Source organism: Trachinotus anak, unplaced genomic scaffold, assembly GCF_046630095.1.
Source record: "Trachinotus anak isolate AG129_WGS33_773 ecotype Australia unplaced genomic scaffold, CSIRO_AGI_Tana_v1 ptg000015l, whole genome shotgun sequence".
Taxonomy (NCBI): Eukaryota; Metazoa; Chordata; class Actinopteri; order Carangiformes; family Carangidae; genus Trachinotus; species Trachinotus anak.
This window is the reverse complement of record NW_027273866.1, coordinates 6,927,668-7,042,909: the sequence shown is the minus strand read 5'-3', so window position 1 is coordinate 7,042,909 and position 115,242 is coordinate 6,927,668. Positions and strand designations below refer to the sequence as shown.

Sequence of the window (115,242 nt, the reverse complement as noted above, 5' to 3'; positions counted from 1 at the left end):
AGGGCTCGTTCACTTCATTCTCCTGCCTGACTGCACTGACCGGCAAAGAGAGGTCAGTGTCTGAGGGGATCAAGCAGCAGCTCCAGCCTGTGTAAGGAGGAAATTTAATTTACTGTGACATATAGTTGGAAGCACTTATAGAGGTAAAATGTAGTCTTTTGTTTTGGGATGCCTGCACAAGGGGGAAGCTTGACCTTCAACTGTGTTTATTAGCAGCAGGGATGCTCTTCATCATGTTGCAAACCTACATTGCTAAAAGTTAAATAACAAATGACAGCATTAGATTTGTTAACCTAAAAAAAAACAACATAACCGTAGCTATTTTTCAGCATGTTGTGAACACCACTGCTGTAAGAGAACTTATCTCTATAGGTTGTAGAGTTTGGAGATGGAGTCTTTTTATTTAATCAGAGTGTTTGTCTATACTAACATAAGTTGCAAACGTTAGCATACCCAGCTAATTAGCTCACTACCAAGGCCATAGAGCAGTTCATTATACACTGTATATATATATATATATACAGTGTATAATGGTTTTGGGGAAGCAAGCAAGTTCAGCCAAACATCATCATCTGAGAAAACTCCATGTTCACCAATCACATCAGTTAGCCTTGATCTTTAAAGCCTTCTGTCTTTTAATGTTTGCAATGAAATATAATGTTTGTTAATACAAACAATAATACATCTAAGTTAGTAAGCTAAGCAGCCAAGCGTGATGATTGAAGGAAAATACCTTACTTATGATATTGTAGACTAGTGTTGGACTGAATAGCATTGCACAGCAGACATTTTACTTGTTAGAGCGGGAAAAGCACAGGGGAAATGATGATCCAGTTACATCAAGTGTCCCAGTAAGCCATGCCAGTATAAACACCTGTGCTTTTGCTGTAATAATATTCTGTGAAGAAAGGTTATAGAGGACCAATGCTTCATCTTTACAAGGATTAACTGATGAGGATGCTAACTTCTTTCCTAGGAGATATGCAGCTTTAAGCCCGGCTCACACCATTTACCTGTAGAATGAGGAAGCTTGAGATTGGCAGTCAGCTAGCAATTGCTTTTTCATGAAGCTAACGTTACCCTGCGTTCATCTACCTCTGTCTGAAAGTACGGACCCATTGTTTCATAAAGAACTAAGAATCACTGTGAGTAGCTTAACTGGGTGCAGGACTTCAGTTGTTAATGGCATAAATAATAATAATAATAATAATGAACGAAAATGAAATGTTTTTTTAGCACATACGTCTGTTGTATGAATCATTCTGACGATATTCCAGAAGTCATCTTTTAAGTATGACGAGATGTTTTCAGTTATACTGAGCCACGTGACAACTAATTTCTCATGTCTAATCAGTATTCTAAGAAAACCTCTTGCAAGTGTTTTAGGAAAGAGTTTTTTTGGCAAATGGGGATATAATTCTTTCGTTTTTGCCCAGAATGGATTGAGAGAGACTTGGCAGGAAAGGCCACTCCACATCTAAGGTGTGATTTGAATATTGACCTGAAGCAGTGATATCCATGTCAGACTGTGATAGCTGCTGCTAATGGGAGGTCAGCCAGAGGTCAAAAGAAAGTGGGAGATGTGCCACGAACATGGGAGGTGGGAGTAATGAGACTGCTTAAATATCTCTGAAAACTGGGTTCAGTTTTTTTCAGTGGGGAAACTTTTTTCAGGTAAAGGAGCTTTGACTGGGAAGAATGATAAACAATCCCATCATTGGCTTCTTTTTTGAGGCAACATTTTGTGTTATCAGTGTATTTGAAGCAGGAACATTTTTTTCTCACCTGATGTGCCCACTCTGAGCTCTAGTACTTACACAGACTGCACTCTGTTTGATCTCTCTTTCCCTCAGTGTTCCCTGCATGTTGAAAAATCTGACCTGTCTTCTGCACAGCAGTATGAGGACATTAATGAGAGACACAGTATTGATTTTCTATGAAAACACTACACTGCTTTGTTGCATTTCCTTAACCTTGGCTTCCCTGAACCTGAGGCTGCCCAATTTAATTTTTCTTTGTTGGATTTTTCATCTCTCTCTCTCAAGGGGAAATTTCATTAACTCTTTACTCTGGTGCTTGGCATCTGTTGTTCCACCTATAGTTTAGTAGGGAAAAAAAGAAAAACATTTTAAAAGTCAATTTATTTACAAATTTAAGTGCACAGGGGGAAAGATGTAATACGTACATTTACGATTCCGAAAACTTTGTGTTCCAGGACATGAATTTTGTGTGACAGATTTGTGCTGTCACCTCTCAACAGCTCTTGTATCCAGAGCTTGTGGCGAACACACTCCCACTCACAGATGAGTGTCGACATCCTGTGTTTCATTCATTTTAAGCTCATTTGGGCTCAACAGTCTTGGCAGGTAAAAGCCACACCATGAGCACTATCAGGCTTGTCACTGAGCTGAGGTTTTGGATGTTGGAGGTCTGTTTAATAGGCGTAACATTTCTCCTCTGTCAGCCTGGCAGGTGGTTGAACTAACACTGCGCCTCTGGATGGAGCTCAAAGTTAAATCCTGCAACCTGTTTGGCTTCCCATCTTGTGTAGCTGTGACTGTTGTTTCAAGATCAACTCAGATAGAAGAGGAAAACATAAAAAATTTACATTTAGGAGTGCAACATAGACAGCAGCATCTAATAATACATTCTAACTTAAATTTCAAGTTCTGTCAAAAGCAGCTTGACCAGGGTTGATAGCCAAGACTGCAAGTCTCCAGCCTGCTGCCCAACCTGTAAACTCCTGATGTAAACTAGGTCGGTGGAAAGAGAGAGAGTGAACGAGAGGTGCTGCTGAAAGCACTGAATTATTCAGCCCAGTCCGCTGAGCTCTGATAACACAAGCAGAACAACAGCAGAATATGAGCTCTGCAAGACAGCCGAGCGAGAACCAAATCAGTTCATATGGGCAATACCTCACACCTTGTTCGGAGTCAGGGTTAACTTTACTCACTTTTTTAAATCAGAGAAATGTGAAAAGAAAAAATGTCATGACATGTCTAGGTTACATAGATTCAACAAGGCCTCTTGTGCTAACATAAATTAAAACTATTAGTGCGCATGCAAACATCATATTTTCATAGACAAATTGTCAAATTTCCCAACATATACAGTATAATTAGTGTGACATTGCAAGCTTTCCTTCAGATTTTCAGACAAGAAAATGTCATAAAGTGAAGAAACACTGAAATCTCAACCCCCCTCTGCTTGCCCCTCATCTAAACCCCATCGTAAGGCTTTGATCAGCATAAACTGCCATATGTCAGAGTATGTTTACTGCATTCCTATTATATGCAGAGGTTGTTAACTTTTACAACCTCTTTTGAATGACGGGGGAAGTGCATACGTCTTCACAAAAAACTGTTGAGAAAACCTCTTTTTTTTTCCCCCATCATGGACTTTCTGCCGTGTCTGCCCGATCCAAGTGAATTAGATGTGGATGCAGTTGTGCTCATAAATCTTACAAACACTGAGGTAACGTGTTTCAGACTTGCTTACCAAGTGTAATTTGTCAAGAATGGGTGACTCTATTCCACACACAGCGCGGCCTTCTGCTTCAGTAGCTCGCTACAGCCGTCAGGGTTTGGTGTTCAGTGTGGCATCACTACATCGGGCCATGGCAGAGCTGTTAACAGAAGGTGTCTCCGAGCCAATATCACAACAACCCAGTATGCCAGTACTTTGTGTTATGATATTATGATGCTTAGAATAATTTAATGTTTTCCAATTTTACACACAAATCCAGATATCTACTCTTTATGTTACAAGATGTATATGCTTTAAGTTGTAACTACTAAGTGGAGCAAAGTACATTTAATCAATTACTTTCCTGTACTTACAATTTTGATGTGCCTGCACTTAATGGGACAACTCCCATTTTAAGCTTGTGCTCTATACTTTTACATCACATCATTTGAGATGGAAATATTGTACTATTACTCCACTGTATTTACTTGATAGCTGTAGTTATTTTGCAAATTAATGTTTTACAGTTACAGTGTTAATTTGAGTACTTTTAATTTAGAGTGACCTGTAAGTACATTTGGTTGATAATACTTTTGTATTTTGCCCAAGGTACATTATGAATGCAGGACTTTTACTTGTAATGAAGTATTTTTATATTGCTACTTTTACTTAAGCAATGGATCTGAATACTGCCAAGGCACTGCAAATGAAAATGACTTTAAGGTAAGTCTGGTCCAATATATCAAATGACAAACTTTAATGACAATATTACATAAGCTCCCCTACAAATAAATAAATCAAGCAGTAAATCAGTGACAAGCTTAAGACCAAGACATTTTGAGTTCAAAACAAAAAAAAGCTGCTGATATACTGTGTGTAACTGTGTCCTATTACCATAAACAGCATTCAAGTCCTCTATGCAGTATGAGCAAACCAAGAGGTCAATTAGGAGGTAAATCAAGAGCTCATTATCTAAAAGAGCTTAGTCCTTTTATACCCTGTACACAAACCTAATGACACAGTAAATGCCTGTAAAATGTATTCCTATTGAATGTACATTGCTGTGTGTAAGCCGGCTTGTCACGTGGATGTTGGAAATGTAAAGGAAAAAAATCATCAGGGCTTATAGATGCTGCAAATGACAATAAGGTCGTACCACTGCCTTGAACAGCATGTTAATCAGGGGAAACGTTTAGCCAATAATGCTGCTCTAATCACACTTGAGTAGATTCCCTCCCCGGAGTCTGATCTGTAAGCTCAAGATGCAGCACAGGGAGGAGAGGAGAACGTCACTCTAATAAATAAACAAGGAATCACCTCAGCACATCCAGATGCTGCTACCTGATAATACACGTGGTACATCTGTATTATAAGTTTACATAACCTGTAATCTCACAAAGTAATAGAGTTAGCAAATGATATGCTCTTTGGAAGGGCTGGCTATAAAAGCTAAAAAAAAACTACTGTACTATGGTCAGTGAAGATTTTCTCTTCACTCTCTCTCAAAACTCAGCTAAGCTCCTTCAAAGCTGTGTGGGTGTGGTTTATTCAGATGTGATTGACAGTGGACTTGCAACATGAACAAAGAAACCCACAACTGTCAGATTTGAAATGTTGCTAAATTCTGATTGGTGCATTGAAGTATGCGACACCTTTTTCACAACCATTGAAGTAGAAAGACAGTACACAAATACAGAAACTCTCTCATGTGGAAAATAAACTGTTCCAATTTTAGCAGAAAAGCTGGCCTTTAAAACAAAAATATAAATTTAACTAAAAGCTAATTTTTTTCTCATACTCCTCAGCCTGTTAGTTTGCAATATACTTTATTGCTATAATACCATTAAGGTTTACAATAAGTTTATGTAACATTAGCATTAGCAGAAGATGAACCAGAGTTTGAAGAAATGTGCTGCAGATGTGTGAAAGTTTCTTTGTAGGTGGTCCTTGCAGGGACATTTAAAATGTGCACAATAATGGAGCTGAGACACCTCCACCTCCTCCACACCTTTGCCTCTACTGTCTCCATCTTTCTCTCAACACTCCCCCCCACACACACAATTCCCTCCTGCTCCCTTTTTACTCAAGTATGGATCTTTCCTCCTCGCCTGCCCTCACTGTCACATTGGCTCTGGACTGTCATAGAAACAGCTTGTGATCCCAACCCCTCTGCTGTTCTCTCCAGTTACATAAATGCCACATACTGTTGGAGTCCTGAACCATATTTTTAGACTGGCATAGACAGGACCGATAATGATGCCAGCCATCAACAGCCCCATTACGTAACAAGGAAGGGGAGGGGGGGCACATGCATGGCACTTTTTTCAACAGCACACTATACTTTTTCCCATATCTGGCAGGCTTGCTTGAGGCCAAGTACAGGTGTACACATATAGTGTAAACACTGGGCTGTGTTATTGTATGTCATGCAGTGCATCCTTGCTTGTTTCAGTAAGGAAAAATACACTGTGAAAAGTGATCTTTCTGCAAGCCACCACATGCCCTGTTGTCTGACACATCCGCAACAAAACCAAACAAGGATGTTACTTTATTGTTCAGCCACCTGTGAATGTTTTCTTGTTACAGATCAGATAAAAAAGGAAGCTTTTGCTGCATACCCTGCACCCCTTGAAAGGCTGCTGTGGAAGGTTTCCAAATTTGTCAGATATATAGTGTTATCATAATCCACATAAATTTGAAAGAACTTGGGGATCTGAGAGGGTCTGTGGGCTTCTCTTCTCCCTTTGACATAGCGGTTTACCCTCAGGACCTTATCAATTAAAAAGTAGGGGTTTTAGTGTCGATGTCCATTCAGTGCCATCTGTGGCCTGTCAGCACCATGGACAGCATCAAACTGCTGCTTCTGAACCCTCTGTTCTTTTCCTCTTCCTTCAAAATGTTTTGGAACAGAAATACCTAGGGACAAGAATCAGATCAAGTTTCATATTCTGTGTGTTGTTCTGACAGAGGGTAAAAGAAAAAAGACAGAAAATCACTGACAAAAACTTTTTGAGGTGCTGTTCAGCAGCTGTTTCTGTCATTGTGAGAATAGTATATCCACTATATTCCTTGGTCTATAAAAATGTGTATTTTTATTGATTTATCTTTAAAAAAAACATTTATGGTCTGGTCAATCCAGATTGTTTAAAGTTATTAAAAGGAGTTAATTAAGGAGTTTAGTTAAAGTTGAAATGCTTTGAGCACCACTGCGTACAGACATCAGCCCAGTCAAAAGCATTGCTAAAAGAAACTAGACTAGGAGTCTACAGTATGCTAGCATCTCTGTGAGCCTGTACACAACACAGAGCACAGTGGTACTTTGAGCTGCATGCTAATGCTAGCCTGGCAGCACGCTCACAGTGACACTGCTATTTATTATAATAATCAAGTATAACGTGAACCACATTAGTTTGGTGTGTTAGCATGCTAGCATTTGCTAACTAGCAGTAGAAACACAAAGTACAGCTTAGGCTGTTGGTAATTTTATGTGGTTTGGAGGTTTTTGGCAATAAATCTATAGACAAATTACAATTTTGACTTGATGGTGGCACCGTAGGAAAAGTGAAGGGATTACCAAGATATGACAATTGCCCCTGAGGGTGACATGACTGTGTGTACCACATTTCATGGCATTCCACCATAGACTGTAAATAAAGATGTGACGGAGCTGGGATGTCACCCATAGGTTTCTGAAGAGTGGTTTTGAAGCTCAGAGTGGGCTGCTCTGCCCTCACCAACTTGGCAGTGCCTGACTCGAGACTTGTGTTGAGTCTCAGTTCATGCTGGTTTGTGGCAAGCACACGCTCACCCACCTGTCACTCAAATGCATAACTTTAAGCCTTAATAAAATTTAAACAGGTTAGTTATATAAAAGTTTACCCCCCATACAGCTGTCATGAGTTAGCTATAGAGACCAGAATTGTTTTTTGTACCAGGCTGCAAACATGTTTATTTCTGCTGTAAAGTTTGGCATTTTAACAAGGGAGTCTATGAGGATCAACTCACTTTTGGAGCCAACCTCAAGCAGCCATTTGAAGAAGTGCAGTTTTTAGCACTTCCATGTTGGCTTCATTTTCAGCCCTGGAGGTTGCCACCTGCAATCCACTCAGGAATTGTTGAGATATTTCAGTCAAAACCACAACTGTCAATCTGCTGGTGGTGCTACAGGAAAAGTCAGGGGATTGCAAGACCAGGTCATTCTCCTGGGAACATGAACGTCTGTTCAAACTTTCATGGCAATCTAACCCAGTGGGTGTTAAGATAGTTCAGTCTGGACCAAAGCAGTAAACCAACAGACCAACAAGGCCATCCTCCAGCATCACCCCACTGGCATGGCTAAAAACAAGCAAATATTGTGAACAAATGTAATTTCACTCAGACTTTATAAGACTTTGACTCTTCATATCGACTGTTAAAGGCTTTATTTTAAAAACTGTTTCCAACACACCATTACAATTGCACAAAGACACATAAAGCAGCCAATGAGAACAAGAGGGATTTCTTAGAAACACGGTGCACTACGGCTTTACCTTGGTGTATTTCTTCCACGTCATCATTGGAGCCACAACTTGACTGAGGCAATGTTTCACAGTAACTTGCTCTCATCAACATGACACACTGTCTGCCAGAGGAGGTATCTGGAATAGCTAGAGAAAAAAGGCTCTAAACACAGAAGAGGCATTTAAAACAGTGTGCTGTGGAGGCAGAACCAGGTTAGCACTTAGCCTGAGAGAAAACGAATGAAATGAGCCTATGGAGTGAACCCGGATATTCTTCCAGGTCACAAATTTACACTAGATTAAATTAGAGTAACAGTTGCAACAAATCCCCAAAAATGATGTATAAATAAAAGGCATATTGGTAAAGGAAGTTAATCAAAGAGAATTGAATTGAACAGACCTGACACTTCCAATCTGACACATTAGGATGCTGACAAACAAGCCAAGCATACTGCAAGGATTGATTGCTGTGAGTTTCTCTCCAAATGAAGCCTCTTACCTAGTAGGTAATTAGGAAGTGAGCAGATGCTGGTATTGAGCGCTCGGAGTGCCTGAGAGAAGCAGTAATTGTTTTCTGTTGATTACATGGCCTTTTGACAGAAAAATGGGTCACTGCAATAGTGACCACAGACTGGGCTGAGTAGACCTTCCAGTACACAGTGTTGCTCCAAATACAGAAGCAAGTGAGTGAAATTCCAACCAAAAAGCTGAGACTATTTATTTACAGTGTTCATACTGTGACTTCATCTTCAAACATTAGGTTGTATTTGTGCTAAACACAATTCTGGTAACTTTAATATGAAGATGGTATTCGGAAATTGAATGTGAAATTATACATAATAACAAATGACAATGAGAAAACAATGCAACAATGTGAAAGGAGTCATTCCTAATGATGAGCCTACAGTGAAGTATCACCTGAATCTACAGCTCCCCTCAGGTTTGCAGAGCTTCATGACAAGTTTCAGCTCATTGCTTAGCTGTTAGGTTCATAACTTTACTGTTAATGGTTGGTTCACTCTCACTGCTCTCGCAGCGTTGTTTTCAGCTGCAGCAGGCAGCTGTTTTCAGTGAAAAAGCTGTGAAAATTCACTGTACAACACCTCCTCAGCACCAAACAGCAGACATAAATAGTTAGCAACCAGCTGATGAATGTAACATAGCATTTATCAGATTAAGGACCACATATTTAATTCAGGAGTTGGTAGAGACCAAAAGCAGAGCTAAAAGAGAGTGAACTTTGGACTAGCATTCGACAAGTGGGCAGATGCTAATGTTAAACTCCTATATCCTGTAATTATCACTTTAAAGCTGCCATTCAGCAAAAGTTCCATAGACTCACTTTAATGAATAGAATGCGATTGTTTTTTTGTTTTTTGTTTCTTTTCCCACATTTACTTCCTAGTCTTTTTTCTTTTTCCAGTCTTCAGTGGCCTCTAATAGTTACAATGTAGTTCATTTTAGGCCATTGTTGATTTTAATTAGTCCTTTGCTTTTACCATGTCAAGTCAACTTGTTTAACATATTGTGCCATGATTTTCTTAGGTTACTATTCAAAATTCAAAATAAAAACATCAGTACAAAATATTTTGGCATAAACAAACCCTCAAACAAGTTCTCTGACTGAAATTACATGGTCCCCATTGATCTTAGCAGAAATGTTTTCACATATTCATCATGCAGAGAGAAGCTATTGTTGAAGATGCAGTGAGCGTTCCTATTACCCTGTAGAAGGACCCTTTGGTCTCTTTATTTGTAAAAATCGACAGGGAAAATACTGTCTTTTACTTTTCTTGAACACTGGCGCCATCTGCTGGTAATAGCCTTTAGCACACCTTTCACCATGAGCATTGTGGGCACCATGAACTCAATCATGTGGTAGGTCAGAACCCCATCTGTGACAGCAAATTGTCAGTGAGAAATATATAAGGCATGTCATTATTGATGTGTTGACTGGGAATAAAAGGTTTGTGGTGAGGACTGAAAAGGTTTCCCACAAACTTCTTCCAGAGGTCAAAAGTTCATCTCTGTGACGTACTTTCAACGTCAACACAACAGCAAAAGCCTTAATTTACATTTGGTAATCTAGCAGATTAAGAGGGATAGCTCAAAGATAAATAGGGCTGACCCTGGTTCTTTTACTACAGTTGAACCCCTCTTGGCTGCACTGAATGTTGCCCTGACAACCTTATGTCACTGCGTCAGAGTTACAATATCCCTCTGTCTCAGCTCTGCTCATCTCGTCAGTTGATTACGTCTGTGCTGAGTTTCGTTGGATCTTCTGTCTGACTCCGAAGAAGGAGATTTTGCTGTTTTACTTTATTTACAGTACAGTATGTAAACGTAACACAGTTTTTGTACTGCGTATAAGGTTTGTAAAAAGGAAAGGCAATACCTAAGGGTCAGTAAGACGTGACATGAATGTGTCCGCCCCACGACTACCCTCACCTGAATTTATATGACTGTTCACACTGCACAGACAGCATATGCTTTTTTTTTTTTTTTTTTTTTACTTTGATACGATAGAAGATGACAGAATTTTGATTGTAATTAACCAATATTATGTATTTTATATTTTAAGATCATTGATAAACTTGTTTATCAGTTTAGAAATGATCAAATAAAACCCTGCTGAAATAGAGGGTTGTGTTTGTGTATGTTTCTTCTTGACCCCGTCGTGTTCATGTTTGTGTACCTGGTGGGGTAAGGGGGCCCAGACAGTTTTACTGGAATGCCTATCAGTGGGCAGCTGGCTTGTTAAATACTCTCTTGAGCTGTATGGGAGAGATGTTTTTTGGCTCAAAAATGACAACAACAGTTTTATTTGTTCCCTGCAAATGGAGCGGTTGAGTCATGACAATTACAATTTCACACATGCTCTCCTGCTGTTTGGAGGAAACAAAAGTGTCCATAACAATGCAAAAGAAACTTATAGCACTGACTTATCATTGCACAAAAAACAATTAGATTTTTGTAGGATATCATGCAGTATCCAAAATCATGCAGAATCATGAACCACAACTAGATGAAGACATAACTTGCCCCATTTCTTTGAAGTATCCGTCCATGTTGGAGGAACATTCTGGAAGCAGGGCGAAGTCAGAGAAACCACAGTTATGTAGCGAGCTGGGCTGTGGCCTCCGTCTTGCGGCAGATCCTCCCCCTTCGTCTGGAAGCTGTTGAGTTCTTCTCCAGATGTGCCTGCCTGATCTTTTTAATGATACACTGGTGTAGCCAGAGAATAACAGAAATTGGGGGCTGAAAACAACACAAACAAGACACAGTGAAAAGCAGGGGTGACAAGCAAGCTTGTTCATGTACTTTTTTGTACTTGGACCTCTGGAGAGGAAAGAAGTACAGTGTACAATTATGCAGTTGTTGCACAGCCAGGAGGATGTTCCAGTTTTTCTCCGAAGCTGCTCTCCCTATAAGGAATTCTCTGAAAAGGTTTTTCTAAATAAAGAAAAGATGATCACATCTTTGGAGAGTATCGCTGAACTGAAGAGAGACTGGTTATTAGGAGGTAATCGTACTGATGTTGTTATGATCAGGATGCCACATTGAGCTTTTCATAAAGATCAAATGTAGCAGCTGTAACTGCAACTGAGAGCAGTCTGCAAAACACTTTTGAATACACGTGAATATTTTTCAGCTTTAGCGTTCTGTTTCTGCAAAATTAAAGTCCAGGAGAAATAGTCTTTCCATCCTTGATGAACATATTCAACATTTTACACATGTTCTCCAAAAATGAAACAGTAAAGCAGGAATTTCCTCAATGAGACATCTGGGACTTGCATTTTTTTTTTTTCCTCTCACACTCACAGTTAGAAAAAAGGCCAGTTGCTTAAACAGCAGGTGTCTTTGACTTGGTCATCCTCCAGAGAGAACAGGTTGCACAGCTGTCTGGCGTGCACGCACACACACACACACACACACACACACACACACACACACACACACACACATATGTGTGTACACACTAGAAAGGAAAGAGAGCGAAAGAGGCATTTAATGAAAGATGGCAAACAGCTTCTTTACTCGGGTGGACCCTGGGTTCTTGTTGGACAGCTCTGGGCAGAGAGATGCCCCCACTGTGTCTTTTGTATGTGCAAGTGGACCAAACAAAAGGTTATTGAGGAATCTCTGGGAAGCCCAAGCTGTTGGAAAGGAATGCCCCCTTCTCTCTTGTGGCTCAGTGCTTCAGTCTTAATCAGTCACTGGAGGGGCTGGTGAGCTGGGGGCCTCCTGGACCCAGTAGTCGGACAGGAACTCACTCACTCTTGACCTCACTTGGCTCAATAAAATCTATTAGCTGAACACAGAGGGGCAATAGGCTGGTCATTGTTGCTGATGTGATACAGATAAATCAGACTAATTGCCCCTATTAGCCTCTTCATCTTCATACTGTCTAAACTCTTATGTAATCTCTTCATCAAGCCAGGGAGTGACTAATTATACAAATGTATAAGCTGTATAAACTGTCTCTTTCAGTTTAGTTTTTTTTTTTTTTTTTTTTAATCAGAAAACTTAAATTCTGGGGCAAACGAGAAACTACATGTAAAAGAGCTATTTCCAAAATAAAAGTGCAAGTTACTTCTACTCAGCAGAAATGATGGAAACATAAAGGGTGCGTGTTTCCCACTATAAGAAGGCGGAGTTTTCTCCCTGGGGTCCTGAGCTAAACTGGTGTTATGTAACGGATACGCTGCTTCTCATCCTGATGTGGAGTTACTCCAAAGTTTACAGGCAGCCGTTCTGACTCAAGTCCGGCCTGTGAACATACAGGCTGTGCGATCATTTCCAGAGGTCCGACCGCAGATGGGGGAGCGGAATATTTTTTTAAGGCAATTGGCCTTTAGAGGTTATTTTTCAGCCAAATAACTGTTTTACAGCCTTAAACCTAATTGGAAACCGACCTTAAACACTGCCAAGCATCAAGCCTTTGTTGCTTAACGTTCAGCTCTTCTTGCTGTGCCTAAAGGAGAATTTGGAAATGAGACTTTGCATTTAGATTTTGAAAGCAGCCGGACAGACTGACATGGGCAGCGGTCCGAGTAAGAAGAAAATTGCACCTGCGTGTGTCAGCGAGGTGAACATGACCAAAACAGCTGCCGGGGCCACTTCGCCCAAGCAGGAGGGCCGTTCATTCAAGCCTCTCAGAGTCCACGCAGCTTTGCGCAACGCTCGCAGCCGTGCGCAACCGGACCGCCACAGCGAGGGACGCGGCTCTGACCTCTCTGCGGAGGACGACGACACCGATGGAGAACTGGATGCGGCTCGTAAAGATTACGGGGAGCGAGAGAGAGTTTCCGCGAAGAAGAACCCCCCGAGGAAGACTTTTATGAAATCCAAAACTTACGGACTGTGTCACTTCAGCCGGGAAGACACCGAGGACGAGCTGAGCTCAGCTCCTCGGCCCAGAGAGTCGGAAAGAGCCGAGGAGCCACGTGGCTCACAAGGTGGATCAGGACATGTAAACAAGAGGAACAATGATGCTTTCACACGCTTCAAAAAACACACACCTCAGAGCCCCAGTCGGCACAATGTAAGGATTTTTATTTCACTAGGCTTCTATTTTTATTCTCATTATTACTGGATAATGCATCTCTGTGTTGTTGTTTTTTTTTTTCAAAACCCAGTTTATTACAGATTATCAACAGCAGGATGATTTCAAAATAAGGATGAATTGTTCAGAGAAATGAAATGAAAACATGATGCGCTTTCTCTGCTCTCTCTGGTTTATGTCAGTCCTCCTCACAGGGCTTTTTGACAAGAGGGGCTTCGCTGGAAGCTGTTCCCACATCAGAAAAACAATCGTAAGTAGACAACTCTGATAAATATTTAATTTCCCGAGCTCAGTGGAGTAGTAAAAGCCGAGCTGAGCCAGATCAAATTCACCTGAAAGGGATCGAAATACCAACCCATTGTTCCCAGTGCAGATCAGATTAGTCAGACGTCTGCAAGCAGGACAGAAACAAACAAGCGTCTGTTGTTACTGCTTTGTGTGTGGTGAGTGTGAAAATATATTGACAAAGCATGCCTTAAACAGAACAGAACAGGTTTCTAGCCGTTTCCCCATGATGGCCCTTTTATGCAACACACCCGGGGGAAATTCATCAGTTGACTGTTTCATATGATGGGGAAAATTACAAAATACATGTATATGTCACTAAGATTGAACTACTCTTAATCAGCATCCTGTTGACATGGTTCTAAACTCTCCCCAGGAGTTTTGGCAGCTGCCATGGCCCCTCTCCCGCCATGCCAGTCATCCTGTACGATGGATCAGAAGAGGAGCTGATGGACACTATTGAGAGAGAGTTTACTTGACCTCCAGCAAAAGCTGCTTTTGGAGCCGTCTTTGTGGGAGACAGTTTGCAGAGGAAATTTTAAAGAAGAGAAAAAGAAACTTTTTTTGACAAATTCCCTGCTACATAGGAAGGCTACTGCTGTGTATTTATGCAGGGTTTCCTGGATGAATGTAACATTGTTTGTGTGAACTTAAACAGCTGCACTCCAGGCCTTTGCATTTACCCAAGCCTTACTTAACGAGAGGCAGTGTAATTGCAGAGTTATAACACCAGATTGAACCGATGCCAGGAGGCTCTCCTCTCAGAGACCAAAGCTGTTAACTGACAGAGGCCTCCTTGGTTTGTTATCTGCTGTGCTAAGGTGTCACCGTCACCCTCTCAAGCCCTGCTGGGCTCCCACAGAGCGTGCACCTACTTCTTTGTTACCCACTACTTACTTTACTTTAACTTGTCTGTTCAGAGTTGAAGGAGAGAACACAGGTATTTCTCTGATTGCTAAAACGCAGCAGTTCTGCACAACAATTTGAGCAGTTAAAGCACATTCCTGAGACCTTGTGACTTGCTATATGCAAAGATAACATTTTCCACACGGTATAGGGCTTTAGTTTGTTCTAGGTGGCAACCACGCGAAGGTATGAGCTGGGATTGGGTTTCCTTCCTGACCACAGTTCCTGCACTTCTCCACCCTTGTGAAGAAGGAATGTGTGGTAACAGAGAGACTTTCAGTTCAGCTCACTTTTACCCAGCTGTATTATTGCTAATGACCCAGCCACATTCAAACATAAAGGCCTGCTGCCACTTAGTGGTGGAACAGAGTAGTTTTTTTGCTTGAACACATATTTGAGCATTCATCGAAATACTTTGTGTCAACAAACTGCACTGCTCACTGTTTAAGGAAAGCAGCATTTCAAGCAGAAGAATAATTTTGTAGTTTTGTTTTTTACTGCAAATAAAAATTGGCGATGCTGTATTTTTGATCATGTGAATATTTTAGGAGACTGTGTGTGTGCCTGTGTCATAATTCGCTGCTTAGTTGATTTAAGTTTAATAATCCTCATCAGGCAAAAACTTTTCAGTGTGTCATTTAATCATCATCATCACAGGATCAGTTTGTCAGATGGTTTTATGAGGCAGAGTTTACAAAATAAAATTAAAATCTGGAAAACAATAATATAATAAAATATAACACCATAAAATATTCTGCACAGTATAGTTTAAAAATAATAATGCTGGCCCACAGTGTGAGTAAGATGCTCACACTGAGGGGAGTACAGTACTTAAATAAAACAATTGTATGATATTGCATTGTTCTTGGCATTTAGGACATTCTTTTAAATTAACACTGCTTCTTCTTTGAAGGCCTGTAGAAAGACATCCTACTCTGTACCGCTGTGAGCAGTTTAGGAGGCAGGAGAGGAAGCTGATTTCTGAGCATCTCATTGTTCCTCACATTCCTGGCAATGTAATCCTCACAAATCCTGTCAGAAGATAAAATGTCTGTCATTTCTCAGTTATATTTTAGGGAAAAGATTACACAAATAAAGTAAATATAACATCATCTACAAAGAAAAGGACCTTTCAACAGCAGATATTTTTATCTGCCATAGCTGTGAAGCACAGCTGAAACTAATATTAACAATGGCTCTCAGAGATTTCACTTGTGTTTGACAGGTCAGAACATTTGTTATCTGTTTTGAAAGATAAAATACACAAAGTGTTTTTTTTACCTGAATAGAGGATATGGTTGCATCTGGAAAACGAGTGCATCATTGCAGTGACCCTGTAGAGAAACGTGAGGTTCCCAAAGGTCATTTTTCAACTGTGATACACATGCACAGACTGTAGCTTTTTATGCACATTATACTTTTCAATATATAAAAAGTAATTTTTGGGAGAAAATTAGATGTTACTGAATATAATGCAGGTTTTCTCTGCTGTACTGTCGGACGTCATTACTACTATGTACTAATGACTACTGAGTGCTCATTGGTCTGAACATCAACATGTCAACAGGCATTGCAGCTGGTGCAATGCCATCACAAGATGGACTCTAGTTTTTGTTTTGAAACTGTTGATTTTAAGGTTCACCCTTCTATCAGAGAACGCCCTGCTTCAATTTAAAAACAAATATTTATTTGTTTCCCCTCAGTTTGGGAGCTCACATGAATAAAGACAGGCTTTAGATTGTTTTGTTTTTTTTAGAAAAGATGATTTCCAAAGGTCTGTAGCCTTCACATCTATTTTTCAACTTCTGTCTGTGATACTTACAGTGTCGACTAGGAGGATGTAGTCACAACTTCCACCAAACACAATAACATCAGAGTCTTTCCCTGGACACGCTGTGTGCCACAACCTTGAGTAGGAGGAAAGTGAAAAGTATCACAATTTGCACAATCTGCTCATATTCTTAAAGAAAACCATCATACCGTCTTTCAATAAGTGAACAAATACACCAGAAACTGGAGGGTCATTAATAATGGCACGACAATGACAAAGTGCTGATACTTGGCTACCTTGGTTTGTTCTTATAGGAATGTTCCACTTCTCTCCATTTCTTTGTTTCAACATCAAGCAGCCATCCATCACCTGATGCAGAAAAATGTGTTTTTTAATGAAAACAGATACGGGCCAAAAAAAATTTAAGGGAAGACAGGAAATAAATGTAAAAACAGAGGTGCATTTTCTTACTCATTGGTTTGCAGTCTACACTGAGACCTCCAAACAGGAACAAGGTGCTGTCTGATACTGCAGTGAGCGTGTGCCACGATCTACCCACTGGATTGGTGGACACTGGGATTCTGGAAAATATATTTTGCACGATACAGTCAAAGACAAACTTGTCAAAAACATAGTACCTTCTTTAAATATTAATAATAACAAGAACAAGGATGTTTTCACAATCTCTCATCACTGTCTATTAAGTCAGACAAAAAAATCCCTTGAAAAACAGGATGAAAGCAAAACAAAACATGAAATTTGTCTCTTCGGTCAGAACAATAACATACGCACATTTCTGACCACGTCCATGATTCAAGGTCCAGACAGTGAATGTCACTCGTCCTGGATTCCTGCATTTAAAGAAACAGGAGGACAAGTTACAAATGGCAGACTCTGACTCATGTTTGTGTGCATTAGTGACTTTATGTAGATATGAGAGAAGAATTCAATAGCATATAGAGTTCTCACCATGACTCTGCCTCCACAAACGTATCCTCTGCAGCCAAGTGTGGCGCTGGCGTGGGCAGCCCTGGGGGCAGGAGCACGGCCCTGCACACAAACACAGTCACTGTATAATTTTTTCGTATAAAGATTATTATTAAATAAATGTCACTAATAGAAATCTATGTATATGTGTTTCACTAACGTACATGGGTTTGTGGTTCATTCCAACTGGCTTGCATGGGGTCAAATATATGAACCTCGTTGTTCCATCCCCAGAAGACATCCTCCACCTGAAAACAACAACAGAGCTATGCAGGGGCAAAGATATTGATCTCTACTGTTTTTAAAATGCCTGATGCATTTTAGAACAAAATCTCAAATTAAAATTTGGTCAATAAAAAAATGTTACCCATGTAGCTTCATCTACAATGAAGCTTCTGTTCCTGCTGTCAACATCAGTCAGTAGTTTGTGACCATATCCTCCAAAGTAGATTATCCTGGGTTATATTAAAGAGAGATACCCACAATTACTGTTGCGTTTACAATTATACATAAGTCAAATAAAGAATAATGTAGAATATATGATTTGAAAATAAACTAAAACATGGAGGCAATACATATTCAATGGAGAATTACAAGAAAAAATATTGAAAAAGAATAGACGTGATCTCATACTGTAGCACACACTAAGTGAGCTCCCAAAAAAATTTGTGTCAAACTTAATGTCAAATCCGTGCGGTATTAACACACAGTAATTATGAAGTAGAAGTTGATGGACTTTACACTGCCACTTTCCCAGAGTACTGGTAACAGCAGTCTGTTGAAACTGACATTCTCACAGACCTTACCGTCCTTTATAAATCCAGCAGGACAGTTTGTCTCGAGGTGAGGGAGCAGAACCCATCTCATGTATGATCTTCTTCCATGTGTATTTACCGTCTGTCAGGTTGACACAGTAGATCTGTTTGAGAGTGGCAAATACTGATCACTTCTTAACTTAAAGACTACAATATTCATTCATTTAACCACACAAACATTGAATAAAAGTTTATCAAAATCTAAGTGTGAACAGCCTCACCTGATTGGTCTGTCCATTATCATCACAACCTCCAAATATGTACATGTGTCCATTCAGGGAGCAGCCACAGGTCCCAGACATAGAGGGAGGGACCTCTCCTGTCATGTGAAACACTTCCCTTCAAAAAAAACAAAAAAGGAGGAAAGTGGAGATGCTACTCAGATTCACTTATGTCATGGTACATTTTATGACAACAGAGTTGACAGCAGAACACTCAAGGCAAGTATTTGTCAGTCCAAACATAGTGTGAATGTTATACTGTATGTATGTGTGACAAAAAGAGAAAAGAGCCTGAATGTCATGAGTAAACATGCATTACTATTCTTTGTTAGTAGTAGTCGGCATATTTGGAATTCATTTAATAGTCTTACCATACACCTTGTTGCAAGTCATATGCCCAGATTTCATCATTGGGTAGGAAAACTTCATCATCAGCAATTGACTGTAGAGAATAAAATGTGTCTATTACAATAAAATAAACACATGCAGCAGCAATATGTCCTAAGTCTATCACTGCGATGTAATTGTATCTTTGATATGAAATAATATAACTGTGCTCAATACAAAACTATGCAAGTAAGATTCGTAAATGTAGTCATTTTGCCAATCTAAACTTTGAAGGAAGGTTGGGCTATGTATGATATGCACTGTATGAGCAGTGCTTGTGAGAGTATTCAGATTCTTTACTAACACAGAAGAGGAAATACCACATTGCAAAATATTTCATGACAAATGGAGGTGCTTGTTACACAGGATCGTTCCTTTCACAATGTTGTTGTCTTGTGATTACTGATGCATTATTACTGATGCACTGACATGTAACCAGCATTAAGTGTAGAGCTGGTTGATTTATTAGTTATCAACAGAATATCAATTTTTATCTATTCTAATAATTATATACATTATTAAAGTGATTTTTCAAGAAAAACTGTAAAACATTGTGGTTCTCAAATGTGATGATTTGCCTCTTGCATTATATTGAACTGAATATCCTGTGTGTGTGTGTGTGTGTGTGTGTTGTAGACCAAATGATTATTGAAGAAAATTCACAGATTAAGCATTATTTTAATGTTATATATGTGGTCAAGTGGAGTTAGCAACTTCACATAAATTCGAGTAGTTTTATTATACTTTACAAGTTTAGTGTTTTGATCTGAGAGGTAAATCACAACTGTATTGATTATATTCCTCTCTGAGATGTAGTTTAGTAGTAGTAAGTATAAAGTAGCAACAAAAAAAAATGACTCTAGTAGAAATGCCAAAACCTGTCCATAAGCGACCGGTTAAACACGTTAAAGCCGTTTGTTTGTTTATCTGTTTCTTACCATGTAGCCTCCCCACACATACAGCAGGTTGTCCTCCACCACAGCCGTGTGTCCGCTCCTCTCTCGGGCTACCAGCTCCGAGCAGTGCCTCTCAAATGCGGAATCCATGACTGGCTGTTATTAATAGAAAGGGAAAGCTTGCCTTTGAGCCTGAAATAATAAGAATCTTTCTTTAAGAATCTATAAATGTCAGCTGCAGTTGCACTACTGAAGTAAGGGAGGTGACACAGGGCTGCGAGCAGAGCCCTGGCACCAGCCAAGCGTGTTGTTATCATAGGTTTAAGATAAAAGACAGTCAATTAAAAAGGTTCAATTTGTACAAAATGTGTAGCCTGTATACATAACATAAGGTTACATAGTGGTCGGGGAAAACAAGCAACCACGTCCGGAAAAGCCAACAGAAACATTTTACACACATATTTATGCAATAATAATTTTAAACGTACCCACAAGCTACGGGACACTTTCAGTCGGTCTTACAATTTTTTCTCATGTTGGGAAAACAACAGCATTTTGTCTACGTAACGTTTGACCGGTCGGAACCCGTCGTTCCTCCAAAAATGTAGCTGTGTCAAAGTGGCTACAAAATAAAATGAAACTTCCGGCCCTCTTCGTTTTTCAAAATAAAATCCACATTGACTATTACCGTACATGGCACCCAAAGTGTTTCATGTAAAATAAATAAATATTTACTGTGCAAATAACATCAGATAAGCTATTTTATACAATCATGAAAAATTCAAAACATTTTTAACATTTTAAAGTACACCCTCCCACCAGTTTGATGCAATGGTCTTGGTATGGCGGGGTGTGTTTTGTGTTTTTGTGCCAGGCTCAGTCTTCACACAACTTTGACAAATCATACACTGTCTGAAAGCTCTAAGTCTCCTAATTCCATTGGTGCTGGTGCTAAGCATTTTAGGATCCCCATATGACAGCAACAGCATGGTGACACAGCACTGCCTCACACTCTTGGCAATGAGTCGTGGTTGCCACACAAATTGTAATATGTGTGGTATTACATGTAGTAATATACACACACACACACACACACACACACACATACTAATTTAGTATTATTACATGTTATACTACATGGCTTATATTCCTTTTTTAATGCCAGGTTATAAAGCATCTTTCACAATATAGTTAAAAAATTACAGTTCTATCCTACTCCAGTGCATAAATAATAATCTATATCAGAATCCATTTTTGTTCATTTTTAAGGTGGTTAACTAGTGCTACTGCTTGTATGAAGGCCTCTAGAAAAACATTCCCCTCTCTACTGCTTTGAGTTTTTCGCAGGAAAGCAAATTGATCTCATCCTCACAGTTGTTGCGATGCCTCATGTTTCCTATTTTCATTTGAAATGAAACAGTGACAGTTATGTTACCTCCCAGCATTGCCTAGTAAAAACTTCAGCAGTGAGGTAAAAAGAAAGAAATGACATCATAATGAACCTAAAGGGAATGCACTGTGAAAAAATGTCAGTAACCTTAGCTGCTAAATTGGCCATTTATTGTTGTATATCTTCATAAAATGTAATATTTTCAAAAACTTTAGCTACAATCTTTGGCCACCACAGATGTAATGTTTAGATAAAAAGATAAACATTCACTACTACCCTTGGCCATCACAAATGTTTCGCTAAAATTAAAAAAAAAGTAATTAACATTAGCTGGTAATTGCATCATCAAGATTCTAATGAGATAAAATGAAAAACCCCATGTTACATTAGCTGCTAAATTTGGCCTCCATCTAATTTTAAGGGATGACATAAAACCAGAAGTAACATTAGCTGCTAATTCTGACCATCACATTTTCAATACTGATTTGAAGTGATACAGTGACAGTTACATTACCTCTCAGCATTGCCTTCTAAAAACTTTAGCCAAAAAAGGAAAAGAAATAGAAATAGAATTAAAAATAAAATTAGAAACTCCTTAAATTAAAAACTCCATTAGTTGTACATTAGGTGTGAAGTTTGGCCATTAAACATAAATTTCCTATTAAAATGAATAATTCTTATCATTACAGGTTTAATATTATGATGAAACTAAACAGTAACAGTTACGCTGCCTGACCGTGTCACCTACTAAAAGCTGAATGTGTCATTTATAATCATGTCTAGTTAAAGTACAATAATTTCAATAACATTCATTGCTACCTTTGGCCATCACAGATGTTTAGATAAAATAAAAAAAAATGTAATTAACATTAGCTGTTAATTTGGTCATCAACAATCTAATATCAAAATCACATTGGAAAAAATCAAGAAATCACAGTTACAATAGCTGCTGAGTTTGGCCACTAAACTTTTCAGTAACTCTTGTTTATTTGTTTAATGTCCATGTATATGATTTTTAAAAGTGAAAGCCAGAGTTTTATAAGAGAATGGATTATTCGATCGTCGTTACAAAATGTTCTTTCCGTGTGATCAGGCAGGTGAACAAACAGCTTAGGCCATAGACAGACCCCTCTCTTTACTGCGTTTGCGCGACTCTTCGGCGGAAGTGATGAAATACATGCGGAAGCATGTGCGGAAGTTGGCATTTAGCGCCAAAGCTTGAGTTGGACAGAGAGACAGAAACAAACATGGATATTGCTCGCAAAATAAAGACAAAAGTTTCGGCTGGCTTCAAGATGCGGGGACTTATACTGCGACCGTATGTATTATAGTTATGGTTTAAACTTGTTCAAATGTTTTCGCTAAAGTTAAAGCTACTGCTACGCGCGGTGAGCTAACACAATATATCTTAAGGTCATACTAGTGGCAACATGAAATAAACAACGACACAAACAACAATAACACAATCAGGGTTTCATGCTCTTAAATTGTTTTGTGTTCCATTGACGACAACATAACAAAGACTTATCGTTAATTTACAGTTTATTAGCTCAGCGTTTACAATTCACCTGATATTTCAACTGCTTCCATTACCTGCTCTTTAAACTAGGATCTACTTGCTGTCACTGTTTTCACTTAAACTAACAGTTCAACTGTTTTCAGCAATTTCACTTAAACTTCAGCTGTTTGCAGTGACCACTGGTTGGAGAAGTATTCTGAACTTAAACTAAACTATCAATACCACAGTGTAAAAATGCAAGTAAAGTCATGCATTCAAAATTTGAAGTAAAAGTACATAAATATGAGCATCAAAATGTATATAATATATCAAAAGTTAATGATTACATTGTAACAAGTGATGATTTAATGTGTACAGCTGGTATACTAACAATACCACAGTGTAGTACCACAGCTGATAATTGACACTTCAATAGTATCTCCTGTAACCCTGTCTGACAAGAAAAATAAGTAACATTTTAATATATGTGTATTGTTTCAAAAGTAAAAAAAAAAGAGAGAAACAATTACAAAATTTCCATGTTTTTTCTGTTGTTTTGTGCACCAGTGAATCCAGCAGATATCTTGTAGAGGTGCTGGAGTCAGTCAGTCCCTCTGAACTCGATGATGTTATTGAAAGGGTCCTGGATGCGGTGGAAAAGCAACCACGTGTGTACAATACAGTCAGTCTCTACAGATCAGTGAGTTTACTGTACAGTTTGCTTCTGCAGCACTTCATGTGTTTCTGTGTTCGGTTTTCTTCTAACAGTGTCCTCTAGTATGATAGAGCTGTCTGTGGTGGAAAGCGCTGTGCAGGACTGCACTCAGTCTTGTGATGAAACCATGTAAGTAGGGCAGCAACCAACAGTTTTTCCTTATTAATTGATGTATTGTCATTTGGTTAAGTGGTAATCATTTTTTTCTTTCTTGGGGTTTAATCATTTTGTCCTCATGCAAGTTATGTTGTAAAATAGGAAATAGTAGTATGCACTCATATCCACTTGCTCTTTTCAAAACAAATCTTAAAACATCTGTATAAATATGTCACTAGAGTGATGAATTGACATGATAGCAGGTGTGGATAAGATCATTCTTATCCATTTGTGGGTTATTCAGGGACCACAATCACGTATATGATATATTGTAATAACGTAATCATCAAATAAATCAGCTTTATTGTGCTGTAGAGAAAATCTTACTTATATGAGCTGTTTAACTCTATTCCAGAGATAATGTTTTCAACATCATTGGAGCCTTTGATGTGCCCAGATACATTTACAGCGTGGAGCGGAAGAAATTTGTACCGTGAGTAAAGGGAAAGTTTCTTTCTCCTTTGTGCCAGAATGTACCTCAAATATTATAAATAGATTTTTTCATGCTGCAGGTGTTAGATCAAGTGTATGCACTGACATGTACTGCAGACCTTGTGTTACGCCATTACTTGTAGGCAAAGTTTTAAATGTTTTATTTTGGCTTTTTCATTCAGAATCAGTATGACCAGACATCCAGTCCCTAGTCTCTGTGGGTTGGCCAAAGACAAAGCTGAACTCTTCAGGGAGCGCTACACAATCTTACAACAGGTCAGCATGGTGTGCTTCATTGGCCGCTCTCACTGTGGTTCAAAGTTTGTGCAGTAGTGTGTGTGGTATTTATAAAGACATATTTTCTGTAGCGTACACATCGGCATGAGCTCTTCACCCCACCTGCAATAGGAGCTGCTGTTGAAGAGGGTCAAAACAAATTCCAGGTATTAGATCTTAATCATTATTAATTTTCGAGCTGAAAGTGAAATCCATTTGACTGATCTGCATTTTACTTACAGATTGCTTTGTTGTCATTTGTCCTTTTTAGCTGAAGACAATTGAAGCATTGCTTGGCAGCACAGCTAAACTGGGAGAAGTGATTGTACTCGGGATGATCACACAACTGAAAGAGGTGAGTTAGTGATGCAGATCAGTTTATATATTTCAGTTTACATGGAGTAGTTCACAGAGAAAAAGTTTGACTTTTTCTAGTTTCTTGAAAGTTATGAAATTTGGGACTTTCTTGTCTGTTGATTTTTTTTTTTTTTCTTTTTTTTTTTTTCTTTTTTTTAATTTAGTTTCTAAAATATTTCTAAACAATTTTTAAGGGTAAATTCTACCTGGAGGACCCCAGTGGAACTGTACAACTGGACATGTCCAAAGCAATATCCTTTCATCTGTTTGTGGGAGCCTGTCCACAAAAAGTGTTTTGTATTTCGCAATAAATTGTGGATTTTTAAATGGATGTATTGCTTAACAACGCTCTCACCAGTTTCATAATGGCCTGTACACTGAATCCTGCTTTGTACTGGCAGAAGGTAAGATAACAGCTACTACAACGACTGCAGAAAAAAGACAAATAAATAAATAAAAAGACAAATTTGTATATTTATTAAAATAATAATGCATTTTTGAGGTAAAGTTTTGCCTTTTCCCGTAGGTTGGTACGAGGATTCGATTTTCCACGTCAATGGGTTTGGGTTTCCACCAACAGAGCCATCATCAGCCACAAGGTCGGTGGGTTTGAAGAAAAGTATTTAGACAAACTCACTGCAAGCTAAAGTAGTTAGCTGTCTGTGTAGCGATGCCATTTTACTTTGCTGTTGCTGGTATGCAGTGAAAATTCCAGTGAAGTAACATGAAGGAAAATACCATAATAAGTCAAACATAATTTCCACTGTGAAGCAGACAGGCACAACCTGGCAAACATTTCTCTATATATGATTTCAGGTCATGTCAGTTACCTTTTACTTAACTTAGTTTTCACTATCCAGTTCTTGCTCCTTCACAACATGATCCCTGCTTCATTTCCAGGGCATACTATGGCAACATTAACTTCTTTGGTGGTCCATCCACCACCTCGGTGAAGGCTTCTGCCAAACTGAAGCAGCTGGAGGAGGAGAATGAGGACGCCATGTTCGTAATTGTTTCTGATGTGTGGCTGGACAGTGTTGAAGTGATGGAAAAGCTCAACATCATGTTTTCAGGTCTGATACTGCATCATAGTCTTAAACTTTACAGTACAAGAATAAGCTGTCTATGAGACACCAGTCACAATTAGGTTGTCTTTGTTTTTTCTTAAAGGCTATGCTGCGATGCCTCCCACCTGTTTCATTTTGTGTGGAAACTTTTCTTCTGCCCCATATGGAAAGACACATATCAAGTCACTCAAAGGTGAAACTTTTGGGTCCTCATTACTCATAACCTGTTGTACTTCTTAAGATTTCTGTGTGTAATAAAGGCATAAAGCACTGCATATCTGAATCTTAGTCCTTCTTCTCTTTTTAGAGTCACTGAAGGCTCTTGCTGATGCCATATGCGCATACCCCAGCATTCACAGCAGGTAGGACTCTGACAAAGTTGTTACTCTGGTCGACTCTGGTTTATTCTTTACAATTCAACTTTTCATATATTTGACTAAAATGTGTTCATCCCAAACCTGCAGTAGTCGCTTTGTGTTTGTCCCTGGTCCTGAAGACCCTGGTCCAGGCACCATCCTGCCAAGGTAAACATTTAGAGACATAGGATTTTTGACATAATTATGTGATATGTGTTGAGCAGTCTGGACAGATGTGAATAAATATGTTTCTCACAGGCCTCCCCTGGCAGACCACATCACTGAGGAGTTCAGACAGAGGGTGCCATTTTCTGTGTTCACGACTAACCCGTGCAGGTAAAACAAATATGTGGCTTCTATTACATGTAAACTTATTTGATATGTGGGTTGATTAGTGTTTTATTGTAACATTTATTAAGTGATTTTTACAAGTGACAAACATTAGTTTGATTTGTAAGGCTTTGGGTAAAATGTGACCACTCATGACAGAAACTACTGTAAAAACTGACCTTCATGTTTTTCCTGTCAGGATCCAATATTGCAGCCAGGAGATCGTCATTATCAGGGAGGACCTGGTCAATAAGATGTGCAGGAACTGCGTGCGGTTGCCCAATAAGAATCTTGACATTCCCAACCATGTGAGTTTCAGATTCTCTGAACAAACCTGTTAATGCTTGAGTGAAACTTCTCTCTTTCAACACACATACAATATTATTAATTGTGTTGTTGAAAGTTTAATTTGTCTTCGTACATAGTGTTTAAACATTAGTCATTCTCTCTAAGTGTTCTCAAAGCAACAAGTTGTTGCTGCAAAGGTGTTTGTAAACTGATTAAGCCTCAGTTGAACATTTTACCCAGACTGGTCTCATTTCTGACTAAAGACAACATGTAAAGTTGTGTAATTTTTATGAATGAATGATCTTGTCATTCCTTTTCTCTTTTCCCAGTTTGTTAAGACCATCCTGTCTCAGGGTCACCTGACTCCACTGCCTCTGTATGTCAGTCCTGTATTCTGGGCATACGATTATTCCCTGAAAGTCTACCCTGTCCCTGATGTCATCGTCTTCGCAGACAAATACGACCCCTTCAGCATCACCAATACAGATTGCCTATGTGTCAATCCGGTATGAAACAAAATAAGTTTAACTGAAGCATGTATTTATTTTATCTTTAGACAGAACCTGATAAAATGTGCATTTCCAACTCATAGTCATTTCATTGTAATCTTTGTGTTGTTATAGCCTTAGTATGACTTCATATGTTATTTATTACTAATATTTTTTTTTTTCGTTGATTTATTATGACTCAGGGCTCATTCCCAAGAAGTGGCTTCACATTTAAGGTGTATTACCCATCCAACAGGACTGTTGAGGACAGGTAGGATGTGCTCTCCTTACATAATTTTTTCAGGTCATTCAGCATAGACTACTGTAGTTTCAACAAGCACTAACATACTAATCTGTTATATTCCTACAGCAAACTTCAAGGGCTCTAAAGAAAATCATGGATTTACAAGTGCAGCTGTTTTTTATTTGTTTTGTACATAGCCTTTGTATGATACTGTATGTTTAAAATTGACTTGTAATCAACCCATTGTAGTGTTGTTGTTTTTTAATTCTGAATGTATGTTCTGTCATGAATAATAAAGATTTTATTCTTTATACTGACTATTCTGATGTCTGTGTATGCACAATAGTCAGGCCTACTTTGAAAATGCATGATTTCATACAGCACTGAGCAGTCCACCTTGAAGACCTGGTAGACTATTGAGTTTTTGGAAAACATTGCAGTCATCATTATTTTGTTTTAGAAATTAAGATTTTATTCTATATTATTCATATTTGCAAGTAATGGACTATTGCTGGAAACAATGGAAAAGTATACTTAATTATTAAATGAATTGTTAAACTATAGTTTAACAGGTGAAGACTTTTATTTTGAAAACTTTTTGGCTTCTGTATGGATGACTTAGACTTGTTTTTAGATGAGAGCTGACGACCTGGGAGGTCTTTAAAACCAAAATGAGCAAATAAAAAACAAAGTATATATATACAGTCTCTGTGTGTATCTTGCTTATGATGTAAATGACGGTTATATCGACCTCATCAAGATGGCGGATTTAAGAAGTCGACAACTTCCGGCCGTGCCCCCAGAATGCTTGTGATGACCTCACATAAATGGCGTACTGCTTTTGAAATTCACGGGAAAACAAACATCTGACAAGGTAAAGTAACGACAGGTGTGAATGTGTTTTTCCCAGCGCTGAATTTACATGCGGGCGATCTTCGACACCAACTTGCCGAGCGTGATTTCACAACGTTTCTTTCTCCCAATCGAGTGTTTTGCGTTTTGAAGTTTACAAAGCTCTGTGGCTAATGGCCATGTATACGTTAACTAACAGAACAGCTGTCAGGCGACTGCGAGGTTGGTGAGCAGCCATGTAATTCAGGGCGTTTTAATTTCATCTGTTAGTTGTAGTCTTTAGCTCTTCTATTCTCGTCTTTAGTCTTCTCTTTGATGCAAAAGCTAAGCTAATAGCTGATGTTCAATCAGTAGCCTAAATAGTTAAGCTAGCAAAGTAGGTCAGCAGTAATCGTGCTGCAAGATACGCTAACGTTGTGTGGTTCGTTGTCCTGTATTTGTTCAAGTATCGCTAACAACGTGAAGTAAACAAAAAAAAGCTGAAGGTGTAGAACTTGGAAAAACTCTGCATCTTACACAGAAAATATGCCGACGGTGCTGTGTCCTGTTCTCTTATAGCCAGCTGAAAAAACTCGCCATTTCCAGTGTTTTGAATGTGGGTCGTTTTTTGTGAGCCTATTTTTAGAGTATTGGACAAACTAATCAGTTAATAAAATAATCCTATCAGCACTAACCTAGATGATTTCTCTATCACTCTGTTCTTGCATTGACAGGAGACAGGAGAGACTGGCATGGCCGAGAGGATGGCAGAGATGGAGGAAGACATTGGGGACCTGCCAGCCAGAGAGGATGACAATGACTCAGACAGAGAGGAAGACGACAGACTGTTTGCTTGGATGGTAAATGATGACATGGATGAGGACGAGGAGGAAGATGACGTTGAGGAGCTGGAGGATGAGCAGCCCTTAGACACTGAAGCATCTGAATCGTTTGAGTTGGATACCCCAGCTGAGCGCAGTGGTCACATAGCAGTCGTTGACAGAAATGTCATGTATGTGTGGGGTGGATACAAGGTAAGTATGTATGTCCCAAAACTGCATTGTCGTTACATTTGTGTATTTCTACAACGGTTTCAGTATTTATCTAATTATATTTGATCCCTCCTCTGTACAAGAATGCTCAAAACCTTGGACACTCTGACTTGTATCTGCCGAGAACTGAAATCTGGACATACAACATGGAATCAGGTGTATGGTGAGAATTGATACCATTGTCTTCGGCATCAAATTTATTATGTAGTCATTCTACACATAAAGTAGGCAAATAAAAAATTAAAAAAAAAACCCTCATGTTTACAGGACAAAGCATGCAGCCGGAGGTAACCTACACACATCTATGTCAGGCAGCTGTGGGGTGTGTGTTGATGGAGTCCTCTACCTCTTTGGAGGTCATCATGCCAGGGGAAACACAAACAGGGTACGGTTTGTGTGTTACTTAAAGCAAATTTCCTCTGTTATTTTCAAATGATTGCATCATTTTTCATTCGACTTTGAGGCATGTCAGCCTGCTGTTTCATCTTTCAGAACTCCTGTATTCTGTGCTTATAGATCTACCGTCTACCCCTGAGAGCTCCCAGCCTTGTGTGGGAGGAAATGACTGATCTCAAAGGACTCCCTCCATCATCCAAGGACAAATTAGGGTGCTGGGTTCAGAGGAACAGGTGAGGAATGACTGCATTCTCCCTCCTTGGTTTTCTTGTGAAACATTAATGTGATGAACAGATGTTCAAACTGCGATTTTCAAACCACAGGTGTTAACCCAATGTACTTGGGAAAGTGGCAGCATGCTAGTGAGGATGGATTTGCTCTGCGTTTATAAATAAACTCACAGATCCTCAGCAGGAAGCTTCAAGACCCCTTCCACTTTCCCACTTTAATTACATAGCTAATTATGACATTATGACATTTTATGTTTGAAATAGAAAAAAAACAATTTACAAACTTCCACTAAAAAATTAGATCAACAGGGCAACCTGCAGACACAACAGTGAAATATATTTTTGCCATGAAGTGTCTTTCTCAGTGTGCAGTGACATTAAATATTCTGACATGCTTCAAAACATGTTGTTGTAAGTTTTATCTGTTATTGTTTTTACAGGCTTATATTCTTTGGGGGCTACGGCTACGCTGCACAGGGACCTCATCAGGGGACATTTGAATATGATGAATCGTCTTCTCTTGTGGTTTGTAGACAAAGATCCTCTTCAAATGATACACAATGAATATATGTGTTTCATGGTTTAATTGTGTAATTTGAAATTGTTTGATTAGAACAAAAAAGTAAAATACAAAAACAAGATGTCTTTTTTTAAAGTCAATTGTAGGAAGAACCGTGGGTGTCTGCTTCCTGTAAAATTGTTTTGTAATATTCAAGACGTCTTATTCATTAGTAATAAGTTGATGCAGGATTGTGGCTTAAAATTTAACTGTGTGTTTGTGTGCCACAGTGGGACAGCCCTGGGCGAGGCTGGAACAATCACATTCACATCCTGGACCTGGAGACAAATACATGGAGCCAGCCAACCACCAGGGTAAACACATGGCATCCTCCCCACACACAACTTTACACACACGTGCTAGTTCAGGTCATTAGCCTACCAGTTTTTTTTTATTTTCAGGAATATGTGATGTCTTTTGAATATTGGGATAAACACAACTGTAGTAAAATACCTGACATTATCCTTCCTCTCTCTGTTGGTATGGCCTGATGTAGGGGAACACCCCATCACCCAGAGCAGCTCATGCCTGTGCCACAGTTGGTAACAGAGGCTATGTGTTTGGGGGACGATATAAGGTGAGAGTCTCTTTCTTGTGAATTTCAGTCACAAACATGATATTGCCTGAATGTTCAGATGTCACAGGTTTACAGATATGCTAAATGCAAGTATGAGTAAATTTTTCCTCTTGACCCCCAATCCTAAGAATTTTCCTTTGGTCCACAGAACTACCGACTAAATGACCTGTACTACATTGATCTGGACACATGGGAGTGGCATGAAATGTAAGTGTTGTTCCTCCTGGCACGTGAGAGTCATGATGTTTATTGTGAATTCTGGTCAGCTCAGCTCTTATTTTGTGAGCCAGAGGCTTAACTTAAACATGTAAAAAAATTTCTTAAAAATAAGATTTTATTTCAGTACAGATTTTACAGAATCGTGGGACCCACTTGAAAACCGCATGATGTTTTGTCCTGATGTTATAAACTTAACTAATTTGGCTAATAATCTGAGAGGATGATTGTTCACAACCAACCCTTAAATCAGGGCATGTCTGCAGAGGAACCAGGCCCAATATTGAGCATTTTATTCTCAACTGTGCACCACACGTAATCCATCTTCTTTCAATTTTTCTATATGAACATGCCTCCTGTACCGTCAAGCATTCTCTCAATTGTCTTTTTCTCACTCAAATATCCCCGTCTGATTCTCCCTGCCTTCCTGTAGGAGCGTTCCCCAGCAGTGCCCTGTGGGCCGGTCTTGGCACTCCTTCACTCCTGTGTCATCAGACCACATCTTCCTATTTGGAGGGTTCACCACAGACAGAGAGACACTGAGTGAGTTTAACACTGGACACTTGACACTTGAGTAGGGAAATAATCATGGCCACCTCAAAATGATACCTGACTGTTTTGCAGGTGATGCTTGGCTCTACTGTGTGAGCAAAAACGAATGGAAGCCTTTCAAACACAGTCACACACAGAGCCCCAGGTGATAATCTCCTCTTATTGTGAACCTTTGGGCTTGCAGATCAGTCTTTGGCTAAATGACTTTGGGGAATGATCGCTCCTTTGGCTGTGTATTAGTGAAAATGTTAAGTGAACATACTGAATGCAGACCATGTGTATTTTAGGCTGTGGCACACTGCATGCTCTGGTCCTGATGGGGAGGTGTTTGTGTTTGGAGGTTGTGCCAACAACCTGTTGTCTCATCACAGAGCTGTAAGTTGTACATTCTACTTTTATATAACATAATTTATTAATATTTTCTCTACTGAATGTTGCTTAGTTTGTTTGTTTGTTTTTTTATTTTATTTTACTTGACAGGCTCACAGCAATGAGTTATTGATTTTCAATGTTCAACCCAAATCACTAGCTCGGTGAGTGTGTGTGCAGAAGCGAAACCGATACTCTACATTGTGGAATGGATTTTATTAATGCAACTGAAATGTTCACCTTTTCATTGTTACATGCTCACATGTACCTGTACCCTCTGCAGGTTCTGTATGGAGGCCATTCTGCAGCACAGGGAGCGCTTGTCTAGTTACTGGGACTGCTTGCCTAAACCTGTCCTGCACAGCCTCAAACAGAGAATGTCACGTGTCAACACACTGGGCTCCTAGACGAAGAGGTGGCCAACAATCTAGTCCAGAGGATTACAAGGAGACTATGTATGTATGTATGTATGTATGTATGGAAGAGTTTCTCTCAAAGCAAGTAGTCCTACTAAAGCATTAGTTTAGTGTGTGTGTGTGTGTGTGGACACTTGCGTACATAAAACGAAATCTTTAAGCAATAGTGAACAGCTGTGGATTTATTGATAACGGGTCCTGACTGGCACACTAAGGTTCACTGGTGACCCTCAAAGCTGTTTATAATATCCAGTATCGTGTAAAGCCAGTAGACCCGTAAGTGGAGTTGCAGAGCTGCTGCTACTTTTGGGTTAGTTTTCATTCTGTTTCCTTTGTTCAGTGTAATTTTTTTCAGAAGGAAAATTTCTTTTTTCACTCCCTCTGAAAAGCGGAATATGACAGCATGGTTTTCTGTCCATATTATTACATAAATGTATATCTATTTCTGTTTTAGGTAAGAGCTTTACAAAGGTATCTTATTTCTATTTGCAACAACAACTACAATGATAATGAAGGGAAGTGTTTATACAGTGTGTTAAATACAAAGAAAATAAATTACATCTTGGTGAAAATATGTGTTTTGTTCTAGCCAGTGTAGTAGTAAATACATACAATATGGACAGAAAACACCACTGTCATGTTTCAAGTTTCAGGAAGACCACTGAAACAAACCCGTTAACAAAATGCATTGTGTGATGGAGGCTAATGAGGAAGAAATATAGCATGGAAAGATGGCAGGACTTCAGCTTTATGTTTTAGCACCTTCATTTTCTCCTAAAGATTACTGTGCATGCTGTGGGGATAGTTCTAATTCATACAACGGACAACACATGCCCCATTCAGATGTTGAAATACTGACTTTCACTGGTCTTCAGAAACCAACAAAAAAAAGTCTCCATCGTCTTAACACTAAAAAAAAATGGGGGTGCTTGCCTGAAACAGTCTGCTTTAACAGTGAAGATTTTGTTATTGCAGCTCGTTTCTTTAATGATTTCTTTAAATGGTGTTTGGCACAATCTCAAATACATATGTTTGCTTGACCTTGGACAGTTAGCTTAAGTTCTCACAGACCTAAAACTAGTGCTTTATGCTACACAAGACCATGAACTCTGGACGTTAACTCTTAGTTTTTATTTGTATATACAATTATTTATATATTTGGGAGGAAATGTGTGGGTTCTGTGTTCTGATACTGGCTTTAAAAGCCTCCAAGTTGCGAGGAGCGGCTCCTGGAGCTTCGGGATTTTATTAAAATAATAATTTAAAATACTGCAAGTATAGTGGATGTTTAGCCACATTGCACTGAAATGCCTCATGTCAGTAGGGCTTTGTTTGTATTTGCCTGGTTTGCACAATGTTCCCTTTGTTTTTTATTGTAGGATTTAATGCATAGTGTTACTTTGTACTGAAAGAATAAACATACCATGGGTTGTGTTCTGTTATTCATCTTTGTTAATTTACATGTTTTCATTTCAAACATATTGTTGGTCAACAAATACAATCAATCTTAAAAATAAAATTATTCTTATTCAAACAAGGGCACTGTACTGAGGATCAGATCTTAACCTGTAACCCTCATGTTTGAACCATGGTAGTTGGAATTGACAGACATCCACTGGAATAGATCAACGTGTGCAGGTCTGTTTCGAATAAATTTCACAGGTCTCGTCAGGTCTGTGGTCACCTGTCTCTTATTTCTTCTTAGCAGCCAGCAGGTTTGGAGCAGAAACTTTAACTTTCCCTGGCATGTTTCTGGATAGGTCAGTATCCTGCAACACAGGATGATGAGAGAGTGGACATAGTATGATTAGCGCTGAAACTAATGATTATTGAATAATCAGTAATACACCCAGTCTATAAAATGTTGAAAAATCATGCAAACACATAATCATCTAAAACAGAAGTAGCAAATCCTTATATTTAACAAGCTGAAAACTGAATGTTTGGTATTCTTCCTCGATAAATGACTTGAATGATTTGATATTAAGAATGCAAATCGTTTTGCTAATGGTTGGATTTACCTATCTCTGACTTACAAATGATTGTATACACTTGATAGAGTTTAGAGTTACTTTTAACATGTGACTAAAATGCAGTTAACTTCTTTACCTTGACACTGCGGAACAGGTCTTTTTCTCTGTTCGAGGCCTCCTTGGCTTTCATAAAGCTGAAAACAGCAGTGCGTGCAGCTGGTGGGAACAAAAAGATAACATTACTGTTGATTGTAAAAGATATTTTTCACTGTAAAACATTAAGTGACAGGGTTATGAATTTCAGAATAGATCACTATTCTTACCTTTTCCTTTCTTCTGAGAACCTGGTGTCAGTTTTACCTTGTGTCTGTAGAAAACAAATGGTTCATTAGCCCATGCACTTTTCACTTAGTCTGTCTCTTACACTCAGAGAGGTTAGTTGCACATACTTGTAGTTGGAAAGGGCAGTATATGGCGCACAGACTGGCACAGCAAACAACAGCACATCCTCAGAATGAGGCTGGCCTGTCAAAGAGGTGAGCAGGTTCTCTGCTTCCTGGGGCAACACAAAAATAAAAGATTCAATTATGGAGGGAATAACCATTTCTTTTGAGTGTAAACTCCAAAACTCCACTTATCCACAGGTAAATGTTTACATTAGGAACCCACCTCTGCTCCAGGGTTGTCCTGGTCCACTTCATCCTCCTGAAAGAGAGGACAGCACAGATGGCTTTAAAGGAATTGCACTCAGGAAATTGTTCAGGAAATTCAAGGTTCTTAAAAATGTTGTTGAATACAAAAAAAAAAGGAGTCATTCAAATTGTTATCCAATTATGTATAAAAACTGAACTGAAGAGAGGAAGGGACATTTAATAGTTTTCCCTAACATCACCAGACACTGGTATTAGAGCCTTATCAAGTTCAGTATGGAGTGTTGTCATCTACCTTGTCCTCTGGTTCAGCAACACCTCCCTCCTCTCCAGGCTGCCTGTCCTCCTCACCCTCCTCTCCTCCCGTCTGCTCTGGCTTCTTTGCTGCAGTTTCCATATTCCGAGGTTTCTGAGGTTGTTTCTGGGAGGGTGGTTTCCTGATGGGTTCGTCTTTACCTTTTCCCTTCTTCCCTTTCTTCCCCTTTTCCTTCTCATCCTTAGTGGGGCCGGCAGACTAAAGGAGCAACAGTAATGTTATTTATTGTGCAAGTATCAAGGACAGTGTGCACTCAAACTGCACCAACACTAAATATCCAGCAGATGGTGTCATGGCAATGACACTGTGCAGTACAGTAGTAACAGTTTGTGTTGAGGGTTGCATGGCTGTTTTTATTCATCCTTACCCCTAGCAGCTGCATCATCAGCTCCCTGTCCTCTTCATCCTGGTCTTTGTACTTCTCTTTGATCTTCTTCAGTTTGTTCTGAAGCGGAAACACACATGAACAGCACAGACAGTATCAGTTGAGGCTCAAGATTTATCCATCAAATAAGAAAATTATGACATGTAGCACTGTTAATTTAAAAAAAAAAAAAAAAAACTTGACCTCACCCTTAGTACTATTTCACTGCATAATTCTGATTTCTTTACAGCATTTCATAAACATTTATTTTTGTGATTAACAAAGCATTACTGTGCCCTTTCAGTTAGTGATAATGGAAAAATGTATGTTCCTACTGATAAATACCCTCGTGTCACTGGCCTCCTAATCCCTTGTAAATTAACTGTGGGTTTAGTTCTGGGGTTTATCTCTCCTTCCTGTTAATTCTAATAAAGCAGATTGGTAAACTCGGGTTTTCAAAAACACCCTCAAGCACAACACAGTAACATAGGATGTTATATCTTCAGAATTCACTCTTACCCTTTGACCTCTCTTCAGTGGCTGCTGGGAGGCGCCTCCTCCACTCTTGGCCCCCTGATCGGCCACTGATCCACTGGATGAAATGTCGGTCTTCTCCTCAGTGTCGCAACCCTCCTGTTTCTGCTTCTTCTTCTTCTCCTCTCTAAGGGTGAAGACAAAAACACCTGAGAATTAAACCAATAACTGGCCAAGCTTCCTTACACTTGGTCCAATCAGAGCTTTTCTAAAAACAATATAAAATATAGTCACATCATTTTTTTTTTAAATCAATAAACCAACCAAATGTCTCAACACCAGCTATACTTAAAATCCCATTTAGTGACTAGTAGAAAAAGAGATAAATAGAAGTGGACTGTGGTGGGGGTTTTTTTCTGATAGGTCTGTGATAAGAGGGTAACACATCTTACAAAGAGAAAAGAAGAGCAAACTTCTACCAAAGCACATTCAAATATGTAAATTATTTCAGCTGATTCCATCCATCTATCACCACTCCTCTTCCAAACCAGTTTTTCCCATTTAGTAGCATTTGTCTCATACTTGAAATTGGTTGGGGTAATTAATATCTTCATTCCACAGTTATAATACAGGCTTAAATCTGTCTAATTCTCCAGGTTTGTGTTAAATATGTTTAATTTCCCATTCATTCACCTTCTCTGTTTGGCAGTCATGTGTTTCCTCCCCTGTGAGTCTGCCTCAGCCTGAATAGAAATTAATGAATTAACATTAGTATTATGCAGAGCTGAATATGTGTCATTTGACTTTGATGGAATTTCTTAAATACACATGGCCAAAGACAGTAAGAAATTACCTGAGTGGCTGTTTCCTTTTTGAAGCCAGGGTTCTGAATAGTACTTCTAGAAATAGGGAGAGACAATTTAACAAAGTACCATTCATTATCATGTGTGTTTACAGAACTATTAGTTTAGTAGAAAGCTGGGAAAAGGCCTTTCCGTTCCTAAAGTGGTTGGTTGTGGTAGTGGTAATGTTACCTGCTGGGCTGTAAATGACTGAGGGAGATGGTTGTATCTGGAAAGCTGATTTCTTCACTCTCTCCATCCTCCTCACTGTCCTGCTCTCCACCTTCCTCTGCCTCCATGTTACTCTGCATTCCTCCAGCGTCTGCTGCACTCCGCTCCAGTTCTCCACTCGCACCCTCATCCCCCTCCACTTTGTTTTCCTTTTTCATCTCCTTGTTGTGTCCGTCCCCTGCTGCTGTTTCTTCACCCTGATCTTCGTTACTGCTGTCGTCACCTGTAAAGCCAACAGAATCAGTTTCAGCCCTTGAATATTGTGGTTACAAACACAGCAAATGAAGTCCATGTTTTTGTGTCGTCCTACCTATCAGCTCCTCTCCCTCCTCTAACAGCTCAGCAGTTTTGGATGTGACCTCCTCCATGTCCTCCTCTATGGTCTTCACTTTTCGCTCCCCTTTGTGCCGAAACACACTCTGTTCATCTACCTGCACACAGGCAAGTATGAAACTTTATTGTTAGAGGATGACAAAGAGTTCAAATGGTATTCACAGCTCATGGTGGTATTTACCTTGAAGACGAATCCAAAGCCCATAATCAAGTAAGAAGGTGGCAGAAAATTTTTCTTTCCTGAAGAGAAATATTACAAAAGTTCAGTCCTGCTGGTCGGCATCCTCATAGCTCTGTTAGCAGTTGCACTTCTTATATTTTGTTCTGGTGCCTAACACAGTTTATATGCTTTTAATTCTAGTGTTTGATACCTCTGATCATGAAGCTTCCAGTGGTCAGGTACTCTCCGGTGGGAGCTGTCTTAGAGACCTGAACAAAAATAATAGAAAAATTTTAAATTATAGTTATAAACCACCCATTCACATTTTAAATATACGGCTATTTGTGTTTCCCTATGTCTGATAATACGCTACCACAAGTAGCATTAGTCAGCAATGTTTTCACAAGTGAGTCCCCATTTCATTTTTATATAACATGTTGAGAAATTTAACAATGCGCCACCAAGGTCGAGTTAAAGACTGGAACCTCGCTAACATGTAAATTCCATAAATGTAAACAATTAACGATAAAAAAAAAACCAACTTGGGCTTGTAAATGTTTCACGTAAACTCATTTATTAGACTGGAATAGATGCAATGCCTTTTGGTCAGAAACACTGACTGTAAATAAAGTTTTGTTAACAAGAAAACCCCACAGGGTACCTCTAAGTTCTGAAAGTTCTGAGAAATTAATTGTAACAGAGATAAATAAAAAGATTTACAGACATGACACAGACACAGACTTGTCCCATGAAATGCAAAATGAACAATCATTATTTTTTAATCACACACACAAAAAAAGATAATGTGGCCAATTTAATAGCCTAATATTCACGACTCACCTGATGATGATGGACCCACCAAGCACTGGTGATGATCTTGGCGTCCCAAGCAGCACTGTAGCACACAGCCATAGTGCCGGCCTCTGTTAAGGTACGAGGTGGGATGGGATCACCTGGAGTGGGGAGGTGGGTGGAGAAGGGCAGAAACACATACAAATGATTTGAAAGTTAACCAGAACAGTGGAGAGAAAGGAAAAGCAAATCCACACATGCAGTTGTACCTGAGGGGTTTTTGATGACACAGCTAGTTGCTCCGTGGAGGTCAGCGTGTACATAGATATCCCCTGACAAAGTAAAGGTACACATGATGAGGCAAACCTGCTCAGTTTTGAAGATATTTCACTTTTTAAGGTAAAAGCACACGTGTGTGTTCCATTACCAGCCCGGAGGTATCGCTTGACGATCATCTCGTTCTGCTGCTGGTCCCTTCCTGCAATGATGAGATAATTCTCTGAGCTGATGAACCAGAGGAACTTCTCAAACCTGCCACCAGGGGAAAAGGGGGACACTACTTATCAGGTACATACAAAATATACTGAATAAAGGTCTAGATATGTGCATAACACATATGTGTCTTACCAGTAGACTTTCCTGGCCTTCTGAATGGTGGTCACTGTCTGGACTTCCTTCAGTGTTTGCTGTGTTTTTTTCTCTGCAGATTTCATAGCCTAGCATGATGTAAAAATGGAAAAAAACCTTTAACAGCACATTATGAATCAAAGTGTATCAAAGTATCACAATCAAAGCTGTCTTGTGTCTCGTCTCAAAGGCAACTGACAGATGTTTCCCACTGTCAAACTGGACTGTAAAATAACAGCTTTCCTCACCTTATCTGCTGCCTCAATGGTTTTCTGTTCCTTCTTTTCAGCACTACGTTTGTAGTCATAGTACCTTAAGAAAAAAGCACAACAAGATCCATCAACTGCAAAGAGAACACTGGTGCCTCTGTCCAATAATGCTCAATTCTACGTCTAAAGGCCAAACCTACTTTTTAGCATTGGCATAGGCCGACAGGCCAAGATCCACATCCACTAACATGGGCTTGTTCCTTTGCAGCTTCTTGTTCTGTCCTTTGTCTTTATTTTTATTTTTCTTCCCTTTCTCCTCTACCACATCTTCTTTCTCTTCCACTTCCTGGTCATCCTCAGAAATATATGGATTTCTAGAGGGGGGAAGACAAGTATGAGCCAAATGTTGTAACAGCGAGCAAAATGGTCCGTTGTTCTAAGTTTTCTATATCACTGATGGCCTCACTTTAAAAGCATGGTGATATGGTTAGTCTGCAGCTTCAGCTCCTTGATGGCGCAGGCCACAGGGTCTCCAGCGGCCTGTGCATCCTTAACGATAATGCCAATCTCAGTCCAGTCCACCTGATTGGCCAGCGCACTGCGCACCACCTGCAGTGCCCTCTCTACCACAGGCAGGTTCATCTCCACCAGTTCACCTTTTATTCTGTCCACCTCCTGCAACACATGAGATAAGGTTGCTTATGCATGTGTTTCAGCAAAGTCAAACTTAAGATTTGATCGTTGAGATTAATCGTTATGTGCAACATAACGGCAACATAGCAGTCAAAGCTAAAAGCTGCTTTGTTGCTAACCTGTGCTTGGTGCAATGCCTCCAGCCTCTGCTCATGGTCCTTCTTCACATTTTCCAACTTCTTCATTGCCTGTTTCTCCTGCTGCAAGGCCTTCATGTCAATCTTCTGGCTTTCCATCTTAGAAAAGAACTCATCCACGGCCTAAATGAGAGGATCACATTTGTGCAAAAAGTGATGATTTACATTTTAACGGAGAAGGGATCAATATTCTTTCTCAAACAAGGCATCAAGGGATAAACCAAATAAGCAGTCACGCTATTATTCACCTTGTCAAAAGTATCAAACTCCAAATAGGGACTCTTTGCATGCTGAGCGAAGAGGAATGGATGAAATTCATCATATCTGTGAGTGGACATCATCATCATAAATTAAATAACAGTATTATACATAAGTAGGTAAAAAGTATGTAGAGTATCCGTCTATGTGATAAACTGTGCATTAAACAAAACAGGACATACGTGAGCAGTTCTTCGCTGGGTTTGCCCGGGGTTAAGCTCGGTTTCTTCTCGCTCTTTTGAATGATGTAACCCTTAAATTAAACAAAGAGGGGTTTGTGAATGTAACAGATCTACAACAGGATTTCAAAGCACTGTCCCTCAAAATAAACATCTCTTACTTTGCCACTGAAGTTTTCCGTTTTTTCCATGAATGTTTCTGCAATTTGCATGGCTTCTAGGATTTTGGGTGCAACTGAAAAAGCAGACAGATCAAAGATTGTGAGCACTACAGATTTATAGAAACACGAACGTTACATCAAACAAAATCTCAAACTTAAAGCATCAATGAACCAATCTTGTCTCAGATTGCATTGCTATACCTTGGGCAGCATCAACTTGGCTGTCAACTTTGACAGAGCCTGGCAGTCCTGCTTCTATCAAACTGTGTTCTATCAGAGTGGCTCCATAGGCTGCAGAGGAGGTTGGAAATGATACAAAACATGATTCAGTCTTTACATGATAAAAGAACTTTAATATATTCAAAATGAAGATCTGTTGCCTGGCTACTTACGAAGGTGAGGATTCAAGACCCTTTTCACTTGATCTCCATTTGGAGCCTTGCTGAGAATTTCAGTGAGTCTATAGAAGAAAAAGGAACAAAAACAACTCTGACAGATGTCCATTTTATCCACAAACTCAACAAGCACGTATAAAGATGTGGTTACCGCTCTAGACTGATGAGAGGTTCAGGGGGCCTGGCGCTCTCCACAGGATACCGCTCTCTCACGGCGATCTTAACATCTTCTGCCTCTGCTGTGCGAAACCGCAGCAGATTCAAGATGGTGTACTCATGGTCTGCAAGTATGATGTTACCCTGAAAATGGATATGGACAGACCTAAAAATGAACTTGTTCACAAAATAACATCTGAAACGAAACAGCTTCAAGCATACTATTCTCACCCTGTCATATAGTTCAATGATCAAGTGGTAGGCAGCCTCATCTGAACCGAACTGGATGTCGACAATCCTGTCAATTCCAAGCTGCTTAACCTGGGTCAGTCGCCGTGTCTTCAGGTGTTTTCGACACTAATGAGAAAAAAAAACCTGCTTTAACATTCAACTTCATCACGAGAACCAACCAAATTAAATGAATTCCATTACATTCAAAATGTACAGACTGTCATTACATTGAAAAAAATAAATGACATATAATGGCGTCCAAAAGTCTGAGACCACTTTCCCAATCTCTTAAATTGGAAAGTGGTCTCAGACTTTGGACCCCCCAGTCCTAATTTAAAAAAAACAAAACACGCTATTTAACAAAGACATCGGTATAGTAAGATATTCTTACTTTCATTGCAAAGCCCGAAGGCATCATGTTCTTGGGCCATTCAAAGTCTGTAGAGTGAATACGAGTCCCAGACTCAATGAGGAGAACAGCTTTGCTGTCAGGCCTGAGACAACAACATGACACTCAGTTATTCACACTAACTGGCTGTAGTCACTAAGTTTATTTATTCAAGTGCTGTACTTCAACTAATTACTGTACCTTAACTAATTTTAAGGTACTTGTATTTTAGTGTAGTACTTCCATTTCATTCTGCCTCACTTCATTTTACAGTGAAACATTATACTTTTTACTCAACCACATTTATAAGACAACTATAATTACTAGTTACTTTTTAATTCAGGAAATCTGATGCGTTGTTATAGATGTGTTAGTCACTTAAAATGAGCTAAAATGCAGCTTAGATATCGATGCATCAGTACTCATTACATAATACAATATTTTTTTAAACCGACAGGGTTCACTCTCCTGCATATTTTTACTGCAAATATAACTTTACTTATAATCACAGTTTTGACTGCCCTTTCTTTTTTTAATCTAAGGAAGTATTTTTCAAGCTGGCAAATGTCCTGTTAAAGCCCATTAGAGTGAAACTTCAGGAGGCAACTTCTCAAACTGTTCTCACTTTTGCAGCCGGATGAGATACGTCTTATTGTCGATGTCATACACGTTGTTTACTCTCATGCCAATGTAGCTGCGAAAGAAGAGGGCAAAATGAATATATGGCTGATCAACACCTGTAAACAAATCCACATTAACGCTGGTTAGCACAGCCAGAGGAGGCTAAATTAGGTTAGCAACCCGGCTGGAGGCGATAAAACATATGACCTACTTGGCACTGATCTCGGCAATAACTGCCCTGATATCCACAGTGGCGAATCTTGTCTTCATGGTGACCTACAAGCTGGCTGCAAATACAAAAATTACGGTAGACAATGAATGCAAACGGTCACATTTCTAATGCAACATCAGCGGTGAAAACATGCAGCGAAGGGCTGCGCATGCGCGGCAATGACAGGTTGTTACGGAAGCCGACGTGGAGCAAAAATGATCAAGTCCACGCCTTTTACACACACATTGGCTGTGTGTGAATAGAATGCATTGATTGTGTATTGGATGCACTGGTGCCTGGTAACGTTATGCTATGACATGAACGCAGTGGACCAGCAGCTGTGCTCTTGCGGGGACTGTCTCTAGATATCATTAAGCTCATGGTAGGCTCTCTAGCAGTCAATGTGCACTAATGATGCACTACTCAAACTGGCTTATTGGCGTGAAAAACAGGGCAAGCCTTCGAAATGCATGCAAAACACCACCTAACACCGACTGGAACAACAGGGGAATTGTTGTGGACACGAAGAACAACAACCCACACCCCAGTGAACAAACATCCGAGCTAACGGTCACCACCCACCTCTGGAAAAAAGGTAAGGAGCTGAATAATAAAACTGTAAAGAAGCAATCGCGTCAAATATCTGGGCCTGCGGCATATTATTCTGCTTGACTGACATTTTTTTTTTATTACATGGCAAAGCATATCCAGCCGCGTTGTTGCTTTTAACTCCGAATATTTTGAGTTTAGCGGCGGCGCTGGGGTGAAAGACAGAGAGAGACTCTCAGCCAGAGTTTCCAGTTTCCTCCTCAGGTCAGAGCGGAGGGCGAAGGCGTGCTCCGTTACCAAGGCGACGGTCAGCTAACAGGGCTGGCTAGCGGGGCTAAGCTAGCATGGGACGAGTTTAGCGTCCGCTTTGACAAGTCGAGGCGTTGAAAAAAAAAACCAACTTGTATTTTCACACTTTACATTGAAATGTACTCTCCAGATGTTATGGATAATCGACTTACATGCGGCGGCTAAAGCTCAAAGGAATGCATTGTAAGTAGTGAGTTCACGGCTGAGCAGAATGTCAAGACTTTTGAGAGTGCGTCGTTAAGGTTTCTCTCCAAAGATTTCGTGTCTTCGGTAGCTGTTTTTTTTTTTCTCCTGTTTTTAAGAGTGCTTCGTGAGACTAGATCGCAAATGATGGTTTTAACCGTAATATCTGTTATAGTCATGTTTTCTATGCAGCGTCTCTTTTCCATTTACGTTTTTTTTTCTACCATAGCTTAAACCTAGATGTTGCCGAAAATGGTGATGACTGTGACTAAAAATATGACACCTGAACACACCATTCATAACGCATGTATTGGCACACTGCAAATGTAGTGTGAAAGTGAAATACCAGAATATCACAGGTCACAGTCTTTAGTGCCGTGACTGCTGGCTGCCATTGTGACCATTAATGAAAAAGTCACAGAAAAATAATATGCAACTATTTTGATACTTCAACAATCATGTCAGTCATTTTTTCTAATAAAAACTAACATACCAATCAATTTCTAATTCCCTCTTCTCAAATAAGAGGATTTTCTGAGTTTTTTGTTTGTTTTGTTTGATTGTTTTTTTAAATCTTAAAATCTTAAATAAAACTAGAAAGTGAGTACCTTTGGATTTTGAAATGTTGGTTGGGAAAAAAGAAAAGACATTCAAAAATGTCACCTTTGGACCTTTGCTTATGATGGAAATTCTTTCCACATTTTTATTGATATTTGTACACTAAATGATAAATTGATAAATAATCAGCAAATTAACTAGTGATGAAAATAATCGTTAATTGCAGCCCTAAAAACAAAAGACTTTTAAAGTATATTTTAACCAAAAATGACTAAAGTAAAATGTAAAAAGTAAACCTGCTTCCCTGAGTCTCCTATGATAAACTGAATGTGTTTTAGGTTTTGGACTGTTGTTGGGAGAAAACATAACATTTAAATATGTCAGCTTGAGTCCAGGGGAATTCTAATGGGTATTTTTCATCATTTAATAGCCCAGAGAATTAATCAAGACAATAATTAGCAGACCAATTGATAACGAATATAATCTTCAGTTGCAGCCCTGTGTGAATGTAGAGCTTCCAGCTGTGAGTCAGAAAATCTCTATCCATATCCCAGTAAAATTATCATGGGCTTTAATGTCCAGTGGGGGTGTTCCAGTTTTTCCTGTCTCTGGAGCACAGTATTTCCTTCTAGATTATGCAGGCTTGTTTCTTTACTCACAAATTTCAACTGATATTCAATAGTAAAATGATAGAAATGCGTTTATGCAAAGATTTCCCTTCTCTTAGTCCTTGTTTTTGTTTGTAACTGTTGTGCAGGCTACAAATTAATCAAGAAAATTGGAGAGGGCACATTTTCAGAGGTGGTGAAAACTCAGAGCCTAAAAGATGGGAAGTTCTACGCATGTAAAACCATGAAGCAGACAATTAACAGGTATGTATTCAGCAACACAGTGTTCTCCGGTGCACATGCAATCAGTATAGGAAACTTGAAACTTGAGTCAGCAGCTTGACACCCTCTCCGCTTAAGTATCCTATTAGATGTCAACCGACTCTGCCTTTGACCTTGTAGTGATGAGGAAACAATGGATGTCAGTGCTTGAAATGTGAGTTGGTAGTGCAGTGGTTTTTACTAGTGCTGTCTTAAAGTGCACAGTCACTTTAAATCAGCGCAGCCATTAATCTTGATATCTGTCCACACACTGTAGCGACATGATGCTGCTGTCAAATGAAGCTGTGATGCAGAATTGCACGGCTTCAGACCAAAACTATTACACAAAATCTAAGATTAAGAAAGCATATCTGCCTAATGACTGTACAACAGAGTATTTGCACACTTGTCACATGAAATATGCAAATGTTTTCTGTTCTCTGTCATTAAGTCTGGAGCAGGCCAACAACCTGCGGGAAGTCCAGGCAATGAAGAGATTGAGCCCACATGCAAATATCATCCAGCTACATGAACTGATTTTGTGAGTATTGGAGTACTGGCTGCTATTAACTTGCTGTATTGCCTTAAGCTAGTGTGGCATGTCTCTTTACTCTAATTCAATGTTTCAGTGACAAAGAAACTGGAACTGTGTCTTTGATTTGTGAGCTGATGGAGATGAACATCTATGAGTTCATACAAGGTAAGTCTACACATATGACAGAGTAAAAGCGCATAATAAATCGTTATGAGGGATGACTGGAACTCGGAGATGTAGATGTAGTCTTTCTGTAAAGTTCTTGGATGAATTATGGGCTGTTATTGGTTCTTCATTCTTTGCAGGAAGACAAACTCCACTGCCTGACCATACAATAAAGAATTACATGTACCAGCTGTGCAAGTCACTTGAACATATGCACAGGTACTTATGAAAATATAACATATATGTTCACATGAAATTCTAAAATAAAATTCAACATCAAGTTAGCTAAGTTTTTTTTCTCCTCATCATTTTTTTTAATTTTTTTTATGACAGCTGTGGAATCTTCCATAGAGATGTGAAGCCAGAGAACATACTCATCAAAGTGAGATGCATCGTCATCATAAATCAGCTTTTTTTTAAAAAAATGGGGAAATTTGGTTTTGAGTCAAACATTTTCAAAATGATCTTGTACAATTTTCAGCAAAATGTTCTGAAGCTGGGGGACTTTGGCTCATGTCGGAGTGTGTATTCCAAGCCCCCGCACACAGAGTACATCTCCACACGCTGGTACAGAGCCCCGGAGTGCCTCCTGACTGATGGGTATTACAGCTTAAAGATGGACATTTGGAGCGCTGGTTGTGTCTTCTTTGAGATCATGAGGTATCTGCAGGGGAAGGGAACATCATTTCATCTGTTACTCTTGATTACATTAGATGATATACTTCCCAGTGTCTGCATTCACTTCCTTGTCTTTGTCATTTGACCAGTCTTGTCCACCACCACAGGTGTAAACAAACGTCAAACAAATGTTATGTAAATAGCTTTGTTGTGGCACTTAGCTTGTTGTACTGTCCACCTGTGTGTTTCAGCTTGAATCCCCTCTTCCCTGGATCAAATGAGTTGGACCAGGTTGCCAAGATCCATGGTGTGTTGGGGACGCCAGATCAAAGTCTTCTCCATAAGTTCAAGCAGTAGGTGTTCAAATATGTTGTTTTGTCAAGAGTTTTTCATCTTGTTATTGTAGCAGCACATACAAAATGTGAATATCTCATTTTTATGTACTTGGAAAAATAAGAATTCACAAGGAGTCTTCATGTCTGCCAGGTCTAGAGCAATGCATTTCAACTTCCCTCCGAAAAAAGGAACCGGTATCTCACGATTAATCCCTAACTGCCCAGCCCCGGCTCTGTCACTGCTCTATCAGATGCTTGCCTATGACCCTGATGAACGCATCACTGCAGAAACAGCACTGCGGCATACATACTTCAGGGAAATCAGGTAATGTTAAATATATATGTGCAGAATTTTACAACATTTCATTGACAGCTGGCAGCACCCAGTCATATAAGAAACACTTTGTTGTTGTTATATATTTATTATTATTATTACTATTATTATTAATAATAATAATAATAATAATATATTATTATATTAATCTTGCCTATTTTCTTCCAGGCTGGCAGAGAAAAAAGCTGACACTCACAGAGTTTCAGGAACTATGGATGGAGTAGGGGGTAGTGTAACGCACAGCTCCTTAGAGCACATCTGGCGCCCAACCAGATTTGGCAAACAGCTGAGAGGAAGACATACAAGGCAAACACCTTTAATGCGCGTAAGTTTAAACTCTACATGCCAAATTGAGCCCTGTGTTAAAGTCACCTTAAGTGAAGTGTCCAAGTCCCATGAGTGCAAAGAAATATGAACACAGGTGCTGCCATCCAATACTTTTTCCCTGTCACAGCACAACATGAAGCATGTAGCAGAGCCCCTTATCAGACGGAACGTCCCTCATTATCCCACAGAGCTGCCCAAACTCAACATGGTCGTACCAGGCCCACAGATTTCCTTCCCAGTCTCCACTATGCCTGCATTCACTGTCACTCACCGAGGCACACTGCCAGCCATCACATCGAAAAAGTGCCAGTCACAGTTGGCCAAGGTAAACAGGGAGCACTTTAATTTCTGAATCATTCAGCCATTTAGGCCTCCTAAAAGTCACATCTACCAAGGGCACTGAGGAAATTAAGTAAAACATAGCTGACAGGTTTGTTTTAAATATCAGGAGATATATCACTATGTTGTCTTAATGTAAAAGGAAGACTGTTGAGTTAATGTAGACAAACAAGTACCTTTCAAGAAGGGCTTTGAGTTGGCATTCAGCCTGCATTTCCTTTCTCTGCAGCCCCGGGATGAGTCACACCGCGCAGCTTTCAAGACCTACTACATGCCACCTCTGGATAGGAAACATGGAGGCTACTAGAAGCAAAAACACTTCGTTTGATTTAAAATCAATTTTTACTGTACTGATAAACAGATTGTTGAGAGGACAATGTTTGGATAGGCCTGATGTTGAAATCTGTAAAGCAAAGATATTTGAGAAACGAATGCAATGAAGACCACAGACTTACAATTTCTACACCAAACTGTTGAATTCTCATAGTAATGATGAAATTCATTGGGATCTCTACACAATGATATATTCTGTCATATTATGTTGGATTGAGAATGTGTAGTTTAGTTATGACCTCTGTTTTACTTGACCTAGTCAGGTTTTACACGTTTACAACTGTTGAGAAATATACTTCAATCTGAGCCTATTACACAAACTAAGCAATAAGATATTTGACAAGTTAACAGCTGTTTACCAGAAGTCACTTAAATGGTGTAACTTCATTGACAAGGAACGTGATCAGCCAACTGGTAAATAATACAGTGGCTTTAAAAAGTTGTCACACCCTTTGGACTTGTTCCAGTTGTATTATTTTACAACTTTGAATCACAGATGATTAGGTAAGCGTTTTTGATACTAATCAACAAAATACTTAAATGTCAAAGTAAAGACAGGTCTCCAAAAATGTATCTTAATTGAATGTAGCTCTAAAATACAAAATATGTGTAAGTATTCACAGAATACTCTCAGAAGTTGGAGGAAGTTCGACTTTTTCAAATACTCAACACAGCTGTGATTCAAAGTTGTAAAGCAATAAAACAGGAAAATCTCCAAGGGCTGAAGTCTTCCTGTACAAAAGTGAACAGCAAAACACATTAAGTGCTTCACAATTATTCTACGCCACAAAATTACCATTGGAGAAGTAATTTAAAGGCACATTTCACGGCCCAACTGTAAATCAAATGAACAGCCCCACATGGACTACAAAACACACAATTGGAGCAATTCATGATAAAGACATCTTTCCTTTTAGATCAATTATGTATGTGAAAACAACTGTATTTATATGGTCACAGACTGCAAATTGGGCCTTTAAAAGTCCCAAATAATTTTTTTTATTGCTATGTTAGGAATGTAGCTTGACAAGTGTCCTCATGCCCCTTCATTTAAAGCATTGTGGCTTAAAAAACATACTATTTCATATAGAGCTGTGAGCTCATTAAAATTGACTGTGATTCAATCTGCACTTTATGGTGCTGCTTATTGTGATGCATATCAGAGTAAAAAAAGTTGTCAAGTATCATTTGTTTGCTGTTGTCATTAATGTGTACTACAAATACTTGAATGTTTTACATGTCTGCACAAAATATGGATTTCCTATGGACCGTGTCCTTAAAAACTGAATTGAATTGAAACTCCTGACACAAAATGTTAACAAATTTATAAGGATTTCTTAAATAAATAATAAAAGTGGGAAATGTAAAATGTTCAAAATATAATTGCCTGTCCAGCTTCCTGCCTCGTGTAGGGGCTAATTGAACTCTTGGCATCAACAATGATTGGTTATCACAGAAATGAAGTACATGAATATTGCAGTAGTGTCAAATGGAAAAGATGCCTCCATATCTGAAATCTTTCATGTGGCTTTAGTTAAAATTCTTCAGAGAAAGTTGAGGCCATATCAAGTTCCGTGGTTTCTTCTCAAAATATTTCCTATGACTGAGGCACAGAGAAAGCCTGTACCAAGTTGAGGAGAGTCTTTTGAGATTCAACGCTGTAAGATTTCCTGAGCTTCAAAGATTCCTATACTTGACAGCTCATTCCCTGCAACTACGGCATTTTTATGACAACGTAAGCAATTTTCACACTAGAGAAATTACAGCTTTGTTATGTAAATACAGTACATGTGGGTGCACAAAAAAAGATAACAGTAAACGGTGTATTCAAGATTATTTTAATATTATTAATATGTATACTTTAGGCTTTAGAAATATAACTATCAATGACAAAACTTCCACTGGAGTAATGGTAGTTTGCTTAGGCCCCCATCAGATCAATTAATTACAATATACACATTATGATACAGAGCAGATTTGAATCTGAAATAATATTAAAATAAATGCTCAATAGATAAAAGTTTGAATAGTTTTTTTTTTTTTATCATTTTCTTCACCTACTGTATTAGCCATCTGTGAGTTCTGAGCACACCCAAAAATGTAAAGCCATTTTCTTCTAATAAACTAATTTAAGTGCAAACAATTTTTTTTTCTTTAAAAAGACTATGATTGCAGCATCAAGCTTTATAGTTTCAGATTTCAAGACTGAGGATGTTAAAGCCAAGTGTAACAAGGCAGTCCTCAGCCCTCTTTTTTTGTTCCATTAGAGTAGTTATAAAAACAAACAAACAAAATAACTAACAAAATCAGTGCAAAGTCGTCAATGGGGAGATTCTACTCAAGAAAAGACAGAAGTGGAGGGCGAATGTGGATGGAAGCAAAATTTTCAGATGCTCACGCACTTGGTCATAAAAGGATAGTTCACGCAAAATTCATGTTGTAGTCAGTAATCCTGAGCCACGACTGGGCCACATCACAAGGTTAAAGAAAAGGGGTACACAGATTATGAAAATTAAATGAACTATCCATTTAATCTCAAGCCACAGTTGTCTGGTTTGCATCTAACAAAGCCAAGCCTTAATTCCAGAGGGGACAACAGTCTGATGAGATTTGACATGAAAGAAAGATTTTTTAAAAATCTAAAATGTGTTAAAACTCCAGGGGACAATAGTACATTAGCGTAATAGTCCACAAATGCACCACACCTTTTCTTGCTTCATTCCTCCTCTAGGTCAAGTGAGTGACAAACAAAAAACAAAAGAAAAGCCATAAACAAAATCGGGAGGGAGGAGGGGTATAAAAGAAAAGGAAAACTTGCAATGCTTGCAGGGTGAAGAGCAGCATCAGACTCTGGGTTGCAGGGTTCTTTAGCAGCAGAAATATTGTGGCTATACTACTGTTCCACTGGGAGAGCTGGCTTGGTTTTGGGATGACAATAAACCCTGGAAAAAGGAAAACAAGGAGATTTGCATTGGGAAAGTTCACATACTGTAGCAAAAAAAAAATCAAGCAACAAATAGCTCATTAAAAATTAGCCTCTAGCGTCCTCTTTCCATGTCCCGGTTCCCTGCCCTCAATTAAAAGGCTGTGCACAGCAGTTGAAGTGGATGCTGAGTGTACAGTGTGAGACTAATGTTGTCTTTGAGAGGTTTGCTTGATCAAGGCACTTCTACTGTACATGACCAGATCACGGACTTCTTTTTCCACAGGACTTTTTCAGCCTCCTTATCTGACTTTCGAGGGTAAACTAACTCTGTTATGCTTTTATTGCCTTTCTCCTATTATGCACTTAATCCTTAACCCTGTGAAATAAGGTCTGTTCAAACTCATTCCTATTATCAAATACTCTTCATGCCTTCCCCGCAACTGACCTCTACCAATGCATCTTATAGTCCACCACTTGTTTATCTGTGAAGTGGTTTGTATAAATCATAACTTATTTCTACTGCCCCAAGCTGAGTATTCAATTATTTTGGCATCATATTTGTTCCATTAGAAGTAATACTTTGGTAAGGCTATCCCACAAATCACCCATCATGACTCATAGAGGATAGTAGTCCCACATATTTGACAAAAAGTAAAAGCAGTCAAATGTCTGCACTGCAAAGATTGAACTGTACACCTCAATATCATGATTCTGTTTGTGTTCTCATTTTTCGTTTTAGAGACTTTTGCTGAATGCCGCAAGCCACTGTTAATGTCCAACTCTGGTTAAAAGTAACGGTCTCACTGGATTAACTAGCCTTCAAACTCTGGTTATGTTCAAAATGCAGACTGTTAATGTGCCTCGTTCTGGCAAAAGCTCTCAAAACACAGAAAAAGCAAAGTATACAAGGGTGTATATACATATTAAGCTGTAAGCATGTGAGAGACTGCAGAGATTCTTCGGGCAATGTGGCCATTTGCATAAAAGCTGAAACGAGAGAGTGTATGCAGATGACTTCTTGGCTATGCTGCTATGCATTGTGGAATGATTATGATGAACCAATGAAAACACTTCATATGGATTAACATCCCCCCCCTTCCCCTCACAGGTCTACACAGGAAATCCTCCTTGTCAGAATGTATTATATAACCAGACTGTATTTTTGTCATTGCATTGGTTATATTTGAAACTTAAGCATAATAGGTCTTTCATTGTAAAGCAGATGTACATTAAACAAAGTCTGATATCTTATTTGCCTGCCTGCAGAGACTGACATTCTGACTATAAAAGCTAAAAATGTTATTCCAAATGTCCATAGGTTATTTTAAGCTTTCAGAACATGTCTTGATTTTTAGTTACAGCCCACCAACTGATTTTAGGACAGCTAAAGACTGACAAACATTATCACTTCTTATTCACCCACATTTCCTACATTAAAAAGAACTTACCACTTTGCCTGGCCTCGCCCATGTGCAAATAAATCCCTCCTGACAAGCAGTCACTAAACAGTCCTCTAAAAATATGAGTACAGTCAGTCTCTCGTGTGCTATCTTTTTACAGATGAGAGGCTCAAGGAGGGGCACATCCTCCATGCGCGGACACAGCAGAGTGCCCAGAGTCTTAGCAGGGTCTGCTTTGGTTTTTGTCAGCAGGTTGAGCTTGTCGCTGCTCTTACTGCTGATGTGACCCATGCTGTGGTTGCGTTTGTGGTCCTTCTCGTGGTGGCGCTCCTTCCTATCATGGAGTGACAATGTGGCGAACTTACTCACACCTGTAGCGATGGCACTGTCCATAATTCCACTGCCGATTCCACCACCGCTGCCAGCCTTGTTGGTATTGTTTGCCGTTGTTGTGGTACCGGCTGAATGGGGTAGGCTGTTGGAGCGTGGTAATGTAGTAGAAAGGGAGTTAATGCCTGGAGTATTGGCACCACTGTTGTTTCCGTTAGTAGTGTTACTAGAGGTGTTAGTGATTATTGTAGCACCCGCAGGGGGGCTCGTAGCATTCATCACATTAGTGTGCGTCCGTGTCCGTGAGAGTGGAAGATGTGGGAAAAGGATATCCTCAGTGAGGTCCCATAGGCACAGTTGAGTGTCCTGGCCTACTGAGCCAAACCGGTATGTCACACTAACAGGCCGGCTGTCCGTGGAGTTGCGCTTGGAGAGTCGGGACTGTGTACTGTTGGCCCGGTCTCGTCCAAAATGGATCATCTGATCCTGGAAGTCCTCATCGCTGCCACTGAACTCCATCGGGTCATTCTCTTCTACGCTGGTGGTGTAATGATCAAATGCCACCACACTCACCCATGATTTGTGCCCATGACCTCGGGCGATGACTCTGCAGTCCAAGAAGGACCACACGGTCACTAGATCGTCCTCTCCACCAGCAACTATGTACTTTCCATCAGGGCTCCAGCACACACACAACAAGCCACCAAAGTAGCTCTTCATGGTGCCATGAAGCTCAACAGCATCAAAGTTGAACACCCGAAGGAAACCGTCTTGGCTTACACAGGCTAGGAATTTCCCATCTGGAGAGAAGGCAAACTCATTCAGAGCCCCCTCACCCACTGTCCATTTAAGCAGAGGATTCCGTGTGGATTTACTCTTACAAGTGTGTACAGAGTAGTTCTCTCCCTGTTTGAGCAGCTGGTAATGTGGTGCTGTGGTGCCACATGTATGCTCCACGTTGTACAGGTACATATTCCCACTGGCATGAGAGACCAGAAACAGGCTCTCAGAGCCTGGCACCCATTTCACGCATGTTACTCTGGACTTGTCTATTAGTCTCTGTCAGGAAAGAAGGAGGGTTGAGGTTTGAGAGGCAGACAGGGAGGAAGAGAGTGGAGGGAGAAAGAGGGTGGGGACAATGTCAGTGCATTATCATCAGGAAATACTTAAGATTTCGCCTAGAATGCTCCATTAAAGTCTTAGGCCACTTAGTGATATTTGGTTTAAATGTGCTGGGCAGGGAAAAGACAAAAAGTAGCATAAAGTACAAGACAGGGTATGGGAAATCCTTTGAACACACAGAACCTTTGGTCATTCAAATGCTTTAAATCATCTACATAAGAAGGTGGAAGAGTTTACTGCAAGGATATGGAAAATATGACATTACAGTTTAGGAGAAGTACTAAAACTGTATTTTAGACCTTGTATGAAGGATCAATTTATACAATGCAATCCGTTTGTGGAATCAGGTGAGATGGAACAAAAATAAATAACCTTTTACTTGCAATGGTAGAAATAATATGCAGATATCTGTCAGACAACAAGGCTTTACTTAAACAGTTCTACAATAATCAATTTGGTGAAGAATTACATGTGAAAATTCACCGCCTCCCCTAATTTTCTCCTTTACCGACCAGCACATGCAAAACTCTTCTAATCTACCATCTGTCGTTCAGAGACCTACCTCCTCATTGAAGAGCTTGCTTGTCTCCTTCTTGATGGGGTCAATGAGCTGTACCTGTCCTGCAGAGAAACCCACCAGCAAGGACACGCTCTCTGCCGTAGCTGTGAGGTGGTTGAAGTCATGACAGGTGGGCTGCGTTCCCTTGTAGATGCGCTTGTCTATGGGCTTGCTCAGGTCAGCGGCCTGACAAGAGAATGCACAGACACACATGAGGTGAGTGCAATCACTTTTGAATATGTAAAGAGGGTTTGTGTACTTTGTTGCATGACAACAGCTATTGTTGGTCAAACTGTCAGCTATAAACTATTGAAGCTGACTGTGCAGTGATTTTTTTCCCTGTGCTTTATCTCAAACACACTGACACTCAATGTAGAGGAGCTAATATGACAATGTTAATTCCACTGATAAAGAAGAGGACCTTGTTAGATCAAGTGTCATGTAACCAAAGTGAACAAGAAGTGACATCTGAACTCAAAATAACACAATGTGATTTTTAGCTGCATATCAAATAGCTGACAGTTGCTGAGCAAAAATGAAGAACTTAAGTATAGAGGTATGCCTTTGCTCTGTCTATGGGTAGATGCTTACCATCATACTGTATGATGTACAGCTTCCTCTTTTATGTCACAGAAACAGTATTTTACAGCTGTGAACAAGACATCCTGAGCATATACTCCATTGTAAATGATTTATAGTTTACACTAGTAGCAGAATGGAAAATTCTTTGAGTATAAGATGATGACTCAGTGGTTCCTCCAGTACTAGTAGATGTGACATTGAGTTGTTAATGTCCTGTCTCAGAGACAAAATGTCAAACCAAGTCTTAAAAGCAGTTTAAATCAAGAGTCCAGTCAAAGACATAGTGCTTATGCTTCGCAATAGCATACATTGTATTAGTCATTGTTATGGTGATTGATATTACCAGCAAAACTGAAAAATAATAAAGTAGTAAATAATAAGCTTATGTCAATATTGGTAAGGAGTGAGGTTATGGGTATAAAACACATAAGAAATAATAAGGTTATCATGAGCTGCTAGATTTGTCAACTGCTGACATAGGAAAGTCTCCAAACTTACTAGAGAAATTCAATTGCCAATCATTTTCAGTTGTATCTTATCAATGGTATGATGTATTGTGAATATAATCTTGTGATGTAATATTGACACACTGAAAGCAAATATCAGTCTTTCTCAGCCATGTTGCTAATGTGCTTGTACTGTTTTTTACTTGCCATTTTCTGTTAAACTTACATTGTGAGGATTAACAAGCCTAAAATTCCTACTAGTTTTGTTTTTTTTTTTTACTATATATTCTGTGCTGCAATGGCTCCATTTTGCGGCAGTTTAGCCAGTGTACTGCTGACTTACACCTGAATGATCACACACGACAAGGATATGTTTCTGTGTGAGTATGTAAAAGGTTATGTCACATTACTTCAAGTTAGCAGTCAGCTGCTTCCAGTCATACTGTGATGTCCAGTCAGCTGAAACCACGTTAGGACTTACGTGTTAGTGACTCAACATCTACACAGAAAGATACTGTTCAAGAATAGGTCCTTCATTGACGGTTATACCTACTTAGAGAGTATTTTCCTACAAGCAAAGCAAGTCAGCTTAGGTCGTAGCTTTTGTCCAGACACATCCACACTAAAAGAACTGAGCGCCTGAGTACATTAAAGGATGACGGCGACAGTTAGCTTGCTAGCCGGACGACCGCTCATACACTGAATCGCAATCGTTGCGATGTGTCGACACCTGTCCGTCAAAAGGCGTTGACAGGTGTTGTGGGTGGTACCGTACAACTGGCACTATGAACCGTTACAGCAACAATTTCAGCCCTGACAACTTAATCAAATCACAAGGGTAACTTTGCCCTGACGATCGTAACCCAGCCTTACGGAAACTGACCATACTGCAAAACGAAAACAGTGTGACGGACTAGGGACGGAACTTAGCCCCTGGCCTTGGTGTAGCTGCTGACTTGCTAACGTTAGCCAGTCGCGTTGGCTAGCTAGCTAACTAGTGGGCTTGCTTCATCATAGCTCCAAGCTAACTAGCTGCCAGCTAATTTGAAAGTCAAGCACCTGCCAGAGTAATTTAATACGGCCACCACAAGCCCGCAGCTCGGCTACAGCTCAAACAGCAGTGATGTATTGAAACATGCCGTAGCACGAATTTCCGTTGACATTAGCCCCGTTAGCACGCTACCTTTCTAACGCCTTTGTAGATGTAGAAGTAGAGCTCACGGCCCACATTGAAACAGATCCTGTCGCCGTTGCCCGACTGGTCGTTGACGTTCACGAAGGAGACCTTGACGGGGTTGGAGCCCTGCGAGTTGAAAGGCACCCTGTTGGGACGGCTGTATTCGGAGTGAGTGAGGAGTTTGTAGACGCCTTCCCGAGTAGTGAACTGAGTTTTAATTTCGTTCATCTCCTTCCCTCCTCCCTCCGCCGCCATCTTTGAAATTAACATTCATCCCTTTCCCCCAGGCCGGATCTTACGCACGGAGGGGAGCGGGCCACGGAGCGGGCATTCCTACTCTCCCATTCCCCCCAACGGTTTACCGGGGAACTGGTGGAGGGTACGGACTGCAGCTGCTTTACTATAAGTTGTCACAGCTTTATATATTGTGACAACTTAAACTCAAACGTTATAGCATTATTTATTTTTAACCACATAGCACAAATAGCTCAGTACAACAAGATAACTTCTCTTATATTTTACATCGATGGTGTGGTTGATAAATCCTTAGAGCTTTCGCTGCTTGTAACGATTTTAAAAAACTCTTTTACTGGCTTAACAAAATGTATATATAAAATAGCCTTGGGTTAAGTGATAGTAAGGCTGATTTACTGCGACATGAAGCAACATTTTGGAGAAACAAGGCTGTCACCTAGAAGCAACGAGGCTAATAAGAATTTTATTTTGAAAACAAAAATATCACCGGACGTGTTATTTTGTTAAAATGCCGAAAGGAGCAAACTCATGGCGTGTGGTTTAAACTCGTGTCATCGCCGTTTATCGTGCTCACGCATCACATGCACCTGCAGCCCTGGTGGTTAATTGACCTGCCCGAGCGCACAGCGGCGAAATTATTTCAGCATTTCATTTATCGCGGTCCAGAGAAGTTACAGGCGCCATCTCTCATGGCATGTAGAAGGAGACGACAGCGCTCACTTCCAGGTAGGTGTGAGTGTTTCTCATTGAAACGTGTGTAACTTGGGCTGGAAGATTGATCATGTATTTTCTTGGTATTTTTTTTTTTTCTACTGGGTGGCTTAACACCTTCCTAATATTAATTCACACATAATATTTTGCAAGCAACTAATCCAGATGCATGTTGTTTGTATTGTTGAGTGTGTTTAGATTATTGCACTACAAGTTTGTGTTTTATTTTCTCCTTTTTAGGTCACAATGAGAGACATGTACCTAATAACGTGGACCAACTTGCTTTCAAATACATGGTGAGATTAGTTAAGCACATTATGATCAGGTCTCTTAGTACCTATAGCTTCTCCCTTGCTTTGACATATTAATGTGGACTTGAGTGACCGGTGTTTTCTGTCAGGAGATGTGTAAAGTGGAGTCCAGCACTGATAGTGACTCAGAAATCAGTCCAAGATGGTCGGACACCAGCACTATGGTAATGAACCTTGCACACACAATGACACAATAAGCACAAGTGGACATGGGACAATGTATGTGTATAAAGTCTATGTACATTTTATGTGGCTTCAAACGAAGTTAATCACTGTTCCAGATACAGGACATTTTCCATTATGTGTCTCCACAAATTTGGTTTCGAAATAGGATCAAACTATTTTTTTTTCCCCCCAGAAACTGGCCCATTATCTGAGTTCCAGCATGCACTGACCTCCTTAATTTAAAAATGAGTTATTGTCTTATCGATGTAAAAATCACTGAATCCATAATTGAACAGGGATGTGCAAGCAGTGCACCAGACCGTGGGACATTACGTCGGACACTGCCACTGAAGCCTGCAGCCAGGCATGGTTGTTATTCTTTGGTGAGCATACTGCTTTCACTAATTCATCCATTTTAGGCGCAAAAGTATCCTGCTGTGTGAATGAATGAATAAATATGTGCTTATAATTTTAGTTTCTGGACCCATATGATGGGAGCTCTGAGGATTCAGAAGAGTCAAACACTGATGCTGGTGTCTCCAGGCGAACAAGGCAGCAGGGACAAGGAGGAGGCGGAGGATGTCGCTTTTCAGGCCGGACCAGAAGATTCATCCTTCATCACCCTGCTTCTGTTGCCCTCAGAGAAGTGATGAAAAATGGGATGAGAGATCCTGTAACAGAGCAGCAGCATCTTTTGGATGTCCAGATGAAATGTGGGAGTGACTCTGAGCTGTGGGTCTGTGAGTTTGACACTCTGCCCTCCCACAGCGACAAGGACAGTTGTAGAGATCTTCCCACAGAAACGGCAAGCGATCCAACAACGCACGCCCAAACCATGGACATGGAATTTCAACTTGATGATTCAGGCTTGCATGCCACGAGATCCTCCACACCTCACACACCTGGACCTCTCACCCCAGTGGGAGGGAGCCCATCCTGGATGCTGGATAGCTCTTCTGAGAGATCCCACAGCCCCTGTAACCTCAGATCGCTTAACAAGAGAAAGATGGGGCTCCCGGGAACAGAAGCGGTGGAAGTGGGTCAAAGAAAGAGGCAGTGTGTCGTCGACATTGAGGACAAAGAAGAGGCTGGGGACTTTGCATCTGAACCATGTTAAAGGCGACTGAAGAACTGCAGTCATATTAAATGCCTTAAATGAATTAAGGTGGAATGAAATACTGTAAAAAAGTTACTTTATGCACTTTGGTTTATTTCTCTACCTCCAGTAATTTTGAATGTCTCACAGGTGTCACACATTGTGCTGATTGACTTTTTGTGATTTTTGTTTTGTTGGGAGGAATTACCATAGTAACCTGGGTCCCATGGTGACCAAAGTACAACCTATGCACTGGCAATGAAGAAACTGCACATTTTCCCAATAAAAGTGAAACCATATTAAAAAAAACACACACAATACAGCTTTTTTTGGTTTCAGATTGCTAAATGTGTATCTAGCACTGCACTGGATACAAGAGTTTGAGCACCTCCTGATTTTAATATAGAATTCAGTAACTATAACTTACTTGCATTTAATTAATAGGTGCCCCTTTAAAATCTATTTTTTTTGTTAAAATGATGGGCTGTTTAAATGTAGGCTACTTTGTACAAACTGATCTAAATGAGGAAAAAAATAAAGTTTTATGTTTATGTTAAAGTCACTATGTAGCTTTGGCTTTATGTTTGGGTTTGTCTTAATGGAATATAAATCTTTAATGTCAGTTGTCATGCAGACTGTGGTGCTGTAGATTTCACATGGCCTATACATAGTGTGAATTCCTCTTCAAAATCAATACAGTGTCTACATTATAAAACTGGGACAAATTAAAAATGCACAACTAACTTAATTTTCTACAGTCTTAAAGAAAATACAAATGTCAGTGGTGTCATGGTTTTTCCATGTTTGCTCCAGACAGGACTTTAAACCTTATATCTGCTCACAAGTCTTGGGATACTTCCTCAATAGCTTGCAGTTATTTAGTTTCATGTCTCCTCATAATAATGTTTAAAGTTTATCCCTCTAGCCAGCAGGTGGCAACAACACATTGAAAATAAAACATTTTTACATTATTTTGCCTCAGCATGGAGCCTTAAGAGTGTTTGCACAGAGGTTTGGATAATAAGCTGATAAAAGCTATGATCACCATGAAGACAGTGACAAACAGGGACTACTACCACGTGAAATCTCCTTGACTCATTCTCTGGTCTTGACTGTGGCCAAAGGTTCACTTTGAGTCAGTCTGAAACAAACCACCTCATCTGCAAATTTATACAAAAGTCATTCGGTATATTCTCGGCAATACTTTTCAGTGGGAGTGGGATTCCTCTCAGAGAAGTTTCTTAAGCAGTGACAATGTATTCTCGGCAAAATGGTTAAAGACATTTCAATTAGGACAGTTTCCTTGTCCATCATGTAAGTTTCATCATGCATAAAAACTACTAACATTATCCACTCCTCTTTGATCAGGTCAGTAAATTTTTTATTGATTTTATTTTTTTTATTATTATTTAAGAAGTCCCTGGTAGTAACATTGAGTGTTTGAGGATATGGATATAGCACCAAAAGTAGAGGAGACCTAAAATGAAGTCTGACATTCAGGTAATAAGTATATTTAGTGTGGTTGACCTCTGAGAGGTATGCAAAACTAATCTCCCCCAAATTTTACTTTAATCTTAATTAAAAAGGGACAGTAAATACCATGTATGATACTGACTTTAAATCAAATATTTACTGGTACACAAAGACCACACTGAAGTCATTAATGCAGTTGATCTAAACATCCTTCCAACAGGCTTTATTCAATCTAAAAACATACAGGTTCTTTCATAAAAACATGTTTTCCTTTCAACTTTCCTTTCCACATTTCATTTTCTCACCATTTACCATCTGACAACATTACCTCAACCTTTTAAGACACTTTCCAAAAACACTAAGAATGGGTACATGTTTACATTACTGTTCCACAAATGTCTCTAACCATGTTTTATACTGGAATGCAACAGCTGCTACACACTACTTTTTAAAAATGATGGTTAATAGGTATTGGATGTAAGAGATTAAGTGTGGTTTAATCATGAAGACCCTGGTCTTAAGGAATGACTTGTTTCAATTATTCTGTGCACAGGATAGCGACTCCACGCTCATAGAAGCTATGTGGATCTTCCTTGGTGGCGATGTCAAAGTCAACGGTGAAAATGAGGTCAGACCTGGTGAAGTTCAGGTAAATCGGCAGAGTGACCTGCAGTGAAAAGGACAAATTAAGATGAAGACAGCGAAACTAAGCTTCATGGCCTCATGTTTTTCTATCTCCTCTTAAAATATCAATCATCACAAGAGAGATGCACAGTTGTGTATCCATAATCATACCATGTGTCTCTTCTCAGAGTTGCCTTGCTTGATCCAGCGGAGCTGAGTCAGAGGCAGCTCAGTGGAGATGGAGTTGGACAGAGACAGCTTGTTGTTGGTACAAGTAGCTCCCTGCAGTTTCAGACCTGGGAGAAATAATGAGCAAAACTGACATTAGAAATCTTGAAACTACATTTTACAGTATATTCCATTATATTAGACCTCAGTTATGTTTTGGAAACAAGCAACTGGATTTATATTTTTTTAAGTTCTTTGAGTACTCATGATTAGTATAAGTAGCTTTCACTTCTTTAGCTTAAAAAGTTTTAAAAATTTCAGTTCATGTATTCCAACGGCAACATCTTTAACATCTGTTTAATTGGGTTTTTTTTTTAACTCTGCTTTTCTGACCTTTGATGCCGAAGCTGCAGGCATCCAGTGAGGCACTCTGGGCGGTGGTGACATTGACCTCCAGACACAGCTCTTCCAGAGACCAGCTGTTCGCCTGAGCCACATACTGGCGGGTTGCAGTGATGTAAGCCTCTGGTACAAACAGGCTGCCGAGGCACACGTGGATGTTCTGGTGAAGGAGAGACAGAAAAGCAGAAGAGGAAAATAACAGTACCATGAGTGCCTTGGTCGATTTTTGAGGAATTTATCACGATATGTAAGATGCACAAGTTGTTTGATGATATACAGTACACCAACAGTTAACCGTACCTTCAGTTCCTTTGCACCCCCGCTGGCAGCTCCCTGGGAGATGTGCTGCAGCTGTTTGATCCTCTCACTGAAGTCTGCCACCCACTGGATCACAGTCATGGAGACTGGGACTGTGTACCGACACCAGCTGCGAGGGAGGATGCCTGCAGAGACAGACAGATGTATACCATAGTTATTCACTCAAAGTATGATCTCTTCAATGGCAACTTGGCAGCCAAAACAGACAAAGAATTAAGTGTGCAATGATTTCCCTGTATTATTTGTTTTCAAACGAGTAAACTAAACCAACACAAAAACATACAAATTAGAGTGAAAAACACAAGCGTTTACCTTTCACAAGGTCACTGATGAGTGTGCGCAGGTCGTTGGTCTGCTTCTTCTTGCCCTCACACACGTGCACCACATCAGACAGATCCTGACGGACCTCCTGCAGCATCTTGCCACCCATTTTCACCTCGCGCTCAAAGAACCTGAACAATGGGTCCTGGTGGTTGTGTGTTGGGATGAGGAAGATATTAAATCAGATGCAAGTACATATTCATCTATTGAAATTCAAACCTGTTTTTTTAAACTTTTAACTCAGTCGAGGACAATAATTTTACACAAAGCGCAAAGGGTGGGCAGCTTCTTGTAGAGAACACGCGTTATTTTAGGTTCTTCTCCTAAAGTCTGCTTGCCAACCTCCTTTCCTCTTATTTCTGTCATTACCTTGATGTTCTCCACTGTGCGTTTGAGTGGATTGACTGTTTGAGGCATGAGCTGCAGCCAGTTGCAGGCAGTGGTGTGGAGGGTCCTCATCCAGGCCGGCTGAGCATCAGATGTGGATGAAGTGCGCTCCTTCTTCTCTGTCTCATAGGCAAGGTCATCCTCATCCTCCAACATCTGCATTTTCAGCATCTTACCCATCATGTCAGTGCCTGCACGGCCCGGCAGAGGGAGCGAGTGAGCAGGGAGGGAGGGAGGGAGGTGGAGGAGAGGTGGGAAAACAAGGCCATGGTGGCAGGTGGGGAGGAGAAGAAATTAATTGTGGAACAAAGAAACAAACAACTTCCTTCAAGGATGCTTTAAGAAAAGCTTTGTTTTGACAAAAAGGAATTTGTGGCAGACAGACAAACAAGTTAGGACTACACTGGGTAGGACAAAAGACACACACAAGGCTTAAGGCAACATTTCCATCATCAACATAGTTCCAAAATGGATAAATTAACCGCAGTGTTGACTGACTGGACCTGTAAAAGAAATGAATGCAACAAATGTAGGGTAAAAAACTAAGGGAAAGAAACTAAGAGTAAGGGATGGGTGTGAGGATGAAAGGAGGAAGGAGTGTGGAGGGTGGTCCAAAGGGTCAATGATTCAGGCACTGGGATTGTGGGAGTTTTGTGGAGGTTTGGAAAGCAATCTGACAAAACAGGGAGGGATATCATGGGGAGCAAAGAGGATCAGGGAGCAGTGTGGCTGTTTTGAACACTGATTTGAGGGCAGGGTTGGGATAATATCTCAGCAAAGCGACATGATGGCTGTGAAATACAGCTGCTGGAGGGTGAGGTGACACACACCCATCCTTTGGGCAGAGCACTTTTGAAAGTGCGATGGCTATGAACTACAGCTAGACTACAACTACACAGCTAAACTGTAGGATTATGACACACAAGACTAGAGCTGGGGGCGACTTGTGAAACCATAGAAAACTAGCTGCAGATGTGAACTGATGAGAAGATGAGAGATTAGCAGGAGTAGCCTTAATATATTTTTTGCCACCACACAGTATTCTGCCCAAAGCAGATGCAAAATTATGAGATCTCGACCACTCCAATGTACAGGGACACCCTGTCAAAGTAAGAGTTAAGACACTAGAATAGAGAGAGAGAGATGGTTAATGATCGTTCCTGTGAATACATGATATCTGAACAGAGAGAATGAGGAAGAAGAATCAGGATGTGCTGTGATTCAGTTGCTGTGACAAAACAATACAGATGAGTACAGATGAAGATGACCAGTTGCAGCATACCCTGAGTGGTGAGCAGGACCTTCTCAGCATTGCTAGGCAACCCAAGCCAAGATGGAGTCTGAGTGTCGGGAAGCAACTCTACCCAGTGTATGAACTCCTCACGCCTGTAAAAAACAAAATTACACGTAAATTTTACAGATTGAGGTCATCAGGACCAGCGTCTTTCAATATACCATAGGAGTGGTTGTAAGTGCAAACGCTAATAGACAGCCACTACTGACCGAATGCCATCAGGCATCTTGATGTCCTTGTGTCCGTCAACCTTGAGAGCCAGTTTAAACTCGCTGTCGAAGCTTCCTTTGGTGAAGATGCGGTCCAGGAAGGTGATGAGCAGACGCTGATCAAATTCATTGTCGATGCGGCCGCCATAGATGGACTGGGCCATCAGGGTTTTCAGAGCTGCCCAGGGGATCTTGTCTGGTGCGATGTTTTGACGACCCTGTGTGTGGTTTGTGTGTGTAGAAGTAAAGCGTGACAAGGTTGCCATTTCTAATACATGATCAAAACTAATACTTCAGTAATTTATCTACTAAATCTAGTAGGGTTTTCTATGCCAGTTTCTATCGGCAACAGTTAATTCTTATCCTGACAACCTTAGCAGTGTCGTCCAGCCAGGTGTCAACAGTGTCACAGGCAGAGCGGAGGTCAGACTCTCCAAACTCGTATTTCTTGGACCATCCCAGAGGAGCATAGCGAAGACGCTCCTGAATAACTGCATGAAACCAAGCAAGCAGGAAGTAGAGACGAGCACGCTCGTTGGGTGCCTGTAGGAACATGGAAAAAAGTCATTTTTAGATTAATGTGGAGGAAGCATACAGATGGTTAACGATTTAACTTGTTAAGTGTATGTTGGTGAACCTAATCTCAAGTCACCTTGCACATGCGAGCCACAGGGATGCTGCTGAAGGTCCTGAGCATGTTGGCTTTGACACCAGGAGGAGGCTCAAACACAAAGATTCGACCGGCACGAAGCAGATTCACTGGCACCTGGCAGGAAAACACAGTACTGAGACTTTGAAAAGGGTAAAAGAACAGCAACGTTGGGACTAGAGATGAGAATCATTTCATAGCTGTGCTGTCTCTGAACTCGTCAATGCTGAGATTATAAACTGTTGGAAACATTTCTATAAGTCTTGTGGTGGTGTGGCTTACCTTGGGATTGATCTCCATTGTCAGGAAAAGCCTGAAGCTGGCATGAGGCTGCATAGAGTGGAGCTTCTTCTCCAGCTGCATCAGCCATCCAGGGGCCAGGTGGACGTTCTCCAACATCACCCATCTGCAGGATGAAAACAGTCAGGATAGAAGTACAACAAAACAAAGCCTGCATTCTCACAAATACATATTTAAACAACATTACTCACCTGCCAGACTTGACAGCAGTGTTGATATCTCTATCAGCCTTATTGAAGCCCTCAGCTGAACCTGTGGACAATCAAAAACACAGCAGTTACAACATCCTCATTAAAGCCTTTGACTTGGGTAACAACAAAAATCAAAAGTCAAGAGTTATGAGATGATTCCTTCCTTACCAATAGAGATGGAAGTGATTTGTTTGTTCTGCTCAGCAGCCAGATCTCTGACCAGCCCACTGGCATCATAACCTGGTAAAGAGCACATCAACACTGGGGTGCTGGGCTTCACCTACAGACACAAGGAGAAGAGTGTCAGCAGCACATTAAACAGCCTGAAAAACGCAAAAGGCGCCTCTGGAGTGAAAATTACTAAAGAATTTAGACACTACCTCATTGTCCACAATATTAGCCAGGTCAAGAGGCTGCTCTACGATGTTCATGAAGGTCTCTCCTAACACCTTTGAGACGAAAATGTGTGACATGGCCAACAGACGGTCGGGACGGAAGGCCTGAATCAGCAACAGTTGATGCACTGCCTGGCCAATGGGAGCTGAGCAGGAAGTGACAAAAGGAAGAAGGATACATCACACCACAGAAAGGTTATATATGTATATATAGATAAAAAGTATTAAATTCCATACCTGTCTGCAATTAATAATTTTGCTGTATCATTTTCAAAATATGATGAGTATATATACACTCACTGGACTGCTTCTCCTCTGACCACAGGTAAGGGACAGCCAGCTCTGGAGTATTGCTCTCAATCCACATGAAGAATTGCTGAAGTACCAAAACAAAGTGATAAGGATCACTGATACAGTTCATATTCAAGACAGTAGTTTATTAAGAAGTACTCTCAGATTCTCAGTGTGCTCAGATTCTTTAAGTGCTAACAGACCAACAGTACTCACCTCATCTGCCTCAACTTTGGACACCAGGTCTTTGAATGCTGGCAGGTGGCTGAGACGGACCATAGCCTCACTCTGGTCAGTGGTCAGACCCTTCACCTTGGGCAGTGACGTGCCAGTCAGAACAATCTCTTTACCACGCAGGAAGTGCTGGAACTCTTCATCATATGAAGGCTCACTGGAAAGAGACGGATTTTAATAGTTAAGATTTGTAGTGGTTGATGTTAACTGGACCAGATAATGAACTAGATAATGTTTTTGGAGTAGTTTTGGCTTAATATTGACATTTTACCTGGTCATGCCCTTCAGACTAATCTTAGCCAGCAGCATGGAAAAGGTAATGTGGTCCTGGTGCAGCATTCCTTTAGCTACTCTGTTGAATACCACCTACAGTGAAGAAAATCATTAAATTATTGTTCATACCATTAAAGAAAATTTGCCTCTTGTTTTGAAACTGTGTGGTCCGAACCTGGAAGAGGTCCTTGGTAATGACAGCAAGTCTCTGTGAATGATCACTAATGCTCTTGAGGTTGGGGTTCTCATACAGCACTGTGTGGTAGGTGTCCAGGAAAAAGTGAAGAGAGTACTGGTACAGGAAGTGCATCTGGAACAAGGTACAAGAAAGTTAGTTTATTATGGAAATGTGTCTGTAAATGCGACTCACAGTTTGCAGATCAATGTTTAAGCTTTAAAAAGATTGAGTGACAGAACAAAGAAGGTGTATCCAGACCTGGTTCAGAGCCTCCATTGTAAAGTAGATGCTGCTGCACGCAGAAGACAGAGACTGGTACTGTTGAGACACAGCCTCCACCTCAGCCATGATGACAGCCGTCTCCTCCACTTTTCTAGTCACCTCAGCGGCCTCCTTCTTCAAGTTCTCCAGTGTGGTGATGATGGTGTCGTCATCAAGGATACGGCCCTTGACCTCATTGAGGGCCTGCAGCAGGGATTTCTCCAGCTGACGCAGACGTAGCTGGAACTCACCTAAAAGACAGGAGAGTTATTGATGGGAATTCTCATTTCACTGAACTCTTACCTCTGTGACTCAAGTCTGGACTATCTTGCATCTCTGTCAGTGTTCATCATCATTCTCAGCTGTGCCCTGTCTGTGTGTTAGTACATCTCCCATTTTGTGTCTCACCTTGCAGTTTGAGGAGGTCAGAGCGTTTCTCATCCACGTCAGGCCTCTCAGCCTTTAGGACCTCGTTGAGGCACTGGCTCTGAAGGCTGCTGCGCGTCACAGTGAAGTTGACAAATGTGACACGGGAACTTAAGTCTGGTGGGAACTCGACCTGTATAGACAAGAGCCACCATATAAAAACTTTGCATAATCATTTTAAAGAGGGACATGCTCTATTCAAGTCTAAAATGACTTTGTTAATAGATGTAAAGCTATTAAAATTAAACACTATCTAATTATTTGTAATTATCTGCAGATGAAAGCTGAATGACAAACTATTCACCGTTGGGTCTCGTGTGGAGAGGAAGATGACAAATGAAGGTGACAGATCGATGTCCTGGTCTCCGAGGGTGATGAGGACACGTCCTCCAGTCCGGCGGACCTCTCTGTTCAGCACTGGGTTTAGGATGGGGTCGTAACTTTCTACATCCTTAAGGGCAAAAAAAATTTAAAAAGTGTGAATAAACAAATCTATGATAAATCCAAGGGTAGTTGACAGTAATTATGCAGCAAGTGTACATCAGTGTTGGCAGAGTTAAGTTAGTGCTCTCACCTGGACCAGCAGTGGGTTTCCGAAACGCAAGGCACTCTCCAGGTTCTTCCTGAAGGCATCATCCAGGAAACTGGTTCTTGTGATCTTGCGGTCCTTGTACTCATTCATTATGAACTCTGTGGCTTGGCCTGATGGATCAATGATGAGTGGGTACCTAGAAAAGGCAATGGTAAAGAATAAATCAATATGAATGAATAGTCAACACAAAGTCCAACTCAGGCAATCAGGGATTAGTATTTTCTTAACCTTTGTAACACTGAAAATATCGCAATGACAAAAAAGAGAGATACTGACCTGTTGAACCTGTTGAGCATGATGGCATTCTCAGTGCAGAGGTCATCAGCTGGGAGGGAGTTGGCTTGCCAGCGCAGCCTCTCGTCGGCGTTGGACAGGTACTCAGTTCTGGCAATGTCCGTGCGGAACTGAGGGAGAAATTTACGCCAAATGGAGTTGGGAACCTGACTTTTGATTGCAGTGAATGCAAAAAAATGTGGTTGTGCAATGGTAGTGTGGGTGGCAAGCTTTAAGTGCTCAACTTCTGTGGTTGGTTGCATTATACTATGGCTATAAACTAAACTAATCCTCTTATGATTACAACATCCTTTGTGCATGTTGAGCAATCAACAAATGTGTACTTTGATGACCTCTTAATGTATTGTGTCAATGAATTTATATATAAATAAATCTGAGATTTGTAGATGTGATGATCAAAAGTGACTTTGGCCATGTGTATCAGAGCTTCAAGTACCTGAATGTTGGCCTGCTGCAGGTGGTGAGACCATGTAGTGAAAAGGTTCTGTCTCATCTGTTGTTCAAAGTAGCCAGCATAGGTTATGAATGCTGCAGAGAGCAAACAGTCTCCAGCGATGGTGGACATCTGGTTCTTGAAGGTCTCGCTGGTCTTCTCCCAGCGTACTCTTTCAGCTGACAGACTCTTCAGTAGGGCTGTGCTGCGGTTCACCTAAGAGGAGAGACAAAGGGTTCAGAAAAAAGCTGCAGCACACTTCGGTTTAAAATGGAATGAAGCAAGCCGATAAAGAGGGAGCAAAGCATTTCTTTGAGGATCAGTTACCTTAGCCTCGACTGCAGCCCGGTCAGCCTTAATGGCCTGGGCCTCTGAGATGAGGACAGCGTACTCCTCCTTGTAGCGAGCAATGCTAGCCTCCAGGTCTCTGATCATCTGCTTCACCTCTTCTGCCTTTGTCTTGTTGTCTGTGGCATCATCCTCAAGCTTCTGCAGTTCATTACGGAGAGGCTCCACACGCTTCAGCATGTCAGCATAATTGAGCTGGATTTGTGGAAGAACATGGTATAGATTAAAAGGAGTACTCTTTTTTACCCACTTATCATCTTCATTTGTATCTTGTTTGGGGTTTCTTACCTGAGCAATTGCCCATTTCACCATAGGCCCACAGGCCAGAGAAGCCCTGTTGACTTGGTCATAGTTGTAGCTTGGGTTGGAGAGATAGTTTTTCTTCATCTTCTCACGGATGGAGTCACTGGATATAGTAGAAACAGCCCAAGAAGTTAGAATACAGCAGCACTTTTAACAGTCAAATACTTATATGTGAAGAGTGGAAAAATGATCATAAATCACCAGAAATTAAATATGACTTTATAGAGTATTGCACAGGATCATTTACATTTTGTTTGACTTGGGGGAAGAAGTGTAACTTCTAACATCTTTATTGTGAGAAATGCAAAATCATGACAATGACCACAAGCTGGGATAGATTTCCGTTCAACCACAAGTTACCATCAATTCTTGTTCTGATTCAACAAAATCAACCAATGAGACCGTGTTCCAGAATCCTGAAATCAAGTAATAATCACAGGTGTCGTTTGATTAATGTACTGATTGAGTATCATTTGTGCTTCCATTAGGTAAAGACTAAACACATATTTTGACACTGGTACCTCATTTCCTCAGAGGAAAAGTTGACTATGCTGCTGATGAAATTGTCCCTGATAATAACTTGTCTGATTTTTTTCCAGTCATTGGTCTCCTCGCCCAGCATAAGGCAGATAGACTCCAGGGCCAGTTTGACTGCAGCTGGGGGATTGGTCATAGCCCGCACTTCTACTAGGTGCTGCCGCTTAATAGAACTCACCGCTAGTTAGGTAGGAGGAGGAATGTGTTTGAAAGAAAGAAGTAGTAGAAGAAGGGGAGAAGGGGAGTATTTAGGGCAAGAAGAGGGGAGGAATTTGAAACAGACTCAGGGAGAAAGACAGAGACAAAGAGGGAGAGGGAGCTCTTTAGTGAACAACTGCACAATACATTCTCTCTTATTTCACCTGATCTCCTCAGCTTCGAAGTTAACAATGGTGGGGATGAAATTCTCCCTCATGATAATGGATCGGATCTGCTTCCAGTCGGTCGTGCTCTCTCCCAGGAGCAAGCAGATGGACTCCAGGGCCAGCTTCACAGCTGCGGGTGGATTGGCCATGGAACGCACCTCCACCAGGTGCTGCTTCTTAATGGACTTAACAGCTATTAACATCAGGTAAACAAGGATGGTGATCATGAAAGGGAAGAGGCAGTGATGGGAGGATGTAAGCAGAGAAAAGTTGTTAACAAAAGTCCCTTGGACCAGAGAAGAGAAATGGATTTATAACCTTATTGGATAAAAAAAAACAGTCTTAACAGTCTTTTAGAACACAATGTAACACATTTACATAGTTATACTGTTAAGCAAAGTGTATAATACACCATCCATTACGTAACAACAAATCAATGAAACACACGGACATTAAAACGGATGTGAGTAATAAAAGCCACTGTACCATTCTGAGCTTCAATAACAGCAGGCTCCACCTGGTCCAGATCCTGTTTGACACTCAGCTGTTTGTCCTTGATCACCTCCTGCTGCTTGTACACAGCTTCCTGGATCTCCTGGCTCATCACCTGGAATCACAACAGTAACAGTATGAGAGGTAAGGGTTTGTATCTATACCTGTGAAACACGTTAAAATCCATTATTTTTTTCTCAAGGGAAAAAAACAACTTTTGTCTACCTTTTTCTTCTCAGCCTCCTGCTGGTCTTTGACCATCTTTTTCAGCTTGTCGTTGGCAGCAGCATTCTTTGTCTCCAACTCATCGCTCTTGATTTTCAGGTCACGACGAAGCTCTTCCACCTTGACGGGGAGGCATAAGTACAATCAGGGAATTGGACAAGAGCAAGCACAGACAAAATGATGCTTGTCAGCCTTTGAGAAATGGATGGAATAAATTGGAACAAAAATGTGTGCAAACCTATGAAATGAAAGAAAGTACAAAATCGTTTTACCTGATCGACAGTCTCCTTGATCTTACGGAGACCAACGTTGAGGTGCATCTGCTGCTCCTCTAACTCGCTGCGTTTCTCATTGAACAGGTTGGCATACTGGTTGATAAAGTCCAGGTAGTGGCGGGGAGTGATGGCCATGGTATGACCGCCTCGCTTGGCCAGGCGGTTGTTTGCCTGTAAAGAATTGATACATGCATTAACTATGCATTAGCAACTGTTAAAGGTATACACTTTATTTAACAATGCTTTCAAATATGTATAGTTACCTGGTGAAGTGTCTGGTGTACAAACACGCAGCCATTGACGATAGCCTCGCGATGAGATGGTATCTGGGGCAGTTTGTCATAGACGATGGGCATGTAATCTGGCACCTTGTAGTTCGGTTTCTCCAGATCCATCTTGCTGGTGAACTCCTTACCCACCTGATAAAGGGCCTCTGTGGACCAGTCTCCAAACCAGTTCAGCACACACCTGGTATAGAGGAAGAGTTTTAATTTAACACAGAAACTCTATAATTCCCAGTATTTCCCTCTTATGTAATAGATTCATTCATTCTCAGTGTTTATAATCTCTGTACCTGTTGAAGAGAGCAGGAGATGTCGCAGCCCTGTCCTTCAGGCCCTCTGATGAGGGGTTCATGGTGAAAACCACATGTAGGTTTCTGATGACTTGGCTGGTGAACCACTTGTACAGCTCTTCGTGCGTGTCGAGCATCAGACCCTCTTTCTGGGCACCCTCCTTACACTGAGTCATCAGGGTGGCATACTCATCTCCCTCAAACAGGCCAGGAACCTACAAACAACAGGTAACATTAACATATCGAGAACCTGAACAGTATGTATATACAACCCAGACAGACTTCTTGTTTTAGAAAATTACACAATGAGTACAGAGGACCACAAAGATGTAACGACTGGCAATGTACAATAGACTACAATGTTGGGAAATTACCTCTCCGTTGGCCAGCAGTGTGTTCATTCTCTCAAGGAAACCAGAATCAAGCACGTTGGACTCATCCATGATAAAGGCGATCTTCTCATTCTTGCAGCCTGAGCGGCGCAGCACTGTACGCAGGTCCTCATCAAAGTCTTCTCCAGTATATTTTCTGTGTACCTGAAAACACAACCACACAAAAGTCAATATATGCACACAGGTAATTGAACATATAGCTTCAAATACCTTTTACATGCGTTTTACCAACCTTGATCTGGTAGACACTAAGTCCGTTCATCCAGGCTACGAAGCGAGACAGAGTGGTCTTTCCTGCTCCACTTACACCGATCAACAGGAGATGGCCCTGAGGCTGACGGAAGATTCTAGAGAAGGATAAACCCTTTTAAAAACTTGCTCTCAAAACAAATGCACCAATTCTGAATTTCAATGAGCAACACTGTGGTAGCTTTGACTCACCGGTCAATCCTGAGGACGTGGTCCAGCACCTCATTGAAGAGCACCAGAGGGACATCCAACTCCTCTTCATAGAAGACCTTCAGACGGGCCTTCACATAATCCCTCAGCTCCTCCTGTTCCACTGGGATGTAGTCCTGCATCCACATACAAGAAACTCAGTGAAAATTGAAATTAAAATGCTACTGACTAGAGGGAAACATTACCAAGGCAGAAATCATAGTATCTTCAACATATCTCTAATTTACCTTGGAGAGCCAGTTGCTGTAGAGGATAGGCCTGTTGAGAGCCTTCTCCTTATCAATGTTGGGGAAGTGCTTGAGAGCGACCATGTCAATGTTTTCATCTGTCCACCTTCTCTCTTCATCACCGACCAACCTGGAAAAGTCCAAGGCCAACCACATAGTCACCACATTTGCTCACTCTTCAATGTCAGTTATTGCACATAACATAGACTTTGAGTAATAAAGTTCAGCCTCTCAGCAACTAACACTCACCTATCCTGGAAGAGGCGAAGGGCCTCATGGGCCCAGATGCGGATGAGCCCCTCAACAGGCAGAGTCTCAAGGGGCCGTAGGGCCTCAAAGATACCCCTCACCCAGCGGGTCATCTCTCTGGGAGAGTAGATGTAGTGGGGTTGGGTGTCCTGGGTGAACCGCTCCTGGGAGGGGGATCACATAATATATGCAAGCAACATATGAATACTGTAATTGAAAGGAAATGTAAAAAGTTACCTTTTTATTAAAAAAAAACAAAAAACTTTATGTTTCTGTGACAGTGTTTAATAAACTTGATGTTTTCATTATACTGTTATTTTCTTTACCTGAGACATGGTATAGAACTCGACCATGGCAGCAGTGAGAGGCTCAGCATAGGTACGTAGAGAGGGGATGAGCCGCAGCATGGCACGGTTGAAGGTTCCATAAATCTGGGTGAGAGAGGCTGGGCCGGGATAGTCCACATAGACCACAGGAACATGGCGCAGGAACCTAGAAACAACACAAAATGGCCACTGTTAGGACTTGTCATAAAAAGTATATCTTGTGTCACTGTCATTTGATGAGTTTTTGTAATTAAAATAACATCAATATTTTGAAATATAATGTTACCACTTTATTTTCTGCTCAGATGTTTAGTCTGATCACTGTACCTGTGTGTAAGAGGCTTCCTGCCAGGGTCAGTGGGAGGATTACAGGCACCAACAAACTGGATCCTCTCCAATTTGACCCAAGTCTGGTCTGAGGTGCGATAGAAACCTCCATGTTCCACCATCTGCAGAGAACCAAAACAAGGGAGCATTTAACATACAAGGACAACACATCACAATATATGGCAAAGGTATTGGGGAACTAGTTTTTGCAACAATGCTCCTGCTGCAGTTGTGACTATCTGCAAACCACGCATCATACCTGTCTGATGAAAGAGATGACTCTCTGTGTGCCGTATTTGTCCATGTCTGGCAGATTGATCTCATCACAGAACAACACCAGCCATTTGCCCAGCTGGACGGGGGCGAGGACCACACCGTTGGGAGTACGGCGGTACTCACAGTAGTGGTCAAAGGTCTTCAGCAGCAGCTCTGGGGTGGTGGCGCTAGAGAAGTTCAGACCCACAACCTGGTAGACAATAGGAGATAATATGGCAATTACAAATAATAATTTCACCTTTTATTCAGTTTCTTTGTATGTAAAGATTTAAAAGAGATTTCTGAAATTTCTCTAATGCAAAAAAAGACTAACAACTGAGTTACAACAACTATTGCAAGATCAAGTTTCACAGATTTTAAGGATTTCTAATCAATCTTTGGTCCAGTCTCTCACCTCCATATCAGGCAAGGCCCTGAGGGCACTGAACAGGGTCATGGTCTTTCCAGAGCCGGGAGGTCCACACAGCACCAGAGGTTTGTGCTCTGCCAGCCATGTGTAAAGCAAAGCCTCGTGGCGAACAGTGTCCAGGGTGGGAACCACGACATCCGGGGATGCCACCTTATGGGTTTCTACCTCAATCTGTGGCACCTTGCCCTGCCAGGACTGCCATTCACCTGAGATGCACACCTGAGTGTAAAGGAAATACATTTAGTTTGCCTCTGTGAGATACAGAAAAACAAGCAATTTCTTGTAATTTGATGCAGAGAACAGTCAATCGTCGTTTATCACACAAAGGCCGCACCTCGTAGTCAATGATGGGGACATTGGGAGCAGAGGGGAGGGGCACAGTGGTGATGCGACGGATGTATTCTCCAAGCTCAGCCCTCATCTTCAGCCGTCCGTCACCAGAGAAGGACCACAGCACGGCATAGATTAGATACCTCTGTGGAAAGATAAAAAAATCTTAGTTAAAAGAAAATATATGTAGTTCCAAGGTGATGAGATGATGAGATATATGCTTCTTTAAGGTTCACTGAGCTGAACACAGAACATTACCTGCATGTATCTCTCCAGTTGATCAATGGGCATGGGGAAGTCAGGGTGGTTGTTGTTGTAGAGAGCCACATTACGGCAGCCCTGGTGCAACATCGAGAACAGGGAACCTAAGCAGCGCAGGCGGGTGAAGTCCATGATGTGCTCCATCTTGGAGGCATGCTCTAAGGCCTTGATCACCAGGCCTGTGGAGGTGAAGTAAGGCTGCAGGATAGCTGCAACATCTCGCTGGATCTAGTGTAAAACACACAGCAGGATATCAGTAAAGAAGGAATGTTTCACAGCTCTTCTTGTTTTTGTTTTTTCTGTATTTTCCTCATTTTACCTGCAGCATTGGTGATGCAGTCTCCTCCTCGTCCTCTGTGCCCTTTCTCTTGCGCTGAGCTTCATCCTCTCCCTCATCCAATGGGATGCTACGAATACGAGCCAGGAAGTGGTTGAAGATCATGTCGGTGCTGAGGACATCTTCACTGAACCAGACCATACCACAGCGAGACACAGTGGCCAGGGTGGCGTACTTCAGGTCCTGTACCTCAAACATCACACGCACCTGCGGAGAGAGACAGAGAAATTCAGGGTAAAATAACAAACAGACCAGATTAAATGAGGCATCTGTGCTGGAAGTGCTGTGCTTTTACATTTGGTGGTAAGCTGAGACGCTCTCCATTGGGCAGGGTGAGCAGCTTGTTGTCATCCAGGACTGAGTTGAGATTTTCAACCCACTCAGGGTCAACATCACCATCAAAAATGATCCACTGGCGCTTCTGAAGTTCACCTCGAACATTGTCAATGATCCTGGAATAGAACAAGAAAAAGCATTATTTTCTAAAAAAAAAAAAAAATAATAATCCTGTTTTGAATGATCAAGATTAGCCAAGTAGACCTGTACGCTTAATAACAAACTGTTAACAGACTCACTTCCTGAGGATGTGTGTGAACAAGCCATCGGTCCATTCACGAGTGTTGGGGTCCAGGGTTCCGTACAGGTGATCCTTGCTGATGGCCTTGGGGTCGATGATGTGGGCCACACCCTCAATGCCTTCCAGCCTCTCCAAGGCCTTGAGCAGCACCCTCCATGCCATTGTCTTTCCACTACCTGAGGGTCCCACCATCATCAGGCCGTGGTTGATCTGTGTGATCTGGTACAGCTGGAGCACCTGGGAGAGGTTGAATAACCAGAAATTTCAGAATAATTAAAGTTACTTGAATAGTGTTGAATTTGAAACTTGACCTGTAGGGGACCTCCTGTGGGATCTAAATAGCTCTAAATGGACATACATTAAATCAATTTAGCTACATACCTTCTCCACCCACATGCTGCCTACATCGTCACCATCTCCATAGGTGAGGTACATCTCCCTGCAGACCTTCTTCAGCTCCTCCCTCAGAGCAGTCATCTCTCCTCGATGGTATTGGACTCCGGGGAAGACGTCTGACAGCAGGCTGAACAGCAGAGGGATGTCCTCCGCCACAAGCTTGGGCACCATGGTCTCGCACACACTCTGGATCAAAATCTAAAGTAAAATGAGACACAGTCAGTGAAATAAACAATCAAGGTCCTCAAATTCCTGGCTGAATTCTTAAAGAACTATCGTCAGAGGCACAAAAATTCAATAATGAAACAAGACAGAAACTTAATATCCAACTCCTAGAACATGTAATTTTTCATACCTCCTGTTCAGGGAGGTTCTCAGCGATATCATTTTCGTCAACAACCTCTCCTCGCTCAAGCTTTTCCCTTTTGATCTTCTGGATGCGCTCACGCTTGACATTACCAGCACTAATCAGCACACTCTTGAGGGCTCGCAGGCCGAAATCGTAGTGACTCTGAGATGACAGCTGCTCGTCACACAGCCTGAAATAAGAGGTAAGGGATTTATTCACAGAAGCAAGACCACTAATTATCCTCTCAAAGCCATTTCAACTTTCTTAATACATACTTGAAGAAGGGCACAATCTTTTTAGCGAGGATCTCGGCAGTGCGGAAACCTTGAGAGTAGAGCATGACCTGTGCGATAAGCTGGCGGTCAGGCTTGGTCATGGCCAAGCTGCGAAACAGCTTCTTCAGATTGTCAGGCAGGTTGGATCGGCCAGCGTAGCCAGGGTTCATGGTGATGAACATGGCCATGTCTGGGCTCACCTTCACCTGCTTGTTCAGGAGCTCTGTGGTGACGGGCACACCTGAGAGGGGGACAGATGATAGCTTATTTAGACTGCAGCTCTCATACAGACTAAAACTGCTGGCTGTACTGTGAATTTGTGAGTATGAAGAAAGCCATTTTGTTGAATCACGATGAACCTCTATTTTTTGGTAACTGGTAATCAAATTGAATCTGGACATTCTCCTTATGTATGACATCCCAGTTCCCATTCATATAATACTTACTCCTGTCTCTGTTTGGGTTGCTGTGCTCTCTCAAGGCCACCTGGATGTACTGGACCTGCTGGGAGACAGCAGACAGCATTCTCTCCTCCAGACGGTTGAACTCGTCAAAGCAGCCCCAGGCTCCGACCTGACACAGACCCACGAAGATACGACCCATGGCCTACAGAAAGAGACAAAAGAGGTAAGTAAATTAAACGTCCAATATTAGAACTAAATCCTGTAAATAACAAAATATAATATAACCAAGTGCTTGACTGATCTTTTGAGGCCTTGTTTTGCCTGAGCGCTAAAGAATCTGAAAAGAGTGATGTACCTGGAAGTCAAATGTCTCGTCACAGTTAAAGACCAGGACGAAGCGGCCGAGCTGGTGACCAAGGGCTTTCACAGACTCAGTCTTTCCTGTGCCAGCAGGACCTAGATAAGAGACAAACTCAGTGAAGTTCATTGGTCTTTTTAATGCAAAACTGCACCTTTTTTAAACAATTAATTATCCATTTCTTGTGTGCAAGAAAATGCCACACTAAATTTTCATACCAAATGGTGATCCTCCAAGGCGGGCCTCCAGAGCCTGTGTCATTGTCAGATAGCAGCGGTCTGTCAGAGGGGTCTGGACAAGCTTGTCCTGGACACCCAAGTACTCGAAGCCATAGTTAAACTTGGCATTAGCCATCTGAATGGAGAGCTGTTGCAGGACATCTGTCTGCTTGGGGTCAAAGTAGAAGCGCATCTGGCTGAGCCACTCAAAGGACTTGGGGTTGTCGACCTTGTTCTTGATGAGAGTCCTGGTCACATCACGCTGGTGCACCAGCTCGGTAATCTGACAGGGAGAAGACAATTGACTTCAGACAGTTTTCATTATACAAATACTCTCATAAAAGAAAAAATACTTTAAAAAAAAATCCCACTGACCAGGTGCTCCAGTTTTCTCCTACGGAGTGGGGGCTGCTCCATCAGCACAGTGTCAGCCAACACATTCAGGGTGGCCTCCACATTTGACAGCACTCCCTGCATAGGCGACATGTCCCCACCACCAGCGATGGTGGTCAGTGCACTCTCGATGTTCTCAGACCAGGCAATCTGGGTGGACAGGACCACCAGCTGGGCCTGTGGACAAGGGAAATGTATAAGTGAAACTTTGTAAACATACATATCTATAATGTATATGGTGAATTCTCTCAATGCTGACCTGATAACAATCAATCCAGCTGATGTACTGGCTCAAGTCAATGGCTGTGCCCTTGTTGAAGGCTGTGACCTCTGTGACAGACTCAGCTAGCAGCTTGGCCAGCGTCACCCTCATCTCCTTTTCCACCAACGTCAGCCACTCGTTGATTTTGGGGTGCTCTGTGATGGACACTGGTGTCTTGTACACAACCTCTTCACCCTCCCGGGAGGAGATTCCCAGCACCTCAGTGTTGTCCTCGTTAAGCAGGATGCTGGAGACGCCAGCAAACATTTTTTTGAAGTGCTTCTGCAGTTTGGCCACGTTCTTGCTGTTACCTATGATCTCGAGCAGGTCCTCGTCTCCTACAAAGTAGAACCTGTGAACAAAAAGAATAAATAATTAATGCATAAATCATTACATACTGTAACTGAATTCAGAAAAGTGATTCCAAATATTCAACATGATCAATTTCTTTTCAATATGCACCATTGAAACAGTGCATATTCTCCCCTTCAGCTGGCTCTGCCTCAGTGTCACCTTCATACCTGGGGAATGAGGATCTCTCTCTCTCCAGGTATTCTCCAAGAGCTTTCTGGATTTTTCCCAGAAGGTCAGCCAGACGCTCCAGGGACCTCTGTACCCCCTGTATGTTCAGCACATCCATCACTAAAGGAGACTTTGTCACCTTCTTCATCAGTGCCAAGAACTCTGTGCTGATACTATGGAATAAAGACAGATCACATTAAGTTTATAGAAAAGACAAGAATTTACAGTAGTAACTGGATGGGAGTACCAATTTGTTTACTAAGGGTTCTCCCTTATCATAAAATCCTTTAAATGTTGACCTGACTGCTCAAATTCATATATAAATTAGTTGTTGTTTTTTTTTTTTTTAATAAGGGTCCTCCTTCATTTACCTCTGGAATCTCTGGGTTTCTACTGGCAGCAGATGTTTGATGTCAGCGCTGCCTGTGAAGATGCCTTCCAGGTACACCCAGCGACGCTGGACATCAATCCAAACGTCAAACAGAGCCATGATGCGATTCAGCTTGTCCTCCCAGCTCAGAGCGTCTTCCTCAAACACCTGGGAGAAAAAGAGCATGGTGACGACGGAGCTCTGAAAAAATGAAGTACTTGTACGGTATTAAACTGTTTTTTCAATGAAGAGAACATGCAACCATTTACCTTGTAGTATGGAGACAACTTCATGGCAGACACGCTGTTGATGTGTTCTTTGACCTTGTTGAAGAGGTCATCCCAGCCTCTAATCAGACGACACTTGTTCTGATAGTTCACCAGGTCAAGCTCATACGAGTTCCACACTTCACGGATCTGACAACCAGCAAACACAGAATTATTATAAAGCTCCAGAGTCATTTGTAATTATCTGGATTGGAAGCTGCAGATTAAAAAAAAAAAAAAAAAAGGAAAAAAAAGTAAACTAAGCATAACAACTACACTGCATAATCTCTTAAAGACCCTCCCTTGTCACCTGTTTTAGGAACTCCTCCAAAGCCATCTCTCCCTGGGCTACCAGGAGAACATCCTTCACCACCATCTCATTCTTCTGCAGATCCACATCCCAGATCTGTCCGAGGGTCAGCTCCGACAGTACCCAGTTCACATGCAAACGCTTCATCAGTTGCTTCCAGTGGCGGTCCTTGAGAGCCTCTGATTTGAGCTCAATCACCAACATGTTGACCTGGTAAGAGAAAAGAATATGGAGAGAATTTAATAACCCATTGTTTTATTTTTCTTTTTAGGCTAAAATTGTGCTAAGTGGGAAAAACTTGATGCCTGACCTTCAGGTATCCTTTCAGCAGCCTCTGCACATACTCATAGGAAGCATACTGTCTAAGTCTTGCTTGGAAGTTCTTCAGTTGGTTCAGAAGACCATCCAGGTTCTGACGAAGCTACAAACACACAACACAAACATGAGGACAGTTATATAGAAGCTAATTACACAAATATACAAAAGAGATTTACTAATTTGAATCATTACTATAGTTTCTTACCTTGCGAGGCTGTACAGACACCCACGGCTGCTCTTTCATCTGGTCGATTTGCTCCCAAACCTTTGACAGCTCTGACCACACCTCCTTCAGGTCATGTAGCTCCTCCAGTGCCACCTATAAGTCACCACAAAGAAAGAAAAGGGGCCCAAAAAATATCTACTTAGTAATTTCTTTTCTTGGAAGAGGTTTAACAGTTAAACAGTGGCTTAAACTTTTATGCAAATGTGTGCAGGTATTACCTGCACCCTCTCTTCACTGCCGCTGAGCAGACCAGTGTCAGTGAGCTCCAGGGCCTCTTTGGCATGGGCACACTTCTCCCTTTCAACCTTCAGACGGCCAAAGTTGCCTTCATAGATGGTCAGAGACTGAAGAGCCTCCTCTGGACGCAGGTTACCCTGATGGAACAGATGAAGACATTTGATGAAATTATCTATGGTGATTAAAAACCACACTAAGATATGTATTTGCCTGCTTTTCTTGTCTAAAAAAAATTAGCAGTAACCAGTTATGTATTCCAAACATAATAGGATGACTTAATTTCTCTTACAGCAACTGGTTTGGTCTTCTCCCAGTCATTGAGCAAGTCAGTGGTGCGGTTTTCCACAGCTTTGTCCTCCTGGACAATCTTCATTTGTAGGTTGGCCACCTGCTGCTGGATAGCAGTATCCTTGCGCTTCATTATGTCACTGAAGGCACCCCATTCACCCTCAATGTTGTCAATGTAGAGCCAAGAAGGAGGGAACTGGAATCTCTGCTTCTCCAGCAAACGCTGCCCGTTACGGAACAACTGGAAGTAATGGCGGTAGAATCTGATTAGAACCCAAAACTGTCCTTAAAGTATGCTGTTAGACAAAGGCATGAAGGAAAGATACTGAATGTTTTAGAGTACTTACGTCCACATTTTTCTCAAACTGCTTGATCTTGCGCTTCAAAGTCTGGACATATGTTATGAAGTTAACAGCATCCGAGGTGCTGGCTGTGTCCACAGAGTGTTGCTCCAGATCTTGACGGGACTAGTGAAGGAACAGAAGGTGATGTGTAAAAAATGTAGCACACAGAATAATCTTCTAATCAGTGTCTTTAAAATTAATGTTAATGAGCTGGTTAAAAGATATACAGTAATTTCTCAATTATATCCTTCGTTACCTTGGAGATCTGGGCATGGAAGTCCTGCATGTTCTGCCCAAGCATCTGTCCAAACTTGCTGAGGACTTCTTTGTGCCAGGAGTCATACTTCAAGTTAACCTTGGACTGGACCTGTTGTCAGGGACAAATAAACATGTAGAAAAGATTAATTTAATACGAAATGATATTTTTAACACAACATTGCATTGTAATGTAACTCATTAGCTTCAACAAGGGGTTTATGTAGGGGAGACCACTCTATTCCCCTAAAAATGGTTAAAAATACCCAAGTATAAGATTTTATCTTGGACTGTCATTTTGTGAGACACTCTATATTTTTAAAAGATTGCCTTGCAAGAAACAGCTTTAAAATACAACACCTAGAACCGAGTCATCATTACCTTGCCATAGTCAATGACCACAGGTCCAAACTCTTTCCGTGTCTCTGCGTTGTCAAATGTTCCTCGTGCTTTTCGGATCTGGACCAGCAGAGCCTGCCACTTGGTGAGATCTTCACCTAGACGGTTGTAGATGTTCTCTGCTTGCATGTCCCACAAGCACTGGTACTGCAGCCACACCTGGACACGGCCAACAAAGAGAAATGAATGACTAAAAGAAGAATATTTAAAAACTTATAAATATAATAATGTACATATGGAAAGAAAGCTGTTCAATCAGCAATGAAATTATGTATAATAGCACATTTTATTTGTGCTCTTAGACTAATGAGGCTCTTACCTTGACGTACTGCTCCACCTCAGTGACAATGTCTTCGACTGCATTGTAGGCCTCCTCTAAGCCTGCAGGGCCGTCTGGCATTCTGGTCAGGGCATTTCTGTAGAACTTCTCCTCCTCTGACAACTCGTAGTGAACGCCCACCTGGTGAGGAAGAACAGACTTGCTTAGATAAAAGGTGTGCGTGTGTGTGTGTGTGTTTTCATCATGGTGTTCTGCAGTGTGAATCACATCCCTGTTACTTAAACTGTCTCTACCTGGTATCTCTGGCTCTGGATTCTGGGGAGGGAAAGGATGACCATCTTCCAGGAAAACATCTCCTGGTAGAGCTTGTAGCGACAGTCTTCAATTGGTGGGTTCAGGTAGATGACCTGGTTAGTAATCCTCAGCTCATGGACAACATTCTGTGGATAAAAAGTAATAGTCAGCTCTGTCCAGGTATACCAAAAGTACCTCAGGTTTTATAAGTAATGTATAAACATTAGAAGAAAAACATGACACTAGTTACAATGCTTACCTTGATCTTGGGCTCGCCTCCAGGCTTGTGGCTCACTTGTGGAGCCTCTGTGTCCATGTCCACATCAGCTTTGTCCTCTACTTGGCCTCGAAGCACCTGAGTCCAGGCCTTAAGGCCAGCTTGCAAACGCACTCCTAGGATGCGTTCAATCTAAGGAGACAGGACCAAAATCAGTGCTGTTTAAAAACAATCCATATGTGAAGAAACAATCGTTAAAATATTCAGTGCATTTCCATTCCGACTTACTACATTCAATATGCAACTGAATTAGAACAATTAATCCTTGTCTTATGGCTAATTTGTAGTACCAACCTCGATGTCAAGCTTGTTGACCCAGATGGGCAGGTTGGAATACGAGTGCAGATTGAGGTCATCCACTGCCTTTTGGACTCGGTTGAGGATGTCAGAGAAGGTCTTGTGGTCAAACATGCAAGTATCTAAAGAGCGAACCTCCAGATCTATTTTCTCCTCAATGAGTAAGAGGTCATCCACCTGGAAACAACATACACCAGAAAAAAAATGTTTGGAATGATTAACCTTTTGTCATTTCACTCTAAAATGACAGCTTGAAGCTAATCTGTATGTATGCTACTGAAAGGTGACTTCTACACACTGACCTTCTCCTGGAAGTTGAAGACTGTCTCAGCCAACCTCTGAACGTAAGGATCGAGCTTGTAGGACTCCCAGACCAGAGTGATGCCTTCAGTAATGAGAGCCTGAACCTCTTTCTTAAGTCCAGCCACCAGCAGGGAGATAGAAGACCTCTCCTCCACCTTCTCACAAGTGCGCTCGTAGGTGCGAACGCTCTCGATCAGGGAGATGGCAAATGGGTACAGCTGGTTTGCTTGGTGGGCTTTGTTGACGATGGCCAAGGGAACACGGAAGCTCAGCCACTTGAGGTTGCGGACCTCTTTGGACAAGGTGATGATCTCTGGCAGGAAGTTCACTTTAAGCTTGAGCATGTTTCCTGTGCGTCCACGGGCACGAGTGTTCTCAATAGTGAAGATGCGGCCAGACACACCAAGGTTACGCTGCTGCACCTGATTTACAACAGAGAGGGGTGACAAATATGTCAAACTTGTGGAAGCGTGAAAGAAAATAAAATGCGCAAATAACAAATGAATAGTATGTATAAATACTGCACTATATTTGTGTCTATGATCAACTCCATACCTTGCGAGCCCAGTCATCAAATATCTCCTGAGTGTTGAGTTTAGCCCTGAAGCTATCTCCATCCTGCTTCAGCTTCAGCCCCTCCACATGGTTCTCCCAGCCTTTTCCCAGAACATCCTCCACCCTCTTCATGTATGCAGTCAGCTGACGGTCAATCTGCTTGGCCCAGATGATGGATCCAGACACGGGTGGTAGGTCCCGGACGTGGCTCATCTTACAGGCCTGGCTCTGAGGATACTGCACTTTGAACTTGTCATGCAGTGACTCAATGTCGTCTTTCACACGCTGGATGAGCTGTGTCTGGTACTCCCGGATGGCACCGCGGATATGTGGGCGCACAAAGAGGGCATTGAAGCGGGAGAAGATGCGGAACATCTCGTTGGCGTTCTTGGCGGTTCCCAGCTGATCACGCAGACGGGCAGTGATACGGGTCTCCACGCGGTCGATGCGCTCGTCATACCGCTTCATGGCGGCTTCCCAGGCTTCCATGCCTTCCTTAGACACATCCAGACCATCGACCTCTTTGACATTCTCATAAGCCAGGTTGACCTCCTCAATGGCATTGGCATCGGCCGCATCAAAGAGGACTCCAGCCACCTTCATATCTTGAGGTTCAACTGTTTCTCCGGGGGCATGCTGTGGCACAGCAGAAACCTGGGTACAAAAAGTTAGAGGAAAAAATAAGTTAATTAAATTAAGTGCAAATAAAATAAGACATTCATGTCTACAATAACAGAGCATTCCAATGCTCATGATTTAATAATGGAAAGATATGCTGAGGCCATTGCAGTCTGCAAAAAAAATTTCTAGTTTATAAAAGGAATATTTACCTGAGGCCTCAGCACACGAACAATGACAGCCCTCAACTGCTCGTGCTGCCTTCTGAAACGTCTCATGTGGTCCAGGCGGGATTGGAGCTTCCTGTGGGCTGGGCTCAGACGCCACACCGTCTTCAGGTTCTCCTCTCTCTTTCTCTTCACAATGTCCCTCAGAAGCACCTGGAGTTTCTCATACTCATCCTCCCAGGTCTGGAACACCTCGAAGCAAGCCACCATTACCTGCACACACACAAGTAATTTAGGAGGATGTATACAATTTTGAGCAGCCAAAGCAAACTTGTTCCTCTGAGGGGCAAAGAGACAAGGTAAAAGGTTTGTTTATGAACAGAGACCAAACTACACGAACCTTTTCAAATTCCTCATAGGCAACGTGCATGAGCTTCCTGGTGCCCAACACCTTGAGAAGCTGGGAGCTCAAGTCCCTGGAGATGGCCTCCACCAAACGCAGTGCTCTCTGAATAGGGTACTTGGTGTTCCTAATCTTTTTCAGGTGAGTGAATATGGCCATCAGAGCCTGGCGGATCTTATCAAGCTCTGAAGCAGAGAGCAGGTCATTGAGAGGGAAGTCCTTCATCAGAGGATTGTAGTCATTGACAGTTTCCACAGCCTGTTTCAGACCTGTGAGAAGAAGAGGAAGCAAAAATGTTCATTGTTCAAAGAAGAGTGATCAAAGAGAGTACAAGTTACAAAAACTAAGGAAGTTTTGACTGACTGTTACTCACCAGTGTCAGTGTCAAAGCTGACAGTAGCATGGAAACGTTTTCCATGTTTGAGGATGTCCAGTGTGAGCAGAACCTCAGGGCTCTCTCTCTTCTCTTGGATCCTGTTGAGGGCTCTTTCCAGATTCAACCAGAAACTGATCTCCTGCAAGGCTGTGCCTGAAGCTGGGTCGCGATCAAGCTTTGTCACCTGATGGGTGTTCATGGACAAATAAACCCAGTGGTGAGTATGAATTCACCTTTTACAAGACCTATCACAGCAATGTTTCATTTTAAATTTCAGAAAGAAATATGGAAATGCTTCTCACCTTTTGAATCTCCCTGATCCAGCGGTTGACTCCAGACTGCAGCTGGTTAAGGAAGGTGGGGTCCTCCACTTTGTCACCGAAGTCAGTGACCTTAGGCTTCTCCCCACGCTCATAGCACTGCTTGGCAATATTTGCGATGATGGGGTGGATGACCAGGCTGATCTCAGGGATTTCAATGTTCTGCTGCAGATGGAGAAGTCCCATCTCCAGCTCAGCAATCTTTTTCTCGACGGAGAGAGCCATCTTATCCCCATCTCTAGAGGGCGGTGACAGAGATTTAAGTGTTTGAGGAATTTTCCATCAATATCACTTTTATTGCTAAATGCTGTATTTGTCACTCAATTCATGACGGATTTAAAACCATATACAACACATTCTAAGAATTACCTGTCTGCCTTGCCCGACTTAGGGATACAGGACTTGAAGAAAGGGCCGACAGCATTGCTGATGAAAGAGCGGAGTGTCTCGTAGGGAGAACCCTCACTCAAGGTCATAACTCGAACTTGGGTTGATATGGGCTTGTCTGCATCGATGACCCCTGTCCTCTTGATCAAAGCCAAACTGCAGGGAAGAAGAGGAGGAGCACATTCACAGTTCAGAATTAAGAGAAATGGAGGCTGAGTGCCATATAGTAAATTAAACAAATGTCTTAAATATGGAGAAAGGCTACCTCTTTTTCTCCATATAACCAATTTTTAATTGTACAAATGGAATTACATTCTATGGCACAGTTGAAATGAACAGCTCTTTAGATGCATAATTTACCTGTTGGACTTGATCCCATAGTGTATGTCATTGCTGATGCTATAAGTGATGCACTCTTTCTCCTCCTCTCCCTCATCTCCAACATCATCTGTGTGTGAAGAACAAATATAAAATCAGAAAATTCTTTGCACAGCCAGATTAAATGTTTGCAGTTTCTAAATTCTAATATCCAGCTACACTTAACAACTGTCACATTACTCCTTTGTCAGTGTCTACATTTAATTACCACCGTATTACTCAGTCAGAACATCAAGATAAGCTCTGTGGGGACTTCCATCAGTAAGTAAGTTGATTGCTCAAGGCAAACAAAATTACTCTGCTACTACTGACAAAAATAAAATATTTGGAAGCTAGACAAGAGTTGAGTTCATCTATGTATTTTTGGGCCATGTTGTAGCTGGATGACGGTGCAATTAGGCTGGTCTGCTTCCATCTCTCTATGTCCTACCATCCTTTACAAGTGAGGTCATGGCTTGTAGGAAAAGATAGATATCTGCAGATACTGCCCTCTCTGCATTGCAGCATCAGTATTCTTAGTACAAAAACATGAATAGACTGGGGCTGGGAATCCAAATCCTACAGGTTCAGCCTCTCAGTGGCTGCCTTGTCATGTGCTATATCAAGGGATCAAGGTTTAGTGCTTATGAAAAATTAGTATGGGCAAACAGCTCTGGATTTTCCTTGAGGGAACTGAATATAATGTGATCATTGACACAAGCTGGTTCGCATGGTAAAACCCCAAGAAGGTGGATCCAACATGACTTGCAGTTCTGACAAAGGATTCATTCTCTTTGAATTTCTATAATTATGACGCTTGTGGCGTTTTTCCATCTCTAAATGGGGGCTTTGAGTTTCATTACCACTCTATTCGTTCTATTCTCTTCTGTATCGCACTGTTGTTTTATACATTTAATGTGGTTTATACACAAACTGCGATTGGGCATAAACGCAACTGTAATGCTGACTTGCATTAAATGATAGCAAAACGTTTCATGAATTGCAGCATTAGCTTACATGATTCACACCTTAAAAATGTCATAAGACAGCTGATACTGAGCAGCTTCTTTGTGTTATCATTAGCCCTTCTTCTTTTCCCCAACCAGTGTGGCGTAGTTACATTACAAACGATGTGATGGATGGAGATAGCAAACTGGGTTAGTATTGTTATCTACCCGGCTGTCAAATGATAATAACCCACATAAAACGCTTATTTAGCTAAAGCTGTTTGGCTTAAAGCCATTTTCCTGATGAAAAGTTAAAAAACCGCAGACACAATGCGTTCATAATAATGAGACGCTGCAATAAAGGGTCGTGGTATTCGCGTCACATTAGCTAGCTAACCATTTCTTGCTAAATGTACCTTTGAGTGCACTTCTTTCGACCACGATGGTGTGCACTTGGGGATCGGACAGAAATTTCCTCATCTGCTCCACGGCGCTCTTCTCCTCTAGGGCGGTTTCCAGAGCGGCCGGGACCTCGCCGCCATCTTCCAGGTGCAGCGGTATCAGTTTCCGAATATGCTTCTGCAGCACCGAGGTATCAGCGACTGTCTGAACGGCAGACACCTCCATGGTGCCGGAGTTCTCCTCCGTCCCTCCGCCGTCGGACATTCTTGGAAGAGGTCAACGACGACCTGTCGCGGAGCGAAAGTGATCAGGAAACAAGACCGACGTTACGTTAGCTAACCGCAGTGTCCACCGAGCTGGCTCGACGTTGACTGCCGTTGTCAAAACGCCTCAGCAGTGGAACGCAGATTTATTTGCGCAATGGATTGTGGTACTTGTCGTTCCAAGGAGGAGTGTTTAAATGAAACATACCCGCCTGCTACTACAATTCCCACAATGCAGTTGATCTTTTTTTTTCCTTTTTCTTTGGTTTTAACCTCATAGCACAGATAGGGGGAGAAAGGGCGTTGTCTCCAATGATGTGGCTATAAATCCTGCATGACCATAGCTTTTACAACAAAGTACAAAGTGATAAACTGGGTGTTACTAATTTACGAATAATATAATGTTAAGAAATGACAGTTGCTGTCATGCTATCATGACAGGCCAATGATAACCTTTGTTATAATTTGACTGGTATTAGCATAAGTGCACTTTTTGCTGACTCATCCCGTCAATAATTAATGAATTGCATACATTTGTTATGCATCTTATGAATTGTGTTTATTTCTTCTACATATTTTTATAAACCTAGTCATCCAGGTCCATCAAGAATAATAGTGCAGTGGGAGCTTGGACCTGAGTCAGCTGAGGAGGCTCCAGAATTAAAACACAAGGACCCCATGATGACATCCATTTGACAATAAATATTGGATGTGGTGCATGGAATTGATCTTGAGGATGGTCAGTGCAGAATACCATCCTAAATTCTGTAGCCACAATGAGGTGGTTGAGGGGTAAAAACTTTACTCACTGAAAGGGGTTAATCCCACACTTCCATACAATCCAACACAGGCTGTTAAAATATATCAAAACAAAACATGGCACTGTCAGCCATTGACGTGTCCTGATGAGACAAGGAGGAATGTGACATAATGGTTTTGGTATTGTTTTATTAAATAAATATCAGCATGAAGAGTAAAATCTCAGTTACAAAGAATAATCACACTGAAAACTAATAAAAACATATCGAGAACAGCATGAGCTGGATAGCCTGTACACCATATCCCTGAGAGCAATATGTTTGCAATTTTTACAGCATCAAATTTGGAAGTTGCATTACACATCCCACACGCATACAGTAAAATGTAACTTCTGGTCCAGTATCGATAGCTTATCAAATGATTTATGGCTTAACATCATTACTGGCCTAAAATGAGGAGGCAGCTCATTTTATGCTAGGAAAGAAGTTCCAGGAAAACAGTATGAGACTTCCTTAAGCCTGAGAAAAACACCCTGTCGTTCAAAATGGCAAAATAACAAACTAAAGTTGAATAAACTGAGCTGCTTCAATTTACAAAGGAGCATATGTCTCCATTTGTCATTCAATTATCAGCCTGAGCACAGTGCAAACTAAATCTGCCGTCACTCTACTTCTACCTTCATCTCTTAGGCTTCATGGTGGTAGAAATGAGAAAGTATAAATGTTATTAAAATAGACTTGACTTGCATTGCTAACACAATTTTGGATGTGTCCCTAATTAATCTGACAGCTTAACAGCAAGAGACAATATTATAGAGCTGTTCTGCTGGCAACAGATGTTAGTTGATTTTGCAGTGTTGCAGTCAGGACGAGTAAATGTACAAAATGGAAATTATCTGAGTGTTCACAGAGCAGATTCCTGCTCAAGTCCTGCCTCACAAAATGACACCAGGCTTCTCCTGCACCTTGGGAGACATCTTCATGTCCAGAATAACATATGTGATTTCAGTTCATAGTTGGATTCTAGCTGTATTCTCCCCATTACGTGAGTGCCAAACTGTGCTTTTATCAAAGTAAAAGAAGAAAAAAAAAAGAAAAATTGTTGAAAATTATTGATGGGTTAGAAAACCCCCACTCAGCTACAGTCCATGATCAGTTGATCATTCCTCCTCAGGGAACTTGAATTTGGCATAGACAATGAGCATGACTATGGACATGAAGACACACATTGAACCAATCACGAGATAAGCAATACCCAGGAACTCATTCTTGCCCCCCATCCAGGACACATTGCTGAACACCACCTTCTTTTCTCCATCAAAGCTCAGAACAGGGTAGTCTGGAGGACAAAATGTTAAGGATATACACCAAAAAGGGAAGCACAGAGATTTATAGACAACCAAAATATTTTAGCTTCTTGCTAATGCTTTCACTTAAGAGCGTTACATTAAAAGCATACATGATTTTTCATGCTTCAGCCAATTTACTACAAATCATGCACACTTAAAATCAAAGGCAAATCATGACGTTTTTAACAAGTTTAAATGTGTTTTCTAGCCATCCATTGACTTATATTCATTTCAGTGCTTTTCAGTTAGGTTTTTCAAGTTGTACAAAAATCTACAACTGCTGTACTTGCATTAGCAAAAACATATACATGATTTGTAACTAAAGGATTGAAACTTGGGAACATGGTTGTATGATCCTTCAAGTAAAATAATAGATTCCTTTGAGGAGTTTACATAGGCCTTGCCCAGGTCGACCCCAGTGAATCATGTGAGAAATTATTTGCCTAACTAATTTACTTATGTCAGAAAATTTGCCTGTCTTTTCTCACCCCATGGACCTGAGTCATTGTTTTCACTCCCATCAGTTAAAAACAGAACCCCACCCAACCCGTAAAACAAGTTAGACTAAGCTGCTGTGTGTGTAATATGACACGCCATTTCATTGTCTGACCCCTTTTGGCAGATATGGAGGTCTGTAAATCTTCCCATGTGGATGAAACCATTAAAACCATTAAACCACACTACTTTAATTATGTAAAATGATCATCTGAGGACTGGTTTATTATCCAGGCTTATTAACAAAAAACAACTCTTCCACATACTTTCTATAGCTAATGACATGAGTGTTTTTAAAGGTGATTCTGTTTCCCCTTCTTTCATCATAAATCAAAGAATATGTGTCATATTCATTAAGCACAGGATTAAAACAACACATACACATCTGCCCATACCGCCAAGCCCCATCCTTTAACTCACCACTGCATCCATCTGTAACATGTATAAGGATACTGTAGGCAATTTCAAGGGAGTAGTTTCCAGCTGGCAGACCCTGTGCATAATCGCCCTCAGTGATTCGTCGATACAGCTTTCTGAAATTTGGCAGGGCTGCCCTCCTCATCCACACCAGGAAATCTTGGTTGATGAAGCCGTTGTTGGCAGGGTCTGAGGGGTCCAACTCATAAGCAGGCCTGGGCCAAAATGTGGGTTTCACAGTGCCTGAAAGTCAAACATTTCTTAATCTAATAATGATTTCTAACTGTTATATTAACTACAATGTGAGTTTTAATGGGATGTTTCCTAATAGAGCTCTTAACAGCCCTATAGCCCACTACCTCTAGTATACCTCTTCCACTTTCCAATGCCTTGCACGCACCAATCTCTTCCCTCATTACACACACAATTAACCTGCATCATAGCTTCAACAGAACAGATACGAGGAAAAGTAAATTGAACAAGTTACTACCGTTGAAGGCGTTCCTCAGAGGTGTGACACTGGGGTTTCTGTACTTGATGTTGTAGTCTGTCCACCAGGCAATCCCTTTTCCATCCAAGAGCACCTGCTTTTTTGTCCCGTTGACAATCTGATACAGCTTGAAGGTGTCTTTAAAACAAAAAACAAATAAAAGAATAATACTTCCTTAATATAACAAATGCACTTAATTCAAATTTTGTTGCAGTCATTTTAAATGCCTTTACGTACCATTGAACATGCTGTTTGCTACGGATCCACATGGCACAATTGGTTTGCTGTTGTCATACTGATACGGAGAACAGGAATCACTGGGTTCCTTGAAGAAGACAGAAAACAGTGCGTCTGTTGTTAAAATAAATGGTCTTCAGTCTTTTTTTTTTGTATTACAGATGGGCAATGCAGCTATTGTGTACATGTTTTTCAATGTCCTATGTTGTTGACTTACCTTAAAGTACGCCAGGTCTCCAGACAGCTGGTTATCATCTTTGGACGCACCATACGCTCTGTAGTTCTGGAAGTAGTTGGACAAACCATAATAAAAGAACACAGGCCCCTGTGAAGAAAAAACAGAATCACAATAGGGTCAGAAGCAGGAGTATAGTTCAACTTGAGAAATCATAAAAGTACTGTTTTTGTGTGAAGGTGTCCAAAGCTGTGCTGCAACCTTGAAGAGACTGTCAATGGTGAAGTTCATTTTGCAGAAACAGTTCTTAACATCTGGGTCAGAGCACTTGAAGCAGGGTGAGCTTTTGTCAACCCCAGTGTAGTCTATCTGTGTGACAAAGAATACGAAAGGTTATTATTAATTATTGATGAATACAACACCCACTGGCCTGTTACAGACACCACACCTTTTTAAACTCACAAGTACCTAAGTCTGTGAGCAGACCAACACCGAAACCACACTGACTCAAAGGTCTCTCCTTCCACTCTTTTTGTATGGTGACTTTTGACCCTTAATTCTCTGCATGGCACATGACTGACTTATGCTGCCAGCGCTCATTCATACCTCCATCACTTGGATGCTCCTTGAAGTGACAAAGAGAGCGACGCCGATGCCGATGAAAGCCAAACCGATGAGAACAAACCCTGGGATGATAATGCCAGCGGAGAGCATGGGCTGCCATGCCGGAAGCCTCTGCTGAGTGAAGGCGGTGTTGTCAGGACGGTTGGCTCTTTCTTGCTCCTGTTTCACCATTTTCTTGTTTCTGTTGGATGGAGTGTTAACCAGTTTGTACTTGTTTACAGTATGTACAGTGCCTTACTTTAAGGTAATTATATTATAATCATTGCAAACATGTGAAACACTCGCTAAGATAGGCTTGATGAACACTAAATACTTCCCAACTTCTTTGGTGTTTTCTTCTCATTTTGATTGAACTTAAGGTGATGAACACAGCTGTACATCTCACTTGAAACCCAACACAACCTATATCCCAAAGGCTTCATATCACATGCAAAAATCTTAAAGCCTAAATACCAGCAACACCCAGATTAGCCAAGAGCAAAACACAGATCAAATAATTGACTTTTTGCCCACTTTTAAATTCGCTGGTTGCGAGAAATGGTTCGATTAAGGCACAAACATATAGATTATCGATCAAAATCAGGATTTAAAGTGTTACTTACGCAAATTCGGCTCAAAATGGAAAACAGGAATCAACAAAAAAAAAATCGGTGTGCTTCCCTGCGAGGTAGGCGAGACGGAACAGATCACCTTTACCTGTCCACCCCCACCTTCTCTCCCCGACCTGTTCTTCTCCCTGGCTGACGTCAGTTTGTCTGTACAGCAGACACACTCCGATCTGGGATCAGTCGTCTCTCAAACAGTGAACGAAATTGGGGTGGAAACGCTAAAAACTCAGTAAGCCATAAAATCCCAATTCAAGACAGATGTTTATCCTTCTCTTTATCAGCAAACAATGTGAATATACTTTTGAAAAAGATTGGACAAGAGTAGACTAAATCATTTTTAAAAAATAGATCCACAGCAGTGGCAGTTGGACCAATAAATCCCCGCCTTCTTCTTCGATTGACAGTTATTTTGACCAATAGTTATGCTGAATGGTGTTGAGTAACACTTTCGATCCACCAATCACGAAAGAGTTCATTGAGAGGGGGGGGCGACCTGCTTCTGTGCCATCTTTGTGTTGACATCTTCGGAGGATTGAGAGGTAATATTAATATTTTCAATTTTTTATTCTCACTGTTATTGCCCAAAACAGCGGTCCCCGACGTAGGGAACTTTACCATGAATTCCAGTGTCAGTTTATGAGAACATATCTCTTTGCAAGCGAAGCCGGTGCCTCCTTTTTCTTTAGGTCGCACCTGCTACTGTGCTGCTGTTGCTGCTAGCCACGGTCTATTGTTAGCGGTGTTAGCTAACGTAGCATGGTCACGTAAGATACATTTGAAAGGAGATACGTGTAGGATGGGGTCAGATCTGTGTTTCCAATACACCTTGTTTTGCAATGATATTAAAATACCATGATATTGTTATTAGATGTCCTATATGGACGGCGCTGTAGAGAACAAAGCAACCGTTAGCTAAGAGAAGCTAACGTTGATAGCTACGACATTCTGCTGCTAGCTTTGCAGTTAATTGGCTAACTAACGTTATTCCATTCGGTCAGATCATACAAAGAAATACTGACGGTCTTGGCACAACAAAGGTTTTTGACTAAAGGACACGCATTTAGCCTCTTCAGGTTTTCTCTAACGGTCATTATCACTTAACAAAGTCTTGTTAAACAACTGAGCCACAGTGAAGCACATTTATCAGATCATATTATGTTACTCAGTGGATATGTACTTTGTTTTCTAAACATTAAATTTCATTCGCTGCAATGTAAAAGGCCAAAATTTTGTTAAGTCGTTCCTGTTCGTAACCATCTTTCTGGTTCTGTCTTCATTTCTCAGTGTTTGAATGGATATTACCAGGTGCACGGAGAAATGGGTAAAACAAGACAAGGTTACTGTACCATGGAGCCCTCATTTCATAAACCATGACATTCATGCACCGTTAACATTATTTAAAACATTCAGTGATAGAGATGTGACATTTTTGGGTGATGGCAATGTCGGACAGTATTGGGTGGTTGCTAGCCTTTTGTAGCAGGTGCATTTACTGCCCTCAACAACAAAGTGATCAGTTGATGTAGGGGTTTTAATCTCATGCTTCTGATAAATGTTAATTTGTTAACCAAAACACTAATAAGTGAATAAACAATCTGGCAAGCATATTTTTAGGTTTTATGTTGACTGATTTAGTTAATTTTCATACAAGTTTCTGTTCTTATTTGGGAATGCCTCAAAGGGTAGACACTTCAAAATGTTTTGATTGTTTGTTTTGTTTGTTTTTCTCAGCACACACAACCCATTTTCATTTAATATTTTGCAAAATTCCTTTTGAACATTGAAATTTCAGTCATTTCACTTGAACATTTTGTAATTTGGACTACTGTATGTTTCATATTTAAGGGTTTCATCTCACTCCTGTTTCCCATTTGTTAAGGAGAGGCCTCCAACATCCTCCATAATGCTATCAAGTAAGAAGTCAGATGCTGGCTCCTCTTCGTCCTCCTCTTCATCTTCTGCTGGTGTAGCAGGAGGCGATAGGGCTCCAATATCTGATGCCCAGACTGGTCCCTCAGCCTCAGCTGCAGGAGCTATGGATGTAAAAAAGAAGGAGAGGTCATCCCCTAGTGGGGAACCTGGAGGAGCCCCTTTACCCCACCAGGCAGGCCCTGGTGGGGTAGACCAGGACTCAGCTGAAGTCCGCAGGACAAGTCGACGGAAGCGAGCAAAAGTAAACATTTTAGGTTTCTGCATGCCTTAGGAGGGAAAGAATTTTGCCAAAAAAGAAATTAACCTCCTTTGGCACTGACATAATTCTCTATATTCTATGACAATTTGTTTGTTTGATTAAAGGAACATTACACGTATCATCATTTAAACTTTAGGTGCAATATTGCTCTGTATCTTTAGTCACAGGTTCTCACTTGCATGCATTTCTTAGTACAAATTAGAAACACAAGTAAATTCTTGAAGTCTTTGCAGTGTGATGTTCATGATATTTTTTTCTTACTCCCGTAGGTTTTGGCACTTTGAAATGAAGTGGGACCACATCAACTCATCAGAACCTGCAATGCTGGTTTTAATGATGCTTTTATTGTGCCTACTGTTGCAGGTGGAGTACCGCGAGATGGACGAGAGCCTGGCCAATCTGTCGGAGGACGAATATTACTCTGAGGAGGAGAGGAACGCCAAGGCAGAGAAAGAGAGAAAGCAGGTCATCCCTCCTCCAGCTCCACCACCAGAAGAAGAGAACGACAGTGAACCAGAGGAACCATCAGGTGAATCTGAAACCTGAGGCATCATGTCAAAGCATTGAAATGAAACTTGATATCTTTGTTGAGGGAAGAAACTTAAAATGTGCAATTTGATGTTGTTTTTTTTTGTTTTTTCTGCCAAATGATCCATATGTATAGAATGTAGACATTGGAAAATCTACCCTGTGTTCAGTTTTAATTCAGAACTCATTGCACATGGATGATCTTTCTTTTGGTCTTAAATTGACCCTACATGACACTCAGTGTTAACCGAATAGAGATGTGCATATTTATTTTTAGGTGTAGAAGGTGCTGCTTTCCAGAGTCGTCTCCCTCATGACCGTATGACATCCCAGGAGGCCGCCTGCTTCCCTGACATCATCAGTGGTGCCCAGCAGACTCAGAAGGTCTTCCTCTACATCCGCAACCGTACAGTAAGCACCAGTCTAAGCCCATTAATATGCGTCCAAATAATGTGGGATAATAATTTTTAAGCATATCTACTACAATATCTTAAATCATATTAATCTCATCTAGCTCCAACTGTGGCTGGATAACCCTAAGATCCAGCTGACCTTTGAGGCCACAGCACAGCAACTTGAAGCTCCATATAACAGTGAGACATTAAATTAAACATAACCTTTCCTTTTATTTTCTTATTTTCTTTGTTTATATTTTTCAAAAATATTGTTGTCCCACAGAAGTTGAGATTTAATGTACTTTTGTTCTGTTGTTTTAGGTGATGCTGTGCTGGTCCACAGGATACACAGCTACTTAGAAAGACATGGTCTCATAAACTTTGGCATTTACAAGAGGGTCAAGCCTTTACCCAGTGAGTTCATTTCATTCATTCCACTGGAAAAATAACACCAGACATTCACCAAATGTTGGTGCAATAAAAGCCACGTTGGTTGGAAAGCAAAAATATCTTCTTTTTTTTTCCCCCAAAAAACATCACCAGGTTTACAAAAGTTGTTTCCTTACATTGGGATTTCCAAGATTCTGTGACAAAATCAGAGGCTATAATAGACTATATAAATGTGTAATGATACGTAATTAATGTGCTCCCGGCTTGTCATTGCAGCCAAGAAGACCGGGAAGGTTATAGTTATTGGTGGAGGTGTGTCGGGCCTCGCTGCAGCCAGGCAGCTGCAGAGCTTTGGGATGGATGTTACTGTATTAGAGGCCAGGGTAGGTCACCAACACAGTTTTTATTCATTTGTTATTTCAGGTGTATTTGGTATTTTGTCACATTTTATTAACCAGCTGTTAAAATAAATCTTTTTATGACTGCAAAGCCTTATGTTTTTTTATAATTGACAGATTAGTGCCACCCCCTATGCATTCTCTTTTATATAGTATAATTGTTTTTTAAGAGTTTATTTGATAACGAATCAACGACTTAAACTTACCTTGCTTTCTATAATTTTATAACTGCCAGAAGTTTACCATGTTATTATATAAAACCTGTACTTTAAATTTTTCCACACAGGACCGTGTTGGAGGCAGAGTGGCCACATTTAGGAAGGGCAACTATGTTGCTGATCTGGGAGCCATGGTGGTGACAGGCCTGGGTATGAATCAGATTATTTAAAAAAAATAATTTTTTATGTGAATACTGAAGCCAATCACATCCTGTAAATCTCAAGTGTCAGTTGCATGCTATGGAGGAGCAAGTGAGCAAGTGTTTTTACATTTTCTTACCACATGAATAATACATCAGGCGATCTTAAAAGTATAACTTAAGTTCAGTGATTAGTCTGTGTTATGTTTGGTTGGAATAGAAACATGTACCTTGTTTCTCAGTAACACTTGGTTTGAGATCATTGCACAGAGCCAGGTAATGGTCATTTTCTCACAGAGATTCTCCAGTTACATAACTCTGCCTCTAGAGGGCGATATTGTCCTTGTTATCCTGTTTCACTGACAGTATTGTGTGTTGGCTTTGTTCAGGAGGGAATCCCATGGCAGTGATCAGTAAGCAGGTTAATATGGAACTGGCCAAGATCAAACAGAAGTGTCCACTATATGAAGCCAATGGCCAGGCTGTGAGTATAATGAAATATCTTAGTGAAGTAAACTGAGTGGTCTCTCGTCCATTATCCTGCCATTACCAAGCTCCTGGGGGTATTCTCCATTTAACTAGTAGAATCCTGAGATACCTTATGGGTGATTAAACATTTACCATAGTTGTTAAAAAAAGGCTCCATTTCTGTTGATTGTTATTTGTTAAAATCCCAGTTTTTCTCATAAAGCCAAGAAATTACTTCACAGCTTGATAGATGGCAAAAGGCTAATGGCAGCAGAGGCATGCATGTGATTTAATCTCGCCAGCTGATGCTTGAAAAATATGTGCGTGCTTTAGTCTTACTGATGTTTTCAGCTCTGCATTAGATCAAATTCTTTAACAAACAGCTAACCTAAAAAATAACCATGCATCAGGACAGTGTGGCTACATCTGCATTAGATATATCCCAACTACATTTTTCAACCCAGGACCTTTTGTTGTTTACTTCCCACAACAGAAGATGTTTATGTATGTGCAAGAGTTCCCTCTTGGTACTGAAGTGCTCTGTGTCTGGGTTTATATCTGTCCTGAGGCAGGGATCTAGCTTTCCGTGAGCCACAAAAACACACTGAATAGTGGATGCATTTAACTGCTTAGCCTAGTGTGTCATCAACAATAGCTCCTGTTCTTTTCAGAGCACAGCAGAACAAAAAAACAGAATGTCATTTAAACAGTGGTTCTCACTCTCATTTTTTTGCTCTCTCTGTTAAGTGGCAGCAACAGTAGTAGGATGTTTAGGTTCACGTTCAGGACACTTCCATTGAAGTAGAGACTAACCAGCAGGGCTCTCAAAGCATTTACATCATGTGTAACTGGTTTCCTCCTCTGCAGGAAAAGGCAAATTAAATGTACATGTTTAACTTTCGTGCAAACCTGTTTGAGGTTAAAGTTGTGTTTACCTAATATTTTCTCTCTCTCTCTCTCTCCCCCCTCCCCTCCTGTTTTCTCAACCCCTGCCATGTTCATCTTTTGGTGAACTACTAAAGGGTGAACGGTGCACAAGTGTATGTATCAGTTTATTTACATAATATATTCCTCACCTAATATTGAATCACTTTTAAAAGGCACCATTCCATCTCCATTCATTTTCATTTTACCCCATGTAACTCATCATTTCACATCCATGTAGGAGATAAAAAGAGAAACAATGAGCAGTTCATGTTAAACTTTCATCCTCCTAGAAATCAAGATCATTACAATAAACATGTGATTTACCTTTTTTTTTATTTATTATATCCACACAATAAGAAGATTTGGTTCCATTGTTAAACTGTTGGACGGTTCTGTTAAGGTGTGAGTCTTCTCGGAAAATGCAAACAAGACATTTCCATTATAAATTACACCCTGTCTGCGACTAATAGAAATACTGTACAAATAGTCTGATACCACCACTGGCTAGACTGTGCCTAAATTGCAGCTTATAGAAATGAGAATCAAATCAATCAAGAATGTCAAGTGTGAATTTGTGTTTCAGTGATACTTTTTCTCAAACTGTTGCATGGTGTCCATATCAGATGATTTTTGGAAGCATGTTTTTAGTCTGTTACTGCATGTTCATCCAGACATGGAATATTGGGAAAGTGTCTTTTAGGAGCAATGACTGTATCATCTATGCTTCTTCTGGTTATATACAGTAGGTCATTTAGTGACTTAAGTGCAAGTATACATAATGAATTACAAGTTGAAATATGGACTGATGTAAAGAAAAATATCCTAAATTACCTTTCGACAAAACACAACTGTGAACTAGCGATAACACTTAGGTAAATGTGCCTTTAGTTGTAGTCTTACATGCCTTTCAGAATATGTATTTATTTTTCTAGATGTAATCTCTTAAGCGTTACTGATAGCCCAGTGTCCTTGTCATGTGATTGTGTGTGTGTGTGTGTGTGTCTCTGTGTCCTTCCAGGTGCCAAAAGAAAAAGATGAAATGGTGGAGCAAGAGTTCAACAGACTGCTGGAGGCCACCTCCTACCTCAGCCACCAGCTGGACTTCAACTTCCTGAACAACAAACCTGTTTCTCTGGGACAGGCCCTGGAGGTGGTCATACAGTGAGTGTGGCGAACACTACACGAGCTTACACACAGGAGATGGTGACAGATGTATCCTGCACATGTGAACTCAAAAGAAGAGATGTATACAGATGCACAAAAACAGTAGTTCTAATTTTGTGTGTGTGTGTGTTTGTGTGCAGACTGCAGGAAAAGCATGTAAAAGATGAGCAAATAGAACACTGGAAGAAGATCGTAAAGACTCAGGAAGAGCTCAGGGATCTTCTCAACAAGGTGAGAATAAGTTAAGTTTTCTTTGGCAGCAGGAAGCCCCCTAAACAACTTTCAGGCCTCCATTAACGACTGCCACATTTGAATTGACTTAGTTGGGAGTGCCACAAAGACTTAACATGCAAACCAAGTGGTCAAGAAAAAAATTCTGCAACTTGCCATTAGTATTAAAAACGGAGACCACTGACAACAATACAGTGTTATCTTCGTGTAGTCATGTGTAATACATTACATTGTATTGGGAAATCCTGCAACGTGGCAATTTCAGGTGAAAAAGCATGTCTAGTTACATTCAATTTTTAAACATTATTTTAACTGATTACAGAGACCCCACTGTTGATTGTTAAAATGCTGACTTCTTTTGTGCCATCCACCATCATCTCATGACTACCTTCCTTCCCCTCGCTTTACCCCTCCTTTCCTTTTTTTCCCCCCCTTCAGATGGTGACCTCTAAGGAACGGATTAAGGAGCTCCATCAGCAGTATAAAGAGGCCAGTGAAGTCAAACCACCCAGAGATATCACAGCTGAGTTCCTGGTGAAGAGCAAGCACCGTGACCTCACTGCACTCTGCAAAGTGAGCTCAAATACTGTTTCAGAAAAAAGAAAGAAATGTGATGATCAAAAAGCTGAAAAGTGGCATGGAAGAAAGTTACAATAGAGCTCTTTCATCTCCTCACACTTCCTCCAGATATTTTCAAGCTGCGGGCAGTTATCTAGAGTGGTTGTTGTCCAGAACAAATTCCTATGTGACACTGTCATTACTTCCTCAGATCTCAGACTGCATGACTTAAAATAATCTAGTCACAGCAGTTAAGTTTAAGAGCTAACTATTTCCAACTGTGTTTTGTGGGGCTTCAGTTATTTGAACTACTTTGAAGCAGTATTAGATTTCCTGCCTTGATTATTAGGTATATCAAAAGGTCAGAGGGTCAACCCCCACAATTTGCAGGACAGAATCTTTGTCTTTGCTCTGAAAAATAACGTTTATCATAAACAAAGATCAAGTCATTTGGAAGAGTATTATTATGCTGAAGAGGTACTAGCCTGTAAAAAGGATATATTATGGACTGCTAGGTCAGGGTGCCTTGGTGAATTTTAATGCTGTGCTATCTAAGTAAACGAGACAGGCTATGTTTAAGTGGTTTAATGCCTTGGTGGGATGTATTATTAGGGTGAGTGCTGCTGTTTTATTTTTGGTGCAGACAAATCACCTCCACTGCTGCTCTGTGTGTATTTTAGAGGAAGGTTTTCGTTGGTTTAAACACAGCTGGTGTCTGAACTGGACCCATCCGCTGTCCGAGAACCCACTTCAAGGCCTTGAGTCACCATCTGACTGTCTTCATGTCTGCAGATGCAAACACGCACACATTTTCAGATAGGCCGAATAGACATGACAGGATTTTAAGGGTAGTAGAGCGATGCCTGTGGCAGGGATATATAGATCAATATAGATGTAAAGATTACACATCGTAAACTTGTCTCAGAGTAGCTGTGTCATGGTAGGTGGCACCACCAGATTCTGCATTGTTGTTATAGTTGATTCTGTTGTGGTGAACTGATGAACAGGTTGAGTCAGCCCTTTCTGTTAAAACTGCTTGTCCTGTCTGCATGACCTGAAACCCTCTGGGTGTGTACCTTGTACACACACGCACACATGCATGGCAATCCCTTACACTCTCACCTAGTTAAAGATATCACCAGCTCCTTAACTCTCAAATTCACTTTTTGTGAGCATTTGTGGTAATAAACTTTAATGTATGAAGCTTAAATACTGGCACATTAGTAATACTAATGGATGGATGTATGTAAGATGTGTATACAATGCAGTCTACATCTCCTTGCTGTCTGCCTGGTCTGTGTGTAGGAGTATGATGAGTTGGTGGAGATGCAGGTCAAACTGGAAGAGAAGCTGCAGGAGCTGGAGGCCAATCCACCAAGGTAACAACCCCCCCCCCCCCCGCTACTCCTTCTCTTTTATTATTATTCTCTTTCATTTGGTATCATATTAGTTAAACCATCAACTGGAAAAACTATAAAAACCTGGTACTCTGTTTACATACACATTACACAATATGGCCATGAAGCACTTATTTGAATCCAGCTGGAAACAGAGGCAGTAGCATCTTGTTGCTCTGGTTTGGTTCAGTGCATTAACCTGTAATGCAAATGTTACTACTTTTATTATTTGTTCTAATCAGCAGCTATCCAGGCTAAGGTAGACTGGGTATGCTTGGTAGACAGGCTATGCTAGACTGGCTCTTTTGAAGAAATATTGCTTATGTGTTTAGGGTGAAATCGGTCACTGCCTGATGGCTACAACTGGCTTGTTGGAGTCCTGCAGCCCTTAGCAGCACATGTTTACCTGTGTTGTGCCCTGTTGGCTTTTTATTTAAAAAAAGGCAATTAATGTCATTTACTTATGTGTGTTACTGTGTTATTATATGCATTAGTAGCAGCTTTTCTCACCTGTACACAGGTAAACCTGTCTCTCTGATGCCTGAATAGCTGTCAGTATACATCACGGTGTGTCTTTCCTTCCCTTCTTTCCCACAGTGATGTTTACCTGTCATCCAGGGATCGGCAGATCCTGGATTGGCACTTCGCCAACTTGGAGTTTGCCAACGCTACACCCCTCTCCACCCTTTCTCTCAAGCACTGGGATCAGGTATAAACATGTACCCATTTTTAAATGTCATAACTGTGTAGTCCTGACAATGTTCCTGCATAGCAAAGATCCTTAAGCCTCTTACAGTCTCCTGTGTGTAATACGTTATTGCTAGTTTGACTATGAGATACTCCTGCCCTGCTGTTGTAATACCCTACAAAGTTCATTGTGCTACTGGGATGACAGGTTATTAATTTATCCACAGGATGATGACTTTGAGTTCACTGGCAGCCACCTGACAGTAAGGAACGGTTACTCTTGTGTTCCTGTGGCCCTGGCTGAAGGCTTGGACATCAAACTAAACACAGCAGTGCGACAGGTCCGATACACAGCATCTGGTATGTGCTCACAACTGTGTTTGTGTGTCTTCTATTGTGGATTTCATAGATGTACAATGTGTGTTAAACTGTTATTTATGTGTTTGGACTCCAGGCTGTGAGGTAATAGCAGTCAACACTCGATCCACGACCCAGACCTTTATATACAAGTGCGACGCTGTGCTGTGCACCCTGCCCCTCGGCGTTTTGAAGCAGCAGCCCCCTGCTGTGCAGTTTGTTCCCCCGCTGCCTGAGTGGAAAACATCTGCCATACAGAGGATGGGCTTTGGCAACCTCAACAAGGTTGGACTTCTGAATAAGCGTACAGTGACATATGGTGGTTAAGCTTTATCAAAACAAGCTTCCTTCATTCCTTCTTTCCTTCCTTCCTTCCTTCCTTCCTTCCTTCCTTCCTTCCTTCCGTCCTTCCTTCCTTCCTTCCTTCCGTCCTTCCTTCCGTCCTTCCTTCCTTCCTTCCTTCCTCCCCCCTTAGCCAGATCAAACTAGTGAAACACATTTATATTTGTCAAAATTTTAGTCTGAAGTATAATCATCGTCTGACATTCAAGTGGGAGGTCAGAGATTTGAATCATAAAACCCCATTTACTACAGGATAACATGTCAACTGTCTTCTTTGCCATTCCCTAGTTTTGAAATAAGTCATCATGTCAAAATCAGAGTCAGGTTTTAAATCACCCAGTATGTCCTTTCAGTGGGTTTTCCTCAGTGAGATCTCCTGCTGCTGTTTCCCCCGCAGTGTCCTTATACAGGCAACTTCACCTTCAGCTTCTACAGAGGCTCCTGCAGCCAAAACACGTTGAGCATGCAGACATTGTTGAGTGTTTGTCCTTGCAGTTTCACATATCATTTTCTTTTAAGCCTGCCAAGTCAGCATCCCTTCTGTATTCAACTGAGTCCCACCTTCCCCTGAAATCAATCAAGGTGTTAGCATGCAGCTCATAGATCAAGGATTCCCCTCTGTCCTATAAATAGATCATATTTTGTCGCTCCATCCTGGTTCTTTGCTCAGACAGAAGATGGACGGTGGGACAGAGAGGCGAAGCGTGAGCAGTTTTTCGTGATAGAGCGTTGCGTGCGAAAGATTGATGCTTTTTGCCTGTGTGTCAGTAATCCGATCAGAGTGCTTATTCTGCGTCACTCCTGACCCACCAGCTCTTTCACTCTCTCTCTCTCTCTCTCTCTCTTGCTGAGCATCATCTGCAGCAGGGTAGTTTATCTCCTAATTCTGCTGCAGCACAGAGCTGAATGCTGCATGATTATGCAATCTGAGCTGCTACTAATGCTTTGTCTCCAGCAGAGGGAGCTCTGCCATTCACACAGCAATGACTGGTGTTGGCACTGAATGTGCTGAACATGAGATGTACTTCACAGGCAATTGAGCTTTTGACTAAAATAGGTACTTTGGTTGCCATGTGCCTTTTTTTAAATTTTGTTTTCTTCCCTGCCTCAAGGTGGTGTTGTGCTTCGACCGTGTGTTCTGGGATCCAAGTGTCAACCTGTTTGGTCATGTCGGCTCCACCACGGCAAGTCGGGGCGAACTCTTCCTCTTCTGGAACCTCTACAAAGGTGCAAAGAGATCACTTGTTATTTCAATCACTCTGTTGGTTTTGATATCATTTGCATATTTCATGATTCTCAACAATGCACTTAAATGGCGCTATCTTCCCTTAAGACTAAACGATATCCTGATGGTATTGATATTGATATAATTTATAAATTTCCTTTGTATCTCTAAAAAATTCAACAGTCTGTAATGAAGTGTGACATTTCCCTTGTCAGCCCCAATCCTACTGGCTCTGATGGCTGGTGAGGCTGCTGGCATCATGGAGAACATCAGTGATGATGTTATTGTCGGACGCTGCCTGGCCATTCTCAAAGGAATATTTGGAAGCAGCTCTGTGCCACAGGTACATGTTTGCACATCACCTATAACAAACATAGACCCAGGCACTTTGCTGTTATATTCACTCGACATGTTCTGTTTGTCCATCATCCTTCCTCCTTGACCTTTCTCTGTGAGTTCCTCTTTCACTTACCACATTCTGTTCCTCAGTCCACATACCAGATTGTGTCATAGGTTGACAAAGCTGGCAGTTTTGTTCAAGGGCAACTGCATTATGTTTATTTTAAGAAAAGTGGTGTAGAATTATATTTTCTATTTTTTTAAGCTCAATCATTAGGGCTTTCTCTGGTTTTTCCAGTACTTTAAGTGGAATGTCAAACTCGTTCCTGAATTGACCCCCATAACCAGCACAACTTTACACAGCGAGCATATGCGAAAGGCACTCGCAAGCGGAGTCGTATCCAAACCACCCGTCATTATAAATCATTTGCTTATGGTTTCAAATGGGATAAAATCATATGCATGAAAGCCAGCGTTGGAACTGTTTGCCATCCAGCTGTTTACAGGTCCCCTCTAATATCATCATGGAAACTCCTAAAAAGTATGTGTTGTTGTTTGTTGTCATGGCAGCCTAAAGAAACTGTGGTCACTCGTTGGCGTGCCGACCCCTGGGCACGGGGCTCCTACTCGTACGTCGCGGCAGGTTCTTCGGGTAACGACTACGACCTCATGGCGCAACCCATCACACCTGGGCCTGCTATACCGGGAGCCTCACAGGTAAATTCACAGAGATTGGGAAAAAGGCACTGATACTGATCCCACCGCACAAGGTTGTGTTTGGGTGTGAATGAGAGTGTATATGTGTGTGAGAAACTGAGGATGAAAAGGCATCCCAGTCTGCCCACAATATTCAGCCAAACCAAAGCAGAGCAGTTTATTCCCAATACAGATGTTTTTTTGGCTCTTTTGATGCTGGCATGCTGATTGATGTGAACAAGTCATATTTATGTGCTGGCTGATGACTTCTGGCAGCTTACTACCACACCCCCCCCACACATCCACCCCCTCTCTTCAGATTCCTATTTTCTTTTAGTGCTTTATTATGTTGGTACAATCCAACATCGATCTCAATGTGGTTTTGCTTTTCTTCTCAGCCTGTCCCTCGTTTGTTCTTCGCTGGTGAGCACACCATCAGGAATTACCCGGCCACAGTTCACGGCGCCCTGCTCAGCGGGCTCCGCGAGGCCGGGCGCATCGCAGATCAGTTCCTCGGTGCCATGTACACGCTTCCCAGACAGGCCACTCCTACAGCCGCCAGCAATCCTCAGCAGGCTCAACCTACCCCCAGCGTCTGAGACAGTTCCTGTCAGACTACCTACATCACCCATAAACTGTTGATATTGCTGTATATGAAAGATCTTGGAAAAATCCCAGAAACAACATTGCCTCTTTGCCTTTTGACTAAAATACACCTCTAGAGTTTATTTCCTGGTTGTATGTATAATGTGGAATGAAGATTCTTTCATTGGAACAGACTCAGACTTAGTTTGGGATGTAAGCCTATACATACTGTATACCTAGATGTAACTAACAGGCTACAAGGACTTGGCTGGGAATAAATGTCAATTATTACAAACTAATGTAATAATCCATCTTAAACTTTATAAATGTGTGATTCTACAGTCTTAAAAGAGAAGCATGGCATTAATTTTGGTACTTGGAGTGATTCAGTGTATTTGATCCCATGTGGAGTTTGCTTTCAGAACCCAGCATCTATTTATGTGCCCCTGTCTCTGAACGTTAAGGATCGACTGGAGACTTCTTTACTAAATGTACACAACCTAAAACGAGCTATTATACAAGGCAGACGACCAATTCAGTAGCACAGTGTCAGTCCACAGACATTTCCCTCTGTTGTCATTCCAGAGGCCTCGTTTTGGTTGTCTTAAGGCTTAAAACATTGCTATGTACTGTAGCTTGATGCCTCGTAAATTAAATTTCTCTCATTTAGGTTGCAGAGTGTAGTGAAAATAGTTTAAAAGATAAAAAGACAAATATGTCGAAAGATGTGTGAATGTTTTTGTTGCCATAGCAGTTTAAGTATTTTATTATGGTTGTCATCACATACTTTTTTATATTGTCAAATTTTTTTTTGTTATTAAAAGACAGAAACTGCATCTTGAAATCAGTGTGTTTTATTTTTGAAGGATTTTTAACTGAACCAGCTACTTCCTGCCCTGCTACTGCATCACCTGCAGATGTCTACTTTTTACATTTGTGTATGCATGTACAAAAGTAACATGGCTGCTTTTGAAGTGACCCTCCAGTGACCCTCCTCCATTGCAGGTCTGGCTGCTTCCCAGGGTCTGTGGTACTGTGTGAGGAGGGGGGGTGGGGGGGTGAGGGTCCTTGGCAATAGCTCCACATAGTGGGGGATCTGATGAATGAGGGGGGAGATTAAAATGGTCAACCATGAGCTCTGAGTTTTTTTTCTGGGGAGTTGTATTTCAGGTCTCTGTACCCCCCTGTTTCCATGCACTCTCAAGCGTCACAGGCCTTGTTTTCCCCCAGAACTGTGGTTATTATTATCGTGACCAAAGAAGATGTTTGATGTAACAACAGTAATTTGAGCTGGGGTTTTGGACTGCACTACTCGGGTATTTTCACCTCCCTGGTAAACCATAGGCTCAGAGCAGTGTGTAACTGTTGACTGGTGAGGTTATTTTTCATAATAGCCTCAAGCCCACATCAACTGATTACTTGATAGAGAGGCAGAGACATAGAACGTCAGATAGGGAGAGCTATAAGTCTTCTGGATGAGAGGCCACAGCGTGCCTGAGCACATTTCATGTAATTTATAGGTGCGAGGTGGAATGTGCACTTGCACAGGTACAAACACCTCTCACATGCTGTTACAAGTATCTTGATAATCATCCACATTAAATTTGCATGAAACCTAGAGACTAAATAGTCACTGTACAATGATTTCAGCTTATGCCAGTACAATATTTCAGCCATGTTAGCACATCTTGTTGACAATGTGAGGCAGTTCTCTGCAATTGTTCATGCAATGTGGGGTTTTTATGAAATTTAAAGTTATTTAAAGCTGTACACTTGAACTCTGGATGCACTTACATGTTCAGCATCCCCCTCAGTCTTTTCCCTATGACACCTGTTGTGGGCAGTGAGAACTCTTGCTCACTCCTCCTCCTCCTCCTCCTCCTCCTTCTCTTCCGGCCTGGAGCGCCACTGAGTCATTTCTATGGTTGACTTCACAGCACTAATTCAAGTCAGGCATCAGTGCTGAGGCTCAGGAGTACCAGGGTCCAAACAGGCACCAGTGTGTTAGGGTTGCACCTCCCTGCATCTGAACTTAGGACCGATTAAACCATACAAGCAGGAGACGGTGTTAACCCCTGACTCTCAATTCATTTTAATTCACCCTCAATTCAATCCATTTTGACTCATGACATCCCACAAACAAACTAAGGCCCGCTCTTGATTCTGTTTGTCGAGTTTGTCAGAAGTTGAACTTTGACAAAAAGTGATTTTCTTAATTTCCTTTTACTCTTCACTCGATTAATTACTTTATTGAGACAGCAAATATTTATAATAGGCCTTTTTCACAACAACTTGTATAGAAATGTAAGTTTCATACTACTTTATACTTCTACTCCACTACTACAGAGGGCAATGTTGTACTTTTTACTCCACCAAATTTAACTGACAGCTAATTACTTTTTGTATAAATAAAAAATAAAATGTATATAAAGTAGTTAAAACTAGCTCCAACTCGACAAACTACAGCAGTAAAATGCTACTTGAAATGGAGTATTTTTTCTCTATGTATTGGTACTTTTACTTCAGTGGAAGATTTTAGTGATTCTTTTACCCCTGTGTCTGCTCTAAAACTAGAATTACCATCTCATGGTTGTATGCTTCCACCAACCACCCAAGTTGCAGGAAAATATGGTCACAATCTCTCCTCCTGATTGCAGAACATGATGATGTCACAGTGAAGCTGAACCATGTCGATATAAAATGTCATCACTTGATTATTTTATCCTATTAGACATTTGTGTTGAATTGTGTCATAACCAGCATGTGAATTCGTGAGTTATGGTCAAAACCATGTTTTGGGAAGTCACAGTGACCTTTGACCTTTGACCACCAGTTCATCCTTGAGTTTGCATAGACATTTGTGCCAAATTTGAGGATATTCCATTAAGCGGTTACTGAGATATGGCATTCACAAATATTGGGATGGACAGACGGAAGGACAACAAAATATAGTGCTTCCAGCCGTGGCTGTCACCAGCACAGAGTCACACTTACACACATTATTGCAGCTCCCTAAAATCCTCTTGTGACTCTATGAAGTGCCTCACCACAAATGTTGAGATTCTTTGTGAGAAGTGCTCTTCATAAAACTTGTTCTACTAACTTTTGATGCATCTTTAAGCGGCTAAATTGAGAAGAACAAAAAGAAAAAACAAGAATACATGAAACATATTTTCCCTGTTAATTTTGGAAAATGAGTAGTTCCATGTGACTGAACACTTCAGCTAGGTCAGTGGAGTCATATATCAGGAATTCATCTCTTTTTTTATTTGTATAGCTGTCCAAAATGTATACTTTTATATACAACTGCTTATAAAGATGTGTAATATACAGTTTTATATCATTGGGAAGATTAGTGTAATTAGTGTGGAAAAACAACAGCAAGTATTGTCCAATGAGAGCAGCCTCAATAGAGCTGAATGCAACACAGGCCGGGACCAAGACTTGCTTTTCTCAGCCAGACCATGATGATCTTTTGCTCTACCACTCGCTGCATCTACACATTAAAAGCCATGTAGCTCAATTCAACACGTTCAGTCTTGTTCTCTGGATTTGCCCAAAACTGTTCTGGGAAATGTAGGAAATTAGTAGGCAGCATGAGAGGAAGTGGGGGAAAATGAAAAAGTTTCACCAGAAAATTCTCTCCTGAGATGCACTGAGCATTACTGACTGGTCATAAAATCACTGAGGACCAGGGTCTGGTTATTTTCATATGAACAGTCAGATTCTTCAGACTAGATTGTGTAGATTAGATGCTTATATAAAGCAACCTACAGAAGCTAGAACAGAAGTGCTGGCTTTCACAAAGCGAGGCGTAGCTGTTGAAGAGAAAGCCGTGCGTGCTGACTTTGCATTCCACAACAGCTTGTGGTTTTCCTCTTTGTACCTGACCAATTTGCCTCATTTGTCTGCCTGCTTATTTTGCATACCGTCAGCTGCTGTTCTCCCTCTTCCCTCTGTGCAAACCAGGGGATTGGATACACACACACACATACACACAGAGGGTGTACCACTATGAAATCAAAACTTGCTGAGCTTGTTCTGCAAAATGTATAAAAGAGACTAACATGCGTGGTTTGGGTTTTTACACACGATCAGGTTTGCACACGCACACACACACACTGACACAGGTTCCAGCACAGAGACGTGTTACAAACAGGTTGGTTTTTATTTTTATTGGAATACATATGGTCTGCTGTACAGTTGGCAGCTTCAAGAGACCTACATGCAGAGTGCGCCAGCCACAGTAAGGTTAAAACATGCACAATGTATTAAGTCTAAAACAGGAGAAAAAAAAAAAAAAAAAAGAACCGCTCTCCTGACACAGTCCACCTGGCATTACTGACACACTAAGAAGCAATGATAAATCATAAAACCCTTTTGATCTGATTTCATTACGCACATTTTTGTGTTTGACACCTCTGTCTGTCAGTCTCCTTCTGCACATAAATTTATAAACAGAGCATTAAAAACGGTTGATTGTACAGGCCTGAAAGTCTTGTGTCTGTGTATGTATGTATGTTTGTAAGAGAGATGAGATCCAGTTATACATATCGTCTTTTATTTCCTATTAGATTATTTGTGTGTGTTTATATATATATATATATACACACACACATGTGTGTCTGGGGCCTGCATGCTTCTTTCTTTGGCAGCACTTACAAACATACAGCACAGAAGATGTACAAACCCTGAATTTATGAGCGAGGGAGAACAGAGCAGCGAAGAGGCCAGAGCACTGAATGGACCCCGATAAGAAAAAACGGGCCGACACATGGTGAACCACTCAGCACTGCTGACCTGTTCAGCTCTGATAAAATGCACATAGCTCTCTTTCTTGAATGACAATGACACAACCCTGGCTTCTGTCTTTCTCTCTCCCTCTCTCATTTAAACGGTCTCTCTCTCTCTCTCTCTCTCTCTCTCATCCATGGTGTGTCATCATGTCTCCAGGTCATGAGAAATGTCTTGCATTAAAACAACAAACACAAAATACAGGAAGAAGTACTCTCCAGGAGTGTAATAACAATGAGGAAGATACATTATCTTGCAAAAAATATCATTCTTAAAATCAAGATGGACAAATACTTAATATATTTCAATAATAAGGCCCACTTTACAAAAGTACAAGATTTTCCTTAAATAAAATCTATCCAATATAGCTTCCAAAATAAGACATCTTTTGTTTAACAAAGAAATAAAAACATACATAAGCAGAAAACAAAAAAGAGAAACCCCTCAAATTGAATAATTCCCCTTTATTTCAGTATCGTAGAGACAGGGTATCAATCTCAAGGAAAAACTGGCACCGTCTCTCACTGTAAACTGGAAATACTGTGGAATGATTTTGGCACTATATTAGAAGGCTGAGATGCAGGCATTAGGGTGCCATGCCTCGAGAAATAAACATGATTCATTCACTGAAGTGTGCGCAAATATCCTTTCTTTAACTGGTGAAATGATTCTTAAATACTCTAATCTGGCTGGTGCAAAAACACATATCTGACTGCGGTACATTCAGCAAACAGCTACTGAAATCAGACTTAAAAGTACAATTCTGGGACACAAAAAAGGAAACTTTTTGACAAAGGGGACTAAAGGGGGCATTAGTCGTTTGAGGTCTTAAAGTTAAGTGCTGGTTAAGTGCAGATTATAGCCTACGCCACCCAATGACACCATGACCCTGGCTTTACAATGAAGGTCTTTGAGGAAAAGGGCCTGCTCGCTGCCCATGAGCCATTTCTGCAGAGTCACTCCAATCTCCACTAAGTACATTCTAGTCTACTTTAAAAAAGGGGGAAAAAAAACAATGACTTGTAAATAACAGATGTTTATACATACACCAGGAGAGCTTTAGAGGATTTCTGTTAAGTCTTTAGCTGGTATTTGAGCAGGGAAGCAGAAGCAGCCTCTTGTCTCTCCACTGCTTAACCATGTAGGAATTTTCAATCGAATCATCCAAACCCATGTCCAAAATATTCAGCTCTAGCAGAAGCTATCATACTGATTCTCCGATTCCACAAATGGTTTGCAAAGCTGCCATCATTCACGGATCAGAGGAACCGGCAAACTCTGAAACAGCACCCAGCTGTTTCTTTATGGCGCCACAAAAGCCATAGAAGTCTTGAAACCTGTAAAGTCTTCACTCGATTCCCAGATGACCAGTCAGTACATTCCACCGTGTCAACACTATGCAGGCTCTCGCCACTGGAAGCAACCAATAAGACCTGTAACATGTGAGTGGTGGCATGATGCCTGCAAGTCACAACGGGTCTTTATTCTGAAGAGTCCAACTAGGGTTTCAATGGACGGAGTGGATGTACAGTCAGGTTAGCGGTGGTGTTAGTGTACTTTAGGGCCTTTTAAGGAAGAAAGGCAGCGTGCATAGCGGAGGATGGAGTTTCATCTTTGCCCTTTAAAAAGCCCTGCTTCCTTTGAAGCCGGCCTCCAGGAGGAAAACCCTCCAACATGTCATAAAACCTACAAGTTCCAACAGCTGGGCTCTTCCTGGGACCTCAACTCGAGTACTCACTTTAGGGTGAGGGGGGAAGAGAGAGATTTAAGAAGAGAAGGCAAGACAGGAAAGAGAAAGAGACACAAATGGTGGAGGTCACACTGTTCAGTTTAGTAGTGAGGACAAGTGAAACTGTGAGATTGTCTGCATGGTAGAGTATCATATATTAGGTGGAGGGAAAGGAGTAACACAAGAAAATTTATGGAGGCAGTAAGGCAGGATGAGGTTTAGGGTTGGTGTTAGCATTTGCATCACCGAGTTGCTATTTACAGTAATCCTGACCTACAGTGATGTCAGCGTTACAGATGAATAAAAAACAATCTCCAGCCCTGCACGCCAATTCTGGCACACACACGTGCACATAAGTCATTCAGCACCCTCTTACACTCGGATGTGCAGCAGCTTACAGCACGCCAGTTCACATGTCAAGCTTTGAACAAGAGCCCTCACTGACATATTAATGACAACACACACCGATGGACGAGCACGTGTATCTCTGGCAGAGCGAGTGCTGGCAGAACTGGACATTTGATACCCTCGACTGTTTTAATTATCCCCAAAGTGGACATCACTGCCAGGCTGTCTGTCCTCCTCTCCTGTATTTAGATGCCCTGAGCCAAGATGTAGAGACAGGATTAGATCCAGCCCTGACCTCTGACCTTTCAGCTACCCAAGGAGCTGGTCATCACTATTTGGTGACAGACCGCTGGCCTTCAATAAAACAACTCTCTGAACCAACAACACTTGTCACCACTGTTTAGGACCACACAGCTTTCTCTTGAGGAAATGAGAAACCAAGGAAGATGGTGAGGAGCAGAGGACGAAGGAGGAAGGGAGGAAAAGGTCATTTAGCTTCTCTCAAATACTAAAAGGAAAATTGGAACTGGTTAAAAGGAGAGACATTGGGGAGGAGATGGCAAAGGAGAAGAGTGGTAGTAGAAACAATAACAGAGAAAGCACAGAAGGACTGTATGATCTTCAAGTCTTGGCATGAGCACTAAGAGCTCTGAACAGTATGTCTGGTCTGTTTTCGCTCTATCATAAAGCCAGCAGTGGCCATGAAGAGGCCACGTGACACGTCTCCTCTGAGGCTGAGCTGCACCCTCCGACTCTCACAGACAAATCTAGAGGACGTAGCTTTCTGGGCGGTGCGGTCTATATACTTTAAAAGGGTACTTTAAAGTTGGGCTAGAAAAAACTGACTTTTTTCTCAGGGAACCTCGTTTTGACGTCCCACAGGGAGGAGTTCCCACGGAGGACGTCTTTTTCCACTTGAACCAAAAATACTTTTACAATGTTCCGTACAATAATCACTCCGAATGTAAAAAATATATATGAAGTTTAAAAAAAACTGTAACCTTACAATCAGTACT

At 41.0% G+C, this 115,242-nt stretch overlaps 11 protein-coding genes across 25 annotated transcripts; 6 read left to right on the top strand and 5 right to left on the bottom strand.

The window, feature by feature from the left end:
- The first annotated feature begins 12,701 nt into the window (after nt 1–12,701).
- On the top strand, nt 12,702–15,245 carry LOC139633173 (uncharacterized). The gene is made up of 3 exons (XM_071498681.1): nt 12,702–13,509; nt 13,713–13,780; nt 14,192–15,245. Exons 1-3 carry the CDS (start codon nt 13,003–13,005, stop codon nt 14,292–14,294), a joined length of 678 nt encoding a protein of 225 aa, XP_071354782.1. The 5' UTR covers nt 12,702–13,002; the 3' UTR covers nt 14,295–15,245.
- A 96-nt stretch (nt 15,246–15,341) lies between these two features.
- On the bottom strand, nt 15,342–20,421 carry LOC139633172 (kelch domain-containing protein 1). Of its 3 annotated transcripts, none has more exons than XM_071498679.1 (14): nt 20,287–20,418; nt 19,841–19,990; nt 18,887–18,957; nt 18,516–18,633; nt 18,286–18,398; nt 17,847–17,934; nt 17,644–17,727; nt 17,462–17,542; nt 17,285–17,343; nt 16,964–17,073; nt 16,789–16,861; nt 16,544–16,628; nt 16,003–16,055; nt 15,342–15,753 (listed from the first exon to the last, which is right to left on the bottom strand). In XM_071498679.1, the coding sequence occupies exons 2-14, from the start codon at nt 19,946–19,948 to the stop codon at nt 15,612–15,614; spliced, it is 1,185 nt and encodes a 394-aa protein (XP_071354780.1). In that variant the 5' UTR covers nt 19,949–19,990; nt 20,287–20,418; the 3' UTR covers nt 15,342–15,611. The 3 variants fall into 3 exon arrangements, with proteins under 3 accessions (XP_071354780.1, XP_071354779.1, XP_071354781.1); XM_071498678.1 differs by having other exon boundaries at nt 15,470–15,753; nt 19,841–19,954; nt 20,287–20,421; XM_071498680.1 differs by having other exon boundaries at nt 15,470–15,753; nt 19,841–19,954; nt 20,291–20,417.
- Nucleotides 20,422–22,348: 1,927 nt separating this feature from the next.
- On the top strand, nt 22,349–27,713 carry pole2 (polymerase (DNA directed), epsilon 2). The gene is made up of 19 exons (XM_071497796.1): nt 22,349–22,506; nt 23,254–23,354; nt 23,455–23,530; nt 23,913–23,990; nt 24,172–24,265; nt 24,358–24,432; nt 24,537–24,620; nt 24,817–24,873; nt 24,978–25,026; nt 25,149–25,221; nt 25,523–25,695; nt 25,793–25,882; nt 25,997–26,051; nt 26,154–26,213; nt 26,304–26,381; nt 26,575–26,683; nt 26,993–27,169; nt 27,355–27,422; nt 27,522–27,713. Exons 1-19 carry the CDS (start codon nt 22,376–22,378, stop codon nt 27,538–27,540), a joined length of 1,647 nt encoding a protein of 548 aa, XP_071353897.1. The 5' UTR covers nt 22,349–22,375; the 3' UTR covers nt 27,541–27,713.
- A 408-nt stretch (nt 27,714–28,121) lies between these two features.
- klhdc2 (kelch domain containing 2) lies at nt 28,122–34,035 on the top strand. 3 transcript variants are annotated; one of them, XM_071497803.1, is made up of 14 exons: nt 28,122–28,269; nt 28,961–29,260; nt 29,362–29,441; nt 29,546–29,663; nt 29,795–29,907; nt 30,345–30,429; nt 30,694–30,777; nt 30,960–31,040; nt 31,189–31,247; nt 31,690–31,799; nt 31,881–31,953; nt 32,096–32,183; nt 32,289–32,341; nt 32,461–34,035. In XM_071497803.1, exons 2-14 carry the CDS (start codon nt 28,979–28,981, stop codon nt 32,582–32,584), a joined length of 1,350 nt encoding a protein of 449 aa, XP_071353904.1. In that variant the 5' UTR covers nt 28,122–28,269; nt 28,961–28,978; the 3' UTR covers nt 32,585–34,035. The 3 variants fall into 3 exon arrangements, with proteins under 3 accessions (XP_071353904.1, XP_071353905.1, XP_071353906.1); XM_071497804.1 differs by lacking the exon at nt 28,122–28,269 and adding an exon at nt 28,308–28,469; XM_071497805.1 differs by lacking the exon at nt 28,122–28,269 and adding an exon at nt 28,617–28,842.
- Nucleotides 30,833–43,179, bottom strand: LOC139632684 (ribosome quality control complex subunit NEMF). 2 transcript variants are annotated; one of them, XM_071497790.1, is made up of 33 exons: nt 42,995–43,179; nt 42,788–42,856; nt 42,166–42,268; nt 41,775–41,900; nt 41,539–41,687; nt 41,385–41,452; nt 41,194–41,283; nt 40,993–41,066; nt 40,835–40,905; nt 40,643–40,718; nt 40,377–40,517; nt 40,031–40,239; nt 39,765–39,938; nt 39,604–39,667; nt 39,356–39,444; nt 39,156–39,259; nt 38,998–39,060; nt 38,777–38,889; nt 38,148–38,205; nt 37,958–38,016; nt 37,754–37,874; nt 37,405–37,666; nt 37,224–37,269; nt 37,064–37,113; nt 36,416–36,557; nt 35,900–35,977; nt 35,512–35,730; nt 35,236–35,271; nt 35,016–35,122; nt 34,890–34,933; nt 34,703–34,782; nt 34,278–34,362; nt 30,833–31,762 (listed from the first exon to the last, which is right to left on the bottom strand). In XM_071497790.1, exons 1-32 carry the CDS (start codon nt 43,051–43,053, stop codon nt 34,285–34,287), a joined length of 3,222 nt encoding a protein of 1,073 aa, XP_071353891.1. In that variant the 5' UTR covers nt 43,054–43,179; the 3' UTR covers nt 30,833–31,762; nt 34,278–34,284. The 2 variants fall into 2 exon arrangements, with proteins under 2 accessions (XP_071353891.1, XP_071353890.1); XM_071497789.1 differs by lacking the exon at nt 30,833–31,762 and having other exon boundaries at nt 34,023–34,362.
- Nucleotides 43,180–43,241: 62 nt separating this feature from the next.
- Nucleotides 43,242–49,632, top strand: LOC139632688 (MAPK/MAK/MRK overlapping kinase-like). 5 transcript variants are annotated; one of them, XM_071497799.1, is made up of 12 exons: nt 43,242–43,589; nt 45,351–45,465; nt 45,914–46,003; nt 46,092–46,162; nt 46,303–46,381; nt 46,496–46,544; nt 46,644–46,822; nt 47,032–47,133; nt 47,267–47,440; nt 47,618–47,774; nt 47,904–48,101; nt 48,345–49,632. In XM_071497799.1, the coding sequence occupies exons 1-12, from the start codon at nt 43,406–43,408 to the stop codon at nt 48,420–48,422; spliced, it is 1,476 nt and encodes a 491-aa protein (XP_071353900.1). In that variant the 5' UTR covers nt 43,242–43,405; the 3' UTR covers nt 48,423–49,632. The 5 variants fall into 5 exon arrangements, with proteins under 5 accessions (XP_071353900.1, XP_071353899.1, XP_071353903.1 ...); XM_071497798.1 differs by having other exon boundaries at nt 43,260–43,589; nt 47,965–48,101; XM_071497800.1 differs by lacking the exon at nt 43,242–43,589 and adding an exon at nt 43,640–44,035 and having other exon boundaries at nt 47,965–48,101.
- Nucleotides 49,633–50,272: 640 nt separating this feature from the next.
- wdr20a (WD repeat domain 20a) lies at nt 50,273–57,272 on the bottom strand. Its single transcript, XM_071497795.1, has 4 exons — nt 56,997–57,272; nt 54,789–54,971; nt 52,823–54,163; nt 50,273–51,390 (listed from the first exon to the last, which is right to left on the bottom strand). Exons 1-4 carry the CDS (start codon nt 57,258–57,260, stop codon nt 51,337–51,339), a joined length of 1,842 nt encoding a protein of 613 aa, XP_071353896.1. The 5' UTR covers nt 57,261–57,272; the 3' UTR covers nt 50,273–51,336.
- LOC139632692 (uncharacterized) lies at nt 57,262–60,086 on the top strand. 2 transcript variants are annotated; one of them, XM_071497808.1, is made up of 5 exons: nt 57,262–57,971; nt 58,197–58,252; nt 58,360–58,431; nt 58,729–58,815; nt 58,908–60,086. In XM_071497808.1, exons 1-5 carry the CDS (start codon nt 57,827–57,829, stop codon nt 59,547–59,549), a joined length of 1,002 nt encoding a protein of 333 aa, XP_071353909.1. In that variant the 5' UTR covers nt 57,262–57,826; the 3' UTR covers nt 59,550–60,086. The 2 variants fall into 2 exon arrangements, with proteins under 2 accessions (XP_071353909.1, XP_071353908.1); XM_071497807.1 differs by having other exon boundaries at nt 58,357–58,431.
- A 1,106-nt stretch (nt 60,087–61,192) lies between these two features.
- On the bottom strand, nt 61,193–89,101 carry dync1h1 (dynein, cytoplasmic 1, heavy chain 1). 2 transcript variants are annotated; one of them, XM_071497786.1, is made up of 78 exons: nt 88,718–89,101; nt 87,358–87,445; nt 86,980–87,153; nt 86,593–86,848; nt 86,288–86,474; nt 85,912–86,183; nt 85,557–85,784; nt 84,727–85,380; nt 84,171–84,593; nt 83,866–84,045; nt 83,554–83,703; nt 83,294–83,440; nt 83,040–83,180; nt 82,703–82,879; nt 82,323–82,433; nt 82,070–82,189; nt 81,724–81,963; nt 81,416–81,571; nt 81,177–81,290; nt 80,964–81,074; nt 80,654–80,863; nt 80,347–80,493; nt 80,079–80,245; nt 79,707–79,880; nt 79,183–79,537; nt 78,906–79,100; nt 78,531–78,813; nt 78,310–78,410; nt 77,997–78,156; nt 77,551–77,791; nt 77,282–77,465; nt 76,912–77,124; nt 76,529–76,767; nt 76,249–76,405; nt 75,936–76,160; nt 75,614–75,844; nt 75,360–75,500; nt 75,011–75,244; nt 74,600–74,806; nt 74,341–74,462; nt 74,014–74,179; nt 73,688–73,851; nt 73,439–73,568; nt 73,194–73,327; nt 72,985–73,099; nt 72,735–72,896; nt 72,361–72,575; nt 72,050–72,254; nt 71,784–71,957; nt 71,512–71,631; nt 71,281–71,401; nt 70,792–70,987; nt 69,878–69,995; nt 69,569–69,784; nt 69,245–69,457; nt 68,791–68,918; nt 68,497–68,650; nt 68,227–68,373; nt 67,905–68,055; nt 67,494–67,747; nt 67,233–67,367; nt 67,056–67,150; nt 66,767–66,941; nt 66,560–66,635; nt 66,245–66,405; nt 66,033–66,144; nt 65,865–65,925; nt 65,656–65,779; nt 65,377–65,490; nt 65,097–65,267; nt 64,725–64,942; nt 64,504–64,607; nt 63,204–63,412; nt 62,826–62,979; nt 62,496–62,638; nt 62,187–62,355; nt 61,797–61,921; nt 61,193–61,668 (listed from the first exon to the last, which is right to left on the bottom strand). In XM_071497786.1, exons 1-78 carry the CDS (start codon nt 88,965–88,967, stop codon nt 61,540–61,542), a joined length of 13,923 nt encoding a protein of 4,640 aa, XP_071353887.1. In that variant the 5' UTR covers nt 88,968–89,101; the 3' UTR covers nt 61,193–61,539. The 2 variants fall into 2 exon arrangements, with proteins under 2 accessions (XP_071353887.1, XP_071353888.1); XM_071497787.1 differs by lacking the exon at nt 70,792–70,987 and adding an exon at nt 70,414–70,609.
- A 796-nt stretch (nt 89,102–89,897) lies between these two features.
- On the bottom strand, nt 89,898–94,508 carry tmem30b (transmembrane protein 30B). Its single transcript, XM_071497806.1, has 8 exons — nt 94,114–94,508; nt 93,494–93,692; nt 93,149–93,256; nt 92,930–93,037; nt 92,713–92,800; nt 92,476–92,613; nt 92,022–92,228; nt 89,898–91,063 (listed from the first exon to the last, which is right to left on the bottom strand). The coding sequence occupies exons 2-8, from the start codon at nt 93,680–93,682 to the stop codon at nt 90,885–90,887; spliced, it is 1,017 nt and encodes a 338-aa protein (XP_071353907.1). The 5' UTR covers nt 93,683–93,692; nt 94,114–94,508; the 3' UTR covers nt 89,898–90,884.
- A 13-nt stretch (nt 94,509–94,521) lies between these two features.
- kdm1a (lysine (K)-specific demethylase 1a) lies at nt 94,522–108,191 on the top strand. Of its 4 annotated transcripts, XM_071497793.1 has the most exons (22): nt 94,550–94,658; nt 95,404–95,440; nt 95,999–96,292; nt 96,671–96,839; nt 97,116–97,249; nt 97,353–97,431; nt 97,555–97,647; nt 97,900–98,006; nt 98,308–98,389; nt 98,769–98,863; nt 99,870–99,887; nt 100,793–100,935; nt 101,079–101,169; nt 101,608–101,742; nt 103,033–103,106; nt 103,722–103,833; nt 104,039–104,171; nt 104,266–104,453; nt 105,623–105,737; nt 105,951–106,078; nt 106,645–106,791; nt 107,169–108,191. In XM_071497793.1, exons 2-22 carry the CDS (start codon nt 95,411–95,413, stop codon nt 107,367–107,369), a joined length of 2,568 nt encoding a protein of 855 aa, XP_071353894.1. In that variant the 5' UTR covers nt 94,550–94,658; nt 95,404–95,410; the 3' UTR covers nt 107,370–108,191. The 4 variants fall into 4 exon arrangements, with proteins under 4 accessions (XP_071353895.1, XP_071353894.1, XP_071353893.1 ...); XM_071497794.1 differs by lacking the exon at nt 95,404–95,440 and having other exon boundaries at nt 94,522–94,658; XM_071497792.1 differs by lacking the exon at nt 94,550–94,658 and having other exon boundaries at nt 95,433–95,455; nt 96,674–96,839.
- Nucleotides 108,192–115,242: the final 7,051 nt, after the last annotated feature.

What these genes read in the sequence shown, in the direction of transcription:
- LOC139633173 (XM_071498681.1), top strand. Translation starts at nt 13,003, where the DNA reads ATGGGCAGCGGTCCGAGTAAGAAGAAAATTGCACCTGCGTGTGTCAGC. An exon ending in AGAGCCCCAGTCGGCACAAT is followed by an intron (nt 13,510 to 13,712) that starts GTAAGGATTTTT and finishes GGTTTATGTCAG; the next exon opens with TCCTCCTCACAGGGCTTTTT. An exon ending in CCCACATCAGAAAAACAATC is followed by an intron (nt 13,781 to 14,191) that starts GTAAGTAGACAA and finishes AACTCTCCCCAG; the next exon opens with GAGTTTTGGCAGCTGCCATG.
- LOC139633172 (XM_071498678.1), bottom strand. Translation starts at nt 19,948, where the DNA reads ATGGATTCCGCATTTGAGAGGCACTGCTCGGAGCTGGTAGCCCGAGAG. An exon ending in GACTTGCAACAAGGTGTATG is followed by an intron (nt 18,634 to 18,886) that starts GTAAGACTATTA and finishes TTTTTTTTGAAG; the next exon opens with GGAAGTGTTTCACATGACAG. An exon ending in ACATCCTCCTAGTCGACACT is followed by an intron (nt 16,056 to 16,543) that starts GTAAGTATCACA and finishes GTTTCTCTACAG; the next exon opens with GGTCACTGCAATGATGCACT.
- pole2 (XM_071497796.1), top strand. Translation starts at nt 22,376, where the DNA reads ATGTGCGGAAGTTGGCATTTAGCGCCAAAGCTTGAGTTGGACAGAGAG. An exon ending in AACTGGACATGTCCAAAGCA is followed by an intron (nt 24,874 to 24,977) that starts ATATCCTTTCAT and finishes CAACGCTCTCAC; the next exon opens with CAGTTTCATAATGGCCTGTA. An exon ending in GCTCAACATCATGTTTTCAG is followed by an intron (nt 25,696 to 25,792) that starts GTCTGATACTGC and finishes TTTTTCTTAAAG; the next exon opens with GCTATGCTGCGATGCCTCCC.
- klhdc2 (XM_071497803.1), top strand. Translation starts at nt 28,979, where the DNA reads ATGGCCGAGAGGATGGCAGAGATGGAGGAAGACATTGGGGACCTGCCA. An exon ending in AACATGGAATCAGGTGTATG is followed by an intron (nt 29,442 to 29,545) that starts GTGAGAATTGAT and finishes TCATGTTTACAG; the next exon opens with GACAAAGCATGCAGCCGGAG. An exon ending in TGCTGGGTTCAGAGGAACAG is followed by an intron (nt 29,908 to 30,344) that starts GTGAGGAATGAC and finishes TTGTTTTTACAG; the next exon opens with GCTTATATTCTTTGGGGGCT.
- LOC139632684 (XM_071497790.1), bottom strand. Translation starts at nt 43,053, where the DNA reads ATGAAGACAAGATTCGCCACTGTGGATATCAGGGCAGTTATTGCCGAG. An exon ending in AAAAGGAAACAGCCACTCAG is followed by an intron (nt 37,114 to 37,223) that starts GTAATTTCTTAC and finishes ATTTCTATTCAG; the next exon opens with GCTGAGGCAGACTCACAGGG. An exon ending in ATGACTGCCAAACAGAGAAG is followed by an intron (nt 36,558 to 37,063) that starts GTGAATGAATGG and finishes CTTCACCCTTAG; the next exon opens with AGAGGAGAAGAAGAAGAAGC.
- LOC139632688 (XM_071497798.1), top strand. Translation starts at nt 43,406, where the DNA reads ATGATGCACTACTCAAACTGGCTTATTGGCGTGAAAAACAGGGCAAGC. An exon ending in GTCTTCTTTGAGATCATGAG is followed by an intron (nt 46,823 to 47,031) that starts GTATCTGCAGGG and finishes TGTGTGTTTCAG; the next exon opens with CTTGAATCCCCTCTTCCCTG. An exon ending in ACATACTTCAGGGAAATCAG is followed by an intron (nt 47,441 to 47,617) that starts GTAATGTTAAAT and finishes ATTTTCTTCCAG; the next exon opens with GCTGGCAGAGAAAAAAGCTG.
- wdr20a (XM_071497795.1), bottom strand. Translation starts at nt 57,260, where the DNA reads ATGTTAATTTCAAAGATGGCGGCGGAGGGAGGAGGGAAGGAGATGAAC. An exon ending in GCAAGCTCTTCAATGAGGAG is followed by an intron (nt 54,164 to 54,788) that starts GTAGGTCTCTGA and finishes CTTTCCTGACAG; the next exon opens with AGACTAATAGACAAGTCCAG. An exon ending in GGGCGAGGCCAGGCAAAGTG is followed by an intron (nt 51,391 to 52,822) that starts GTAAGTTCTTTT and finishes TCCTTTTTCCAG; the next exon opens with GGTTTATTGTCATCCCAAAA.
- LOC139632692 (XM_071497807.1), top strand. Translation starts at nt 57,827, where the DNA reads ATGCACCTGCAGCCCTGGTGGTTAATTGACCTGCCCGAGCGCACAGCG. An exon ending in AACTTGCTTTCAAATACATG is followed by an intron (nt 58,253 to 58,356) that starts GTGAGATTAGTT and finishes GTTTTCTGTCAG; the next exon opens with GAGATGTGTAAAGTGGAGTC. An exon ending in GGCATGGTTGTTATTCTTTG is followed by an intron (nt 58,816 to 58,907) that starts GTGAGCATACTG and finishes TTATAATTTTAG; the next exon opens with TTTCTGGACCCATATGATGG.
- dync1h1 (XM_071497786.1), bottom strand. Translation starts at nt 88,967, where the DNA reads ATGTCCGACGGCGGAGGGACGGAGGAGAACTCCGGCACCATGGAGGTG. An exon ending in TCTTCAACTTCCAGGAGAAG is followed by an intron (nt 84,046 to 84,170) that starts GTCAGTGTGTAG and finishes TGTTGTTTCCAG; the next exon opens with GTGGATGACCTCTTACTCAT. An exon ending in TGACCTCCTCAAACTGCAAG is followed by an intron (nt 67,748 to 67,904) that starts GTGAGACACAAA and finishes CCTGTCTTTTAG; the next exon opens with GTGAGTTCCAGCTACGTCTG.
- tmem30b (XM_071497806.1), bottom strand. Translation starts at nt 93,682, where the DNA reads ATGGTGAAACAGGAGCAAGAAAGAGCCAACCGTCCTGACAACACCGCC. An exon ending in CCATTGACAGTCTCTTCAAG is followed by an intron (nt 93,038 to 93,148) that starts GTTGCAGCACAG and finishes TTTTCTTCACAG; the next exon opens with GGGCCTGTGTTCTTTTATTA. An exon ending in AGCAAACAGCATGTTCAATG is followed by an intron (nt 92,614 to 92,712) that starts GTACGTAAAGGC and finishes TTTGTTTTAAAG; the next exon opens with ACACCTTCAAGCTGTATCAG.
- kdm1a (XM_071497793.1), top strand. Translation starts at nt 95,411, where the DNA reads ATGGATATTACCAGGTGCACGGAGAAATGG. An exon ending in TGAACCAGAGGAACCATCAG is followed by an intron (nt 96,840 to 97,115) that starts GTGAATCTGAAA and finishes ATTTATTTTTAG; the next exon opens with GTGTAGAAGGTGCTGCTTTC. An exon ending in CTTCTGGAACCTCTACAAAG is followed by an intron (nt 105,738 to 105,950) that starts GTGCAAAGAGAT and finishes TTCCCTTGTCAG; the next exon opens with CCCCAATCCTACTGGCTCTG.